General features: G+C 40.0%; 1 protein-coding gene across 1 annotated transcript; it reads right to left on the reverse strand.

Moving 5' to 3' along the window:
• Positions 1-43683: 43683 nt before the first annotated feature.
• Gk (glycerol kinase) lies at positions 43684-119921 on the reverse strand. Its single transcript, XM_032890222.1, has 22 exons — positions 119720-119921; positions 119196-119266; positions 99337-99410; positions 98494-98600; positions 91014-91091; positions 83119-83195; positions 81349-81486; positions 78625-78734; positions 77682-77748; positions 76604-76621; positions 74637-74672; positions 74157-74224; positions 68241-68283; positions 67631-67711; positions 57602-57680; positions 56271-56367; positions 55203-55284; positions 54488-54608; positions 54231-54374; positions 51847-51927; positions 47961-48047; positions 43684-46124 (listed from the first exon to the last, which is right to left on the reverse strand). The coding sequence occupies exons 1-22, from the start codon at positions 119919-119921 to the stop codon at positions 46114-46116; spliced, it is 1872 nt and encodes a 623-aa protein (XP_032746113.1). The 3' UTR covers positions 43684-46113.
• Between the last annotated feature and the right edge of the window lie 19092 nt (positions 119922-139013).

Here is a 139013-nt window from a genome sequence, read left to right on the forward strand (position 1 = left end):
ATAAAAACATACATGGGTTCTCAATCTCTGATTCAGTGCACAAGGTCAAATTCAGAGAATGATCAAATTGATTCATCCCTCAGTAAGGTTCAATGCCACCTGTGAAATAATTTATGTAGGTGGAAACAAGCATGTTAGCACAGGCCCACAATTGGGAGGTAGGGAAGTGAGGATTATGAGATTGGACCTGTGACACACAGTAAGACCTAGTCTCAAAGGAAAAGAGTAAAAGTGAGCGACAACAAAAAGAAAAAATGTAAGTGGAAGAAGGCATGAAGACACATTTTTAGTGCCAGCTACTTAGGAAACTGAGGTCCCAGTATTTGAGTCCAGCCTGTGTAATGTAACAATACACTTCCCCCAAAGAAACAAGATTTGCAAGGTGGTTCCTTTGGGAAAGGTAGTTGCTTTGCAAACATAATAACCTGAGTTCAATTCCGAGAACCCGCATATCTTGGTTAGGGATACTATTGCTGTGATGAAATATCATGGTCAAAAGCAACTTGGGAAGGAAAGGGTTTATTTGGCTTGCACTTCCCCATCATTGTTCATCATTGAAGGAAGTCAGAGCAGGAACCCTAACAGGGTAGGAACCTGGAGGCAGGAGCTGATGTAGAGGTCATAGAGGGGTGCTGCTTATTGGCTTGCTCCTCATGGCTTGCTCAGCGTGCTTTCTTATAGAACGCAGGACCACCAGCCTAGGGGAGGTCTAACCTACAATGGGCTGGGACCTCCCCCATCATTTCTAATTAAGAATGTGCTCCACATGGTTGCCTATAGCCCCATAGTATGAAGCATATGGAAGCATTTTCTTAATTGGGGCTCCTTCCTCTTAGATTACTTTAGCCAGTGTGAAGTTGGCATGAAACTATCCAACACAATTGACCACTTCTCAACTTGACATAGAAGCAAATGACTGTCAAGCAATAATCTTTCCTTTCTTGTTCATGCTGATGATTACATATTAATGTTGACATCACAATATAAAGAATTTATTTTTAGCATTTAATTTTTTAAATTTAAATATACTTTTATCATATTCTTCCCCTTCCTGGAGTCATTCGAGATTCTCTCCTCCCTACTCACCCAACTTTAAGTTCTTTCTCAAAAAATAAAGTCCCAATACAACAACAAAACAAAGAAAACAAAATAAAACATCACCCAGGGGAAAAAAAACCCAAAACACCAAAGTGTAATCAAATAAAAGTGTGAGTAAATACACACAAATAAAATAAACTATGGAGTCCACTCAGGACTCAACTGCTCCTGAACATAAAACCTGCCCCAGGGTGGTTGATATACTCGTGTCAGTTCATTGGAGAAATCTGATTTTTCTCTCCCAGAAGGTATCAGTGAGAATTCAAGTGACAATTCAGTTGTTAACTTTTACCCGAGTGGCTAAGTTTTCTTATATATATCCGGATCAAATCGGTCTGCATGGAGAGGAGTTTGAGCCAGAAAAGCTGAGTTGAATCAGACAGAGCTCAGAAAGAGCTAGAAAGGGTGAGTTTAGTCAGCAGTAAGTCTCGGAGGCTGAAAACATTCTAGGCCTAGATAAGAACGTATGGAGGCTAGAAGAATCCAGGACTAGGCCTAGGCTAGCAGATGGATGCGGTAAGCCTCAAAGGTAACAATTACACCAGGCAAATGGAAGTTGCTTTACTTCCCCAAGAGTGGTATAGCTGGGGCTTCTGATAGATAAATTCCCAATTTTCTGAGGAAATACCATATTGATTTCCACAGTGGCTGTACACGTTTGCACTCCCTCCAGCAATGGAGGAGTGCTCCCGTTGCTCTACTGCCTCGCCAGCATGAGCTGTCACTTGTGGTTCTGATCTTAGCCATTCTGACAGCTGTAAGATGGGAACTCAGAGTGGTTTTGATTTGTATTTCCCTAATGGCTGAGGGTGTTAAAGCCCTTTTTAAATAATTCCTCAGCCATTTGAGATTCCTCTGTTGAGAATTCTGTTTATATCTGTACCACCACCCCCATTTTTAAATGGGATTGTTTTATGATGTCTAATTTCTTGAGTTTCTTATGTATTTTGTAAATTAGACTTCTATCAGATGTTGTGTTGGTAAAAAGTATAGAACTATTTTCCCATTCTGTAGGCTGCCTCTTCATCTGATTGACAGTGTCCTTTGCCTTATAGAAGCTTTTTGGTTTCATGAGGCCCCGTTTGTTAACCGCTGATCTTAGAGCCTAAACTATTTGTGTTCTGTTCAAAAAGTTATTTCTTGTGCCAAAGCATTTAAGGCTGTTTCCCAAATTTCTCTTCTAAGGGGTTTAGTGTGTTTTGTTTTATGTGGCGATGTTTGATTCACTTGGATTTCAGTTTTGAGCAGGGTAATAAATATGGATATATTTGTGTTTTTCTACACGCCAATATTTAGTTGGACTAGCAGCATTTGTTGAAGATGCTTTCTTTTCTTCAGTGTGTATTTCGGGCTTCTTTATCAAAAATCAGATGGCCCTAGGTATGTGAATTTGTGTCTGGGTCTTCAATTGAAGTCCATTGATCAATGTGCCTGTTTTTATGCCAGTATCATGCAGGTTTTTATTATTCTGCCTCTGTAGTACAACCTGAAACCAGGAATGCTGATTTCTTCAGCAGTTCTTTTATTATTCAAGATTGTTTTAGCTATTCTATGCTTTTGTCACATGTAGTTGAGAATTGTCCTTTCCTATTTTTTATGGGATAATTTTATTTACATTTCAAATATTATCCCCTTTCCTGGTTTCCATCCATAAACCCACTATCCCCTTTCCTTCCCCCTTCTTCTATGAGGGTGTTCCCCCACCCGAGAACCCACCCCTTCCTGACTTCTTGCACTGATATTCCTCTACACTGGGGAGTCCAGCCTTGGCAGGACTAATTGCTTACCCTCCCATTGGTTGCCAACAAGGCCATCCTCTGCTCTATAAGCAGCTGGAGCCATGGGTCTGTCCATGTGTAGTCTTTGGATGGTGGTTTAGTCCCTGGGAGCTCTGGTTGGTTGGTATTGCTGTTCTTATGGGGTTGCAAGCCCCATTCAGCTCCTTCAGCCCTTTCTCTAACTCCTCCAATGAGGACCCCATTCTCAGTTCAATGGTTGGCTATGAGCATTCACCTCTATTTCTAAAGCTCTGGCAGAACCTCTCAGGAGACAGCTATATCAGGCTCCTGTCAGCTTACACTTCTTGGCAACAGCAATATTGTCTGGGTTTAGTGGCTGTATCTATATGGGCTGGATCCCCAGGTTGGGCAGGTTCCCTCAGTCTCTACTCCAAATTTTGTCTTAATATCTCTCTCCTCCTATGAATATTTTTGTTCCCCCTTCTAAGAAGGACTGAAGCATCTACATTTTGGTCGTCCTTCTTTTATTGATTGATTGATTGAATGAATGAATGAATACTTTTATTTACATTTCAAATGGTACTCCCTTTCCCAGTTTCCCTTCTATATCCCATCCCCCACCCCTTCTTCTTTGAGGGTATTCCCCCTCCCCAACCACACTCCTTCCCACCTCCCTACCCTGACATTCCCCTACACCGGAAGGTGGGAGGGTCCAGCCTTGGCAGGACCAAGGGCTTCTCTTCAGATTGGTGCCTAACAAGGCCATCCTCTGCTACATATGCAGCTGGAGCCATGGGTCTGTCCATGTGTATTCTTTGGGTAGTGGTTTAATCCCTGGGAGCTTTGATTGGTTGATATTGTTGTTCTTATGGGGTTGCAAGCCCTGTCAGCTCCCTCAGTCCTTTCTGTAACTCCTCCATGGGGACCCAGTTCTCAGTTAAATGGTTTACTGCTAGCACTAGCCTCTATATTTGTCATAATCTGGCTGAGCCTCTCAGGAGAGAGCTATATCAGGCTCCTGTGAGTATGAACTTCTTTGCTTCAGCAATGTTGTCTAGGCTTATTGGCTGTATGTATGTAGGCTGGATCCCCAGGTGGGGCAGGCTCTGAATGGCCATTCCTTCAGTCTCTGCTCCAAACTGTGTCTCCATATCCCCTCCTATAAATAATTTTGTTCTCCCTTTTAAGAAAGACTGAAGCATCCACATTTCTGTCTTCCTTCTTCTTGAGCTTCATGTGGTCTGTGGATTGTACCTTGGGTATTTTGAGCTTTTGGGCTCATATCCACTTATCAGTGAGTGCATACCACGTGTGTTTTTTTGTGATTGGGTTACCTCACTCAGGATGATATTTCCTGGTTTCAGCCATTTGCCTATAAATTTCATAAAGTCATTGTTTTTGATATCACAGTAGTACTTCATTGTGTGGAAGTACCACATTTTCTGTATCCATTCCTCTGTTGAAGGGCATCTGGGTTCTTTCCAGCTTCTGGCTATTATAAATAAGGCTGCGATGAACATAGTGGAGCATGTGTTCTTGTTATATGTTGGAGCATCATTTGAGTATATGCCCAAGAGTGATATAGCTAGGTCCTCAGAAAGTCCAAGGAAACTCCAAACTGATTTCCAGAGTGATTGTTCCAACTTGCAATCCCACCAACAATGGAGGAGTGTTCCTCTTTCTCCACATCCTCACCAGCATTTGCTGTCACCTGAGATTTTGATCTTAGACATTCTGACTGGTATGATGTGGAATATCAGGATTGTTTTGGTATGCATTTCCCTGATGACTAAGGATGGTGAACATTTCTTTAGGTGTTTCTCAGCCATTCAGTGTTCCTCAGCTGAGAATTCTTTATTTATCTCTGTACTCCATTTTTTATTTTTAATTTTTTAAATTTTTATTGGTTATTTTATTTACTTACATTTCTTTTTTTTCATCTTTATTAAATTGGATATTTCTGCTGTCATGGAGTTTTTTTTATCTTAGCCATTCTGACTGGTGTGAGGTGGAATCTCAGGTTGTTTTGATTTGCATTTCCCTTATGACTAAAAGATGTTGAACATTTCTTTAGGTGCTTCTCAGCCATTCGCTTTCCTCAGCTGTGAATTCTTTGTTTAGCTCTGAACCCCATTTTTTAATAGGGTTATTTGTCTCCCTGCAGTCTAACTTCATGAGTTCTTTGTATATTTTGGATGTAAGCCCTCTATCAGTTGTAGGATTGGTAAAGATCTTTTCCCAATCTGTTGGTTGCTGTTTTGTCCTAACAATAGTGTCCTTTGCCTTACAGAAGCTTTGCAGTTTTATGAGATCCCATTTGACGATTCTTGATCTTAGAGCATAAGCCATTAGTGTTTGGTTCAGGAAATTTTCTCCAGTGCCCATGTGTTCGAGATTCTTCCCCATTTTTTCTTCTATTAGTTTGAGTGTATCTGGTTTGATGTGGAGGTCCTTGATCCACTTGGACTTAAGCTTTGTACAGGGTGATAAGCATGAATCGATCTGCATTCTTCTACATGCTGACCTCCAGTTAAACCAGCACCATTTGCTGAAAATGCTATCTTTTTTCCATTGGATGGTTTTGGCTCCTTTGTCAAAAATCAAGTGACCATAAGTGTGTGGGTTCATTTCTGGGTCTTCAATTCTATCCCATTGGTCTATCTACCTGTCTCTGTACCAATATAGTTTTTACCACTATTGCTCTGTAATACTGCTTGAGTTCAGGGATAGTGATTCCCCTGAAGTCCTTTTATTGTTGAGGATAGTTTTAGCTATCCTGGGTTTTTTGTTATTTCAGATGAATTTGCAAGGTGTTCTGTCTAACTCTATGAAGAATTGGATTGGAATTTTGCTGGGGATTGCATTGAATCTGTAGATCACTTTTGGTAAAATGGCCATTTTTACTATATTAATCCTGCCAATCCATGAGCAAGGGAGATCTTTCCATCTTCTGAGATCTTCTGGTCCCATTTGTTGATTCTTGGTCTTAGAGCATAAGCTATTGGTGTTCTGCTCAGAAATTTTCCCCAGTGCCCATGTGTTTGAGGCGCTTCTCCACTTTTTCTTCTATTTGTTTGAGTGTATCTGGTTTTCTGTGGAGGTCCTTGATCCATTTAGACTTGAGCTTTGTACTTTCAAGGTCTCTAAAGAATTGAGTTGGGATTTTGATGGGGTTTGCATTGAATCTGTAGATTGTTTTGGTAAGATGGCCAGTTTTACTATGTTAATACTAAAGATCCATGAGCATGGGGGATCTTTCTGTCTTCTGATACCTTATTCAATGTCTTTCTTCAAAGGCTTGGCATTTTTATCATAGAAGTCTTTCATTTGCCTGATTAGAGTTACCACAAGATATTTTATATTATTTGCAGCTATTTTGAATGGAGTTCTTTCTGAGATTTCCTTTTTAGCCTGTTTGGCATTTGTATAAAAGAGGGCTATTAATTTTTTGAATTAATTTTGTATCAAGTCACTTTGATGAACGTGTTTATCAACTGTAGGTGTTCCCTAGTAGAATTTTTAAGGTCACTTTTGTACACGATCATATCTGCAAAGAAGGATACTTTGACCTCTTTTTTCCTAATTTATATCCCTTTATCTTTATTAATTGTTTTATTCTTCTAGCTAAATCTTCAAGTACTATATCAAATAGATATGGAGAAAGTGGACAACTTTTCTTGCTACTGATTTGATGTTGGCTATAGGCTTGCTGTAAATTGTCTTTTTTGTGTTTAGGTATGTCCCTTGTATCTCTAATATCTCTAGGACTCTTTTCATGAAGGAGTATTGGGTGCTTTCAACACTCTTGTCTTTCAAGTTCCCATAGACTAACTCACAGTGCTTTGAATAGTCAATGAATTCCTAGCCCAAAGTTCCAAAGTTGTTTCACTATCCTCCCCAAAACAACAGGGTTAGGTCTGTCACAGCAGTACACCACTGTCTTGGTACCACTTGTCTTGGTTAGAGTTACTATTAGTGTGATAAAAAAAAAAAACATGACCAAAAGCAACATGAGGAGGCAAGAGTTATTTGGTTTGCATTTCCACATCACTGCTCATCATTAAAGGAAGTCAGGATATGAAAATGAAGGTAGGTGCTGATGCAGGGGTTATGAAGGGTTTCCGCTTACTGGCTTGTTTTCCATGGCTTCCAAACCCAGTTGTTTTAGAACCAAGGACCAACAGCCCAGGTATGGAACCACCCACAATAGTCTGTGCCCTCCCACATTAATCACTAATTAAGAAAATGCCCTTATAGGCTTGCCTATAGCCCCAATTGTATAGAAACATTTTTATACTGGGATTCCTTCTACTCAGAAAACTTTAGCTTGTGTCAAATTGACACAAAACTGTCCAATATCCATGGTGAAAGCAGAAAACATACTTCGAAAATGTGTCCTTTGAGTTCCACATTCACACTGTGGTAATGCACACCCCCCCCACACTCACACATCACACACCCAGAGTAACAAATAAATACATAAGAAAACAAAACTGGAAACCGTGGCAATCTCTTCTAATTCCAATATATAGGGGCTGAGGAATGAGGATGCACACAGTCAAGGCTGAGGCCAACCTGGATTATGGAGCTATATCCTTTCATAAATCCTGCAGGTAGATGATCTGGGTTCTTATAACATTTTTGTATGTGTGCACATTCAAGAGCTAATGAGGTTTTTAAGTATGATTAATAAGAAGGATAAATGGAGATGGGTTAATATATGTTTCTATTTCCATTTCTACTTATATTCAAAAAGTTCACCATGCTATTGCTGCTTAGATACCTGGCTCCTGCACTGGCTGTACATCAATCCCATTCAGGTTGTCACCAGCAAATATCTGAAAGCATATGTTCTTTCAGTTGTGTGGTAGGCTTTATGCTTTACTTTATGTTCCAACATATGATCAAAGTTTTGTCATTCTTCATTGTTGTTCAGCTTATAAAGACATTAATCTAGATATCACTCGGATGTAAGTATATTATAAGAGTTAAGAGACAAATATAGTGAAAGAAAAATGAATAACCTGGACTAGGGACCCAGAAAAGGTTTTCCTGAGCAAATTGGGTAATGAAATCAGAAGTCTGTCTTAGTTTGGTTTTTATTGATATGAACAGACAACATGACCGTGACAATTCTTACAATGAAAAACTTTAATTCAGACTGGTTTACAGTTCAGAGGTTTAGTCTTTTGTTGTAATTGCAGAAAGCATGGGAGTCATTTAGGCGGACATGGTAGTGAAGAGGCAGCTGAGAGGTCTACATCTGGATCGGCAGGCAGCAGGAAGGGACAGTGAGCCACTCCACCCTGGCTTGAGAATTGAGATCCCCAAAGCCCACCCCCCACAGTGACACACTTCTCCAACAAGGCCACACTCTTCCCATTTAGCCAATGGTTCTGCATTCTGAGCACCACTAGCCAGTAGGGAGGATGAGGCATAGGAATTAGTGCCAGAAGCAATAGTATAAAAAAAGCTCCCATGGCAGGTGGGGACAGTACCCCTAAACAGAACATAAGAGAGCTGAAGGCAGGAGTTGAGGTCAGCACATGTAGTGAATGATTGTAGATCATGGTACATGAGTAAGTTTCTATGTTAAGACAAATGAGTAACTGGAAGAATTTAAAGAAGGGTATTGTTCAACTTTAAGTATGATTGCTATAAATTTTATCTGGAAGTATTTGAAAAAGGACTCTGTGAAAGTAGAGAGATAAGGGATTTCTATTTAGTAGTCCAATTATTAGCTGTACAAGTATGGTATTATTGGAAGCTAAAAAAGCAAGTGGTTTTTATATTTATATGAAATAAGTACAACAGAGTTTGGTGGTAGTAATGTGCAGATAAAGAACAATGAAATCTCAATGTTACCTTTATTAAGATTTTTACTACTTCTTAGATGTAGAAACAAGCCACTTTCATATAAGAACTATATCATGATTTGAAGGAAAAGTGTCTTCCATAGGCTCAGATATGTAAACACTTGGACCCAGTTAGTGGTACTATTTAAGGAGGTGGTATAGCCTTTCTAGAGGATGTATGTCACTGACTCTAGACTCTGACATTTCGGACTCCTCACTTCCAGGTCTCACCTGTATCTTATTTGTAGTTAACAATGGAATCTCATGGTTTCTTGTTTCTATTGTTAAACTTGCTGCTTGCCGCCATGCCTTCCTGTACCTTGAAGGACACTTTATCACTTTGAAAATGTAAGCCAAAACAAATTCTTTCTTCACTAAGTTGTTTTTGGTGGCAGTGTTTTTCAAAAGAATAGAACTTAATATAAACTGTACGTGTTCTCGTGTTCTCATGCAGTTCTTCACAGGATGTCCTTCATGTGGCATGTCAACCATTTCTGCGTAATAGACCATGCCCAAAAATAATAGGGTTGAAACAATGTTTTTATTAATTCCAAATCCCTTTCAAATATGGTAATTTTGTTGGTTGCCCTGTAGTCTTCTCAGGATACAAAAGTGAACTAAGACCCCTGCCAAAGTGGCCTACTGACTTTTTGCAGATCGTGTTCTCATTTTCCAGTAGACTTAGCCCACAACTTTCTTTTTTCCAACTTTTTTTTTCTTTTTCTTTTTTTTTTTGTGATTGTGGGATCCCAGGGCCTGGCGCTTGCTAGGCAAGTCAGCTTCACCACTGAGCTAAATTTAACCCCCACCCCTTTTTTAACATTTATTATTTATTTTATGTATGTGAGCATTGTAGTTTGCCTTCACAATTTTAAAGAGGCAACGATCCCCACCAAGATGTTTCAGAGTCACCACAGTTTCAGATTGAACTTAGGACCTGAGAGCCACCGGTTCAAATCAAGGAGCTTGTCTCCTCCGTCCCTAGCCCAACTTTTTACACAGGCGTGACCAGAGATCAAAAAGGAACAATGAGATAAAGTTATTTTAAAGTGTCATTTTCCTTTTCTAAAAAGTATTGACTATTTCCGGTTGAACAAAGAAATGTACATAGCAAATTGGTTGTATAAGAGAACCACTCAAGAGCATGGATATGGGGATCCGTGACTGAATTGGTAATCAATACTGAAATAATTTTCCAAACATAGGTTCTTTTTTGTAGTAACTTTAAAGCTTAAGGATATTGTAATCCTAGTACCTTATTCACATTTGTAGAGCCAATATTTTCAAAATTGCCATTTGGCTCAATGCTCTTGACTTAGTATCTAGCCAGGATGAGGCAATGTATAGCCCTAGTGTTGAAAACCAATGTACAGAATTGAATGATGTTTACTCATCCCATAGCTTTGATGCACTGATTTCTTAGCAAGATCTCCAGCCATAGTGGATTTTGTACATCTAACGAGGAATCTGTGAATTATCTTTCACTCTCTTGACATCTTGTATCTGCTTCAAATTACCTCACAAATCACAATATATTTACTTACTAAGGCTTTCTATTTTTAAAATGTTCATACTAAATTTAAGGTGGATCTAATAATTATATCAGTAATATAATGTTGATATGTGTACAAGTACAATATTTCTGTAGCATAGAGAAATAAACATGAATTGTGCCCATATGTCTGTGGATTAGCTAAAGGTTCTAATGATGAATGCTGATGATTAGCTCCATGTATTTCTCATCGTCCTTGGTCCAGATCATTGGCCAAACAGGTTAGTCTTATAATGATGGCCAAAGTACAAGAAAATATACTTAAAAAGTTTTAACACATAATTATTTCTTTAGTCCTTTGTTTCTGATGTCTATCATAAATTACAGAGAGGTTTGTTGAATATATAGACCTGTTCCTTTATATACTTTATTTATGAAAATTATAGATACATTTCAGTGTACCTGTTCTTTATGTATAAACTGTAAACATTATACTTTTCAACTTCTTTACATTAGTTCTTTGATCATTTATACAATGTGTTTTGATCATATTTAACTCCTTGCCCAATTTCTCCCTTTCCAATCCCACTCGACTTTAGGTTCTCTTTTATTCCACCATATCCAGTTTGCATGCCCATTCCGGATGTGTGACCTTCACACACAGAGTGGCTGATCTGGCCTGCTGACTGTACATTTTAAAGAAAAATTTCCTCCTCTCCCAGCAACTGTCACTGCCAACTTCCTTTTGTTAGGGTTTCATTTCTGTCCATCTTCCCCTCCGGCTCTGGTGTTTGGTCTGTCTTGGGCTTACATGGCACTTATACATGCTGTCAAAGTGACTGTAAATGCATATGTGCACCTGCTTTCCTGTGTTTAGAAGATACTGGGCTGGAGAGATGGCTCAGTGGTTAAGAGCACTGGCTGCTCTTCCAGAGGCCCTGAGTTAAAATCCCAGCAACCACATGGTGGCTCACAACCATCTGTAATGGAATGTGATGCCCTCTTGAGTGTGTCTGAAGACAGTTACAGTGGCCTCACCTACATAAAATAAATAAATAAATCTTAAAAAATACTATTTTAAAAAAAGAAGATACTGTTTCCTTAGAGCCATCCACCACTTCTGTCTGTTACAGTTTTTTGCCCCTCTACTGCAATAATCCCTGAGCTTTGGAGAAGGAGCGTGATACAGATGCCCCATTTATGACTGAGCATTCCAAAGTGTCTTATTTTCTGCACCTTGAGTAATTGTGGGTTTCTGTTGTTAACTGTCCTCTACCGCAAATAGAAGTTTAGAAGCTTCATGAGTGTTGAGAAATGTATTATCTATTGTTATAATGATAACTCATTACAGACCAGTTTAATACCATATCCATTTAGCAAAATAATAGAAATAGGTTCTACCCTAGGGACTATGACCTGTCTAGCCACCATCTCCTAGAGTGGTATTTTAATCAAATTAGAAACTGGTTAATTTCTCTCACAGTGCTTGTGCCACTATTGTACCAGTAATCATGCCTTTCTAGGACAGTCATTTTTTTGTAGCTCACAGTGTCCGCAGCTTAGCATAATTAAAAATTACTACTCTCTGTTGGTAGTGTATGTAGCAATTTCCAGTACCATAAAAGCAATCCAGTAGGGATGAAGTATCCAGGTCAGTGCCAACTTGATAACTCCATGATCTATGGCTCAGATGCGTAAATACTTCAGCAGTAGAGTCTTATCATCAAGTTCTGGCAAGCAAATTCAAAAACAATGGTGGTAACAGCTCGCAATGTTTGGTTTCTATGGGAACTGGCCGGCAACTCTAAAAAAACCCATTCTCTTATCAAGCTATAGCACACAAGTATGTCTCCTTACAATTTTTTTGAAATGTTTGTATTCCTTCCTCTACCTTCCCATCTTCTACACCATTTTAATACTTCCTGTTTCATTATCCCCATTAATACCTTATAGTGTTCATCCTCCCTCAGTCTTCAGTTTTGCCAAGTATCCCAGCTAGCATGGAACTCACTATGTGGCTCAAACTGCCTTCAAAACCTGAACCTCCTCCTACAGTCTATCAAATGCTGGGAAGAAAGGTGTTCACCTCCACACGTGGCTTTTTATAGTATCTCTTCAACATGCCAGTTGCCAAACCAGGTAGATATGAAATGAATTCAATAAACTCTAATACCAAATGTATCGCCCACCATGCACATCAAGACAGTATTTTCTTTTTCGGAGTATATATTTTAATCATTAACAGACAAAGTATCACTTTTGCCTCTTATCTTTAAAAAATTTCAAAGCTTCCAGACATTTGGTTGTCAAACATCCAGCACTTCGCAAAGACCGTTTGTTATTTTAAAGTAGGGTGAGGCAACAGTTGGAAAAGCAGGTATTCGAAATGCCTCTAGAGAATTAGAAAATAAAAAATTGTAGCCATATTTAGAAGGAGTAAATTTTCTGGTTGATAGGATAGAATTTTTTAATTTAAGATTACCTACTTAAGTACAATTATGTAGGCTTCATGGATTAATAATAAATAATAATGACAGAAGTGATTGAAGTAGAAAATAAGAGCTTTGAAATAAATAGAGCTGCAAGTATTCATAATGACCACCTCATTGAATTAAAAAGGTAAATGACCACATTTCTTCAAAGAACATCTGTGAATAACTAGAATGTGGAACCAAACTTGGATCCTCTACAAGTGAGGTAAGCTCTTCTAACTACTCAGCCATCTTGGCAATTCCTGAACATCAGTTTCTAAACCAGTGGGTCAGTACTTTACATTTTAACTTTAGAGAGTTTGCTTTAAAGTAACATGTCTATATCAATTCATTTTTGAATTGATAGGGAATCTATGATGGTTCCCTATCTTGACCATTGTGAACTCCAACAGTGTGTATGGATATTAAACTACCTCTGTGAAATAATGATTAGAGTCCTTTAAATACACACCCTGTGGAATAGAATTGAAAACCCAGAAATGAACCCACACACCTCTGGTCACTTGATCTTTCACAAAGGGGCTAAACCATCCAGTGGAAAAAAGCATTTCTTTTTTTTTTTTTTTTTTTTTTTCTTTTTTTTCGAGCTGGGGACCCTAACCAGGGCCTTGCGCCTAGGCAAGCGCCTACCACTGAGCTAAATCCCCAACCCCTGAAAAAAGCATTTTCAACAAATAGTGCTGGTTCAAGTGGAGTCAGCATCTAGAAGAATGTGAATTGATTCATTCTTATCTCCTTTTACAAAGCTCAAGTCCTGGTGAATCAAGGACCTCTACATAAAACCAGACATACTGGAAAGTGGAGAAGAGCCTCAAACACATGGGCACAGGGGAAATTTTCCTGAACAGAACACCAGTGGTTTACGCTCTAAGATAAACAATAGACAAATGGGACCTCATAAAATTGAAAAGCTTTTGCAAGGCAAAAGACACTGTCAATATAGGACAAAATGGTAACTGCCAGATTGGGAAAAGATCTTTACCAATCCTACATCCAATAGAGGGCTAATATCCAAAATATACGAAGAACTCAAGAAGTTAGACTCCAGAGAATCAAATAACCCTTTTGAATAAATGGGGTACAGAGATAAACAAAGAATTCTCAACTGAGGAATACTGAATGGGTGAGAAGCACCTAAAGAAATGTTCAACATCCTTAGTCATCAGGGAAATGCAAATCAAAACAATCCTGAGATTCCACCTCACACCAGTCAGAATGGCTAAGATCAAAAACTCAGGTGACGGCAGATGCTGGCTAGGATGTGGAGAAAGAGGAACACTTCTCCATTGTTGGTGGGATTGCAAACTGGTACAACCACTCTGGAAATCAGTCCGGAGGTTCCTCAGAAAATTAGACATTTCACTACCTGAGAACCCAGCTATAGCTCTCCTGGGCATAAACCCGAATGATGCTCCAACATATAACAAGGATACATGCTCCACTATGTTCATAGCAGATCTATTTATAATAGCCAGAAGCTGGAAAGAACCCAGATGCCCTTCAACAGAGGAATGAATACAGACTTCATGAAATTCTTAGGCAAATAGATGGAACTAGAAAATATCATCCTGTCTGAGGTAACCCAGCCACAAGAAAAAAAATGCATGGTATGCACTCAATGATAAGTGGATATTAGCACAAAAACTCAGACTACCCAAGATACAATCCACAGACCACATGAAGCTCAAGAAGAAGGAAGACCAAAGCATGAATGCTTCAGTCCTTCTTAGAAGGGGAACAAAATACTTATGGGAGGAAATACAGAGACAAAGTGTGGAGCAAAGAATGAAGAAAAGCCATCCAGAGACTGCCACACTTGGGGATCTATCCCAAATACAGCCACCAAACCCAGGCACTATTGCTGATGTCAAGAAGGGCTTGGCTGACAGAAGCCTGATATGGATGTCCTGGGGAGTTCTCTGCCAGAGCCTGGACAAATACAGATGTGGATGTAGATTCAACCATTGACTGAGCACGGGTCCCCAATGGAGGAGTTGAGAAAGGATTGAAGGAGCTGAAAGGGTCTGCAACCCAGTATCAACAGTATCAACCAGTTAGACCCCAAGAGCTCCCAGGGACTAAACCACCAACCAGAGTACACATGGAGGGACCCATGGGTCAAGCTGCATACATAGCAGAGGATGGACTTGTGGGATGTCAATGGGAGGAGAGGCCCTTGGTTTTCGGAAGGCTCAATGCCTTAGTGTAGGGAAATGCCAGGGCAGGGAGGCAGAAGTGGGTAGGTGGGTGGGGAAGCACCCTCACAGAAGCAGGGGGAGGGAGGTTGAGACCGGGGGTTTCCAGCAGAGAAACCAGGAAAAGGGATAACATTTGAAAATGTAAAATAAAATACCCCAATAAAAAATTAAGTACAATGAAGGAAGTAAAAGGGGTGGGAGGATGGGAAATGAGGAGCAAGAATGGATGACATAGAAACCGATGGTTAGGAGGCAAAGAACTCTGCAGGAAGATTGTTTAGGCGTAGGGAAAGGGCCATAAAGCAGTACAGAAAGGAGTGTTTGGAAGCAAGAGAGCCACAAGGGGAAAGATAGTACAAACAGGGAAAGGGGTTGTGAAAGACTTTTCAGATGAGTTGCAAGGTAAAACAAAATAAAGTCAAAGTATGTATGCATATTTAGGTATGAGATCAGTGGGAATAGTGGGCAAAGAAAACTAGAAAGTGGAATCGGGAAAGAGGTTTGGGCAGTAGGTGTAGGTGTGTGTGTGTGTGTATGTGTGTGTGTGTGTGTGTGTGTGGTGTGTGTGTATGGAATAAACAGAATACATGTGGATATTAAAGGGAAGAGGGATCCTGGAGGAGGTTGGTGGCAGAGATGGTGGTAGAACGGGTAGGAGGTATGTATGGAAGTGAGGTGCGTGTATTCAGGGGAGGAGAATCAAATAAAAACTTGTAAGAAAATGTTGAAAGTTAAAGAAATGTTACAAAAAAAGGTACAGAAAATGTAAAAATAAAAAACAAACAAACAAACAGGAGTGGTATAGCTAAATCATATGATTCAGTTCTTGGGGGAGGAGTGAAGCCGAGGAGTCGCCATTGACATACTGATTTCTACAGTGGCTGCAACAGATTTTACCTTCTCATTAGCAGTGTACAAGGGTTCCTGTCTCCCCACAAGCATTTCTTGCCATTTGTTTTCTTAATAATAGATACTCTCCCTGGGGTTAGAGTCACAAAGGAGTTTTAATTTTCCTGACATCTAAGGATGTTGAACACTTTCTCAAATACTTCTTTAATATTTGTATTTCTCCTTTTGAGAAAAGGTGGTGGAATTTTGATCATCATAAATGAAACAGATCAGACTGAGAAACGAATACATCACATGTTTCTCTATGTCGAAGACCAGTATATCTCTTGTAGAGGGGGCCTACCATTTGAGGGTAAAAATGGGGTGATCACAAGAGAGCATGTGGTAAAATGAAACATGGGAGGAGACTAGAGACAGGAAATAAGAGCATTAGACAATGAGTTTCTATGTATTAAAATTAATAAGAGGAAAATCCATTAGTTTCATTATTGGAATTAACTTTTAATCAAAAATTAAAAGAAATATGTCAGTCATGGTTCATGACTGTAATTCTAGCACTTGACACTTGAAAGACCAGGGAAAGGGATTGATATAAGTTCCATACCAGCTGGAAATACATAGGAAGACCTTGTCTGGAAAACAAGCAAACACAGAAGCAAAAACAAAAATAATTGAACTGGAAATGTGTCTACTAACCATGAAGTCTTGTGTTTAATTCCCAGTACCATATGAAGTTAGCTACAATCCTAGCGCTTAGGATATGGAGGCAGACAAATTAGACATTTAATACCCCACCTGGCTACATAATGAGTTCTAGGCCATCTTGAGATACTGGAGAACCCTGTTTCAAAAATAGAAAGTAATAAAAATAAGCTAGGCTTGGTGGCCTGTATCTGCAATTCCAGCACTGGAAGAGAAAATCTAAGAGGATCAGGAGTTCAAGGTCACCTTTGGCTCCATAGCAAGTTTGAATCCAGCCTGGGAAGCCTGAGGCTGTGTCTCAAACAGAAAAAATGCCCACCAACATCCCCCTGGCACATACCCCACACATATACCCAAGGCCCCTCAACACACATGGTTCAGACAATATTTCAGGGTAAGTGGTAGAAGGAATGTGAGAGCCAGAGACAACAAAGGAATATTGTGAACTGTTGTTAAAAAATGTGTGCTTGCTGTTTGCTAAGAATTAAGGGGCTGGGGTCACAGGATGTTGATTCATAGGATAGTCAACAGGAAACCTGAAATAAATGACTGGATTGATATGTAAAATAAAAGACTGGGCTTATGATCTGCAGGAGATGAACTGTCCAGAATTTTTTTGAATAACAAGAGAGAACTGCTTGGAGAACTATTTTGAGCAGAAAATAGCAAGAGAAACCACAGAGAAAGAAGAGAGCAGAGATCAGAGAGAAAGAAAGCAGAATAGAGAAAGAAGGTTGGAAAGTCTTCTCCAGCAGAATATAGACCACTAGCTTGGACCCATGATTTGACTTTGAGTCATTTTTTCTCAGCTCCCAGACACCCCTTCCTCAGAACCCCTCTCCATGTCAAGGCTGGTCCTTGACATAGTTAGCCTCCTTGGGCTGGAGTTCCTTTTAGTGTCGTCTGTAGGACTGAATTTGTAGATATATAGTTTATATTTAGTATTGTGGTGGAATATCTTATTTTCTCCATCTACAGTGATTGAGAGTTTTGCTAGACATAGTAGTCTGAGCTGGTTTCCTAGAGTCTGCAAGCCATCTGCCCAGGACATTCTGACTTTTAGAGTCTCTGTTGAGAAGTTGGGTGAATTCTTGTAGGTCTGCTTTTTTATGTTACTTGGGCATTATTCCTTGTGGCTTCTAATATTTTCCTGTGTTGTGTACATTTAGTGTTTTGTGTTCTGTAAGCTTCTTGTATTTTATAGGCATGTCTTTCTTTAGGTAGAAGAAATTTCCTTCTACAATTTTGTTGAAAATATTTTCTGAACCTTGTAGCTGGGAATCTTCTTCGATTTCTGTTATTCATTGGGTTGGTCTTTTCATAGCATCACAGATTTCTCTGATATTCTGTATCATGAACATTTTAGATTTAACATTTTCTTTGACCTATGAGCTGATTTCTTTAGTAGTATCTTCTACACCTGAGATTCTCTCTTCCATTTTCTATTGATGATGCTTGCATCTGTTGTTCTTGTTCTCTTTTATAGATTTTCCATCTCTAGGATTCCATCAGTTTGTGTTTTCTTTATTGCTTCCATTTCCACATTCAGGTCTTATACAGTTTTATTCATCTCCTACACTGGTTTAATTGTATTTTCCTGTATTTCCTTCTGGGATTTATTCATTTTCTCTTTAAAGGCCTCTATCATCTTTATAAGATTGGATTTAAGGTCATCTTCTTGGGCTTCAGCTGTGTTAGGCTATCCAGGGCTTGCTGCAGCAGGACAGCTGGGCTCTGGTTTTGTCATATCGCCCTGGCTCTTGTTGATTTTGTTCTTATGCTGTCCTTCTGCCATCTGGCTGTCCTTGGTGTTGGCTGGATGTTTCTGATGCCAGCAGGACTTCTAGGGAGACAGGCAGAACTTGACAATGGATCTCAGGGAACAAGACACTGCTCATCGCTGCTGATTGTGCCCCAGTTGGACCAAGCAGCCAGGGGATTGGTTGGGGAGGAAACTAAGCTGGATGCTCCTTGGACACCCCCCTCCCAGAGGCCTACTCAGGAAAGCAAGATGCTCCTGGAGTCCCACAAAGTTCTTCCGGATGGCAAGCAGAGCAGTGGGTCAGATAATGGAGGTCAAGGGACAGTGCATAGCTCACCTCTGATGGCTGTGTCCCAAATGGACCTGACTCCTAGTAGCACAATATTTTATGAAGCTTGTATAAAAAGTCAAACAGTATGTATATATTCATTAGACATGAAAAGCTTACTTTTTCACAATCCACTAAGAAAGTGTTATGAAATATAATGTGATAAGGGAGTATCTGCCAGGCCTGTGCCAAGGTATGCCCCTGAGTAATTACCCCATGCAACAGATCTGATATAAAGGAGGGTTTTGAGGGGGAAGGGAGATGAATTAGGGCCTGAGAATGGGAAGAGGCAGATGAGTGGACATATAAACAGGCAGTCAGATGGGGTAGAGCCATAAAGGCAGAGAAGGGGGTGAGGAAAGAAAGACAGAAAAGAGGACAGAGGCCAATGAGAACATATGGAAACAGAGAGAGAGTGTGTCGGACCCTACTGGGCCCCAACAGTGTTTGACCCCTGCTGAACCTTGCTGATGCATAGGGAAGCCCTTTGTTCCTAACAAAGCAACAAATGACCTTTTTGTTTGCCCAGAGTGGCATGCCTGGGTGGTACACCTGGGCGATAACACTGTTAAATCGATTCCTGTTTTTTGTTCCTCTTTCTTTGTTCCTGAGGTTGTAAGCCTGTTTTTCTACTGTGCTTCCTGGATTTCTCCACTCAGTGAACTTGGGGTATATATTCAGTGAACCACAGTAAAAGCTTTGGCATTCATGTAACATGAATGACCTGAGTATGTGTATTTTTTCCTTAAACCTTGCAGGCCTATGCCTGGTTCTCGGTACCGTGGTGGCGCAGGTGACAAGAGAGCTGGAGTGGTGGGCAGTTCTTTAATAAGCAGCCCACACCTGAAGCACCTGGCAGTGGAGGCAGGTGATGACATAAGTTTTTGAGAGGTCCCTGGGAGGAGCCTAGTAGAATTGCCTATAAGCTAACAGAAAGTACTATTAATAGTTTAGTATCAGCTTTCATACCAACTTCGTTCTCTACTTACACCACAGTGGCCATATTAGAAGAAAACTAGTACTGTGTAGTTTTTAATAAGATGACCATCACATTCAGGAACTGTGTTCAGAATTGCACTTAGAGTTCGGTCGCTTCCATTAAGGTTTTTCATTTTTCCTCAATTTTTAAGGATAATGGAAAAGCAGAAAAGTGACTCTAGAAGCAACTTCTAAGGGATAAAATGGCTAACCACCTTTCTTTCAAGCCAAAACTCAAGTGATTCAAACATGAGATGGGAAATCATTACATAAGCACTATGACAGCCATCAGTTCCATAAGGAATGGCACCTTATTTTATTTTTAATTTAATTTAATTTTATTATTGCATATATGATGGAGAGCAAATGTACAATGCATACATATGGAGGTCAGAGGACAACTTTTCTGTGTTGGTTCTCTCTTTTCACCTTCATGAGTGTTCCAGGAATTGAACTCAAGTGGTCATTCTCACTGAAGTAGCATTTGAAAAATTTTCTTTCTGGGTACAGTGAACCACATCTGAAATTCCAGCAAACGGGAAGCTGAGGCAAGAAGATTGTTGAGAATTCTAGGGCAGCCTGGTCCACATGGTGAGTTTAAAGCTAGTCTGTGAAAGGAAAATTATATAGATTTAAGGTTTAAAAATATGAAGTTAAAAGAGTAAGTTTCAAAATTCACAACCTCAGAACTAAACACTGAAAAGCAAGTCCAGGCAGCCCCGCCCTGCCGCTAGAACTAACAGACCATAAAAGGAAAGGAATGCAGAACAGACCAGGAGTACCGGATCTGACTCACAGGCCACCTGGCAGGAAGAGATAAGCCCCCAGCCCCCGACATCCAGGACGCCCCAAACCTGCCAATGTGTGTAGATATATTACCTCATCATGTGAAATAGCCAATCATTGTGAACATGTCTATGTGCCTCGTTTGAATCCACCAAGAACTTTAAAAATCTGCTTCTATAGACTTCCCCCAAACCCTATAAAAAGCCCCATGTTGAGCTGCTGGGCGCAAGTCCTCCGAAGAAAGGTACCCTGTGTTTTCAATAAACCCTCTTGCTGATTGCATCCGAGTGGCCTCGGCTCGGTCATTGGGCGCTTGGGTCTCCTCCTGAGGGAAAGGTCCTCTCCGGGGGTCTTTCAGTCTGGGCTACTAAACAAGACTCTATCTGAACAAACTAAACCAAATTAAAAGTAAAAGTAAATCAAATCCCATTTTCAATACACTAGAACAGTCCCTCCTTTTTACAGTTAAAGATATGGTTTGTTTTAATTTTTATTGTTGGAGTTTTTAGATGACTGACCTGAGGTTTGATAATAAAGTCATGGAGACATCTATATAATTTAAGGCTCTTGGCCTTTTCCTGGCTGGGGCAGTCACTCAGTTGGCTTCTAACTGAACTGGACTTCTCTGCCATTGTTTCTTTCCATGGGGATCTATCTCACTGGCTACTTCCCAGCCTGTTCTTGTTCTTCCTTCTGTCTTTCTGCATCTGTCAGTGACTGTCTGCTTGCTCCTTCTGCTGGTTAAATTCCTTCTCCCCCAGCTCCAGCCACCAGCTCTTTATTTAACAAAGGCCACATTTCTTTCTCCCATAAAAAAGCTATTACCGCGATGCTAGGGAAGTTTTAGTGATTCCCAAAATACAGTTAGGACCCGATCTGATGTAATCACAGTAGGGCCTTTTTATTCGAGCTAGCACCACCATACAGGATGGTTTTGGTGGTGGGTAACCCCAAATGTTTATTGGGGCAAGACTTTATAGTAAGTAGCAAGTGGGGGAAGGGGGAGGGAGTGTGAAAGCCCCTAATTGGGAAGTAACTATGGCCTTTTAACATAATTGGCTGATGCTAAGTGTCATATCATAAACTTGATTTCTATTTCCCTCTGCATTGGTGGTCGTTAGGCAGGGGTTGGGCTTATAACCTGGGGGTACAGATCTACTGGTCTTGTTGGGGGTGAGCGTAGAGACTAGAGCTAAATTCAGGTTTTATTGGAGGGTAACTTGGAAAGCAATGCTAGGTACTGGCCTATTAGTTTACCTGAGTTCAAACTTAGGTCAGGTTCTCTAAAATGGAGTATGAATTTTAAAGATTTGACCTCTCATCCCTCCTTTCTCTTGTGACTAGAAGGTCCAATTATGAGATTTTCTGAAGCTTCATGAAAATAGTTAATGGCAGGTCTGTCTTTGTGGTGTCCCTGGGGCATGGGTAGGGGCCCATTAGTGGAAGACAGAGGGATTCTTGAGGCTGAATTCTCCTCTTGCTGGCCAGAGTCTTCTCCAACCATAAATAGATGTGTGGGGGATCCATGCTACAACTCAGTAGAACAGGGACCCTTTCAGTGAGGTGCTAGTGACCCCTGGCAGGGTCTCTTGAATAGGACCCAATCTCTGGGCTAAAGTCGATGGAGATGAACCTGTTCTATGGAAAGCATAAAGTTTAATCCAAACATGTTTGTGGACCCACTGGACACCCTCGATATTGCATAATAACTTCTGTCAGTAGATGAACAAAACGTAACTTCAAAAGGGGTGAATGAGGAGGGGTGTCACCCAGTTACCTCCAGTCTGTAAGGTCAATGTAGTTAAGGTCTTTTTTAGGGTTCTGTTTATCTTGTCTAGCTGACCTGAACTCTGGGGTCTGTAAGCGCAATGAAGTTTCCAATCAATCCCCAGAATATTAGCTAATCCCTAACTTACCTGGAAGACAAATATAAGTCCATTTTCTGACCCTAGGAGCTTAGAAAAGCCATACCTTGAAGAATTTCTTTTAGTGATTTTTTGTTACCATCTGTACAGTCTCATGCTTAGTTGGGAAAGTCTCAGTCCACCCTAAAAAGGTATTTATAAATACCAGCAAATATTTGTACCTGAATTTTCTTGGTTTTACCTCCGTGAAGTCCATTTCCTGATAGACTCCTTCCTTAGTGCTGAGGTATTGAGTACCAGGGTTCTACTCATTGGCAACTTCATTAGTCAATTGACAGATCTTACAGTTTTTAACAATTTCAGCTATTTTCGAATTGGCATCTCTAATTCTGATCTGGAACTGGCAGACTAAGTCCTGCATTTTCCAGGCTCCGATGTCGGAAAAAGAATAGATCTTTTTCAGTACGCTTATACCCATTTTCTCTGGTACAATTAGTTTGTAGTCAGCTGTCCTCCATCATCTCTTATGACACTGAGACATGGCCAGATTTTTGGCCCAGATACTATCTTCTGTCTTGTCAGAGAGTGGGGATCTCCTGGATCTAGGGCAATCAAGGACATGAGGGGCCCAATTTTTAGGGCCACACACTGGACTGTGATGTTGCCCTCTGGGTTGGAGTTTAGTCCTTCCTTCTGCTGTCAGCATTTCCCTCTCCCTCTAAATAGTCGCACACATATGAGCAGTAGCAAAGGCACACAGGCTCTGTGCCTCTTGTCTTTTCTCAGCTCTAACACCTTGGCCAGAGCTGTCAGTTCAGCTTTCTGTGCTGACATTCCTGCCAAGGGTGTCTCTGCTCCTATGAACTTAGTGTTTGAGACCAGCATTGCCCTAGTATACATCTGCCACCCTCAATGAGGCTGTACCATTGGTGAGTCATGTTACCTCTGTATCCATCAAGGGAGCATCCTTAAGATCTGGTCTGATTCCAGGGATGTGGGCCAAAATGTCCAAGCAGTCATATAGAGGCCCATTGATGAAGGTCAGGGTCAGGCAGCAGGGCAGCTGAAAAGTTATCCTGGGGGCATTCAAGAAGAGAGTCTGGTATGAGTCAGTCTGCCATCACCTTTAACCAGAAGGTCACTCCTACACTGATGTGTAAACAGGGGCCAGGGACAGCTTCTGGCAATTGGTGACAGATTGGCCATTCTCTGATGCCAGGGCCCAGACTATAAGTATGCATCCCCAGGTCTAGGGAGATCACCTGTGTTTGAGAGAGTAAGGCTGTCTCAGCAGAGGATTGTAGCATGAAATATAAAAAACGGCAATCCCATGCTACTGTTGCCGACAAGGCACCAGCGGACAGGCCAGCCTGGCCTGTTCTCAGCTAACAGACTTTGACCCCGTGCTCCTGAAAATCTCTCCACCTGGCCTGCTAAGTTCCCTATGTTGGGGGTTGCTTCCACACCAGCCCCACGCCTCCCAAATCCACATGGCTGGCTGGGGTGCACTTCTCGAAAACTCAGGCTTTGCTGCCACACCTTTCTCTCTGGAACCCAGCTGAGCGGTCATGTGAAGGAAAACACCACACAACTTAGTTTAGAATCAACAGGTAACATAATCACTGGTTGTAGCACCTAGCATTCTAATATGTAAGCTATTCTAAGTTATAAACCCTCTGGTAGTGGTTCCCAATGGACCTGTCACTTGAACTGGGGCCCTCCCCATCTACATTTTGTCCCCATCATCTTTCCTATCTTTTAAAAAAAGTCTCTTTGTCCTGCCTCCCCTCTTCCTCACTCCTACCTGGCAGTCATACAGACTCCTCACCCAGTGATTGATCCCCTGAAATCTTTATTCATTAGGGGGAGCTTCTGCCACAGAGGCTTAATAGTCCAAATTCTTCAGGGCCTCCAAGAGGTCCTGGGTCTCTTTTAGACATTTTTGTTTTGTTTCTGTTGCCACCAGGAAGTATTTATACACTGTTGAATGAGTCTTATCTTCAGGTTTCAGCAAGACAGAATGTTGAACTCTATTAATTATCAACAAGGAAGTCAGTAGGTTCTCTTTTACTTTTGGGGTTACCCTGGGCTTGGGGAGGGATCCATACCTCCTTCCCCCCAACCTTTATCTTCTAAGGGAAGGGTTTGGATAGCCTTCTTCCTCTTAGGGCATTTCCTGGCCCAGTGGCCCTCCTTCTTACAATAGGCACATTGATTCTTTTACAAGTGAGGGGTTATTCTTGATCCTCGGGACTTCCCTTATTCCCTTCTTCTGAAGCTATCTGTTTTAGGCATCTCCTACGGTCTTCTGGTATGCTCATGGGTGCCAACAGGATCTTTGCCAGGTCTCCAGTCTGCTGCTTCTGTTCTCTCGTCTGCTTCTCCTCTGCAGGCTCTCTTCCATTAAATACTCTCTCTGCCACTGTCACTAAGTCCATCAGTCTCCTTTCTCCTAACTTCCCAACCCTCTGGAGTTTTCTCTTTAATATCTGGTGAGGTCTGATTAATAAAGCTAGAGTGACTGCTGCCTTTGCCTCTGGTGTTTCAGGGTTCATGGGTGTGTATTGTGGAAATGGAACTCTTTCTACGAAAGCTGTAAGGCTTTCATTTTCTCTCTGCCCAATGTCATGCACTATGGCCACATTTGTGGGCCATCTTGTAGCCGCCTTGAGACCTGCCAGCAGAGCCTGATGGTAGATCAAGAACCTCCTTTTACCTTCGATGGTGTTAAAATCCCAATTTGGGTGAATTAGGGGAAGTAAGCACCAGTAGCTGCATGGTTGCTGATAGGCTCCATTGTGTAGCCAGGAATCAGCTTCATGGTCTCTTTTGTAGTCAAGGGAACCTATAGAATGTGGTACAGGTAGCCTGTCTCCTGTTAATATGTCTGTCAAAGTCACTTCATCAAAGTCACCTCATCAAGTTTACTTCATCAAAGTCATCTCATAAAGAGAAACACAAATACAACACACAAAAACCCACAGATAAAAACCTTCCCTCTCTATTGGACAGAAACAAGAAACAATCAGAAAGTGATACTCATGAAAAGACCTCTCCATGACATCTAAAACACGAGTCCAACCTTACCTCTCATTAGGCAGTAACGAGAAACAACCAGAAAGTGGTGCACACACACACAAGAGAAGAACCAGATTGGTGTGCATCTCTTAGCTCCCCACAAGCCCACACCTGCCCGAGACTCAGGATGTCTCCTGACCCCACTGTGGCCACAGCTCCCAGACACATCTGTCCCTAACTTGGGTACAAATTCAAGTCCTTGTTCCCAGAAAAATGTGGCACCACTCAAAATCTGTGAACAAAGAAAGGCATAAACAGAAACAACATCCAAGAACAGAAAACAATGCAGCCTGCAGGAACAAGAGCCAACCAGAAGGTGGCGCTCACACACAAGACACCCGCAGTACTGCACAGATGTTTATGCAGACCTGGGAGGTTTACCATGATAACACAAACCACTGTTGCACAGACATTCACCTTCACACAAGCTTCTGCCACTCAGACAGATTCAGCACTCACTCTGACAAGAAGCAGGAAGTTTTAAAAAGTGTTACAAACATAACTATATACATATAGATGGACCTAGACTAGTTTTACTGGCATCAAGACCCTCCAAATTGGTAGTCCTGTGTGTCATGGAGAACTTTCTGACCAATGCAACAAAATGTAGTGTCAGGGAGTTTTAGTGATCTCCCCAAAACAGACAGGAGCCTATCTGATGCAATCACAGTAGGGCCGTTTTTATTCAAGCTTGCTCAGGCTCCACCGCGCACCCCAGTGAGTGCGCAAGCGTCTAATTGGAAAGCTACTGTGGCCTTTAACGTAATTGGCTGGTGCTGGGAGTCATAGCATAAGCGTAATTTCTATTTCCCTCTGTATTTGGTGGTCGTTATACTGGGGATGGTTTATAACCTAGGGGTGCAGAGCTATTGGGGTAATAACCTGGAGATGCTCAAACATGTGGCAAACATTTACATATAGAAAGCAGGTAATGGGCCATAGAAATAACCTGCCAAGTATCCACTTGGCTCTGCTAGCTCAGCAATTAACAAGAATACAGGGGCACGCCTACCTAGCCATTTGATACAATATGTGTGAGGGTAGGTCATCTGAATATCTTTTAAACTTAAGTATTGTTCTTTTGCTTCCTTAATTAAATGGAATTATATTATTTCTCTTCTTACCATTTCTTCCACCCCCTCCCCATGTCTCTTCCTCCAATTCCTCCTAATATCCCCTTTACCCCGTCTCACACACATGACCTCTTTCCCCTTGGTTACTATGTGTGTATGTATACTATGTGTGTATGTATACTATGTGTGTATGTATATTATGTGTGTATGTATATTATGTGTGTATGTATATTATGTGTGTATGTATATTATGTGTGTATGTATACTATGTGTGTATGTATACTATGTGTGTATGGGTACAGCCTGCTGAGCTTGTCTAGGGTTGTTTGTTTATGATTTCAGGCCTTCTCCATCAGATTCTCAGTATGAATCCCAAGCTGACCTGGAAGTGATCTTTCTGCATCAACTTTCTTTTTCTGGACTTATTTACTTAATTTTACATATATGGGTGTATTGTCTGCATGCATACGTGCACCATGTACCTGTCTTGGGTCTGAGGTGGTCAGAAGAGGGTGTTGGATCCCTTGGAACTAGAGTGGCAGATGACGATAACTACCATGTGGCTGGGTACAATCATCCCTTCTTGCCATCAAAGTGATCCATGCACCCACCAGTACTCTTAACCCCTGAACCTTCTATTCAACTTCCTGTTGTTTTTCTCCAATAATTTATTTCTTATTCACTTCACATCCCAATCACAGCACCCCCTCCTCTCCTCCCAATCCCACCCTTACAAATCCCTCCCCACATCTCCCCCACTTCTTCTAAGATAAGGAGAAGGCCAACTTGGGTACCACCCCACCCTGGGACATATACTTCCAGCAGGACTAGGCATATCGTCTTCCACTGAGGCCCAATGAGGTAGTCCAGGTAGGGAGAAGGGGATCCAATGGCAGACAACAGAGATGGAGACAGTCCTAGCTGCACTTGTTAGTAGACCCGCATGAAGACTAAGATGCACATTTGCTACAAATGTGTAAAGGGCCTAGGTCCAGCCCCTGCATGCTCTCCAGTTGGTGGGCTAGGTTAGTTGACTCTGTAGATCTTCTAGTCATGTCCTCATGTCCTTGACTCCCCCCGCCCCGCCCCTCATTCTAACCTCCACTCTTTCATAAGACTCTCCAAGCTCTACCTGATGTTTGGCTGTGGGTCTCTGCATCTGCTTCTATTCTCTGGTGGCTGAAGCATCTCTGGGGATAATTATGCTAGGATAGATAATGGTTTAGATACAGAACTCTGATAAAGAACTCTGAACTTACCAAGATAGGGTAGATGATAGAATATTTTAAGTTGCTAAATATAAATAGACATTATGAATGTAACTCCTACCTAGTAATTTTCGTTAGTGTTTCATTTCTGTTCCTATTGAATGTTGTTTAATATTATGAGAGAAAGAGCCTTTCTATTTAGACAACGAAAAGGATAATTGTTTAGGTTTGGTGCGTTGCTATGTATTGGAATGTTACATGCTGTATCTCAAGGTCTAGTTGCCTCCAAACTAGACCTCAAGTGAATTCACCTGTATACTAGCTTTTATTATGAAAAATGTGCGCCTTAATTTAATGCTATTGGTTGAATAAAGATGCCTACAGCCTATTGCTATGCAGAAGAGAGGTAGGCGGGGCTTCAGTTCCCAGGCTTGGAGTTTGAGCCAGAGACCAAGGGGAGAGAGGAGAAAGAAGAAAGAAGTCACCATGAGGTAGGTGCATTATGAACGAATGACCATGAGGGCCAACCTGTTGGAGTAGGAGTAGCCTAGGTACAACATTGGAAGTGGTATCTCGGGGTTATTGACAGGGAAGTAGATAAAATAGCATAGAGAATTGATATTAACCCAGCTCTAATGCTTTATGACTTATTATAAATATAAACATTTTCTGTCTTTTATTTGGGAGTTAAATGATCAAAGGCAGGGTAGAAACCCCTAAATAATATTTACTGCGACATGTTGGTGTCCAAGAGGAATCTCTAATGGGTGAGACACACTTAAAGAAATGTTTGACATCCTTAGTCATTGGGGAAATGCAAATTAAAATGATTGTGAGATTCCCATCTTTCACCCATCAGAATGACTAAGACCAAAAACTCAAGTGACACCACATGCTGGTGAGGGTGTGGAGAAGGAGGAACACTCCTCCGGCTGGTATTTCTTAAGGTTCTTTATCATGATACCAACCTTGTCAACTACTATTACCACTGACTTTTATGTTAGTCACCAAAGGCCTAAGATGAAGAATATCACCATGACTTGATTCAGTCTGCCATCTGGAAGCACTTTCATTGCATATGGCATCAACCAAGTTCAGGTCTTGCTGGGCCTTGAACACTGAGGCTGAGTCTCTGTGACACAATCAGGTGTGTGGCAGCAACTTCTCAGAGATTTGTTTGCTTTTATTTCTCCTATGGCCTTTATCAGAGGCAACCAGCGTACTCTGCAGTTTGCTGAGATCAGGAATAAAGTGGTGCTATATACTGAAGTCTTCTTAGCTCCTTCTGCTAATCTAAAACATGTTTGTGTGTGTGTGTGTGTGTGTGTGTGTGTGTGTGTGTGTGTGTGTGTGTGTGTTTCTGCGTCTGATTTCCAAGTGCATGTTAAGGCCTACTCATTTCAAAGGCCTCTACAAAATCTTATTACAGACTACCAACTGAAATTAAAAATTGTCTGTAGGATGATGTCATTACGCAGCAAGGCGGGTCCAGGATAAGGTGAAGCCTAACATTGGATGAGAAGGAAGGGTAGGTGGGGAAAAAGTCTAGGAAGCAGAGAGGAAGGGAAGTGGGAGAAATCAAGATGGAGATGGCAGAACAGGATGATCCAGATCCAAGTGGACCAGGTCAATTTTATCTTGTCTAGGAGGGCGGTTTCTATCTTTATTCATTGGTAGTGAATTTATTCTGTGGATGTACTGTAGATTGAGAATTTAACATATAAATCTAATTGTTAAACTACAAGTTTCTAGAGCTTTAATTTTACTGGGCTACAGGGGATGTGAGCAAAGTTCTCAGCGGGCAGAGAGACAACCTGTCTTGGTTCTGGAAGCCGTGCTAGGCTGTAGAATGGCTGGGGCTAGTGTGACTTGGTGCCATGATGGAACGGCTCGCAGAACTCGATGTGTGTGTCAGGCGAGGTAACAACCCACCAAGCGGACAGTATGTGAAAGTGGCTGAGAAACAGCCAGAGCACGTGGCTGCACTGATCTGCATATATTCTCCTAGAGATTGAAGGCAGGGCCTTACTTGTGTTACGAAGTACTCTAACAATGAGGTACACCCTTAGGACACTTAGAATTTTTTTTAAAAAATTTTTTTACTGAGAAGTTTGACTGGATAATCTACCTAGTGTAGAAGATTAGCATGGTTACCAACTACTAGGCTGTGTATATCAAAATTTGTCCTATCTGCTTTGACTACACAAAGTCGTAGACATCTTGGTATGGGATGTACCATTCTGAGACTTCAAGAGGTCTTACAGTGTCTACCTTCTTCCCTTGGAACCTAGCCTACCATGAGATATCTGACCTACCGCGCTGGACAGGTGATATGGAAACAATCAGGGTACTCTGGCTCACAGGTCGTTTCCTGCTAAATGTATGTGGGCCACTGTGGTCAATTAGCCTCTAGCCTGCTGGCCATCTGACTACAGGTGCAGGAGTGATTCAAATGTGTCCACCGGAAATGTTTCTATTGCAACCAGACCAGACTGATGATGTACAAATCTGTGATCAATAAAATGGCTGCTGTCTCAAGACACTGAGTTCTTTTGAGGATTTGGTTAGCATATATTATTATTATATTAGTTAATATATAAGTATATATTAATTATATTAATTGTTTGATTATGACATTTCCATAAATGTCCATAATCAAATAATAGTCATCCCATTAGTCTTTCCAACACTCGTAAATCCTCTTCCTTTTTCCAGATACCCCTTTCTACCTCCGCATTGTATGTGTATGTGTGTGTGAGAGAGACAAGTGAGTTGCTTTAAAGTTCTTTGTACCAATATGGGTGGGCTGCACCACTGAAGAAAATCTCCTTCCACTACCAACCATTTAACTGTGCCTAAATCATCAAGGAACAGTGGAACCTCATGAGTCCCCCCTTTTCCACTCCATGACAAGATGTTAGCGGGCCCGATATTGTGCTAATCCTGTACAGGAAATCAGAGCTGATGTGAGTTCAATAGGCATATCATGCTTCTATTCAGCATTCCTCCCTACTCCCGCTCATTCATCCACTGTACAGCATCTTCTAGGTCAAGATAATAGACAACTAATGCATGAAGTTCATTATCAACTCTTCCACTAAGGCGGGCATAGCATTTGCTGTACACCTGTCATCATAGCATTCAAGAAGCTGAAGGAGCAGGAGGATCGTGCATTGGAAACCAGCCTTGGCTTTGGTATTGAGACCCTGTCTCATAAAATAATCCTCAACTGAAATTTAATTATCGATATATATTTTGAGACAGAGTATTACTCTATAGCCTGACCTGGCCTGGAATTCAGTGCTGTGGTAGTGTAAGTGCCTTCAGCCTTCCATGTGCCTGCTGAGCTTACAATGATGAATCATCATGCCCGGTTCTTAGTTGAAAATTTACTACCAAAGCATCACTACCTTATTTTCTTTTCTTCACTATTCTGAAAATATATTTATCTGAAATATGATAATGCTCTAAGAATAGTTTACTATAGTAACAAATTCTTCATTGACAGAATTGATTTTTTTTCCGTTTGATTTCAGGAAAATGTTTGAGCTAATAGGAGTTGAAATGGCCAAATTCATTTGAATACGCCACAGTCAGCTGATTACAACAGCTTGGTAAGAAAAACTGCATCTTCTACTCTCCAACCCTTACCCTTAGGGGCACTAAAATTATCTCTGCTAAAGCAATATTTAGAAATAAGGCTCATTATTCCTTAACCTAGAAACCAGAAAGCAGAAAAAGAAGTAGTATAGTCCTAAGGCCATTCACTTTATTGCAAGCTAATATCTTTATTAATATGGTTTAGATAAAAATTTTTTTGATGACTTTCTACAAGAGAGCTCCCCAAACAGATTGGCATAAAAACAGTGTCTTTGACAACATGGTCATAGTTGAGTATTTTTAGCATCTCTATATACAACAGCATTCTCACTGACTGTACAATGCGCAGAAATGGATCCTTCTCTTAAGCACTAGTGAATTCAGATTATTCCTCAATTACAAAATAGCTTATTGTGTTAAGAATAATATGCTGAAAGCAAAAAAATATTATCACTTCATTTTATTGTTGTTTTTCCTTTTAGATGCTGGGGACGGAACCCAGAGCTGCACAAAGGAGATGCAAGTCTTCCATCACGGAGCTGGTTTCTTATTCCAAGTACAAAGGATTCAATTTAAAATAGTTTATGCTCCCCCAAAGCTAAGGAATTAGGAAGGAAAATTATTGTTTCTATGACTCCCTTATGATTGAAGGAATTTAATTGCAGCTTACTGACCTAGGGTTAGATCTATTGTGAGTTTTTAAAACAGGCACACCTTTTCCCCATATAACTGCATGTATTTTTCCATGCATAATAGTTATAAATTAGATTATTTACTGCTTTCCAAATTCATTTGATTTTAATAATTGGTACTACACTGCTTGGGCTCAAAAGACAGAGTAAAAATGCTCATGGCTTGTGGGAAAATATATTGTTTTGCCTTATAATTTTGTACAAATAAATGAAAGTTACAAACAAAACAATGAAGAATGAAAATGTTTTATTATGTATTGAGGCTCTACTATTGGCCTTGAAATTAATTTGTCTTATATTATCTTGTATTATCCTGAGTGAACCTACTAAGAATGTATTTATTTAAAAAAAGAGTGTATTTATAGTTGCATGAATTTAGGGAAGTATATATTGTATAATTATAAGAGATATTTCAATTGTCCTGTGCTAAATTATAAGGCATGAAAAGAAATATTGAGCTGGAAGTGGTGTTACATGCCACTTGTAATCTCAGCACTTGGAAGTCTGAGGCAGTAAGGTCACAAGTTCAAGGCTGGCCTGCGCTAAGTATTGTGTTCCAGCTCAGTCCTACACAGTAAGACTCTGTCTCAAACAAACAGATGATTAGCAGCAATAACACAAAAGGATAGATAAATTAGATTTTTATAATGGGTTGAAAAGCCCAAGGAAAATTAACGATGCATCGAAGTGTCAGTATGCATAAACTATCACTTAAGCCGTTATTTTTTATGACCCTAGCACGGTACACCCTAGCACGGTAGCAGTCTTTCTGTATCCCAGGGACACTTTCTGACTTTTCTTTAACTGTGATTACTAAAGACAACTTTTTGCCACACAAACCGCTGGCAGTCTACAAAGAAACCTGACCTTGGGTAGCAGTGCCACCTAGTGGCTATATTAGTTTCTCGCAAGAAGCTGGTTTTTCCTAAAAGTAACCAAAGCCATTAAGATTCTATATTAAATGCCCATTAGCCAACTGATAAAATAGCTTGGGTGATAGGTGAGGCAATTGCAAAGGAGCGCAGAATTCTATTGGTGCGTCCTTCAATTAGTTGCAATAGTATGTTTTATATACATAGATAGAAATGGTTCACCATCTGTACATTTTGTGATAATTTAACTTTGACTTTATAACATCTACATTAAAGCTCAGTGTGGGCTGGGCATGTAGCTCCTTTTTTAGCATGCTTGCCTAGGATCAATGCAGCTATGGACTCGAGCCTCAGCACTGCATATGGCAGGCCTGGGACTGGAAGGCAGAAGCATAAGTTAGAAGATGAAGATCACCCTTGGTTACACAGGGAATTCATAGTCAGCCTGGGCTAATTAAACAACTAAAAAAAATCCTCACTGGATGTGCTGTAACCCCAACATTTAAGAGGGTGGGGAAGGGAGATTGCTATGAGTTGAAGGCCACTTTGGACTGTGGAGTAAGAACCTTTCTCAAGAGAAAAAGAAAGAGAAAAAGGAAAAGAAAAAGAAAGAAAAAAAGCCAAATCAAAAGAATCAAAAATCCATTGATTTCAAAGATCTGTCTACTAATGATCTAGTAAAAGAAAAACCAGTTTCACACTTTGCCTTCGCTAGTTCTTTGAGTGAAGGTCATAAATTCTTCACTTAATCTACTCGAGTTCCTCAGCTCAAGCCTAGACTGTGGAGCTGGGTACAGAGGCCTCAGTTTCCCTTAGTTTTGAAGGCAATCAGTTTTGGCAGTCAGGTCCACCTAGCAAGGATTGGGTGCACTTCAACTAGCCAAATATTGTCACTGGTGTTAGCTAGGAAACAGACGCTGGAATCAGCAGGCTCTCGAGCATGCAAAGCTGAAACAGGTATGAGCTTCTGAGAAGGAAGGAAGGAAGCTTCCGTGTCCACTGTAGAGAACCCAGTATGGGAAATTGGATATCTGTCAGAAACTCACTCCTACTGTTTTGTTCTGAAGCAAAATAGCTCAGAGTGTGCTTCTCATTGTGCAGGCTTCATAGAAAACTTTAAGAATCTCCCTTATAGTCGCACAAGCATGCTCAATAAAAATACACACTCCGTGTTGGGGGAGAGTGTCCTTACCAGCTGGACATAAAGTCTTGTATTTAACATATAGCATGAAAGTCGCTATTAGTCAAGCTTGGTGGCACATATGTGTAATCCCAGCAGTTGTGAGCTGAGGGCAGAAGGATTTGGAGTTTGGGTTTCAGGGGGAATCAGAATTATAGCCACTGTGATTATTTTCAACCCTTTCTTTCTTTCTTTTTTTTTTTAAGGATCTACTACCATGGTAATAAATACAGTAATAAACACACGTGATAAACACAGTAAATCATACCCAGCACATGGCCCACATTGTGGCCAAATGTTTGAAGGACTATCTGGATTTTTTTTTGTCCATCTTTATTAAATTGGGTATTTCTTATGTACATTTCAATTGTTATTCCCTTTCGGTTTCCGGACCAACATCCCCTAGCCCCTCCTTCCCCTTCTATATGGGGTGTTCCCCCTCCCATCCTCCCCCCCCATTACCCCCCCCCCCCAACAATCACGTTCACTGGGGTTCAGTCTTAGCAGGACCCAGGGCTTCCCTTCCACTGGTGCTCTTACTAGGATATTCATTGCTACCTATGAGGTCAGAGTCCAGGGTCAGTCCATGTATAGTCTTTAGGTAGTGGCTTAGTCCCTGGAAGCTCTGGTTGCTTGGCATTGTTGTACATATGGGGTCTCGAGCCCCTTCAAGCTCTTCCAGTTCTTTCTCTGATTCCTTCAACGGGGGTCCTATTCTCAGTTCAGTGGTTTGCTGCTGGCATTCGCCTCTGTATTTGCTGTATTCTGGCTGTGTGTCTCAGGAGCGATCTACATCCGGCTCCTGTCGGTCTGCACTTCTTTGCTTCATCCATCTTGTCTAATTGGTTGGCTGTATATATATGGGCCACGTGTGGGGCAGGCTCTGAATGGGTGTTCCTTCTGCCTCTGTTTTAAACTTTGCCTCCCTATTCCCTCCCAAGGGTATTCTTGTTCCTCTTATAAAGAAGGGGTGAAGCATTCTCATTTGGTCATCCTTCTTGAGTTTCATGTGTTCTGTGCATCTAGGGTAATTCAAGCATTTGGGCTAATAGCCACTTATCAATGAGTGCATACCATGTATGTCTTTCTGTGATTGGGTTAGCTCACTCAGGATGATATTTTCCAGTTCCATCCATTTGCCTATGAATTTCATAAAGTCATTGTTTTTGATAGTGGAGTAGTATTCCATTGTGTAGATATACCATATTTTTGAATCCATTCTCTCTTGAAGGGCATCTGGGTTCTTTCCAGCTTCTGGCTATTATAAATAAGGCTCACATGAACATAGTGGAGCACGTGTCTTTTTTATATGTTGGGGCATCTTTTGGGTATATGCCCAAGAGAGGTATAGCTGGGTCCTCAGGTAGTTCAATGTCCAATTTTCTGAGAAACCTCCAGACTGATTTCCAGAATGGTTATACCAGTCTGCAACCCCACCAACAATGGAGGAGTGTTCCTCTTTCTCCACATCCTCTCTTTCTAACCTCTGTGATTGTCCAGATTTTCTAAGAATTACTTTTACTCTCAAGCAAGTAGATTTATACTAAATAAAAACTACACAGAAATATTCATTTTACAAGGAACTCCTCTGGTCAGGTGAGAAACCAGATATATCATGTGAATTGGCAAATAGTCACCACCATTTCTATTAGATTCACTTGCTATTTGTTGATACTTAATCAAAGCAGTAGCTTACAAACAGACACTGTTTTATCCTGGAAAATGTGCATGGGATGATTTGTGGAAAATGAAATGCTGAAAATTTCTATTGAAATTGGGAAAGATAATGAAGAGATGAAATTCTTTAGGAAAATTAAGAAACAGTTAAAAACCTTCCACCTGGGGAAGAGTCGTTAATTATGTTTATAAACCTGCTCTCATTTACCAGGTCGCTCTCATCTGCCCTGTAATATTTGAGTGTGATAAGGGAGAGGGCGTGGGTTGGCTGTGCACTCTCATGTCAGTATACTCAGTGAACAGAGCCTGAGAATGTGAATGGGAAGGCAGAATTCGTTTCATAATATTTTGTGCACTAATATTAGCAACTGAAGTATTTTTTCCTCTATAGCCCAGTCAGATCTTAAATATAAGCTCTTCCTGTGACAGCCTCCTAAATATTTGGGGTAATGGGCATATGCTAAGAGGCCTAGCAAAAACATTTTTATTTTCAATGTCAAACTCTTGAAAGACGTTAGGGAAAGTGGACTAGGCATTCCCACATCATTACGATCTTGTTTAGGTGGCCATATTCTTGAGGTAGCATGGGCATAGCATCCCTTTCATGTCTAGGAGACAATTTCACAACAGATTTCCAAGTCCTCAATCTCTCACAATCTTTCTGTCCCCTCTTCCTAGATGTTCCCCGAGCCTTCAGGTTTAGGGGTTGTGAGGTAGATGTTGTAGAACGACCACTGAGGCTGGTCATTCCACAAACACAAATAACGACAACACCGATAGACAAGCTATCATGAAAAGGGGAAATCTCATGGGTCCCACTCCGAGACAAAGAACTCTAGGCAACTGATAAATGTTCAGAGAGGGGGAATTAGTGTTCCCCAGGGATGAGCCCCTTAATTGCTCAGCCCTCAAATCACATGCATACAAGCAATATCAAATGGACCCAGTAAGTTGTATTTATATATTTATGCACACACACATACACACACACATCTGGGTATTACAGAAATAATTAAAGAAATGAGGCTGTGAATTTGAGAAGGAGTGAAGGAATGAGGGGAACATGGGGGGAGCTTGAGTAGAGAAAGGAGAAGTATATTTTAATTCAAATTATTTGTAGAAAGTCAGTCAGACAGACACACACACACACACACACACACACACACACACACACACACAGAGACAGAGACAAAGACAGAGAGACAGAGCAAGTTAAGCAAGCCATAGGAAGCAAGCCTGTTCCTTCAGGGTTCTTTCCTCAGCTCCAGATGGAATTCCTGCCTTGTCTTCCTTTAGTCATGGACTGTGATCAGGGTATGCAAGTCAAACACCTCTCCTACCCCTGCAAAAAGTTCTTCAATACAGCAAAAAAAAAAAGATCTAACTTTTATTAACATTCATTTTTCAAGGAGTAATAAATTTTATTTCTGGGATCCCAAACTCACAGTCAATTAGAGACCAGGTGTTTATGTTTCTTTTAAGTACATGCATATTTAAAATACTTCTGTTTTAAACAATCCCAGAGGTGAATCTGGATCACTAATTCATGACCTCTGAAGATGTAAATTACATTTAATTAATTTAATTCACAAGCTGTGAAATGCATACTTTAAGTGTGTCACTGAATTTCGGTCTCCTCCTAAAGCAGTGAAACCATTACATCTATTTTCAGAATGCTTTCATCATCTCAGAATAAAACCCTGTACCTCTTAAGCTTCACTTCCTGTCTCCCCTCCTCCACTTCTGGCCATCAATAAAACCACTTTCTATTTCCATCCATTAACCTACAGATTTCATTCTTTCTTTACTGCCAAATAGTATGCCATTCTGTACATATGTCGCATTTCCATTATTCATTCATCAACTGAAGGACACTGAGGTTCTTTCTGCTATTGTAACCAGAGTGCTGAACATGGCCCCCCAGGTATCAGTGGTGCAGGATGTCAAGTCGTTTGGTCATGTGTCAAGAAGTCTTATAGTTGGGTCATATGACAGTTTTATTTTATTATATTTTTTGAGAATGTTCCACACTGACACACTGATTTCCAGAGTGGCTGCACCAGTTTAATTTCATCAACAGTAATGGGGGAGTAATCCCTCCCCCTTCCCCATTTGTTGTCAGTTATTTTTTGATCTTACACATTCTAACTGGCACAAATATTATACATAATGAGGAAACGAGTCCCAGAAAGGCAAACATTACAGGTCCTCTCTTACTGTGGACCTTCACTCTAAACCTTTTTATTTGAGTAAAGAACCCTTAGTCACTGCAGAAGCCTGGAAAGTAGATAAGGACTATTGTGGGGGGAGGGGGAAGGTAAGGGAGGGACGAGCTCTACCTAGAGAAGGGGACAGTAAGAGAGTTGTGCTGTGAAGTGGGAGAAGGGGAAATGGTGGGATGAACTTTACAGACTAAGGAAGTGTAATGCAGAGGGAGAAAGAGAAAAGAGACATAAAACACAGTAACAATGTTTGAGAAAGGTACAGGAAAATATATTATTTATAAGCTTACTTAAAATACATATAATATCTATACTACATAATATATATGCACACACACGTGTATGTGTGTTTTAAATGCAATTATGCCACACAGAGTGACAAATGCTATCCCCAAGAGTCACAGAATATCCAACAACACCCTCAGTGCCAGTCATGGGAAACTTCTCTTCAAACTGTTGGTCAGCAGTTTCCAAGAGACTCCCAAAGTAATATGAGCTATTGTCATCGCCTTTGATGGCCTCCCATTGCCTTATTTGAAAGTAAGATCCATTTGCTGAAGAGTAAACACAAGCTGGGCCCAGGACTCGGGAGACTGGAGTTGCCACTGACCTGAAAACTTTCTTCCTGGGGATTAGTTCCCATGGTACCAAGAAGGTACTATGCAAGCAAGCACCAGCTCTAAAGTCTGTGAACCATAACAGGGATTACCCTGACAAGATGTGGCTAATGGTATAATAGTGGCATTATTGTTTTGGAGGTAACCAATATCTTTCTAATTGAAATTAAGTCCTGCTTTGGAAGGCCAGCCTGCTCCTTTCTGAAGGGAGGTGGAATGGTGTGAGTCAAGGAGAGAGGGAGGTGGCAGGGAGAGACTGGGGAAGGAGGGGGGGGAAACAATCAGAATGGAATATATGGGAGAAAAATTTAAAAAATGGAAAAATTAAGAAAAAGGAATTAAAGCCTGATCAATAGGGAGGAATCCATGCCTGGTTCCATAAAGCTAGGCAGTTGCCCACAGTTGGAAAGGGAACATACCTTAGAAGAAAACTACTACCACCATTTTCCTAAAGCAATTTACTTTCTAACTGCATTCTAAATACATACTCTTTTACCCACAAATAAATGTAGCCCTCATCAAAGGAACTCGATTTAACAGCTGATAGTGACTGTCACAGGCCCCTGCAACTGTTAAAGCAGAATAAGAGTCTCTGCGGTGGCCAGCCCCAGTTGTCACATCTACACTGGAACCAACAGCTCAGGGGACATCTCAGGAGGCAGAAAATCTATGAGACAGAAGACGCGGAAGCCTGCTGCTGGATGGTCTTTTATTTGTGCCAGGGAAGCTACAACCATGCGATCTCAACAACATGGTTGCCTAAATGGCATCTGCATAAAGACAGCACCAATCAACACGGCCATGCGGATGGCGAAAATCTCACACGGCCCTACCTGTAGGTAAAGAACTGTAGGAAAGCAATGCCAGCTAAGACGAGAATCCATTTTGGTAAGTGGTCCAATCCCAAGCTCTCATCCCTAAAAACATACACACATGTAATCAACACTAATCGGCTTTAGTAGGTCATTAATTTGAGGAAGAGTGAAGTTGGGACATATGGGGGAGCTGGAGAGAGAGAGATAGGAATGATATAAATATAGTACTTAAAAATTTAAATAAAAACTACATTCTGTCTCTACACATTTGCCCATTCTGGATCCTTATGAACAGTCATACAACACATGGAGTTTTGTCTGTCTGCTTTTACTTTGCACAGTATTTTAAGACTCAAGATGTTTTAAACATTTTTGATGAATATTCCTTTGTTCATACATACAACTTTTGCTTATTGTCTCATCAATAATTAGATCATTTCTGCTGTTTCCTTTCTAGATATTATGATTAATGTTTCTCTAAAAATTCAGGTTAAGCCTTGAAGTGTCAAATTTTTTAATTTTTTTAATTAGTATATTAGCAAGTATTGACAGTATGCACACTAAGTTTTAAAGTGGCTCGTGTGTGTGTGTGTGTGTGTGTGTGTGTGTGTGTGTGTGTGTGTGTGTGTGTGTGTGTGTGTGCATGTGTGGGTGCTCATGATTTTCAACTTGTTTTTTGGTGCCTTAGAATCATTTTATCCTGTATCCAAAAGGTCGGTACAAATAAGTACTTGTGTTTTGACCTTCGAAGGGAGTTTCAATCTAGAAATTCTCTAGACTAAATTAGCCTATGAAGGTTTGTCTTGTTAATTCATGTAGGAAGACCCAGATTACAGTGGCCATTTCTTAGGCTGCACTGTATGAGTAGAGAAAACGAGCTGGAGCGTCAAGCAAGTGAGAATGCCTTTTATTCTCTTTTTGCTCTTGACAGTGGGTGTGCTGTGGTTAACTGCTTTAGTTCCTGCCTTGACTTCCCTAAAACGATGTAATTAGTAATTACAAACCAAAACCCCAAACAAAACCTTTCCTCCTTTAAATAAGGAATGGGGAATTTGTTTTTTTCTTCAGCAGTTTCAGTTTATTTGTATATTTTTGTGTTGCTTGGTGAACACAGGGCTTCATGTATTCTAGCCAAGTATCCTGTCACTGAGCTACATTTTTATCCTTGTCTGTTTTTAATAGATAGGACACACATGTACCATAAGGTTACTGTGATGATTTGGATGAGAATCACCCCATAGGCTCATATATTTGAATGCTTGTACCCCACTCAGTGGAATTGTTTGGGAAGGATGAGGGTAGTATGTCAATAGAGGTGGACTTTGAGGTTTCAAAAGCCCTTGTTCCCAGTTAGCTTTCTCTCTGCCTCTTGCCGGAGGGATTTTCTGGTCCTAAAAAAGCATCAACCAATCAAAGCTTGTATAAATGTAATCCCAGGAGAGGGACAGGTTCCAGGCCAAGCAAGAAGATGAACTTGTGAGTCAGGGGAATCCCTGAATTGAGGTCCAAGAGTACCATTGTATGAAGCTGTGAAAGTCAAGCCTGGATTGTTTTGGAGACTCTAATATGTTGATGTCTGCTCTTTGGTTTATCTACTGCATAGAGAGTAGAACCAGCCAAAGGAAGGTGGGCTGCAGTCAGCAAAGCTGGAAGAGTAGGGCTAAGCTCTTTGATATCAGACATGGAGCTACAAGATTTGGAGTTTAGTCTTCTGGGTTTCAGTCTCGCTTTTGTTCAGCATTTCCTCACTATGTCCCCTTTCAGCCTTTTTGGAATAGTAATGCATATCCTGTGCCATTATATGTTGGAAGTGTGTAACTTGCTTTTTTTAATTTACAGGGGTTATAATTAAGAGATTGTGTTTAGAAGAGACTTTGAAATTGTATTGAGATTGACATAGACTATGGGGACTTTTGAAGCTAAAGTAACTGTATTGTACATTATATGGCTACAAGTTTATAGGAGCCAAGAAGTGGAATGTGCTGGTTTAAATGAAAATGGTCCAGTAGGCTATGTTTGAATTCTTGGTCTCCAGTGGATGAAACTGGGAAGAATTATGGGGTATAGCTTTATTAAAGATGTGTCACTTGGGGCAGATTTTTGGGGTTTCAAAATGTTCCATTTCAACATCTCTTTCTGCCTTCTTTTACAAAATAAGGATGCAAGCTCGCAGCTACTGTTCCAATGCCATGCTCGCCTGCTACCTGCAATGATGGCCAGGAACTCAACCTCTAAAATTAATTATAAGTCCCAATAAACTAAGATAGTCATGGTACACCAGCTTAAATGAGTTACAGTAGCAGACTGATGGTGATTGTATCGCACTTCTTTAATCATGAAGGAAACAGTATTTTAAAGATCATTCGTTCAAATACAATGACATGTCCTTTTCTTAAACTCCAGACTGTGCTCACCTTGATTTGTGCAGTTGACAACATTTGATTTCTCACTACCAAATGAATGGGCTAAAATAGTTTTCATTTTTGTTACATTTGAATTGATGATTGCATTCTTTTATGTCCTATCAAATGTAAGACATGCATTCATTGGTATTCACATTGTTCTACAAAAGGCTTTTTGTAGTGACTTTTCTTACTTATACCACAAAACTAGACTTACAATGCTGGAGGACTTTAATGCTTTTCTCCTAAAACAGACATTAAACTGTTGTTTTCAGGTATTATTTGTAGCTCTTTAGACTATTAAGAGAACATTTACGAATATACAAAAGATAATGCTGTCAAAGTCACTTTTTTGCCAAATGAGAATGACATTATTTAACTAAGAGAAAATACAATTTTTAAACACATTGTGATTTACTTATTTACTTGGGGGGGTGACAGAGAGAAGACTTTAAAAAGGTGGAACTTGTAACTAGGAGAGGGAGACAAACTATATTTAACACAAAAGCACAAGGGGGCTCGTATTTGGCAGAAGTGACAAAGTAGATGACAAGTGTGACAACTAAACCCTGTTCTTTGTATGTTAACCCAGACAAGCAAAAAAGAAAAATGGGGTAATGGCTTAGTGCCTCAATGAATAGCATTTTCAAACTGGCTTGGTATACTTAATGTGTGGGTTTTGCACCATTTTACACAATATGAGTTTGCAGTAATTGATATGTTCAGGATTTGATGTGCTTTAGTGATTTTTGTGTCTGTGTCTATGCTTTTAGTTTTAATTTTGTGTTTGTGTGTGGATGGTACGTGTGTGTGTGTGTGTGTGTGTGTGTGTGTGTGTGTGTGTGTGTGTGTGTGTGTGCAAATACCTGTGGAGGCAATAGGATTGCATACATGTTCTGGAGCTAGAGTTACAGGCTCCTGTGGGTGGCTCAATGTGGCTGTTGGGAAAGTGAACTTAGGCCCTCGGTCAAACAGTTCATGCTCTTAACCACCGCTACCATCTCCGCAGCTCCCAGTCAACATAATTTTCTAAGACTATACTGAAAATAAAAAAAATTTAGTTATTTGTATTTACTAAAATAAACCTAAAATTAGAGAAATTAGTTTAAAAATAAACATAAACAACCTATGTAGACTAATATATAAAGTGTTTGCAAGTTTAAGTAACACAATGGATATTAAAATAGTCCTTTCAATTAAACCCTTGTTCATAAGTTACATGTTTCATGTTAAAACGCACACTTATCCAGGAATCTGCAACTTGCTTTTCCACACATTCTAAATGCTTCCATTTGTTTCTAGACAGTGTCCTCATTTTCTTGCAAAGCTACACATTTTCTTGTGATTGTATTATAGTTTATTCATCCAATTGCTTTTTTCATGTGTCTTTTGGTGATTTAAATTTTTTACAATAACAAAATTCACTTGTGAATGAATTATGTAACAGTTAAAAACTAATAAGAGTTATCATATTTAATAATGGAGAATAAAGATTGATACAGTGGTGCACTTAGGAGGCTGAAGCAGGAGGATCACTCTGTGTTCACCTGAGTATGGTCTACATTAGAAGACAACACACACACACACAGACACACACAGACACACAGACACACAGACACACACACACAGACACACACACACACACACAGTCACTCACTCAGACACACTGTGGTGGTTTGAATATGCTTGGTTGAAGGAGTGGCCCTATTAGGAGGTGTGGCCTTGTTGGAGTAGATGTGGATTTGTTGGAGGAAGTGTGTCAGTGTGTAGGCAATCCTTAATGTCCTAGGTCAGGTTTCCCCCAGTATAGAAGAGACCCTCCTCCTAGCTGCCTGTGAAACAGTCTCTCCAGGCAGCAGTCAGATCAAGATGTAGAACTCCCAGCTCCTTTTCCAGTACCATGTCTACCTGGACGTTGCCATGCTTCCCAACACGATGATAATGGACTGGATCTCTGAAACTTTAAGCCAGTTCCAATGTAAGTAAATGTTGTCCTTTATAAGAGTTGACTTGGTTAAGGTGTCTCTTCATAGCAATGAAACCCTAAGGAGGCACACAGGGGGTGGGGTGAGGGGTAGAGACAGAAAGACAAAAAGACAGAGAGAAAATGTAAAAGCTACTTAATTTTAATACTCCACAAGAAAATTTTAAAAAGACTTGACGCTCTTGATGTTGGGCATGGTGGCATATGTCTTTAATTCCAGCAGTTGGAAGAAACAGAGGCAGGCAGAACTCTATGAATTCAAGGCCAGCTTGGTATACATAGTGAGTTACAGGACAGGCAGGACTACATAGCAAGACCCTGCCTCAAAAAAACAAGAATACCAGTGAAGAAGCATTAATGCACTATTTGTTTTATGGATCAATTGGAGAACAAAATGTGGAGATGTTGGCATTACCATGAAAGAGCAATAGTGTTAGCAGTCGTGTTCAGACCTCCTTGACTAACTCAGGTAGACAGAGGTGAGGTGTAAGATGAAGCCTACAGATATGTTGGTCTCAGCTAGTAAGACTCTACTGATAATGGCCTTGGGCCTCGAAAATGGATTTTCTGAAAATGTTGAGGTAGAAACTGTTTAGTCTGTTCTATCTGAATGGTTAAAGGTGTTTATCATTCCAGAAACCACTTCTGCTGCTAATTATCTCCTCGGTGCATGTGAACAAGTGTTAAAAGGTGGCTTGTGTCTGCTGAAACATCTCTGTTTACTGAACTTTCATCTGGAAATGAGAAATGCGAATAAGAAATAAGAGGTAAATTTATTTTAAGTAAATTTACCATTAATTGTCAATGGGTACAATTTCCAACATTTATAAATCTTCCATTTTGTAGAAAAGTTAATGTTATTTTAAAATTACTGGAACAGTGATTCACACAATTATTTACAATGAACTCAATCTGCCTTTGTAGAAATATAGCTAAGCTTAAAAGTATCACTGCCATAATAATTTCACAGTACCTTTCTATATTTATGTCACTTAAGTGGCAGCTGTATCAGTAAAAATCCAGCAAATTCAATCATTAGGAGCAGCACAATCAGAACAAGAAATATAATCTACCATTAATTCCAAATAAAACTTTTTCTATTAATATATCAATATTTTCCATTCCAAAAGGACAAAACAAAATAATTAGAAAGCATCATTTTATTTCTTTACTATAAATCACATTTTAAATTGATGTTAGGAAACTAGGTTAGTGAGTTATAACCAATAATTCTAAATATTTGAGAAGTTATTGGTTTCACTGGGAGGCATTTGCAATGATAGCTGGGTTTTTTTTGGCCAGTTATGACATTAAGTAGAGATAATTTTATATCATACCAGAAAATAAGAATATCTTATTAATGGGTAATAACATTTGGGAGATATTATTGGCTTTATTCACACATATTTTTCTACTTAGCTTTTGAATTTGATAATTCCTCAATAGGAGCTCAAATATGGAAAACATAAATTCAAAGAAAAATTTTTATTTGGACTAGAATCATGTTTTGAGAAGAATATTTACTGTTACATGCCACAGTTACTTTTCTTCCAGCTGAGATAATTAAATGGTAGAATATAAGAAATATAGTTGAAATTACAATATAGTACATTTTATTTTATTGATACTGAATACATACTTAAATTTCAAATTCATGATAAGAAAATTTTCTTCTGGTAAATAATATGCATAACCGTTGCCCAAAAATGTGTACAGCTTGCCCTCCTCAAATTTATATACATAGTAGTCCACTTAAGACCAGCCCTCTTATAACTTACTGAATATAATGTGCTCTTAATTTAAAAATGGGCTACCCTCAGCATATAAAATATATAGGTATGTATGTTATACATACAGAGTAAAAATATAGAAAGGAGGAATGAAAAAAAAAGCAGAAAAAGAAAGTATTCTATCTATCCCTGTAAGATCCAGACAGAAAGCCATGAAGCCGTGACAATTAGTGAGACAGTGTAAAACACCTGAAAATTTTCAATTTTGGCAAACACTGTACAGAAAATGTCTAAGCAACAAGAATAGCAAGTTATTATCCAATAATGCTTTAGACGTTTCCATTGAAATATCCAGTGGTGGTGTGGTCTTCTAATATGTAGAAAAGATATCTGAGCTGTTAAAAGCAAACAAGCAGGAATCCACTCATTTTGAAGAGGTGAGTAACAACCCCTTCCTCAGACACGTCTAGGCCAGCAGCATCTGGAATATACTGGATGACACATTTCAATGGACAGGATACAAATTCATCCTAGATCTTAAGGGGAATAGTATAGGGCAGCATGAGAGTGGAGGCAGGGGTCCCTGACCCAATCTTAACTGTCAATATCAAAAAAAAATATTAAATGTTTCTGGAGGATTCTTTCTGCTGCATTTTCTTTGTTTCAAGCCATAGGTCTGCTTGGAGGATCATGCAGCGAGTGCTTTATGGGCAAAAATCAGAGTCTATTAATAGTATCATTAGATTATGAAACAGAATAGTCAGATTTTCATATCACGTTAAAGGGCTTGCATCTTGGGATTCCATGAGGTGGTATTATTTATGGGATACCTAAAAGGGGACAAAAACCATAACAGTCAATAAGGCATATATGCATTTCAGGAGTTAAAACAATAAAGACTATTCAATTATTTTAAGCTACAAATTCTTACTTTCTATGTAACAAATTCTGTTATTTACATATAATGTTTCATAGTTAAGAAGCAACAAATGTAACTGGGCCAACTTCAAAATTAGCAAATATTACTAACTCTTTGCTAAGGCAAAGTGGCTACTACTATTGAATCTCAGCCAATGTCACCAAAAAGAAAGCCTAAAGATGGTGACCGGAAAGAAAATCTATTTGTTTTGCTGTTTAATATATCATTTAACTTAGAGACACACTAGATGTCTCAATTTCTATAGAGTTGGGAACTTTTCATGCTATCATAGTATCAAAGGAGGAACATAAAACAAAATCAATGAAGCTTTTCAGCTATTTTCCCCTTATCTTTTCTAGGTCGTCATATAGCAAAAATACTCAGGATAATAAAGTAATAGAACATTTTCTAAAACAGCAATTATTGGTGTAAAGTTAAAGTTCTCATGGCAAGTTGAGTTTCCGGTTAAACATTTCTCAGGAAGAGAAAGAACAAAAGTCTAATAATTCTGTTATGGTTTTGTAGACATGGCTTTAGCATATTAGCATCAATACCAAAATAAGCTGTTGTTAGTACAGAAGTAGGTGATTAAAAATTTTATTCTGAGTATGCTTAAGAATACAGGAAAAGGTAGGATAGTCTAACTTAAGTGGTTAAGTTTTATCCTGAGTATAATTGAATATGAAGAATACAGGAAAAGGTAATATAATCAAACTTTAAATTCTCATGCAAATAATTCAGTTGTATTACTTAAAATATAATCTCATATTCTGATGATAAAAAATTTGTTTCATATTTACATGACATTAAACTGATGATGCCAATGTAAAGAAATGCTTGTCAACTTTCCATAAGCAGATATTCCTTTACATGATTGAAGTTTAAATTTTCTATCTTAAACCAAGGTCAGACATCATCATGTAAGATACAAGAATAATATCATTCTTTCTCTAAATATAAAGCTTGAAAAATAAAGACATGTTTCACTTTCATGGAAACTATGCAACAAGAAACCAATGCTTTCCACTTAAGGTAAGAATGCGAAGAAAAACTGAAGAATCATCAGAAGTAGCTTCCGAAATGACAATTATGTTTAAATTAGTACTAGTGGTACTATGCATTTCAGAACATGGTAAGTCTTTATTTTCATATATACATTTAATAGAAGCTAAAGCAAAGAATATTTCCATTTTATTTTAACCTGAATTTATTTGATTAATAATTTAAAAGACTTCACAAATATATTCTTTTCACTAAAAGAAAAGTGACTGAGTTTTCGAGTTTTATAGAAACTCAGCTAACAATCACTGTCCAAAACCTCTTTTAAGAATGGATCTAGGAAGACATACTGAGGAAATATTTAGAAGTCTCAAAAAAAATATACACATTTAAAACCAAAATGGTTAATGTCATAATTACACTTTAATGCTCATCAGTCATTCTGAAATTCCTTTCAGTTAAAAATTAGCATTGGTCCTTTTTGGTTTTGGCTATTGCCGCAGCTGGTAGCAGCATGCAGACCTTCAAAGAAATCATCGCCTAAAACTTTTGAAAATACTTAAGCAAAGTCATAGCCCTTAATTCTAACTGTCCCCAAAGATGAACCCATAAAATTAATTGAGCCTTTAACTGATTTTCTGGGTTGTCAAACATAGGAAGAATAATCAATAACACTGTAAGCTTTCTGCAGAGTCACAAACACATTAAAGCTAACTAATGCAAGTTGTCTATTTAAAGAGTAACTAACCTGAGATGTACCTTGCTCCGATTAACATTACCATGCTACTCACTATAAAAAAGCCCAAAGGCAGACTACAGAAGATACTAGGGTCACCTGTGGTCATCCAAGTAGAAGGGAATTCCAGTCAAGCAAACCAAAAGAGAGACACATAATTACAAATATTTATGTTAAGAATCACATGATAGCAAAACAAGTTATAAAAATAGCATATTCATCAAAGCTGGCAAAGAGTTATTACTTCAAATCAAAATTATAATCAATATCAAGGCTTATGAACGTTAATATACAATACAGATAGCATGCCAGAAGTAGCCAAGAACATAAAACACAGAGCCCGGCATCAGTTTTCTACTGGCAAAGCCAAAGAGAGTCTATGAAGAGCTTTTTGGGAGGCTATTGGTTTGGGCTTTCTAGATTCTTCTCCCAGTAATAGTAAATGAGTAATGTAACTCACCCAAGAAAGGTTTTATTAATCTACTTTAGATGAGTTTAAAACTCTGTGTACATATAATTTTTACTAAATGTGTTCTTTGATAAATCCATATATATATACATACATATATATGTATATATGTATATATATATATGAAATACATTTTCAGCACTCTTAACCTTTAATAATCTAAATAATCACTATAGCCTCTCTAAGGCCTAGAAGCACTTCCTTCTCCATATACATCTCTTTCAAACACTCATGTCTTTTTTATTCTAAACACTGATTTGGTCTTATGTGCAAAACAGACTGGTGTAAAATGAAATAAATATGGAAGTACTGCCAAAAGGAAATGGTATAATAAAACTAAATTTTATTGATTACTGGAGAACATGATTGTACCTGTGACTAAGTATATGCATTGCACCTATCCTTCCCTTAAATTTAAAGATTATGTACCCATGGGCTGGCAAAATGGCTCAGCGAGTAGAAGTACTTCCTGTGCAAACCTGGCAACCAGAGTTGGATTCCTAGAACCCTTGTGAAACTGGAAGGAGAAAAATCAACTGCAAAGTTGTCCTCTGACCTATACACATACATGTGCATGCACAGACACACTCCTCTATACAAGGTATATCTAAATTTTTTTGCATGTTTAGGGCTGTTAAAGATTGAGCCTAGAACTTTCTAGCTATTCTTCCATACCCTAGAATATAAGGTAATGCCCAAGTGTTACAAAAATACAACCACTTTACAGGGTATCATTCAAATATGCCACATAAGGATTCTCCTGGTGTATTTTATGCTATGTGGTCTGAAGATAGTCGTTTCTGTTTTATAAAAGGACTTTTTTTTCTCTCACCAGGTATTTCTTTCCCCCTTAGAAACCGGATTTTCAAGAAAGAGTTCAAGAAACCGTTTTCCCTATTCTGTTACTGTTACTTTTTCTTAAGTGAAAGGCAAACATTTTATATCCATATTTGTAGAGATCAACTTTTCCTAGATTTTTAGAATTAAAATGTGTAGTTCTCTTAAAGGAAGCTATTAGTTATAACTTACAATAGCTGATTTTTCTGATGCCCTTACAGTGAGTTCCGGTGCGATTGTGGCTAGGGACGTAGGATGCTTGCCTAGCATGTACAAAGCTCCAAAGTTCAGTTTCTCAAAGCACAAAAACTAGGTGGTGGCGATGGAGGCAGAATTGCGAAGTTCATGGTAATCCTGTACTACATAGTGAATTGGAGCGATCCGAAACTATATGAGACTGAGTTTCAAAAGGAAGAAAAGAAAAAGAGAACAACAAAAAGGGAGATTTGTGGAGCTCCTATAAATTTAGGTGGTAGCCATATAATGAAGCTCTAGCTTTTCTAGTGGGAGGTCACATTTTTATGGTACATAGGTATTCATATATTCATATGTAATGAATTTATATTTTATGCACATTTATTATATAGCTGTGCAATTTATTCAAACCAATTTGAACTACTACAAAGTATTTGGTATGTTGCAAATCCGAAGCCAAGTCATTACAATAGGCTTGCTCTAAAAAACAATCAAACTCCTCCACTGGACAGGGTATAAATGTAAAAATAAAAGCATTATCCAATAATGTCATGTATAATATTGCCTAGAATTCATATTATTAGCTATACAATTAATCATATTTAATATATTTTAAATTTGTTTACAATGCACTCAAATACAAATATAAACCAAATAAGACATTTGCTTCAATACTAACAAACTCCTTTGGAAATTAAGTGATACAATATTTTTTCCATAAGTGAGATTAAACAGAGTGAGTTTCAAGGCAACAATTCCAGTATCTTTTTGCTTTTCTTAGATTAGGGCTCTATCTGTATTGTTACTATCATAGAGCTTACACAGAATGTAAACTGCTATCATATAGTTTATAGTATTTAAAGTAATAGAGCTAGCAAAACCTTAATTACTATTCTGAGTTAATTGTGCAGCTTAGAGATCCCACTAGACACAAAGCATTTCAATGATTTCATATAACTATTAAATGTTTAATAATTGGTATAAGCTCAACAAGAATAAACTTAAGACCTGGATCTGGCAGTGCAGACCTTAATACTGGCTTCTTAGTTGTCTGGATCAGGACAATTAGGAAGTTCAAGGGCTGGCTGGACTACAGACTGAATTTAAGGGCATCCTGAGCAGTTGAATGAAGCCCTACAGTTAACATTCTATCTTTAAGAGCTGGTGAAGAGAAAATGTGTATGTTAAGTGTGGGGGAGGAGGGAAGAAGCCAGGCTGGTTGTTTCATTAACAAAATATCAGCTAGTCCAAGAAATCAGAGACCCAACTTCACATTGCATCGATTTAGGAGAAGCAAAGAAATCAGAGTCCACATGTGTTGTAGCTCACACAAAAACCCAGAGTGTGGTAGGAAAGTAGCACTTATGACCTATAAAAGTAATTGTCAAGCATAACTGCAGTCATAGCAAAAATAAGCTAACCCACCATCTTAGAAAAAGATGCCGAGCCTGGAGTGTGCATGAGACTTAGCAAACAGATATTCAGAAAGGAAAGAAAGGAGAAACAAGAAGCTCTGTCTCAAACCAAAAGCATATTACATTTATGTGGCAGTATAAAAGCCCAATTAGAAACACCCAGGGCTAAAACTCCAGCTCACAGTGAAGGAGAAGCCCCATGTATTAACGGTATAGACTTGGAAGCTGGGTAATACTTCGCTTCTAAACTCTTCCTCAATAAAGTGCTATTCATTCTGCTCCATATCTTGAATTTTGATAAGGACTATAATACCGTGTCATCAAATGCAGCCTACAGCTATTTAAATCTGAATAGTTTACTAAACCTGAATACTTTCCTGCCTGAGTGATGGGGAAGCTAAGATAGTTCTTTATTTCCTGCTCATGGCATTTCTCAATTATAAAGCTTCCAACTTACTATATTTAGTTTACTTCCTCCTGTCTGGTTTCATAGGAATTCATATTGCATCATGGTTTACTCAGCCTGAGTACTTTGTGTAAGAGTCTGGACTCAGACCTGGAAGTTAATATACCTCTCGATTGCTTTTAGTGGTGAAAACAGCCTCCCAAAAAGGTAGACATGATCAAGGAGAGGGAAAATAAAAGAGCCTAGTTGATTTTTTTCATTAACAAAGGAACCAGAAATAATAATTTTACTTTTGGAAAATTCAGGTACTCATTGACATGCCAGGAATAAATCAACAAGGGGTGATATGGTAGGCTGGCGTGGAAGTACACTTACTTAGGAACCTGTAAATTCCACTTCATATTAGAACTCTGAAGTGTTTCCAAAATGTAAGAAACTTTACACATAGCATAATGCTTTTCTTCAGAGCAGCCTGGCTTCGTATAAACAGCCATACACTTGAATAAACTAACACAGTAAGAAAAGGGTCCCTAATAAATAAATCCTGTCAGTAATAGCCAATGAAGAACAATTTACCACTTTCAGGAGATTGAGTTGTAACCCAACCAATGGACTTCATCACAGCTTTCTTCCAGGTGGAGTAACGGATTTCACTTTCTGAAATCAGAATTAGGAGAGACACACGTATGAGATGCAGATAATTGAGGTGCTCCAAGTACAATACTTACGATCAGTTACTCAGCACTCCTAACCAACGCTTACACGCATTAAACCAAAGCGAGGCTGTACTGGAACAAAGACTTGAGAATATGCACCTGGTGGTGACTGGCAGTGAGTGAGTGTATGTGGGGGGGGGGGCAGGGGGTACTGTGAAGCTGGAGGAATGATTTATAATTCAGTGTGAGGCTAGGGGAGATTGGGAGACAGGCTGCCTGCTATGAAAAAATGAACTATTCATAAGAAAGTGATGGTGATTCCAAAGTGAAAATCCTGTTTGATTTGTTTTCTCTTCTTTTCTTGTGGGGGATGGGAGCAGGGCTGACATAGGCAAAGAGATGAATTATAATGTGGAAAAATCAGAATAGAAGGAGTTAGCAATTATAGGTTGTTTGTAAGGTTCAAATCATAACTGCCCCATCACCAACATCTTAAATGGGATTTTTTGAAAGTTTTTTTTATTAGATATAGTTCTTTTTTTTTCTTTTCTTTTATTGGGTATTTTCTCATTTACATTTTAAATGTTATCTCCCCTTTCCCAGTTTCCCCTCTGGAAACCCCTATCCCATTCCCCACTCCTGCTTCTATGAGGGTACTCCCCCACCCACCCACCAACTCCCTCCCCCCCTATTCCCTCCCATCTCCCTGCTCTGGCAATTCCCCTACACCAGGGCATCAAGCCTTCACAGGACCAAGGGCCTCTCCTCCCACTGATGTCAGACAATGCCATTCTCTGCTACATATCCAGGTGGAGCCATGAGTCCCTCCATGTGTACTCTTTGGTTGGTGGTTTAGTCCCTGGGAGCTCTGAGGGGAGGTCTGGTTGGTTGATATTGTTGTTCTTCCTATGAAGTTGCAAAACCCTTAAGCTCTTATATTTTAAATGCTATTCCCTTTCCCGGTTTCCTGTCCATAAGCCCCATCTCCTCCCCCTCCCCCATACGGGTGTTCCCCCCATCCATCCCCCCTACTGCCCCCCTTACGGTCTCTCCCCATTTCCTTGCATTGGGGATCCAACCTTGGTGGGATCAAGGGCTTCTTCCCCTTCCACTGGTGCCCCAAGAAGGCTATTCTCTGCTACATATGCAGTTGGAGCCCTGGGTCAGTCCATGTATAGTCTTTCAGTAGTGGTTTAGTCCCTGGAAGCTCTGGTTTGGTTGGCATTGTTGTTCTTATGGGGTTAAGCTCCTTCAACTCTTTCAAGTCTTCCTCTAATTCCCCCCCAAGGGGTCCTGGTCTCAGTTCAGTGGTTTGCTGCTAACACTGACCTCTGTATTGGACATGCTCTGGATGTGTCTCTCAGGAGAGATCTATATCCAGTCCCTTTCAGCATGCATTTTTTAGCTTCATCAATCTTATCTAGTTTTGATGGCTGTATATATATGGGCCACATGTGGGGCAGGCTCACTGCTCTAAACTTTGCTTCCATATCTCCTCCTATGGATTTTTCTCCCTTCTAAGGAGTGGGAGCATCCGCATTTTGGTCATCCTTCTTCTTGAGCTTCCTGTGGTCTGTGGATTGCATCTTGGGTAATTCGAGCATTTGGGCTAATATCCACTTATCAGTGAGTGCATACCATGTGTGTTCTTTTGTGATTGGGTTACCTCACTTTCTCTAATTCATTCCCTTTGTCTATAGATTTCATGAAGTCATTGTTTTTGATAGCTGAGTAGTATTCCATTGTGTAAATGGGATTTTTAAGGTGAAAATCTATAATGTTAAATGTACACAACAGTGAACAATGATGCTGCCTCATTATAGATGCAGAATCCTGCACAGGACTACTTAAACAAGCATATCTTCCTTATCACTTTATATGTTTTAGAGTTTGTTTTCTTCTGAGACAATGTTTTACTGTGTAGCCTTGGCTGGTCTAGAACTTGGTATATAGACAAGGCTGGCCTGAACTCACAGAGATTTGCCTGTCTCTGCCTCCCAAGTGCTGGAGTTAAAGCTGAGTGCCTCCACACCTGGCTTTCCATTCTCACTTAACACAAACAACAACAAAACCCTAGGCTGACAAGCTGATTGACAAGGCGGGGCTTCATTCTCCTGAATAGTGCAGATGGGACCCATTTCATTCATTTATGCTTGTTCAGCAAAACCCAGTGTGTTTAGCAGCCAAATTTTGATTTTGCTCTATAACTTGTAAATGAATCCAAGGGTAGAAATCCGCCCCCCCTCCCCGACCTGAGGGCCATTTTCATTGTATTCCATTGAAAGTTTTGTTCTTTAATTATACCTTCAGCATTGATCTGAGGTTCGAACCGCTCCATTGTGACAGCTGACAAATCCTCAGGTTCAAGACTCCAGACACCAACCCCCTCTGCAGCCCCAGCTGCCATGGCAGCTCCTAGAGCAGTTGTCTCAGGCATGGAGGGCTTCACTGAGAGGAGAGAGCTATGTCAACAATTGTGTAGTTATATACGCCTGAAGGATCAGTTCTTCCCAGACCAACATTATTACGTCTAGGGTTTAAAGGAGTGAAGGGTTACTAACCTACTGGAATATACAGAATGTCTGCTTGTAGCTGCATAAGAATTTTATTGCTGGTCATTCCTCCATCTACCTGCAAATGGCTGAGTGGGATTCCACAGTCACGGTTCATGGCATCCAAAATCTTAAATAAAGCAAATATAATTAGCATCATGAAACTACTTCACAGTATCATGTCTAAAATGACACATCCTTCATACACAAACCTGGAAGTATTTCTCAAAGCCCAAAGAGTGACCGACATGCACATCTTAATTCTGTTCTTCCAAGCCCTCCTTGATGTAGAAAAAGGTCAACCTTTTCTGGACTCATACTTCTGTATTCATCCTACTATCCAGCTTAGCTAAACAATTCTATCTCACATCTTCATTTCCTGCCTTGATGTCTATGTTTGTGTTCTTTCCTTTGCCTAATACATACTACTACCCAGTCTTCTCTCTTACATAGAATGCCCAGTGGTTGGTGATAAATGTACTTAAACGATAATGATAGTTGGCAGGGGAGAGAGGGCACACTTGTATTTAGAGTAGTGTTTTTGCAGACTACATTTTTTCAATTGTAAACATTTTAGGTACTTGATAAATTTCAGGCGTAATAATAATAAATAAATAATAATACTAAACATTTAATTCAAGAGTGATAAGACAGGATTAGGCACACACACACACACACACACACACACACACACACACACACAAAATAGGTATATGTTCATTACCTCTCGGGTTTGGAAACAAACAGCTTCTAATGCAGCAAAAGATATGACATTTATTGGTGAACTGAGGAGTCCACAGATGATCCTAAAAAAGACACACAAAAATTTTCAGACTAGAATAGTATAAATAGGCCATGGTTTTCTTTTTCTTCCCCAACTTCTGGCTCCTACAATGTTTTTGTCCTCTCTCATGTGACGGTCCCTCGCCCTTTGAGATAGGGAGGTGTAGCTACCCCATTTACAGCAGAGCACTTTACTGACATTTATTTTCTGCACTCTGGCCAATTTGTGAGTCTCTGTACTAACTACCTCTTCTCCGATGAAGACTGAGAGCTAAACCCATCTATGGGTATAGAGACGCCTACCACTCTGCCACATCCCAGCCCTGAGGTTAAGCCATTGAAAGTATGTCCCAAATACATAAAAAGTGAATTCAATAGAGAGAAATGGAGGCAGGAAAGAAGATTGGATATATTCATTGAGTAGTTCAGAATGTCTGTATAGTGTTACTAATTACAGTAGAATGGTGGAAATATCTGTGATCTAAGAGGATACATGATATTAACATGAAATCAAATCACATTCATTTAGATGTTAGTGATTTGATCTACAATGTACAGGTAAAAATAGAAAATGATTACTCAGTTATTAACTAATTTAGTAAATAATCAAGACCCTCCCAAAATATACATACTGTCAATACTATTCCTTTCATTATTGTTCTTAATTTCTATTAGCATTTATTAGTTAAACCTAATGAGATTCATTATAACATTTTATATATTTACATAATGCTTTCGAACATATTCAACTCATTACTGTCTCACTCCTAATAATCCTTTTTCTCTCCCCTTCTAGTTTCATGTCTTTTATCATCATTTACTTTTCAATTAATAAATAGTAGTCATATGTATTACTGTCGTGGTGTGTGATGTTTGGAGAGATGTATATAATGTGATATCTGCCACCCCATGCATTTATCTTATCTTTGTAAAAGGAACATTCAATGTCCTCTTTTTCTGGCTGTTTTAAAATAGATAGTAAATTACTTGTACCAACAGACATACTTACCCTCTTGCACTAGGCTCCCAATAAGGTGCATATAACCCTGAAAATGCTGGAACAAAGTAGCAGCCATAAGAAGTACCTACTTCTTTAGCAAGTTTTTCTAGTATTAGGGAGAAAGAAAAACAAAAACAATATCAAAGCAGTATCTTATTTTGTTAAATAAACATACATACTTTCAAATTTTGATCAGAACTTTTGATTTATAGCTCATTAATATCAAAGTGTTACTAATTACAGTAGAATGCTAAGAACATTTTCCCTACACTGAATGCCTCCCACAAATTGAACTGAGCTCAAGAAACCAAGGACCTGGATTCATTTACCTTTAGCCAATTTAAGTCATTTCCATGTGTATGTGTGTGTTGTGTGTACATGGTGAGGGTGTGCATACATTTAAGGGCAGAAGTTAACCTTGGGGGTTGTTGCTCAGAAGATGTCCATTTTATTCATTAAGACAATGTCTCTCACTGGCCTAGAATATGCCACAAACGCAAGACTAATGCGCTACAACTTTCCAACCTTGGGATTAGAAGTGGAAGCCACCAAGCTTGGTTTTTTTGTTTGTTTGTTTTGTTTTGTATTTTAATGTAGGTTCTGAGGACCCAACTCAGATCCTTGTACTTGCATTTTAAACATTTTACCTATTTAACTATCTCCCAAGCTCTATTTCTGTGATTTTTAAGTTTCTTGACTAGGAGATGAGGTGGCCTCTCCTCTGTGCCTAACCAGAAATTTATTTCTGATGGTCTAACCTTCAGGCAAAGTTAAACAAGTAGATGAAAATGTGAATAGCTGAGGTCAAGCTAATTACCCATAGGCTGAATGTAGCCATATTAACACCTAATTCATAAGTACCAGAGTTCCAATGTTCTTTCTCATCTGATAACACGTAACTACACTGCTTTACAGATTTGGGCACTCTCTGCTGTTCAATTTTATGTATCAGTAATTTTATGCCTGATCTTACCAGTTTATTAATAACTATCACAAATTATGTTCATTGATTGTGTAATAAATCTTCATAAAACAGGCTTTTCTGAACAAATCAAATTTATAAGATGCAGTCACATAATTCATAGATCAAGTCAGTAGTAAAGTTAATATTGACAGATTGTCAGGACAAAATATTCACATTTTTTCATTCTTCTATAGTTTTGTTTTTTTTTTTTTGGAAACTGAATCTCTCTATGTAGCTGTGGTTAGCCTGGAACTTGCTATGTATACTAGGCTGGCTTGGAACTCATATAGATCCTACTTCTGCCTTCTGAGTATTCTGAGTATTGGGATTAAGGGCTTTCTTTAGACAGTTTAACTCTTTACTAAAATACACTCACCAATTTCTTCAGAGGACTTAATAATTCCAAGGTTGTCTCTTAGCCAGCGGATTACAGCACCAGCTATAGCTACAGAACCCTGCAGGGAAAAAGGCATCAAAGATAAAATGTGTGTTGCCACTAGAAAGGGTATTCTCTATGTACGCTACTGCTTTTTTAATTGGATAATTTTTTATTTACATTTCAAATGTTATTCCCTTTCCTTGTTTCCTATCCATAAAACTCCTATCCCATCCCCCCTCTCCCTTCTTGTATGATGATGCTCCCTCTCAACCCTGCTCCCACCTCCCAACTCTGACATTCCCCTACACTGGGGAATCAAGCCTTCATAGCCTTAGCAGGACCAAGGGCTTTTCCTCCCATTGGTGCCCAACAAGGCCATCCTCTGCTACATATGCAGCTGGAGCCATGGGTCTGTCCTTGTGTAGTTTTTGGGTAGTGGTTTAGTCCCTGGTGTATGCTACTTCTAAGTAGAGAACATTCAAGCAATTCAATTTGGGGATCCCTACAAACATGAAAACTATGACTTCTAATACGAACAATTTTTCCTAGACCATGTTATGAATAGGGAAAAGAAGTGAACACTGCAGCATACTCTTGAAAATATCCCAATAGGTGGCCACCCATCTTTTAAGCAGATTGATCTTTGTACAATTTGGTAAGCTACTTAGGCATAGTGTCACCTATTAAAAAATCTTACACCATCCACCAAGCTACTCCAATGAGTCATACTAAAAATTTAAGTATGTTTTATATCTCTAGTAGCACAGAAAAAAAATAAAACAAAAACCAGCAAAGACACAAGTGATTATTCATATGTTATAGGAATAAGGCACGGGGTTAGATCCCTAGTATCCCTTCCACACTCAGCCAATGTTCAAGGGACTGGGAGGGAGAAATAAGCGTGAAAATATATAAACGTAGTCATATTTGCAGCTGGTTTCATTATTTAATTGCTATCTGATCTCAGATAAATTATATAGGCTTTTTGTATATAGTTCCATTTTTAAGCTACAGAGTGACAGTTACTATTACAATACTTATCTAAACAAACTATCATGACTCTTACTATTAAGAATACAAGTCAACGTTCTTACTAAACAAAAACACTAGCTTCACTGATCTTTAATCGTCAGTATCATATACTATGATTACATGTATATAGAATGTCGGCTATCAGTAAATCCATAGGAAAAGGAAGTATACTGATGGCTGCTCAGGTCTGAATGGGTCATGGTAGGATAGTGTGAGGTAGAGATATAGAATGGGGTTTTGCTTTGAGGTTATGAAACATTCTGCAGTTGTTACACTGTTATTTGCAAAAAGGAAATCTCTTGACTACACTAGAAACCATAGACTTGTACTCATGACAAAGACAAATTTGGGGCTAGAGTTGTAGCTTGATGGTAGAGCATTTACCTAGTGCACTCTAGGCCCAAGTTTCCATTCCCAGCATTCCAAAAAAAGGAAAAAATTAAAAAGATGTTTTGGTATACAGACTATAGCTCAATAAAGCAGTTATAAAAATATACTAGACCAGGGGTTTATCTGTGTCAGAGAGCTTGTCTGGCATGTTTAAGTCCTACAAAAACATAGACAAATAAACAGATCCTAAAGGCACACATGTATCAAAAACCAATAATTAAGGATTCTAATTTATTATGCTGAAGTTTCATTCACAAAATTACTTCTATTTAGTCATTCTACACCAAATATCGGATTTTATTAAGTACAGAAACATGTCTCCAGGTTAATTATATGAGATTCAATTTGTCTTACTGGTAATTGTATTGCACATCTATGATTCTAGGTAGGAGATGGGGATAGAAGGATCTGGAGTTCAAGGCCGTTCTGGGCCACTTAGTGAGTTAGAGCTTGAGCTGTATGAGATTCTTCCTTAAATTAAAAAAAAAGAGGAAAGAAAAAACAAAGGCTGGAGAGAGACCTCACAGGTGGGGCACTAGCTGCTGTGCCAGAGAAGCCAGGTTCAGTTCCCAGCATTCAGATGGCCAACCATTGGAACACCACTCCCAGGTGACTCAATGTCCTCTTCTGGGTCCCCTAGGCACTGCAGACATATGGGCAGGCAAAATACCCATAGCTATTAAATAAAAATAAAGGTTAAAAAAGTAAAACAAAACAAATCAACTAGCCAAATTTTCCCTTCTTGAGGTCAGCTGCCAAAATGCAAGTGAATCACAATATACTGATATACTCCAACAGTTTCTATGAAAGATCACTGTACGTCCCCACAAAGAATAACACAGCTTTTCTTTATACTGTAGTCTTATGTTTTATTAATGATAGATCTATTATTCATTAAATGATAGACTTACTAAATGGTACAATAAATAAAAGTAAAGTTAAACAGGTAAAAATTAAAGCACTTAACAATACATTGATCGAATTTTAAATATGTAATCAATATTGTCACTGAGTTTTTTTGTACTGAGTTTAAAAATAATATACATTATTTATCATTATTATTATTATTATTTTGATGTATATGTGTTCATACACCTCTGCTACAGTGTGGGTATGGAGGTCAGAGAACCACTTTCTGGAGTCATGGGATGTCATACATGGTAAGGCGCTTGCCACCAAGCCTGTTAACCAGAGCTCTATTTGTGTTACTCAGCTGGCAGGAGGAGAGAATTGACTCTTTAAAAAAGTTGTCCTCGGGGTTGGGGATTTAGCTCAGTGGTAGGCGGCTTGCCTAGGAAGCGCAAAGGCCCTGGGTTCGGGTCCCCAGCTCGGGGAAGTTGTCCTCTTGCCAGGAGGTGGTGGTGAACACCTTTAATCCCAGCACTCAGGAGACAGAGGCAAGCTGATTTCTGAGTTACAAGCCAGCCTGGTCTACAGAGTGAGTTACAGGACAGACAGAGCTACATAATGAGACTATGTCTCAAAAAATCAAATAGATTTAAAACTCCTCTCTCAGCTACACAGTAAGTTTGAAATTAACTTGGGGTACATGAGATCTTGTTGAAAAGCAAACAAAGACAGTAACAAACAGCAAAAGCAACTAAAGAGGAAAATAAATATAGTTCCAGCAGAAGGTAAAACCAAGGTTTTACCTGATTACAAGGTGACAACTATAGAGAATTACTTCAATGAAAACAAATGCTTTAAAAACTACAAAGCCACAAGGCTAGCACACAGATCAGTAGGTAAAGGCACTGGCTACCAAGTCTGTGCCAACCCACAGAAACCCACAAAGGAGAGACCTGGCTCTCAGAGCTGTCCTCTGACTTCCACACCTGTACTGTGGCATGTGAGCGCAAAGCCATCCGGCAAATAAAGACTTGGGTTTCAGGTGACAAGGAATGCTTTATTCCAACTGAAGGAAGTGAATAAACAACAATAAACAGTAGCTAAAATATGTATCTGAAACAAGAATATACAGACAGATTTGGTATCTGAATGTAATACACAGTGTGCTTTAGACTTAAAAGAATTTAAGAAAGAAGAGATAAACATCTTAATAGAAAAAAGTCATGTATGGGTTGGAGAGATGGTGGAGAGTTAAGAGCATTTGCTGCTCTTGCAGGACCCATGTTCGGTTTCCTGCACTCACATCAGGTGGCTCACAACCACTTTCAACTCCAGCTCCAAGTGGTCTGACAGAGCCCTGTTTTGGTCTCTGTGAGCATCTGCAAACACCCCCAGAGACAAACACACATGGACATAAATAAAAATAAATAAATACAGTGAATGAATAGTTAAAAAGACGTGTAGTGCCCTGAATTCAGAGTCAGAAAACAAAATATAATATAATGTTTTGAAAGTGGACAGGAAAAGAATATAGAAGGAAACTATTCGCCTACTCGTCTGCTTCAGTTTTCAGTGTATCATCTACGAATAAGAATCGGCCCTAGTTCGAAGTCTTAATTTTAAGACTTTGGTAAACTTAAGACATTGGTAATGGTGGACATAAGCATATACGCGTCAACAGTTGCACACCAATAGGAAATGAAAGGATATTTAAAAAATTCAAACGATAACAAGACAAGATGAATGTATTATTTGAAAACTAAACATGTACCCCCTCTGTGTACACACACATACACACACACACACACACACACACACACACACACACACACACACACACACACGTCCTATGTCCTAATAAGAAATACAGGACCTGGAAGTCTCATGACTATATTACAGGCCCCCAAACGGAGGTTGGTTTTATGAAACAATACTTAGAAAAAAGAAGCGGAAGAAGGAAAAGGAAAGCATGGCTTCAGGACGACAGTGTCCTACGGACAGACGACAGAGGGAAGACAGATCTGATAACTGTCTTCCTTCGTTCTATTTTCTTCCACCACGAAGAAACGCTTTCCAGCCAGAAATGGCAGAACAAAGCAAACCAGCTTGACGTGAGATTACAGTTTCAGAATAACATAAAGATCACGTGCCCTGATTCCTGTCCCCATAAGATGAAGTGAGAACTCAGGGAGATTTAAACAGGGTAGGCCTACAGTCACCTGAAAGAAAAAGAAGAAAAATCCTCCTGGCAGTGAAGATGAAGATGCTAACATAAACACAGCCAGTGTGTCCTTTTAAAACGCCGTTTTGTTTTAAACACAGGCGAAAAGAAGGAAGAAATATAAAGTAGCAAAACTGACTCCATTCATGTGGACAAGCCTGGAAGTGGGCAGTATAGTCAGAATGCAGCTGCAAGAACACTAGCTTCTGACTTATTTCTCTGTGTGTGACAAGAAGTAGGCGTGCTAGCCAGAAACCACTTCCTCAAGAGGAAACAAGTCCAAGACGCTTTGTGCAACACAGGGAGTACAGTCAGGCACAATGCTTGAAGCCAGAGGCTTAAGAAGAGCTCTGTTTGTGTAGGGGTATGGAAAAATAAACACTTGTCAATACACAATAGAAGGGGAAGCTGGTAATCAAAAATTCTTAAATTCATGAAGAAGTCCATAATAAGACTTCAGCCACCATATTTACCGTCTGCAATAGAATTAATTTCAGACTGACAAAGACCTGAAAATAAGTGCCAAGAATAGCTGAAGAGACAAAATGGAGCATGGCTTCCATGAGAAACAACAAACGCAACAAATGCAGACATGGGGCACAGACTTCTAATCCAAGGATTAGGGAGGCTTAAGTAGGAAGCTGGCAAGTTTTGAGTCCTGCTGGAACTACAATGTGAGGCCCTCTCTCAAAACAAACAGGAAATTGTGTCTCAAGGGAAAAAGGCATCAAAATCATCTAGATGTGAAAAACAAACAAAAGTCCTATAGCTGCAAATATTAAACGAAAGGAAAGGGGGCCGCTCTAAGGCACACATACATGAGGACATTAGTGATCCTCTATGTTGGTGTGGGGTACAGCTCCCTAAGCTACTGTGACAAAGTGGTGGCAAGATACACTCAAAGACACAATACACACAATCTGCGACCTAGAGAATCTACTTTTATAAAAACTGTGAGCATATATGTAGGCTTATGAATGTGCATGCGTGCATGTGTGTGTGTGTGTGTGTATCAGAAGACATATATAAAAATGTTACTACTTCATTTTTTATAATAGGCAGACACCAAAGCCAATTTATATACAACCAAAACTTACATTCTAAACTGCAGCAATGAGAAGTAAAGAGTCAGCTATCTCTAAAGATAAAGGTAAATGTCACAAGGATAATGCTGAGAGAAAGAAGCCAGACCGAAGGATGCAGGACTGAGACTCACAAGCACATGGTCATGCTGTTGTATCTCTCCCCACCTATCACCATCATGTACAGTGTTTAAGGTTACAGATTTGAGCCTTAGAACTATAAATAAACATAGGAAATGATTATGCTAAAACCTAGGACACTTTCTCTTGGGGGACACAGAGGCCACTGTGACTATGGGTGGCATAAAGGGGTGCCTGAAAGTTGGAGGTGTTCTGCGACCTGACCTGAGCCGAGATTACATATTCTTTATGTAATTATTTGATAAGGTGTACAGTAGTTTAATTTATATTTTTGTTATATACTTTATTATTCAAAGCAAATTTTAAAGTTAAATATATTTTATTATATTCTCCGACACTCCATATCCATATTCTTTTTGAGACCTATTTTTATTTTATGTGTATGAGTATTTGGCCTGCATGCAGTACCCATGGAGGCCACAAGAGGGCGTCGGATTACATGGGTCTGGAGTTGTAGAAGGTGTGAGCCACTATGCGGGTGCTAGGAATAGAAAGTGGGTCATCTAAACTGCTAATCCATCTCTCCAGCCATAATTCATATTTCTTCAGGTGTCTTAACATTTTACAATGCAAAACAAATGGATCTTATGCATTTGGGTTTCTTTTCAAGAAATAATTTGGAAAAGGAAGGTAGATACTGAGTAACTCACCAGGGATGCAGCACAGAGAAACAAAGAGATTAATATATGTATTATACATTAATATATATATATATATATATATATATATATATATTTAAGAGACATGGAGCTATGGTTCCAATAGTCATCCAATAGCAAGTCCAGAAGATGGAAGTAATGGTAGAGGAAGAGTGATATTTGAAGAGATAAGTGCTGAGAACTTTCCAGATCTGATGAAAGCCTGGGATCTAAGTACCTGACAGGACAAATAAAAATAAATCCAAACCCGGGTACATCGAAATTCTAGAGCAGCAATGATAAAGAGACAATGTTAAAAGCTCTCAGGCAAGAGAGAAACAATCTGCAACGGAAAGGAACTACATTTAAAAATGACAGCAGGGGTCTCATTAGTACCAAAGGCCTGCTGTGCTAGTTGCGATGCTCAGGAGGCAGCAGGAAAGAGATTTCTGTGGCCACTCAGGGTTATACAGCAAGACTATGTCTCAAACAAGTAAATGCACCGTAAGGGATATGGGAAAAATAATTGCTAATCTAGAAATGTATACTTTCCCCAAATGAGGAAAAATAAGTAAAAGCCTCAAAGCAAATGGGCTTACTAGCCTACATTCTTACAAAAGGATAACAAAAGGATGACCCTTAGCAAGAACAACACACAGACACACAGACACACACACACACACACACACACACACACACACACACACACACACACAATGGGGACATAAAAGGCATGCGAGCAAAGAAATGCTCCTGGAATGGGGTGTGCCTCATGCCAGCATTTGGCAGGCTGGGACAAGTACACTAGAGGCCAGCTTGTGCTACACAGCAAGAGTAAGCCTCCAAACAATGACACCAGATACCAGCATGTCTATAATGAGTCAATCGATATTAGTTACTCTCAAGTGCAAAGAAGACCACCAATCATTACACACTGAAGGAAAAAGAGGAAATAAAACCTCTCAACAACAGACTTCAACACTGCTGGCAGAGTTTCTAGGAATAAAGTATTTGAGGTCCTCATCATGGTTGGGAGATTAAAACTATGAAATATTCATATACACTTTTAGAAAACTATTTAGTTGAATGATCTTTTTAAAGTGTAAAAGAAAAAAAATCAATAAGCTGGAAAGTATCTAATCCATACTACTCTAAACTCAGCAGGAGAATGAAGAAACTCACACACTATGGAGGTTCTCATCTACAAGCCCTTCACTTGGCAGGCAGAGACAGGGGGCCTCTCTAGGCTATACGGGGGCATCATAGCTCAAGAATCAAAAACAAAAGGGAGCGGGGTACTAGAAGGGCAGAAAGTAAAGCTGTAATAGTTTGGATTCCTAAGCCCACCAACAATTTATCAACTTAAAAGCATTAAGATTGTATGAGTTGGAAACTGACAAAAAGAATTAGTACTAATTCACCAAGTTTTATCAATCTAGCATCATTCCATCATTCTTTTTTTAAGTTTGTTTTGATTTCTTAAAATGTGTGTTAACTGTCAAAAAAAGTTCAGTAAAAATAGAAAGAGGGAAACCTAGATACTTGTATATGCATATTATGGCAAATGAAAGTACTTTTGGATGAGAGAGAGGGAGAGAGAGAGAGAGAGAGAGAGAGAGAGAGAGAATCCCTAGATTCGAAGAACTGAATAGTTTTGTACAAGTACACTATTGAGAAAGAATATTTTAGCATATGCTCTAAGGACCAGCAACATAAAGAAGTTATTAAACTAAATTAATTACATTTTCAGGCCAGAATAGCAGAAGAATGTTTATGGTAAGGGAAGCCCAAATCACACTGTTAAGTATACAGAGAATATCCTTTATCTCTCTAGAAAGATGGGTGATTTGGAGTGGAAGATACCATGTCATCTAGGCAGTTTAAACCGGATGAGGAAGACTCAGAGAAACTGAAAGCTGCCTCTTAGCCTTTGGAGATATGACAGATGACCTAGGACCATTTCTGAGGATGGAATAAGAAAGAGTTTATAACCAAGTGTGGTGATGATGCCTCTAAATGCATCCCACCATTCAAAAGGGAGAGTCAGAAGGAAGAGAAGGTATATAGCACATTTTAGGCCTGCGCGAGATACACAAGACCCTGTCTCAGTTTTTAAAAAATGCTCAGAATTTCTATCTTGAAACAGAAGTTTGGAGGGAGGCTATTATTGAAAAGGAGACAAGAGAAAGACTTCATACTGTGTGACAATGAAAATAAGGTTGTGTCACCCCTGCCTTAGAGGCCCTTTTCCCCAGATCTAAAATACCTAAAATTCTGTTTCTCATGCAAGGTCAAACAAAGCATATGAATAGTACTACGGATGCTGCTACAATTACTGGCACTTCCCTCTCCCCAAAAAAAAGAACCTTCCAATATTTTCATATGAGCAATGCTGTCCTGAGTGTCCAAATTGGGGACTAAAGGAGAAAAGCAGTTCACGGGCTTTCAAATTCTGAGAAGCGTTGATAACTTTAGTATACAGAGGCCTTTGTGTAAAGAAAAGGGCTTGAGATTGTTGTGGATGTAATTTAGTCATAGGACACTTGCCTAGCAGGTTCAAGACCCTGGGCTCAACCATCAGAGTTATGAAGAAGGGGGCAGGGGCACAGTTTGGGAAGAGATTGCAGTGTTTATGGGAAGGGTGAAAATGTTCATCGTGCTTGCAACCCTAACAAAGGGAAAATGTTTTAATTATGACTAGCAGTCAAAGCCCTTAACTGAATTATCATCAGGCATCCTAAGAAATGAGTCCCGATAAGTTACCAGGTAGTCCATGCAATATTAGGACACAGGGTTAGGGAACGTAGCTCAGTGATGGACACCTCCCAGAGGCCATGGATCCAATCTCAGTCTATTTTAAAAGATCCAGAATTGACTGTACAGACATGATTCCAAGACATGTGTCTGTTTTCACAAGAAATATTGCTTTTGTGACTCTTAACCAACGTTTTGATCTGTTTCTTTTTGTGATGCTAGAGCCTTGAGGATGTTCCACAAAGTACTCATGACTGAGCTCTATACCAACTCCGTCAATGGCTCTGTACAAACCTATCATGTCCTACAGCTTTGGGTTGATAAGGTCCTATTACAATTTGTAAATGTATCTGAAACAGATGAGACACAGTGGAGACAGTTGCTCTGCCTTTCTGTGCCCAGGGATCTGCTATCAAACACTAGGGCATTTTAGTCACTAACAGAAAATTTAAAGTTAAAAGAAGAGCTAGAGTCTGCCAATCTCATCATTAAACATTAAGGATAGAAAAATTTAGGTTGTAAGGCAGGTAAATAATATTCCCAAGGTGACGACACCAATTGGTACTAACAATGGAGGAAATTACCATCTTGTCTCATAGGAGCCAGGATCCCTAGTTTAATCCAAGGTTCTTTGTACCCAATCAAAGTCCAAAAATCTGGAATTTTTTGACTCCTATATATTAAATTGTGTGAGAAACCATGTTAGAAAACACAATTTTTCCAGGTGTGCTTGCTCATGTAATTGTAGAGGGAGAAGAATTGTCATAAGTTGAAGGCCAATTTGAAAGACAATACAGAGATTTTGACTTACCAGGGATGTATGACAAGATTCTGTCTCAAATAGTAACTCTCCCTCAAGAATGCATGGTCATTTTCATGAACTTTGGATATATGTTCATCTAGACAGAAAAGAACTTACTTCTAATGCATAATACACAGGTTTGTCTCTGCCAAGTTTATAAGCCACGGTTGTCAAAAGGCCATGTTCAGAAAATACACACTGTAGGAAAGAAAAAGAAAGATTTTAGTGTGGAAAAAAATTGAAAGGATAGTATAAAGACATTTTGGTTTTGACACAAAGTTTTACTGTGTTAAACTGGTTAGCCTAGAACTCACTAGACTGGGCTGGCCTTGAACTCACAGAGATCTGCCCATCTCTGCCTTCCAAATGCTGGAATTAAAGATGTGTGCCACCACCACGTCCAGTTAAAATTGATTGTTTATTCATAAGAATTCTATCAATAAAACAGTAATGATTAAAAGTAAGTCATTGGTAATAAGAATACACTCAGACTGCTAAAACATCCTTCATTGTTTTGAACTGGATCTTTCACTAAGAATCTGACATAGTACTATGTCAATAGTTTCCATTAACGCAATCAAAAGAACACATATGAAATTTAAGAAAGCATACAAGAGAAAGATTAAGTAAAAGATGAAAGTCCCAAAGCACATAACTAATTAGAGTCAAGTATTATATATAAGAAGATAAAGAACTTTCATTAATCTGAATTATAAAGAAAACCAACCTTATGGCCCGTGTTACACAGTAAGAAGCACCCTGTTCCATACCTATAGGTGGAGGCAGAATGAACATCTTGACAATTTTATCAAAAGCAAATTGTACTACAAATGATTAAAACTGATATTTTTACTTAGTACAACTAAAGTCCTTTTACAAAAATTACAGAAAACTAACAAACATTACACACTAAATCCTTATTTAAAATGTAAGTCTAGAGGGAAATATTGAGAACAATTAATGGGGGCAATGCAGGTATAGAATTTAGCACTTAGTCATTTGCCAAGGGTTGTGTTTGTAAAATTTGACTGGATAACAACAAATTATACATCCAGTTGCAGTTAAGTTACTACCAGTGTACACAGGGTGACGCATCATGACTAATAGCCGTTCACCAACAGCATTGACCAGTTTAGCTCTATCCCTAATAATCACTATAGACTGAGAAACACCACTAGGCTCTGGCAGGGTGAAAGGAGGAGCCTGGAATAGCACAAAGGGTAGCTCAAAAGCTAGGAAAAAAGGTGACATACAAGAGCAAGCTATTTAAGGCCTATTGATCTCATTCTCTCTGCAGGGTCATGTATTCCCCCAGTGGCGGGATGATCAAAATCATAACTCAGCATGGTTGATATGAAAGAACTGAACTTCATGGCGATCTTATCAATATAAGCTTTGGACTCAGCCACAAGCTTAGCACTTGAACATAATGGATAGTTTTGACTTGTGTATGTTAGATCAGTTAATAAACCCAACTGATACTAGAAAGGGTCACAGAAGCTGCTACTGCCATAGTTGACTCTGCCTGCGGTAGTTTTAATAGGATTGCCTCCCTCCCCCAGATGTTTGAATGCTTGGTCATAGGGAGTGGCACTATTGGGTGTGGCTTTATTAAAGGAAATGTATCACTGGGGGTGGGCATTGGTTTCAGAAGCTCAAATCAGACCCAGAGGCTCATTCTCTCTTCCTGTTGCCTATAGAACCAGATATAGAATTCTCAGCTTTTCTTCAGCACCATCTCTACCTGTGTGCCCCCATACTTCCCACCATGACAATAACGGTCTAAACCTCTGAAACCATAAACCAGCCTCAATTAAATGTTTTTCTTACCAAGAGTTGCTACGGTCTTGGTGTCTCTCCACAGCAATAGAAACGCTAACTAAGACAATGCCTGTGCTTGGAATTCCTGCCCCTCAAGTCTTGTTCCTATGCTATGTGCAACCATGGTTTGAAACTCTGTAGGTTTTAATCGTGTCTAATCTCCATGCTGGCAGAAAGATGATGGAAAAACTATTGCTATTATCCTGCTGGTTTCATTGTTTTTGGGCAACAAACATAAGCCAAATGCATTTTTCCTGATAAATATTTCCTTCATGCAACACTGTTATGAGTAGGGCTTATCTTAAAAAAATTCCATTTCTTTCTAAGTGGGTTTTTGGCTTGCTAAATGAACAAGTGACACACCAAGAGGTATGGGACTACTGAATACTTAAGTTTGTAAAAACACTTGTCAAATACACTAGGCATAGGCAATGCATTTACAAATTGAAGCACATGAGTTACAGTACTGTTTTTACTGCCCCATCACTAAAATGGAAGCTTATTATTTCTCCAAGCTTTTTTGTGAAGGTGAGTTGGGATTTTATTAAAAGTACTAAGAAAAGCACTCGAGAAAAAAAAATAAAACCATATGCAAGAATATGGGCTTTTCAAAGAAGAGTTGCAGTTTATTGAAATACATTTTAAATGCAGATTTCATGCTTTTTAAAATTAGATTGTATTGGCTTGGCTGACCTGGGACTTGTTATGTTGACAAGGCTGGCCTTGGAACTCTGAAACTGTAAACCTGCCCCAATAAAATGTTATCTTTTCATAAGATTTGTCCTGGTCACAGTGTCTCTCTTCACAGCAACAAAAACCTAAGACATTGCCTAAGCTTGCATTTCCTACCCGACAAGTCTTGCTCCTCTCATAGATCTTCCTGCCTCTGCCTCTAAAATGCTAGGACTAAAACGGTGTGACAACACACCTGACAACAGGGGCTGGAGAAGTGGCCCAGCAGTTAAGAGTGCTTGATGCTCTTTCTTGGAGGATTGGGTTTCTATTCCCAGCACATACACCATCTACAACTCCAGTTCCAGCTTATTGGATGTTCTCCTTTGACTTCCATATGTTCTAAGCACACGTTGCACAAACATACACGTGGGCAAAACACATAAAACCACTTATACTTAACTCACATCGCATTTCCTTGTGTGTATAATACATGACTTAGCAGCACCACAAACAGGGTCCAAACACAAATTGCTTTACTGGACCTTTCCCTTACACTGAGTAATCCTAACCCTCTCTCTGCTGCTCGGTCTAGACCTCACAGCTAATTCTTCTCCCTTGGCTCTCTGCAGTAACCTATGTATCCCTGTAGTCTCCCTTTCTCTCTCCATCCTCTGAGTGTGTAGTATAGTACAATGGCTTATATGACGGGTTCCTGCCCTCTAGCTTTTCCTTGCATTGACCCAAGACTGTCATCATATTAACTGACAACTCCAGTAACACCTAAGCACCAGGCTCATAAATGTCCAGAAGTTATCCATTACCTATCAAGTAGAAAAAAAGCAAACGAAACAAAACAAACAAAAATCTTGGCCTGCAGTTTACAGATTTACAGAACGTTTTATATGGTGTCAATAAAATATCCCTTATTGACTCATGATCCAAACATTTGGTCCCCAGCTATTGTGGCTATGTTGGGAGGTTGTGGCTGCTTTGGGAGATGAGCCTAGCTGGAGGACATATGTCACTGGATGTATGCCTTTGAGGGTTATACTAAGTTCTCAATTTACTGTCCTGTTTCTTCCTCCTGTTTGCCAGGATGGGAATTTCTTCAAGGCATGTTCCTGCCCCTACATTGTTCTTCTAAGTACCACCTACTCCCACAGCTCAGATTTATTTTAATGCTGCGTATCTCAGGCTGATGTGGAACTCACCACTTAGCACAGACTGTCTCCTAAGAGCCTGGAATACAAGCCAGAAACAGTGGGATCATGTCTTATTTTCGACCATTTTCCTACCCTAATGTTCACTTCATTCTCTAACTAAATCTTCCTATTTGTATCCTTGTTAAGTGTCTGCTGCACGCTCCAGCACTGTTCATTCTTGAAAACATCTCACTACTAGCATCATGGTTTTTATACTGCTGGAATCAAGTCCAGGGTGATCACCTGTGATTTTTCTGGCCTCACTTCGAAAGCCCAAGACATTAATGCAATGTTTCTTATGTCACAGGTACTCATAATTATTACCTAACTTCAATTAATAACTTATGCACTTGGTAGACAATGGTAAAGCGAGAAAGGAATAGAAGAGAGGGACATGAAAGCTATTTTACTGGGTTCCTATTATATACTGTATACTGTGCTAGGTAATAGAGATAACATCTAATTTACTAGCATTAGTGTTCCTGGCAGAGGAGGAAAGGGAAAAAACCAGACTGCTTTTCTGTGATTCCTGATGCGGTTGCTGGAACCCTGATTCGAAGAAAGTGTTTCCACACTTAGGTTGACTCAAGTGCTCCTTCATAACCTGAGGTCAGCATAGCCTACAAATAATTCTCATATTCTCTTCCAAACTTTCATTTGAATAAGGTCACCCTTTCACAGGAGGATGGTTAGTTCTGTTGAATTACAATAGCATTTATTTTAGGGCTGCTAGATCTTTCATTATTTGTAGAAAAAGAACTTAATCATCTAAGTAAAAATAATAAAGTCATCGTAGTAGTATGTGCCTGCAGCCCTATCATTGTTTTTCCAGAACTAGGGAGATGAGGGCAGGAGCACCATGGCAGATCTAAGGACAGACTGAGCTACATGAGACCGTGCCTGAAAGGGTGTGCTGATACATGCCTATAATCTTAGCACTGAGGCAGAAGGGTGCTGAGTCTCACAGCAGGCTGAGATGTAAGCAAGCTCCAGGCAAAGGGTCTACACAGCAAGACCCCTATCTCTAAACAACAACAACAACAACAATAAAACAACAAACTTTCAAAATCAAAACAACAAACCTAAACCAACTAACAAAAATCCTTGAGGACAGAATTAGGAAATCCTCATAAAAAAAAAATCATTAAGGTTTATAATCTTCTGGCCCATACAGAATCAGCTGACCAGAGCTCATGGGGGCTGCAGAGATCAAGCTTGTAGGGATCTGACCTGGGTCCCTTTCTATACATGTTATGGCTGTGTAGTGGTGTTCTTGTGGGAATACTAACATGGCGGGGAGACAGAGACACTGTCCCTGACTCTTTTGTTTACTTGTGGGACCCATTTCCTCCTACTGAGGTGCCTTGTCCCGCCTCGATATGATGGCATGTGTCTGGTCTTATTGTAGCTTGTTGTGCCATGTTTGGTTGATGTCCCTGGGAGATCTGCTCTTTTCTGAGGGGAGGTGGAGCAGGATGAGGGTGTGTGGGAGGGGGTGGTGGTAGCGGAAGATTAGGAGAGAGGAAAGGTGGAAGAGGAAGAGACTAGGAAGAGGAAACCATAAGCAAAATATAAGAGAAAAGTAAAACAAAAAAGCTGGGCTAGAGAGATGGCTCAGTGGTTAAGAGTTCTGACTGCTCTTCTAGAGGTTAATTACTTGTAGCAACCACGTGGTGGCTTACAACCATCTGTAATGGGACTTGATGCCTTCTTCGGTATGTCTGAAGACAGCTACAGTGTGCTCACATACATAAAAAGAAATAAATCTTTTTAAGAAGCTATGAATATATTAAAAAGCTTTAAAAAGCAAACAAATATTTAAAAAATATAAAACAAGGATAGGGGAAGTTATAGTCTTATTGTAAGTTTATGGAAATATTTTATGTTTATGGCAGACAGTAAGTCACAACTAAGGAACACAATGAATTAATGGACAAATATTATGTTTCTGGCTTACTAGCTTCATGGCATTATATGAATTAATTATTCTATCTAAGTCCTAGCTACCTGATTTATAGGAATAATAGGATTCACAAATACTAGGATTAATGTGGACTGAGTGATATCTCAAGTATGTGGACCATTACATATATACAATAGCCAGTTTCTGAGCATGTATTTTAATTGTCACTATATTTCAGCTCTTGGAATATATTGTCACTCAACATATGGCACTTTTTTAATAAAAACTAATTAAGAGAAAAGAATAGGAGAAAAACATTATCAAGTTTTCTTTTCTTTCATTCTTGCTGCTCCTAATCAGTGAATGGCATTAAATATCCCAACAAAAATAGACTTTTGAGAACCTAGCAGGATAATACACTGAAAATTACATTTTATTATGACAGTTCCTTATTTTGTCACAACCTCCACCCATCAATCCCATCAATATACTTTTTATTAAAAAAAAATAAAAAAGAATATGGCTCTAGGGTAAACAAAAAAACAAACTCCTGAAACTTGGGATGCTGAGACAGGAGAATTTCCCAGGAAATTTGTGGCCAGTCTTTAGCTACCTAGTTTGAATTTCTGTAGTTTAGAGTCAGGCCCTATCTCAAAAACACCAAAACCAAATTAAAAATAAAAGACAAAAATCAGACACAAGCATGTGCTTGATTTGACAGAATGCTAGGTAAATGTGCATGAGGTCCTGGGTGCAAGCCCAGTGTGGCATAAAACCAGGTGTCCGGTATCCTGGCATATGACTGTAAGTCTGGCATTTGTGTCAGGAAGATCAAGAATTTCAGGCCAGCCTGGGCTATATAAGATGGAAGGCAGAGAGAAAATGGGTGAAAGGGGAAGAAAGGTGGAAACAAATTGTAAACACAATGTGGATCTCCATCCTGAAGTGACTGTAGTGTTGCCTTTTGGCTGAGCTTTTAAAGCGCCAAGGAGAAAAGTAAACAAAACAACCCTGTTTCTTAAGTCAGGTCTCTTAAACTCACGTGTTTTTGGCCTGTCCATCCTGGAAGCACATTTGTCCCACCAAAGCAGCAGACTGGTCCCCCAAACACTAAAATTATAAATGACAATAAAAAACAAAAAATACTTAAACATGACTAATTTCCTTTTCTGAAGAGCCATAGGTTTATTTTTGTGTCTTTTAATTTATCAAGGAGTGAACTATCTATGCCTTACATTTCCCCCCATTAGGATTTCACCCATTTATTTATCAAGATACCCAGTGTTGGGCTTGTACTGCACCACCATGCCAGGCCTAGAATTTCCTCAAAATGTTTTCACTGACCCATCCTATGCCACAGAAAAACAAGAAGTGGCCAGTATTGTTACTCTTATTCGTCTCCATCCCCTACCCCCTTCCGAAAAGGCAGAAGGATTAAAATGGAGGAGGTTAAGCCACAACCATTTAGGACAGGGGTGGGAGGGTGGGTGGTGACAGGAAGATATTTAGTGCTGATACTTACCCCAGATATTGGCACACCTTCCAAGGCCCCAGCTTTCTGATAAAATGTTTTAAAAAGGAATTAGGAGTAGTCACAAAAACGTGGCTCTAGTAACGTAACTGCAATCGTAATGAGCAAGAGCAACATGCCAAAGGAAGTGAGCAGACAAGAAGCTAGTGTTTCAGCTACATAAGCAGGACAGAGACGGAGACTAGAAGGATTCAGAGCAACACGAAGAGATAGGGCATTGGAAAAGGAACATAAAACACTAGACTGGCAGTCAGTCAGGAGACACAGGCTCTTCTCCTGGTTAGGCAGTGTTAGGCCGTAAGCAGGCTGCTGAAACATGCTCCACAATTTATTTATTTACAAAATGACAAGTGGGCTACATGATCTCAGATCAAAATTAGTGCTTTGATGTGGTTGCTGGTATTATGGAACAGCCAACATGTTTTTAAATAACTATCAAACTGCTGTGGAATATAGTTTCCGGAAGGCTGTATTTTATCGACTAACTCTTCTTTCTTTTTTTTTTTTTTTTTCGGAGCTGGGGACCCGAACCTCAGGGCCTTATGCTTCCCTAGGTAGCGCTCTACCACTGAGCTAAATCCCCAGCCCCCTAACTCTTCTTTCTACTCAAACTGCTTTTAAGAAACAAGAGTGCCTGGATTTTAGATGTTTGCCCAAAGAAAGTTAAATTTAGACAAATAGCAATTAATTTATGAATACTACTTGTTTATTTTAATTTCAACCGGTATGGCCAACAAGAAGCAAACTTAAGTTGTTGGTTGCCAAAAGTTTATAAAACAGTTTTTGAAAAAAAAAACATATTACAAGGCTGAGGATCTATCTCAGTGCTAGAGCTATTGCCTACTGGTCCCTGGGTCTAGTTCCCAGAGGCCACAGTAGGGAAAACATTACCACAGCACAACTTGTGCTGACATTAAGGGATTAGAGGCATTAAGGAATGTGATCCCTAAAGTAAGGATGATGTATCAGAAAGAACCCTAAGTGAAAAACTTCACATTGACTCCTTTGCCTACCATTTGTTAGCAAATGGCCCTGGGACCTCTAGTGCCCTAGCCATTAACATGAAGACAGTGACAATCTTATCCTCCTCATGAATTTTTGATAGTATGAAACACCATATATATGAAAGCCAATAGCAAAGTAGAAAACGCCCTTGTTTTCTTTCATGCTTTGTGGTTAAAGATCGGCTATTTTTCAAGGCTGGATTTTAGTGCTAGAGATCAAATCTGGAGCCTACAAAAAAGTAAGGAAGTCATTTACTACTGAGCTACTCCCTGCCTAAGACCTGAAATTTTTATTTATTGTATATATTCTTTGTAATTGAGCCTGGATACTAATAAAAGCTAGACTAGATAAAAGGCTTAACTCTGAATCATTATGAAACCCAGAGGCCTCCTGTTTTGATATATTTATTATAAAAAGTTTATACTTCCAAAATTATCAAACTTTTAACACAATCTAAGGAAATGTTCAGGCATATAAAGCGCTCTGTTTTCTTTACTGGGACAGGCTTCTAGAGGATTCCAGGAGGGTCCTCTGAGGAAGCATGCAGAAAAAGTGACAGTGCATTTCCAACTAACTGGTCTGAAATACCGGGTAAGATATTATATAAGACAGATACACAGAATAGTCAAAAAAATTTCTAATGTCCCTTCTTTGTAAAGGCCAAAGTACATCAGAACTGTACTTTGCAAAGGATAGCATGCAAATCTCTGGATCCCCCAGAATTTTAGAAACATTGATTTTAATCTTATGGAAAAAATAAATGAACAAACAAGATTCTACTTCCTGTAAAAAAAATCTAAAATATGACTACAACTTATAATATTTTAGAAGGTCATGGAATTTCTAAATTCATTTGTTTAGAGAATGGACTGAGGCTTGTCTGAAAAGAAATGGAAATGCACTGTATCTTTTCGAAATGAATGAGTAGCATAATCAGTGGGTAGCCTACTCACCAGGCTATGAGAGATTTTCTATAGTCAGCAAGGGGGAGAGAGGGGGACACAAGCATAATATTTAAATGCAAGAGAAAAGTAGGCCAATTTAATGTTTTTTTTTTCATCGTTCTCTGAAGCGATTTCAAAAATAGCTGCTTTTGTTCTGACCCAAGTGAGTTTGTGATCACCCGGAACTTATGAAAGCATTGTAGATAAGCAGCGACTACGCCTGCCCTAAGCAATTGTGCATTGCCTGAAAAAGGCTTATTCCATATGGAGCACCTAAAAAGTCCTGCTCAGCCATTAACTCAAACATTTGCCACTCATTTCATTTTTATTAACTCTACGAATGGAGCTCCTAATATTTGTCATGAAATGGCTATTTTGAGGTTTCCTTAAACTTATTTTTAAGTTTCATCATGCATTTCAAATTCGTGTGTTCAAATACTAGTTCATACCCTCCTAAAGGTTTCTACTTCTGATACGTGACTACACAGTTTCAAAGATGGTAAGCACACTTACTTTTCTCCCTCTGGGTTTAAGTAAAGTGCCCATTAAGGAAATCGCCTTAATTAGCAACTTAATTTAGAAACTGATTCTTTGCTTTCCGTTCCTTTGTTAAATTGTTCCAAACTGACAAAGAGGGAAACATATAACAATGGTTTAGCCATTAAAAGGGATTAACTAGGAAAAAGAACACTATTAAGATGGGACTAGTACCTGCTAAATTAAAAGCAGACATCACAGCTATTACAGTGATATGGAAGGATAAACTATCCCAAACATTCCTATAGTACTGTTGTTAGGTTATCTATAGTATCTTAAAATATTAATATTCAAATGACAAAAACACTATTATTAAAAGGAAAGCCAATTAAAGTTTATAAATAAAACATCCATTGGTAGTAAGGACTCTAAAGTTTTTTGGTTATAAAGCCATTTAAAAACATTAAATTCTTATTTTATATACTACCAACATTCAGAGACAAAGTCCCAAATCCCAAGCCATAAAACATAATAAAGTTAATTGCTGAATTCTAAATGTCAAAGGTCTTTCTTTTTTAATGAAATCCCTTCCTCCTACTATTTACTTTACCATTAGGCCATAGATCTCAGAAGAACTCCGAACATTGGGAAGAATTTCCATTGGAATTCCAAAAAATCTGAAAAAGAATAGCTTGGGGTATAAAACACTGTTTTGAATAAACATGTAGAAACAGTTTAAATATACGTTAATTATAAACTAGGTGCATCTGATCACAGAATTCAATAGTGACACACACATGAGTCTAGAGAACATAGCTGTGTGCTTGGGTATTTAACAGTCCAAGCTTACAGTAGATTATCAGTTTAAATTTTAAAGCACACCCAGGAAGCAAAGAACTGTTCTAAAAGAGGCTGACCTATAAAGAATAATTAATATGACCTATTTATTCTATGTGTAGTATTCATGGTTGCTGAGATGGCTCAACAGGTATGGTTAACTTACCATGGAACTGCCTAGGGTTTGATACATGGAAGCCAAAGGGCAGAAAGAAACTGACTTGTACAGGTGCCCTTTGGCATACATACACAAACCTTAGCCCTTGTGCCCTGGAATGTGAGTGTGTACGCCCACACATAATATATAATGTTAAAACACACATGTATAATAAAATCTGGGTGTGGTAGTTCATGCCTATCATCCCAGACCTCAGGAAGCTGAGCCAGGGGAATCACCATAAATTCAAGAGTAGCCTAGGGGGCTGGAGAGATGGCTCAGTGGTTAAGAGCACTGACTGCTCTTCCTGAGGTCCTGAGTTCAAATCCCACCAAGCACATGGCGGCTCACAACCATCTATAAAGATTAGCCTGGACTACAGTGAGATATTCTGCCACACCGCAACAGTGCCCCCTAAACAACAAAACAAAAGCCTTCATACAAATACAGACTTGCTGCAATATCAACAATAAATGTTAGTATACAATGACCATTTGCAAACAGTACAATTCAGGTTCTAAATGCGCATTAGAATATATAGGGAAGACGTATAACTCACTCGCAGAGCTCTTTATCCCATTCCAAAGAATGAATGTTAAAAAGCATCGTCCTGCTTGCATTTGTTACATCTGTACAGTGAACACCGCCATTGATTCCCCCTGTTAAACTCTAGATGGAGGGAAAGGAACAGATTAAGTCTGAACTAATCTGCAGTTTTATTTATATGTTGTCAAAAGCAATTGTCAGCAGCAGGGTACATACGACAAGCAGAAGAACCAAACATTTCCATAATTGATGTCTCAGCAGTACTCAAAAACATAATGTGACCTACATATGTAATTTTAAAGTGTCCAGTAGCTGTGCCTGCAAGATGGCTCAAGTAAAGAAAGGCACTTGCTGCTAAGCTTGATGGACCTGAGTTAATTCCTGGAACCTACATAGTAGAAAAAGCAAGTTGGCTCCCACAAGCTGTCCCTCTGACTTCCACACAAGTGTTATGACAGCCATTCACCCTCACACACCACAAATGTAATAAAAATGTAGCTATGTTAAAAATAAAGAAGTAGAACTATAAAATATAACTGCATTTCCTATAGTTCATCTTATTTTATTTAGCTACTATGTCATATCTAAAATAACATATGAACATATAATCAATAAAAATATTATTACCACACTTTACTTTCTTGAGTCTCAAATCTGAAATCTAGTATGCCTTTTATATTTGTAATATATCACAGTTAAGATTGACGGCACTCAAATATTCCCAGCCTCACCCATGTGGCTATTGTAGTCATGCAATTCTAGTGAATTCCTGGTTAAGCAAAAGTCAGTTTTCTTGTGTAATCTTCTATCTTTGGAAAATACAGAGCTTTACAAAATTTGATTAGGTGGAATTTACCTCTTCAAAAGTTTATAGACAACCTGTCTATTCATGTTTTCTTTTGTAATAACCCCTCTTTTTGCATATATCTTGACAGCAGAATTTTAAGCTCTCTATAACCCCGTGGAAAGCAACAGTGCCTTCCTTCGAGTGGAAGAAGAAGGAGGCAAGAAAAAAACAAAAGAGAGAAATAGCATTTCATGGGTTGAGCCCCAAAATCTTCCCTCCTGTCTGCTGCAGCTCATGCTTCCCGTTTCCTATATCAGTCAGCTTCAAGGCCATTGCTAGAGCTGAGAGTCATTCAACGGTGAGTGACATATGAGGAAACAGTCGGCTTCTACAGAGCATGAAGTATATTTTTCCTGGCCAACTCCAGAAGAGTGTAATAGGTAACTAACTCTTCTAGGACATGTTCTAAAGACCTGCTGTATGGATTCCATAATGAGAATAAGGACAAGACTAGTTTGAAGTTCCCGCAGAGGTTGAAACAGTTCCTCTCATAGTTACTGAAGTATTCACAAATGGAATTACATGAGTATAGTTGAAGCAAGCTTGGCACAAAGGTTTATGATCTTACGTATTGCCTATGTTGCCTACGGTATTGCCTATTTAGGGCACATTAACAAAAAATTCCCATAATAAAGGTAATAGGGATCAAAAGGGAAAGAGACCACGAACCACAAGAGGACATACACTATAAAGATGCATATTGTGGAGCTGGAGCGATAGCTCGGCAATTAAGGGCATTAATCCAGGTTCAATCACCAGTACCCACATCAGCTCACAGCTATATCACGTCTAGTCCCAAGGAATAGGACTCTCTCTTCTGAACTCAGAGGACACTGCATGCACATGGTACACATACATGCAGGCGAAATACCCATTCACACAAATAATAAAATAATTTGAAAAAATTTCAAAAATCTCCATTGCAAGTCAGGTGTGGTGGCATACATATATAATCCCAGAATTTGGGAAGCAGAGGTAGGTGGATAGCTACAGTCTTCATAGCAAGTTCCAGGTCACCCAGGGCTACATAGTGAAATCCTGTCAGAGAAGTGGGGTGGGGGGCGCAGACACAGATTGGAAATGGCTAGATGTTGTGACCCTTTTGTGCATCTCGAGACTCAGGAGACAGAAGCCGGAGAATTGGCAGAAGTTTAAGTCCCACAGGGTCTACAAAGTGAAGTGCAGACCAGTTTGGTCTATATACTGACACTGTATCTCAAAAAGCCAAAACCAGAAAAACGATGGATCATAAAAAGATCTAAAATGTTAACTATTTCTAACCTGTGTTCAGATCTAGACAAAATATTTTAATATAAACTTCTTCTATGGTTTAGTTTTGTACCCTGGCAGGATTTCACAAGAGAAAGTTCTCAACTGCTGACAGTGAAGGAGAAAAGGAATGTTGGTTTTTTACTGTGTAAAATAGTTATTTCTTCTTAGAAATGGCTAGTGGGCTAGAAGAAAACAATAGGCATGAGAGAAAAGCGACCTAGATTACTTGCCTAAAGGATAAGAGTCATCAAATATGGTTTTGGTAGTTATCTTCCACTGTCACTCAAATCAAACAAGAAAAATAAAAAGAGAAATAGAAAAAAATATGTCTCAAATAGAGGCTGGGCTATTCTGCTGTCATTTGCGTAGTTTTTCCCAATAATGATGCCGAATAAAAGTCCAAAATGGGGCTGAGGGATGTCTTAGTGGTTAAGAGTACTGACCGATCTTCCAGAGATCCTGAGTTCAAATCCTAGAAACCATATGTTGGCTCACAACCATCTGTAATGGGATTTGAGGCCCTCTCCTACATAAAAAGTCCAAAATGTTGGTAGAAAAAAGGACAGTTAAAAAAATCCCCCCAAATATTTTCTATTCATACATCACATTTAAACATACCCAAATAAGCCATGAATCAATGGTCCCAAAAAGAGCTCTATTTTCTTCGACAGCCTCTTGGACCTTTTTCACATTGTCGAGGAGCCAACGAAGTTTCACTGCACTGAAGTAAGTGCTAAGTGGAAGGCCTGTCTTGGACTAAAACAGTTAGGAAGTTCAGTCAGTAAATTATACTTAGCACAGTTGAAAACAAGACTTCTAAACAAAAGAACTCAACAAAAACATAAAGTGGTTAGGAGTTTTAAATAGAACCTTTTTTGAAGGACTTTGAAATTAAAGTACTTTTTCTAGCCAACGGTCCATGAAAGCATGTTCACGGACAAAGATCAGAGTGATTATGTTGGCAGTTCAAAGAGCAGCCACGTAGGCAAGATAAAGAGAAAGCTAAACAATACACCCACCACCTTCTAACTAGAGAGTGACAATATAATGCTATTGTACAATATATTGCTCATCTGTAGATCCTAAACCAAAATTCTGCACTCAAGTTTTCTTTTTTAGTAGATTATGATATTTAATAGCCATAAATCAATAGCAAGAAAATTATTCTCATACACATAGTTTAATAACATACTATATTCTGTATATATACATACATACTCAAATAACAGAGTAATACAAACTTAATGGAAAGTAAATATGCCAGAGCTCAATGACATGCCCGATCAAAGCAATATGGAATCTCCATACATTAGAAAGCAGCTGGCGAAAGTCAGCAAATACAATGAATGGGTAAAGATGAAACTCATGTATGCCTATTGATCTTTCCTGAGAATTTGCATTTGGGGCCAATGCTCAGAAATAATGGAAGAAAAGAACATATCACAATTATGTTAACATATGGACATACTCTTAGACTTGACACAAAGGGACATGCTGAAGGATGTCCTCAAGAAGATCTTGCAAAGCTAACAGACATCGAGTGTTAAAATGCAGGTAGGAAATGTAATAGTTGCCTATAGTGGTGATGCAGAGAAAACTATGCAACCCTTGAAGCAGAGTACAGATGGAGGACTGGAGGGGTTTGCAGGGTGACAAACAGTCAAGAATAGGTGTTAAATGGGTGGGACAAGACAGAGACTACTTAGGCAGGGAAGGGTGCAGATATGGGACTGTTTGCTAGTCTGCAATAATTAATGGTGTTTGAACATTATTTTCAGATCTAAGAACCAATGTGTCCCATTGGCAAATAAAGGGACACACCTCACAGAAATAAACACAAAGCACCCAAAAGAAAAATCAACTTCTTTGAGTTCTAGAATAACTTGTACTTGCTAAGAAATTAATTTAATTTACCTAAAGCAAAAGAATCTATATGAGAATCTAAAGTCAGACATATTTTATTATTCTTCTTTGCGTGAAGAAAGTCATTTTTTTCAAGGTCTTTAGTGAAGGTCTAGAAGACTGCCTAATTTTCTCTGAATTCCTAAAAACCTAAAATCACCCAGAACTTTCAATAAGAAGCTATGCTGATGGATCCTTAACCTATGAGAAAATTAAAGAAAGACCCTTGGGGAATATGATTTAAGCTACTAAGATAAATACAATCTCTACCATTCTGTCCTCTTGGGGTATTATTATTCCAGTTATCTCACAGAACAAGACAGAAAGGTTAAGAACCAAATTGTCCCCAGATATCTGAAGGAAATATTGTATAAGTTGTATAAAATAACCACATTGCCATAGACCAAGATAGTCTGTCTCATGAAATCTGTGACCTTTTTTTTTAAAGGAACATTCTTACAGTGTACTTCTGAAAAGATTTCTTACCTTGACAAAGTTATTATTTCCCGGAATTCTTTTACTAAGTTTCTCAACAGTAGACTGGGTTCTTAGGTCAAGCCACACTATAGATCAAAACAGAGTAATATAAATGAAGAACTTCATAAAAATAAGAACCTATGAATCTGTGAAACCACTGTCACAGATAGGAGACTGATTAGTTTCCATAAGCAATTAAAATTTTAAGGACAGAAATTAGAAGATTAGAAATGAATGGACATACTGTTAGAAGAAAATATATTTACAAAGGATAATTGAAAGCTTTTATGCAAAATTACAGATCGAAAGTATAAGAACAATACAAACCTTAGGGCTTTTATTTTGATAGAAAAAATTAAAAGTTATGAATGAGCATTTGGAGTAGGGATTTTCTAAACACACATGAATGGGCATAAGACTTGAAACCCGGGCAGGCTAGTTGGCAGTGCAAGACACTCAGCTCAGGATAAAACGTGTATCTTAGAAACCTTGGGAGAAGACTGTGACAAAAACTAAGGAGAGAACCTGATCCTATTACTGAAGAATTCAGTCTCACATATTGGATGCTTATTTACATTAAAATCTTTCAAAGGATGTAAGATATGAAATCATTAATAGATTTTCTTTAATAACAATCCATTTCTTTGTTGGATTATATGGGGGAAACTCTGAGGAGTCATTTTTTTTTTACTAAATTTCTCTTACCTGCTTTCTGATCCCCAAGGAGAAAATATCTCACTTTTATTCGTAGCAGAAGCTTGGGAAACAGAAAGCACTAAAAACTATATGATAGATTGCATAAGTAAAAACCAGAATCAGATTTGCTATTTTTTTTAAAGATAGGATCTATTTTTTTACAGCTTTTAATCTTGTAGTGGTAATCTAGTATTTTTAAATACTAACTATGCTCAGATGCCTCCTGAAGAAAATCAAGGCCCATAGTCTATTTAAAGGATTCTGGGGGAAGTAATGCAAGCTTGCACACTACATTTTTTAAATGTTGACAGATACCTAGTTTGACTCATTTAACTGTGCTATGATGTTCTCTATGTTTAAAATCAATTCTTTCCTGTAGTAAATTTCAGCAAATTCTTTCTAATTATTTAAACAGCTGTGTGCTTTATTTTGATAGGACTAATTCCCATGAGATTTTAACTGGAGACTTCCAGATACAATACTGACTTTCACATACAACAGAAAAACTGGCAAGCAAATGACCCACATGACAACCAAGGAAATAGGGTAGTAAACCCCACAAAAACAGATTGGCCTATTGGTAAGATCTGCATATGGTACCCAGCACCTACTCCTCTTTACACAAGAAGCATCATCTCAAATTCTCTTTGGAGATTTAGATTTCCATAATCCTCAGCCGTGTGGTTTATCTGGGAATTTACCCTACTCTACGTTCTAGGGTTGGGTACGAACCCTAAATTTTTCCACAAGGGATCCTTGGCTAAATCACTCAACTGAGATCTATGTTCAGTCTGCAATTGCCATTTCTCTCAACTGCATTTGGCACTGTGTCATTTGAGCTTGCTGTTCTCATGAGGGAAGGTCTGTCAGTCTGTCATGTCAGGAGCCATCTCATCTGTATTCAGAATGAATCAAAACCTAAACTGAGCTACCAGTGGGTGACTAGATCCATTAGTAAAATAAATTGCTTTTTCCCCCATTTGACTTAGTTGGCATTTTCTATCACAATGTCAGGACATAAAGCATTAGCAAAATCAGAGGTGGCAACATCTCCCACAGCAAAGGAACAAGCGTCAGCTACTTTTTACAAGGAACAGCATTATGTGGTGGTGGCAAAAATAGACTTTCCTCCCAGACAAGCAACCTTAGCAGATGTTGTTGGATTAACAGGAATAATTGGGGAAAATGGAAGGATTCAAAGAGAGGCTTTAAATCTGGGATATGATGAATGAGCACATCTTAATTTTCAGTGCTTTGAACTAAAATGAGCTATGAGTTTAAGTCTTAATGTAGTGAGTTTTGATTACAACTTCAAAAAATCAAACAGGATAGACTAGGAGTTCATAGTACTTGGTAGGATAAAGGTAGATTTGGGAAACATTTGTTTTAGTTATATGGGTTTGTTGAATTATCAAATAAAATACATTTTGTAAAAAGAGGTCAAAACAAATCGATTGGAGATACATTGACTTGGCTCTCTAGCCTCTTTTTTTGATCATGTAAGCCTCCTATACCTAGTGTTCTCCTTCTTTCTCTCTTGTCCCTTCCTCCCTCCAGTCCGATGCAACACTTATCACAGAGCTGAAAGCTGGGCACTATACTCCACAATTCTGGACAGGAGATCCGTGAAGAGGACTCACAAACTTGTCTTCCTTTCCAGAAACCACTACTAGAATTCCACAGCAGTGGTTCGTTCTTAGGAAGCATAAAGAAACCACTTAGAAAACTTTGAATTTTTCTAACCATAACCTACCTTGCAGGATTCAGGTTCAAGTCTAGGCCAGGGTTGAGCCTATGTACTTTCCTGTGAGTATTCCAAGTTATCCAGCACAATACTAATATGTGAGTACATCTTTTACAGTGCATGTTATTTTGAGCAGTAACATGCTCCAATTACTTAATTCAAAACCAAACCAAATACTGTCAGTAGGGTAGCACTAGGAGTCTCAGTGGTCCTATGACTTCATTGCCCTTCAACAAAGACAAGTTAAGCAGACTTGTAGTTATACAGGACTATGATGGTATCCATCCACAGAACTAAATCACATCCTCTCCCCAAAGAATCAAAACACCGAATGTAAAATCATGAACCCAAAGTTCTAAGTTTGGCTTTGCTACAATCAAGCTTGGTGATTTAGGCATTGTTTAATCCGTTTTGACCTGGATTCCCTAAATATAAAATAAGGGTGCTATAGTGGATGGCATGTAAAGTCCTTTCCTTCACCGGTTCCAGGACTTGAGGAGGCTGCCATGTTTGCTTTGTGCTGTCAATGAGTTCGTGGTAATTAGAGCACACAGGATGAATTAGTACAAATTGCAAAGGAAGAGATGTCAGTGTCAAGTTGATACACTACCAAAACAATTCGCAAATGTTCAAAATTAATTCAATTAAGAAGAAAACAATTAGCAAACTCATTGCAGGAGCTAAGATGGCAGAATTAGCTTTGCAGAATAAGAGACCGAAAGCCAAAGAGAAGATCCCCAAGCTGGAGGACTGAGCCCCTCGTGTAGGTAAATTTCTGAGATGGAAAGAAGTGAAAGATCCAGATCTGTCGGCAGCAGTCAATTTCCCCAACATGTCTGAGCTGGAAGGCCGGAGAGGGAGCAGTAGCCAGAGCACCAATACCTGACGAAGCACCAGCAGCTGGAACTGGAGAGCCAGAGGGGACAACGGCAACTGGAACTGAAGAGCCAGGAGAAACTGGAGCAGCTGGAGCATTAGGAGAAATAATGGCAATTCATGCTAGAGATAGCCAGGTTCAAGGTCGATGGACGCTGGTTTTGAGGTGGCAGATACTTGGGCGAGTTCATTAGAATGAATGGTTTTCTACACATGAATGTAGAAAAAGAAATGGAAGAGACATAGAGTAGAAGGGGAACAAAGAAAGGCCAGTCCGAGTGTCTCGTTCACTAGTACTTCCATTTGGTAGTACCATGTAAGTATGTGTTTCTCGTTCAGAAAGGTTCTTCCCTACTTGGCAACATGTATGCATCATAATTCAAGAAACCACTGAACTGAAATCATGCATTATATATTACACGAGCACATCTTCAGGGAATGTTAAAGAGGAATGCTACCAAAGAACATGCCATAGAAGTTCCTGCCATGGTCATATGCCGCAGGATATGAAAGAGTTATTTTGGGAAATCACAATCCCAGGAAAGTACTTTCCTCATTGGGTAGCTAGCAGTAAAATCATTTCCACAGACAGGAACAGCACTGTCTAAGGACATAGCTAACTGCTAGCCTCCAAGGTTATAAAGTAAATACATAGCAGGGAAATAAATTCTAGGGAATGTAAAATACTATATACACCCCTTCTAGAAGGATTAATGACATTTCTTTAGACTAAGAACATTGGAATTTCAATGGTCCAGATGATCCAATGAATAGTTTATGAAAATAACTTGGATGGTATGAATGCACATCTAATGTATGTGCAGTACATTTAGTTTGTCCAGATAAAAGTTTTACAAATGAAGAGAAATTTAGTTACCTCAATCTTCGTCGATCATAAAGTTAAGTGATATACAGTGCAGAAGAAATCATCATCTTTAGAGGATTATTGAGTAATAAATCACACAAGTCCATACAATTGTGTCTAATCATCACAACAGGAAGCAAACACATATAAGAAACAAAATGGAAAAAAATCCCTAGGGACCGTCTACATCTGGTTGGCTAAGCACAAAGTATATAGTCAATCTCCTCAGAGACAATTTGTCCTGGGCGCTTTATAATGTAGTAAGATGAAGAGAATGTTCCATGTTATCCAACACCATAAACAAAGACCAGAGTTTTACAAAATGCTGACTTCTTTCCCTTCAATAAGAATTGTAAATGCCAATAGTTAGGCTCTTAATGAGAAGAAAGGCAGGAAAATTAAAACCTATCTCTCCTGAGCTGTGTGTGTGTGTGTGTGTGTGTGTGTGTGTGTGTGTGTGTGTGTGTGTGTGTGTATGTGTACAAGTGCATATATATGTAGGATCTGAAAGCAACTTTAGCTGTTAGTACATAAAAGCCACAATGCCAGTGACAGACTTAAGTGTTTAGGAAGCAGTAAAGCAAATTGAGGCATCTCCTTAGATATTAGATATTACATTAGATTTTATATTAATCTCAGAATTAACATACTCAATGTTACATCTACAAGTGGGCCATATGTAGCTATAGGACCCACTGAGTTTTCACATCTGTTTACAAGTGGAAAAGAAAAGATACCAGTAAGCACACAGCCTTATTGCAAGTAAGCATAGCCTTTGTCAGTATTCAATTTGTTCAATTAACCTATGCCGTGGCCACCATTGAATCCTAAGACCCTTGTATCTTAGGTGATCGGGGAGCCATCTCAGGGAATTTTAAAGCAGACAAATACAAATAGTTCTCATTTTCCTGTTCACAATAAATATTGCCCATCACTTGTTATATAATTCAGTTAAGTAAAAACAGGAAAAAGACAAGACTAGGCTAGAAGGACAGAGCTTTACAAGGGGAAGAGGAAAAGGAAGGAGTACTCTGAACTGATCCCTTTGCTTTATCTCCTGAATCCCCGGTTACTCTCAGAGTCACTGTAGTTGAGGGTGAACTTGAACTCCTGATCTCCCTTGTGCTTGGATCAAACAGACTCATCATGACTGTTTAGATTGAATATGTCATAGAAAAAATTCATGGTGAATTCCTAACCTCAAATTTGAAAGAATCAGGATGAGAAACCTTTGGGAAATGATTCTCTCAATACCACCGAGTCTTCAAAATGGGATCTGTACACTTATAAAAACCCTGGAAAGCCTTTGCTTCCTCAAATGTCGTCTCTGCCATATGGAAACACAAGGCCAGCGGTGGCCCCTCACCAGACCGAATCAACTGGCACCTTGATCTCAGTCTTAAACTTTGAGCCTCTACAACTATCATAAGCACATATTGGCTGAATATGCTACCAACTCTGTGGTGCTCTGGCTCTAGCCGTCTGAACTAAGATAGAGAAAACAAAAATGTCAAACATCACACTATGATACAAATAAGCCACAGAAACCTGACCACAAATCCATGGGGCAATCTAATTCTGTTTCCACTAATTCTGTCTGATCTTCCTTTTGAATAAAGCTGCCAAATATTTAATACCATGATGGAACCCTCAACTGAAACCCACAAGTATGGATGATAGTTCCATGTTTTTCTAGATGAAGTTAGAAGAGTCTATCCTTGCAATGGTTAAGCAGGTTCTTTGTCCAATTATCTTCCCTTTAGTTCTCTTCCCATTTCTTCTTCTAGCTCTCAACATCCTACTCTTAACTTCTAGAACAGAATGGTAAGTGATAGGTCTCCTTGGTTTGTATATATAGGTTACCAGGGAACATGAAACACACAAAGGCATCTACCCAAGGTTTTCGATTTAATTGTACACTCATTTCTATAGTGAGATCATCTACAGTAGTATGAGATGATCAGATCTGTGTTAGAAACTTTCAAATCTGCATTTAAAGCAATCGAAAGGTAAGTGTGGTGGTGTATAGCAGTAATCCAAGCCCTTGGGACACAGGGAGGTAGAGCAGGAGTTCAAAGTTATCCTTTGCTACACAGTGGGTTCAAGGCTGGCTTGGTGCACATAAAACACTGGCTCAAAATCAAACACACAATAAGACAGTTCAGCGGACGAAGATGCTTGGTGCCAGGCCTGACAACTTGTCTCTGACCCTTGAGATCTACAAGGTAAAAGCAGAAATCTGACTCTACTTGATTAGCTTCTTTCTTATACATGCATGCCATAAAATGCATCCCTACTTTCTCCTGAAATTAACTAATTAAAAAGCCTCCAAAAAATCCAATTTCTAATTGCCTAGAAAATAGTTTCAATCAAAAGTTTTATATTTCATATAAAGCAAAAGGTTACTTTCCTCCCTTAACATTACTTTAATTCTTACAAACTTGCTTAATTTTTCCTTCATCTTTTAATGAAACAACGATGGTGTTTGCTTAAAGATGGTGTGATACAGACCTGAAGCACCGTGCTAAGAGGAAAAGAGGCACTCAGAACAAATCACACAATCTCAAGCATGGGCGTGGGCTTCTCAAGGAATGATCACCTTCCTGCCCATGAGTCCCTCCGTGTACAGACACAGAGTTGGCGCTGTCCTCTGAGATGTCTGGGCAACTCTCTCAGTAAGTCACTAGCAGTTTCAATTCAAAGCTTCACTGTCCAGTAACATCCTGTCATGTATACATATACCTATTAGATTTACAAGCTTTTTATTTGCTTCCTCTTCCTGCTTCATATTCCTTTCCTTCCTTGTGAAATTCACTGTTTGTAACTTGTTATGATTATGATAATCATATATTATCTTTTGTTTCTTTTTTTCTTTTGGAAACAGAGTTTTGCTTTACAGCCTTAGGTGACCTAGAACATGCAATGGAAGCCAGGTTGGCTCCTACCTTGATGCAATCTTCCTGCCTCGGCACTGGAACTACAGGTCCGTGCTAGCATAGCTAGCAGGATTAGCCATTTGTTACAGACATCTTTTAAGGATTATGGATGTAGAACACAGTTTTCCTTTTGGGAAGCAGCATTATCATGTAGTACTCTGCAACTGCCATGCACTAAGGATGATGCTAGTATGTACCCAGGGACATTCACACCTAAGACCTGATACCTAAAGGTAAGACGTGAGATTTTTCACGGTTTATGTGCCCGATGGAACAGTTAAATCTGTAATAGAAGCTGCTAAAAGGGGGTTGGGGATTAGCTCAGTGGTAGAGAGCTTGCCTAGCAAGCGCAAGGCCCTGGGTTCGGTCCCCAGCTCCGGGGGAAAAAAAAAAAAGAAGCTGCTAAAAACTCTTGATAATTTATCTTTAAGAAGTTCAAATGTTTTAGATAAAAAGTAGATATACAAATAGTTTACAGATAATTTTGTGCACTTGCAATTTTTATTTCGCATGGTAGGAGGGAGAAAGATCTCTTTTCGATGTGGAGGGAGGATCAACAAAATCATCCCGACAATATCCACCTATTTATATTAATATGAAGAATCAGCAGAAAGAGCAAGCAAGAATGAGAGGAAATTCAATATATGAATAAATATGACAAGTCTACTGGCCATCTCATCAGATTTCTGGGAAACATGAACATATGGCTTTTCAGTTAGATTATCTTAGTGTTACTACCTTTGCAGATGAAACAAGGCCATGGGACCTCTCTGCATGAATGACTTACCCACAGCATTGTAGAGCGGCTCTCCAGTTAGCTTGTCCCAGACTACTGTGGTTTCCCTCTGGTTGCTGACACCAATAGCTTTAACAAGAGAGCAAAACAGAAAGAAGGAAAAAGTTAAACATGTAGACTATTACTCCAGAATAAAAAGAACATATAAACAATTTTTTTTAAACTTGCAGTTTTCTGAGATAGGCCCTCACTATATGTAGCCTAGAATTCCCTATGAGGTACAGACTGGCCTTAAATTAACCGAAACCCCCACAACCCCACCACCTCTGCCTCCAGCATGCTATGAGTAAAAGGCACATGCTCCCACACCCAGCCTTCCGTTTGGAATATTTTTTGGTGATATCTGGTTTATTTTCCTCAATCGCCCCTGGACAAAGTTAACATGCAATGTAAAGTTTTTAATTGTACAGAATCTTTCTATGTCACTACAAGCACACAATGACGATCCACATCATTGAGGAAAGGACCGCCCGATTGTCTTAAGGAATGCAAGGACTAAGAACTTTACAAGCTTACAATGAGCATTTGGTTACTCTGTGCTGAGCAGCAATAAACTCATTAATTTGTATAATTCTTATTATGTGAAATTCCCCTTCGAGAGTGTGTGTGTGTGTATGTGTGTGTGTGTGTGTGTGTGTGTGTGTGTGTGCGCGCGCGTGCATATCTGCATTTTTAGAAAATAACCACAGCCAGGCATGATAGTAAGAATGCATGCCTGTAATTACAATATTTGGGAGCTGAGTGAGAAAGGAAACCAGGAGTCAAGGTGTGTTGGGGCCTCAGAGAGAGTTCAAGCAGTTTCTCTAAAAACAAAACAAAAAGAAGAGGCTAGTAAGATTATGACTCAGCAGGTGAAGGTGCTTGCCACATAAGGCTGATGACGTGAGTTTGATCCTTGGAATCCACTCAGATGAAAAGAGAACTACAAAGACTCCACAAAGCTGTCCTCTGACCTGCACACAGATGCCATGACATATACAAAATGCCACCGCAAGACACACAACATATAGTCAGACCATGTCTTAAAAAAGAAAGGAAGGAAGGAAAAGAAGGAAGGAAGGAAGGAAGGAAGGAAGGAAGGAAGGAAGGAAGGGAAGGGAGGAGAGAGGAGAGAGGGAGGGGGGAGGGGAGAGGAGAGAGAGAGAGAGAGAGAGAGAGAGAGAGAGAGAGAGAGGGAGAGGGAGAGGGAGAGGGAGAGGGAGAGAGAGAGAGAGAGAGAGAGAGAGAGAGAGGGAGAGAGAGAGAGAGGCACACATGAGAGCCGAAGAGCAAAAGAAAGAGAGAGAGAGAGAGAGAGAGAGAGAGAGAGAGAGAGAGAGAGAGAGAGAAAGAAAGAGAGAGAGAGAGAGAGAGAGGGAGAGGGAGGGAGAGGAAGGAAGGAAGGAAGGAAGGAAGAGAGAGAGAGAGAGAGAGAGAAAGAAAGAGAGAAAGAGAGAAAGAAAGAAAGAAAGAAAGAAAGAGAGAGAGAAAGAAAGAAAGAAATCTTAAGGAGATATTCAGAAGCACTTAGGCTCACCAAAGCCAAATAGCTGATGTTTAAATCCAATCTTGAGAGCCCTTGTTTTGTCTTCTTAGAATTTTATTTCGTCTAAAGTGAGGAGACTAAGGTCCCCCCTAACAATAAGTCACTATACATTAAAGCAGATTTGTGGGAGAAATAAGTATGGGGTAAACATCCCTCAGGCTGTTCCCACCGTCACCATTGAGTTCTGAACAGAGTGACAGTTGCAGACAATGAGGCTGAACTGAGAAGGATAAGGGAATTCCCTGGAATCTCAGAGGGTACAACAGCAGGAACCTAGCAAGGGTGTCAACAGTGGAATATTATGAAAGTGATTCTTGTCTCAAAATGGAAACTTCACAATGTGGAACCACAGTGAATTCACAGCTAAATGTCCATTTCCTTCCTGTTCATTTCCCTGTAAGTCAGCTGGCTGCCCTTTTTAGTCACAATCCAAGTCACATTTCTGTCATCCTGCTGTTTTTATTGGGCCCTCTGACTCATTGAGAATCTAATCTAGACTGATTTCCATCTGATTCTTGATCTAAGATTCCTCCCTGACCACTCCCTCTTTCTCCTGTTATCTTAAATCTATTTCTTCATGCCAAGTGAAACTAAACTGCCTTCCTTGCAGACAATCAAAGTCCAGAAAATTGCTTTTCAGAATTCTTTTTAGCCACAGAAATTTTTATTACTGCACACAGGACGCATACAATGCCACTGAGATTTCACAGTGTTCCGACCTCTTGTTTTACCCTAAAGTCCTATTTTTTATTACTTTTATTTACATACATTTGGGGGGGGATGCTTGTATGTGAAAGTTAAAGAACAACTTGCAGAAATCAGGTCTCACCTCCTACCATGTAGGGCCTGGGGGTTGAACTCAAGTTGTAAGAGTAAACAGCAGGCACCTTTACCCACTGAGCCATCTTACCTGTCCAAATCATTAATTGCTACTGCTTTTTATTCTTTCTTTTACAGAAACCCACATTCAGGTTTATTCTCCGCCATAGTTCACTTGCACCATTCAGATGCATATGGATGTCACATGCACGAGATACAAATTTCTTGCCCTCATGGGAATATATTTAGGGATATAATCATTCCTATAAATAAAACCCAATGTGTTGGTCTTATATTGATTGGGTTCAGATTTTACCTAATATTTTTAGGGACTCTTTTTTCTTCACTGACTATTCATTAACAAAATTAAACTATTTAAAATCTAATAACCAAAGCCTAGCATGGTGGGTCATGAGTATAGTCCCAGCATATTTTAGAGGCTAGATAGGAGGTTGGTCATGGGTTTGAGGTTAATCTCAGTACATAGAAAGTTCCAGAGCAGTCTGGACTATACAGCCAGATCTTACCTCCTATCTCAAAGACAAACAAACACACCAAGAAATTCATATTCATAAGTGAACAAAAATCCATAGCAATTAAGAAAATACACTTAGAAAAAGATTTTGCAAATATTTAAAGTCTCAGGAATGCTTACTAGGTCATATTGTGGATGATGTGAATCCTTTCTAAATAAATGGCTGAGAATATGGCTCGGTGCTTATGTGTGGGCCTGTTTAGAATCCCCAGCACTGAAGTAAGTAAATAATGCTCTCTTTGTATCATCACAACACATTTTGGAATAAAAACTGTAAATACACAGAGAAAAATAATAAAGATAGCCTTTACAAAGAAAGCCTTCGTGCTACTAGAAGCACTATGGGAAGATGTATTAAGCCCTTTCACACTGAACATGGCGATATCCCTATAATGCCAGCAGTTACTGAGGCAGGGGGACTCATAGAGACTGACCCACCAACCACAGAGCATGTAGGAACTTGACCCTAGGCCCCTACACATGTGAAACAGAGGTGTAACTTTGTCTTCATGTGGGTTCCCCAACAATTGGAGGGGTGGCCTTCTCTGAGAAAAAGGGAAAGGGTTAATGGTGGGGGCAGACTGGGAGGAGAGGAGGGAGGGGGCTGTGATTGGAATGTAAAGTGAATAAATAATTATTAGAAAAAGAAGCTGAGGCAGAAGAATGGAGTTTGTAAGTTCAAAGACAGCTGGTCATTGTCAAAAAACAAAAAAACAGAAAACAATTTTCAGCCTTTAGTTTTTTACGGTGAGGTTTCTGAATAAGGGTCTCGATTCAGTAGACTACTCTGAACTTGAACTTAGCAGCAATCCTCTTGCCTAAGTCTCCCAAGTGCTGAGAACATAAACATACGTGCCCACACCCAACTTTGAAGTGAATACTTTTTGACAGATGAAGACAACTAGAAGGAATCAGTAATTTGTGAAAGGTATAACTAGATATGACGAATGCTTAATGATCACCAAGTGAACAACAACATGGTCTTACTCTCGGCTGACAGTGTTGATTTGCTTGTTGGATAGGAACTAGAAAGTCCATGTTTTGTGAGATTATTATCAGTGTGGCCTAGGGAATAACAGTTCAAGAGTTGAGTGGTATTTAATGCCCTCCACTAATCAACAGCCACATATCCAAAGTCCTTTACCAGCTAAAGGAAGTTGGTGTAGGTGACTGTTGATCCTTTACAGCTTTTACAGTTTTGTTACCTAGAATTCTACGTAGGAAAGCAAAAGCTTGTCCCATTCTGATGCCAATTCAGTAAATTATCAGGGGAAAGCAATAGTATGACTGGCCTGGTATGGCAGATATTATGAAATGTGTTCATCCTTGGCTACAGGCTGTTGCTTGCAGAAGGAATCATATATGTTGGAATGACTTTATATTGGACAAATGGGTGTATCGAAAAAGATAGTTGATAGAATCTCAGCTCTTGGGAGGAAGAGGAAGGTGAGTCTCTTTGTGCCCAAGGCTAGTCTGGTCTACACAGAGAGATCCAAGACGGCATGTGGGTAAGGAGGAAGAGGAGAAGAAAAAGAGAGATACATGTTTAAGTCTTACAGGTCAATTACTGGAAGGGCAAGACAAATCCCTTGGTGAAAAACTGTATCATCTTCACACACAACACACAACCCAGAAAGACTGGCATACCAAAGGTTCAAAGGGCCGTCATATTGTGTCCTTAACTTATCTGTCAGGATGGTAGAACAATGTCAATGCCAAGACCAGTTACTCTGGACTCTACATTAAACATCTGAGCTGCTGGTTTTATGCATCTGAGGCAATGACTCTTGACAACCGAGCACTACTGAGTATGTGTTAATTGTTTATACTGTTTCAGACTTCCAGAATATCCCCAAGAAAGGAGAGCAACCATTTTGATGTACAGCTCACATAAATTTTGTGATTGCACTTCTAATTAGATGTAAGAATAGCCAGGTGTTGTGGTGCATACCTTTAATCCCAGCAGAGACAGGCAGAAACAGAACTATCCTCAAGCACCATGTCTGTCTCTGTGTGCCATGCTTCCTGCTATGATGATAATGGACTGAAACTCTGAACCTATAAAGCCAGCCCAAATTAAATGTTTTCCTTATAGGAGTTGCTGTGGTCGTGGTGTCTCTTCACACCATAGAAACCCTATCTAAACCAGACCTTGTCTAAAAACTAAAACTAACATAAAAATCAATAGTAACAACAAAACAATCAAATAAAAAAGTCAATTAGGAAAAAGTCTTCGGAGTATGGTAAGTCTTAGACCCAACATGATATCAATCAAAATAATCAAAACATGTGTGTGCACACGCGCACACACACATACACACACACACACACACACAGACACACACTCACACAAACACAGACACAGACACACACACACACAGACACACACACACACACACACACACACACACACACACACGGATGGTGGTACCTGCTATGGATAGTTAAATTACCTAAGCATATAAGTAAATAAATAATTTAAATCTTTTTTAAAAAGTGGGAAAAGTGGTACATGCCTGTAATCCCAGTTCTTAGGAAACAGGGCCAGGAGAATCACAGCAAATTTCAAGCCAGAAAGATCTATTTAGTGACTCCTTGTTTAAAAAGAAATCTCAAACACACAAAACACAACAACATAATATAAGCTATAAGAGACAGGGACAGCAATGATCACACGGAGTTTGCACACTAGACAATGTTCTAGCAGCCTTGGATAGCTAAGTAACTTTGTCTCCTATATAAGTAATAAAAACCAGACAGAGGTATTCTGCCAAAAACTCATAATTCATAGGGAGATTTGCAACAAACTCATACTTTCAGGAAATGACTTCATAGAAATTCTATATGTAAAGTATTTGGAATTCATATACTATCCCTCCAAACTATTCCTCCCTCTAGTGCTTCTCCTCTAAATAAAAGCTGTCTGCCCATTCTGTCTGCTCAGTAGCAACACACATCCAGACACAACAAAAGAAAACAGAAACTACAAGAAGCTGAAGCATCACCTTTGACCCAGTTCTTTGACTTGTCCTCCTCACTACTCACTACTTTCTCTATCCTTATAGCCAACCAATCAACAAGTATTGGTCTGTTCTCCTTGCTTCCATGTCACCACTTGTCAGTCAAGACACCATACCCTCTCAACAGTGTGACCGAAGTCTTTACACTGGTCTCCCTGTGTCTAATGTTAGGCCAGCAGAATCTGCTTTCTACACACCAGGTACGGAGCTGTCTCTAAACTGTGACTTATATTGTCCCTTCTGATACTAAAACTAACACTCAAACTCCTAAATATGGCTGACAAGTCTCCCCTGATTTCTCCAATCTCGGTGCTATGAAACTCCTAACCTATCCACTCTGTCCACTCAACTTTTTTTACTGTTCATAAAACCTTGTGGTCTTCTTCGTGACCCTAGACTGTGTCAGTTTATATTCCCACCTTGGGATCTTTGCATGGGATGTTTACTTTATGTTGTCAGAGAATAAATTTAATTAGTTATAAGATTAAAATTCAATAATTAAGAAGACAAAGTCAAATGCCACTAAATATTATAAAAATAAATAGGGAAAGAGTACATGAAGCCAAATAAAGAAAAGTAAAATAAAGTAGGAACGGAAACAATTATCCAACAATGGCAAAAGACATATGCAAAATTAGAGAAATGTAAGAAAGAACATAAAAAAATAACAAGGTAAGTTAAGACAGCAGGGAAGTGAAATTCCATCAGAAATTGTAAGCATAAAAAGGAGAACCAAAAATCTCTTCAATTGTGATGTTTCAATGTCGCTCAAATGCCATCTGAGCTCTAGTAGCTCCTTCCCAGGCAACACATTTGAATGCATTATCTATTCTACTGAACTGGAACATTCTATGGCATTACTATAAAGAAATTCAAGGGAAACGTAAACAAAGAGTGGCTAAAACCCAATTTAAATTTCTAATATATAAAAAGGATATCCACTGACTAAGTTTTATTTTTTTAATATTTTAAAATTTACATTTTTATCTTATTACTTTCTTAAATTGATTTTTCTCTTACATATGAGTGAAGTTTCCCTGCTCTACTCTCCTTCCAGTCTCTCCCCCACATTTTCCCCCTGGATCCACTCTTCCTCCTTTCCCTTCAGAAAGGGCAGGACTCCCGGGGATATCAACCAAACATGGCAGCATGGCTGTTTATTTGTTCTTCAAATATTTTTCTCCAAACAGTCACATGACTGACCCCGAAAGTCTGTTGAAGTCTCAGAAAAAAAAAATCACCTCCTCAGAGAAGAAAACCCTCTTATGGCCACCTACTGTGTCTAAGCCATGTAGGCACACCCCATCATGCCCCTCATTTTTTTATTTCCAATATGGCATTTGTTAGTATGTAAGTATGTATAGCCTTCTTTTATTGTTCCCCATATTTATCAGAATAAAAGTGTTGGGGTGAACAGGGACTGAATCTTGTTTATTGTTTTGCCCACATAGTCTCACCAAAAAATAAATAAATAAATAAATAAATAAGGACTCAATTATAAGCTGAAAGAATAAATTTATGAGTGGGATTGGCAGAGCTGGTCTATATCAAGAAAATACTCGATGAAAATACCTTTGATGTTGGAAATATCAATATTGAGCTGTCCAAGTTTCTCACATGTTTTCTCTATACATTCATAAACAGACTGCAGGATTTCCTTCGGGTCTTGTTCTACCCATCTTTGAAACAAAAGGATAAATGTGTTAGTTTCCAAGAATTAAATACAAACCTAACATGTTTCCATACATATATTAACTTACTAGGTGTGCCTACAACATAAGTAAGAAAATTAGGACAATCAAAGCATATCTGTATTCTACATTCTATAGGAATGAAAAAATCGATTTCCCATACATTTTTCTTATTCTTCAGTTACAATAATCCATCCTTCTAAGGATGGTCATTAACCAGGCATGGTGGCTCACACTACAAATCCCTGCACTTGAGAGGTTAAGGCAGGATGACTGCCTTAGGCTGCTCTGTAGATTGACACTATCTTGGTTCTGAATGCCAAGAGTAAAACAGAACAAACTCCTAAAAAGTAATCATTTTAGCACTGCTAGTAACAAGGACACAGAAAGAAATCACTTCAGACTTAATGCAGAGTTTCTGATAGTTAATATTTCTTTGTTGTATTAGTTATATGTGTGTATATGTGTGTGTTTGTGTGTTTGTGTGTGTGTGTTACATTACTTATACTTTGCTTTCTGTCAATGAATCCCTAAGCTACCCATTGTTCAGCTATTTCTGCTGAATTACTTACTACATGACAACTTCATTTCTTGACCAATCACATTCTCTCAGGTTTTCTCTAGAAGGTGACTAGTTAAATTTACTATACCAATCCACATCATACATGGCATGAAATAACCAATAAATGTGATATATATTTACATATTAAATTAAGAAACATACCCTTCTCTTGGGAATTCCTGTTTTATTTCTACTTGATGATGACTAAGAAGTTCAGCTGTTTTTGAATTGAAAACCTGAAAAACACATCAGTATAAAATTGCAAGTTGATATCAAATCTGTTTGAAGTTCCTGAGTAAATAAGATTCTTATTAATATATAGAAAAGATTGAACCAGATGGAATGATGACCAATGGTGTTTGGCTTATTCTTCAGACAGAATCACAAAATATTACAATGTGGGTGGCTGTAGATATGATTCAGTGGTTAAGAGCACTTGCTATTCTCCCAAAGGACCGAAGTTTAATTTCCAGCAGCCACCAGCAGCCACTTCAGTTGACTTACAACCTCCAAACATATGCAGACACACAGAGGGGATGGGAGGGAGGGAGGGAGCGAGAGAGAGCATACATACATACAAAAAATGTATTTAAAAATTGCAATATTACACCAGAAATAACTTCTCATAACCAGGATTGGTGGTGACTCACATCTGAGGGTGTAGTGCTCAGGAGGCTTGGGCAGAAGAATCCAGACTTTGAGGCTAACCTGAGTGACATCCTGTTCATAAAACTTGTAGACAATTTCTCAACAAAAGTAATAAAAATGGGAGATGGCTCTGCTGATTAGAGCACTGGCTGTTCTTCCAGAGGATCCTGCGTTCCATTTGCAGCACCTACAACCCTGTGTTATTCCAGTTCCAGATTGGACACCTCTAGCCTCCATGGATGGCATGCATGTGCTGCACAGATATACATATGGGCAAAACATCCACACACATAAAATAAAAATAGATCTTTTTTAAACAATATAAATGAAAGGATTTCTCATAGATGGAAACCTGGTCAGGGACCTATGGCTGGGAACCCTTATAGTCTCAGAAGGCAACCAACTACTACTGTTTTTGCTAAATGGACATGTTATTAAACTGCCTTCTAAATATCCTTCCAAGACTCAGGAAACATCAAAGAAGAGAGGATGAAGACGATACAAGGGCTGGAGGATGATTACCTATGGCACAAAATGTCTTCTGGACATGACATGGTTGTCCTCATAAACTCACTGCAGCTGTGCTTCCCTGTATAGAACCTACACAAGATTCGGTCTGTCAGCATTTCATCATAGATAGAGAGGTTCATGGGGCATCACCCTCCCTGACTCACTTTTGGCAGTGCCACTCTAATTAAAGTCAGTAGGTTACAGATACAATAAAAGGCAAAGTACAAGGAGGTCTTCTTGGGTAGAAGAGAGAAGGCAATGGGGTAAAGACAACTAAATACACTGTCCTGACGATTGACTGTGTTAAAGACTAAATGAGAACGCATATTTAAGAGAATTTCTCCTGAGAAAAAGAGATTTAAGAAAGCATTGTTTAAAATGAGGAGATTCCTGACAGGAGTGGTGGTATACACTTGTAACTTCAGCATTCTGGAGACTGAAGCACCATTCTGGAGACTGAAGATGATCTGAAACCAGCCTGAGCTACATAGCAAGGCTAAGAAAAAAAAAGCTCTTTACCTCTAAAGAAACCAAAATTGTTCATTACAAAATGGAAATTAATACAAACAATAGCATGGACTTCCTTGAGAATAGAAAACCAATAATAAGAAAATTGATATATCTTCATTCATCTTGGATGAGAAGAAAGGAAGGTGCTCATGCAAGATGCTTTGCAGGGAGATGCAATGACACCTCTATTGAGCTCTTAGAAAAGGAAAATAGAGCTCTATGAGCAGGGAGAAAACTAACTGGAGGCCCCACACCTAGGCACTCTCTCAGGTGTCTGCATCATAAACTGCAGACCCTTGATAAAAACCATCAAAGTTATATATAATCCACACAATTTCAATGAAATAAAGCAACACATTTTTAAAAATTTAGCAACACTCTTTGTTAGACCTCGTTTTTATCAGTTTATCAATTTTTTATGGTTTCAGAAGAATGCATAACTTAACTAAAATTTACTCTCCAATTCACTGTGATTACAGCATAAAAGTCACTTCTAATCAGTTCCTAAAGTAGTGCTATGCCTCAGATTCCTGTGGGAGAAAATATACCTGCTCAGTGCAGACTGAAAAAAGCCAACAGTAAAATGAGAACACTCACTGACCCGTTGTCATAACGTCACCCATTTTTCTGGAGAAGTGATAAACATAAAGCAAGAAGGCAAATTCTAAAGTTCTTTGAGGAGATAAAATAACTTATAAATCAAAGGTTAACTCAACACCATAAAAAAACCTGACAGAACTCAATGACATATCGTATGATTTACAACTCAGTACTAAAGATATGTGCCTAGGATGTAGGTTCAGATAGCAGCAATTTATTGACACATCCCCAGGACACAGAATGCAACCTTGCACCTTTGTTGAAGATCTGAAAAATCATATGTTCTATTACAAGTACTTGCTTGAAGACAAATTATCAGATAAGAAAAATAGCCAAGGTAGGTATGATTGGCTTACATATTTAATCTAATAAACTGGGAGGCAGACGCAGGAGACTTGCTTGATTTTAGCTATCTACATATTGAGTTACAGTCAGCCACGGGAACATGGTAAATAAACAAACATGCCAAACAGACAAAAAAGAAGGAAGAGATGGATAGCATGTGATGGTAGAGTGCTAGCGAGGTATAGTCCTAGAGGAAGAATACTTACCAAGCATATGCTACAAGCCTTGGGTTTGAAACCCAGAACTTCATAAAATTAAGTGTAGGGATATATATCTATAAAGCTACAATTCCAGCACTTAGGAGTTATTGGCAAGAAGATCAAGATTTTAAGGCTAAGCTGGGCTACTTGAGACCCTGTCTGAATAAATAGTCAAGCATAATGACACGTTCTTCTCATTCCAGCACTTGGGAGGCAGAAGCAGGCAAACCTCTTTTGGAATCAACCTGGTCTACATAGCAAATACCAAACATAGCAAGGGATAGCTAGTGAGATGTTGTTTCAAAGTAAATAACAAACAAACAAACAAACAGACAAACAGAAAGTGCAGGAGCTAGTTATGGGGACTCATACCTGTAATTCCAGAACTGGGGAGGTATATACAGGACTCCTCCCAAAATTGAAGCTACCCTCAGTTGTATGTTAGGTTCCAGGCCAGTCTAGGCTACAGTGTGGGAATCTTTCTAGAGGTTAGAGGAAACTGGAATGATAGCTCATCTTTCTAAAAAAAAAATAGTAGGGAGAATGGCTGGAGAGATGAGAAGGTGTGTGTTTGATGTGCAAATATGAGAACCTCAGTTAGACTCACCAGCACTCACATTCAAAACGAAGCTTGAGTTTATGTGCCTGTAACCCCAGCATTGGGTAATGAAGACAAGGCTGTCCCCTTGAAGCTCACTTGACAGTCAGCCAAGACCAAATGGCAAGCTATCAGGGACTTTATCTTAAAGGAATAAGCTAGAAATCAACAGGGCAAAATACATATTTTATGTACATGTGCATACATGGACATATACACCATACACTCACATGTGTCCAATGTAGCCACCATATACATTCAAAAAGAAATGAAGATACCCCTTTCAAAGCCCAGCATGGTTATATTGGTTGTTATGGTTAATTTTTTCCAAGTTGACTTCGGAAGACTTTTTACCAAGTCTGCCTCCAGTAATACCATCACTTGAAAGGATGAGCAAGATTGTGAGTCTGAGGTCAACCTAGGCTCCAGGAGACCCTGTCTCAGAAGAACAACCAAAACCAAAGCACAACAAGGTTGCAGGAATAAGAAGACGTGCTAGAGAACCCATGGCCCAGCATTTTCAAACAGTGCTTATTGCTTCTCTAGGACTTTTCAGGAGCTGGGAAGGAGAGACAAAAACCTCCAGATGGTCCTGTGGACTAAGTTTACATTCTGACTTCAGCTTCAAGCTTCAAGTTCTTTTAAAAATAAGGTTAACAATATAGTTTTAAGAACTAGAACCCATGGCTCTAATATAGTATACTTATATGTACCAGGTGAGAGCCAGGAGATTAGACAGTACTGACAAATGGCACAATGCCAATTCAGTGTGTGCTGTTCGTTTTCTGTCAACATGACACAAGCTAGAGTCATCAGGGTGGACGGAGCCTCAGTTGAGAAACTGCCTCCATAAGATCAGGCTGTAGGTGAAAAGCCTGCAGGGTATGTTCTTACAGAGAAGTCCCAGTCCACTGTAGAGGGCATTCCCCTGTGCTGGTGGTCCCAGGTTCCATACGAAAGTAGGCTAAGCAAGCCAAGATGAGCAAGACAGTAAGCAGTATCACTCCATGGCCTATGTATCAGTCCCTGCCTCCAGCTTCCTGCCCTGCTTGAGTTCCTGTTCTGACTTCGTCCAACAGCAATATGGAAGTGTAAGCTGAACAAAATCTTCCCTCCCCAAGTTGCTTTGGTCAGTTGTTTAATCACAGCAAACACAGTGCTTTCCTACTTTAACATCATACTACCAAAATTATTACTTTAATTACCTATTCCATAGTACTGATGCAGAGAAATCTTTCCACAATACAACTGCTAGGGATAGGAAGAGCAAAAGACACATTGTATGCAGACATGTGGGAGTCAGATAAGGGCTCCCGGAAGAGGTAAGTTCTAAACTGGTTGAACAGAAATGGATAATGTGAAAGCAGGAAGTACATGTGTGCAGGGTGTATAGGTGGGCGAGAGTACACAATGAACTCTACTGCTATGATGGCTGCAGAACGTGACAAGGCTGGGCCAGGAAAGCCACAGTACTGTACCTATCTTAATAAGTCTGACATGGAGTTCCATCGAGAGAGCAGCAATAGTTGAGACTGAGACTAGTAAGAAGGAAAGAGGAAGCATTCAGCGAGCACATGACATGTGGCAGGTTAGCATGTGGAGACAGTGTTACAAGACAAAGAAGAGGGCAGGCAGAGCACAGGAAAAATGCAGATATGGAGGATCATATCTGTAATCCTAGCACTTGGGAGCCTAGAGCACGATTCTTGCAAATTTGAGTTCAGCCTGAGTTACATACTGAGTTCCAGACGGCCTGAAACCACAAGTCTCTGTCTCAATAAATGAATAAATTGCAAGTTTCAGTGTAGACAACGTTCCTTTGAGGTGCTGCTCTGTCTCAGAGTAAAGATGCTCACAGGCAGTTATTTCTATTTCCGCCATCTAAAGAAATATCTATTCTCAGAAGTTCACACGGGCCAGAGAAACGGACAAGAGCTTCATGTTGGGCATAATTCAGAGGCAAACCCCCCCCCCAAAAAAAACAAACAAACAATAAAAAAACAGGGCCTGGAGGCACACAACACTTGGGGAGGTTATAACATAATAGTAAAACATTTGCTTGGGTCCAGATTTAGATTCTCAGTATCAAAATAATAACGGATGAGGCTACAGAGATGGCTTAATGGTTAAGAACACTGCTGCTCTTCCAGAGGACCCAAGTTTTGTGTCCAACACTCATCTGGTAGCTCACAAGCCCAACTCCAGTTCTAGAAGATCTGATGTGCTCCTCCAGTCCCCTTGGACACCACATACATGCAGGCCATATACCCATACAAAAAATTAAAGTAAAAGAGAGCAAGAAAAAGGTTAATATACAGGTTAATATATGGGCTGGAGATACAGTATTGGTGATAGAATGTTTGCTAAGCATGCACAAAGCCCTGAGATTGATGCTCCACACAATAAACCAGGAAAGACAGTACATACCTATAAACTCTGCGTGCAGGCAATAAAGTCAGGAGAATCAGAACTCATGGTTATCATCAACTCATGGTTAGCCTGAACTACGAGTTCTCATGTACATAAAAATAAAAATTAAAGTAGGAGGGACTTCAGCATGTTGTAGATATAGTATATATCCAGTTGCTGTTTCCAGTACTAGAATTATTCCTCTCTCCTCCTTCTACCTTTTTACTCTGATTACTGCATTACCCAGAAAGGATAGGAGCAGAATTAGATGTCACAAGATCTGAGCGGGGCATTGTGGAATCCTAACACTTAGGAGGTAAGAGGCAGGAAGATCTGGAGTTCAAAGCCAGCCTTGGCTATGTAGCAAATTCAAAGGTTTGGGCTAAGTGAAATTCTGCCTCAAAATAGACAAACACATAAATCAAAAAGAAAAAAGTTAAAATGTCACCAGATCTCTATTTCACCTCTACAACTAAATTACTATTCAATTTCAGAGATAGTATGGACTGCAGAATCAGTTATTTAAATTTTAAATTTACATATTTTAAAAATGTTACTTTAAAAGTTTTACAATAATATGCTGAAACATTATGATGTATACATTCCCTAACTTGTGAAAGTGTCGTAGAAAGAGGACATGCTCACTTTCCTGAGTGTCCTGTAGGGTTTGCCTCTGTCATCCTGTTACAAATTTAGTCACACCATAAACATGCATATTCCTTTTCCTACCCACACAAACCTTCCAACAGCCTACTCTTTTATGGTACACTAAAATTTACTATGTGATAAGACATTATTCAGGAACGTAGGCTGGGTATGGTGGCACATGACTATAATCCCACTATTTGGGTTTAGAGGCAGGAACATAGCAGCTCAAGGTCATCCTCAGCTACATGGCCAGTTTAAGGCCAGCCTGTACCACATTAGATCCTATGTCAAAGATCAAAAACAAAATTGGAGAAAGAAAATCATTTTACACAAACTTGGATGTCCAAAAATAAAAATACTAGCCACAAATGCGTTACATTGCAAAACTGACCTGAAAAGGGTTAATGGTCTAATGCTACAGAAGATAGCATGGAAATTATATTGTTTCTTTTTTAAAAGATTAATTTATTCATTTTATGTACTTAAGTTTTAAGTACATTTTAAGTACACTGTGGCTAGCTGTCTTCAGACACCCCAGAAGAGATTTACATTACATTACAATCATCACAGATGGTTGTGAGCCACCACGTAGTTGCTGGGAATTGAACTCTGGAACTCTGGAAGAGCAGTCAGTGCTCTTAACAGCTGAGCCATCTCTCAATGCATCATTTTTAAAAATGATCTATTTATTTTATGTACATGAGTACTGTCACTGCCTTCAGACACACCAGAAGAGGGCATCAGATCCTATTACAGATGGTTGTGAGCCACCGTGTGGTTGCTGGGAAATGAACTCAGGAAGTCTGTAAGAACAGTTAATGCTCTTAACCGCTGAGATATCTCTCCAGCCTCCCCCCCCCCCTTTTTTTTTACTTAAACAAGATCTTGCTGCATAGCCCAAGCTTGGCTCCAATTTGCAATCCTTTTGCCTTGTGTAATGGCTATTCCTGGTTGTCAAGTTAACTATATCTGGAATGAATTACAATCCAGAATTGGAAGGTTCACCTGTGAGTTGGATCTTGAGGCACAGTGGTTATGAACCACCAGAGACTAAGGCAAGGTGATCTCGGAGTTCAAGGTCATCTGGGACAAAGCAGGTCCCAGATCCAGCATGTTTGTTCACATGTTAATCTGGGCCACACCTTCTGCTGGAGACCTGCATATGGACATTGGAAGAAAGAAGTTCTCTTCTTTGCCTGCTTACCTTGTGGGATTGAGCAACTGCTACATCCTTGGACTTCTATTCACAGCTGCTTCTGACCATTGTTGGAGAGTTGGATTACAGACTAAGTCATCAACAAATTCCCTTACTATATATAGAGACTACCCATAAGTTCTTTGACTCTAGAGAACCCTGACTAATGCACAAGTTGGCACCAGGAGTGGTTCTAGAGGAGCAGAAGTATAAGGATGAATCTTTTAAGAATCTGGAATTGGTTTAATAATTCATCAGCACCTTCAACTACTGAAACCTCTCCAGATACTCTCTCTCCTGGGAGTTTGGAGAATATTGAAGGCCATTGGTGGTAACTATATTTCAAACTTAAAGAAGCTAATGCCTTGGATTATCTCAATCCATCAATTGTAACTGATGAAGAATCAGGTGACCCAGTGTACAATACTTTCTATAAGTTGGGAGAAAATTCGGAAAATGACTTTGCTGGCTTGTTGTTCTTAATATCTCTGGAAAAATGGATGAGGTAAAAGAATGAGCTATATGATAAAATTGAACAGCTCCAGATGAAAATAATCAATCTAAAGGTTTCTAAATGTGCCCTTAAAGAAAATCTTCTCTCCAGCAGCCAGAGCTTGAGTTGCAGAAAAATCAAACTGAAGCCCTCATTATAAGGTTGGCTGAGTTACAGTGAAAATTCAAGTCTCAGCCTCAGAGAGTGTCACTGTTAAAGGGCATTAATTGACAAAGAATGGGATCCTATAACTTGGGATGGGGATGTATATATAGGAGGACCCTGTTGAAGCTGAGAATTTTGAATGTTCAGATTCTCAAGGGTTTATTTACCCCACTTGAGGAAGTTGTACCCTCAGTCCCACCCCTTGAAATAATGCCTTTTTCACATGAGGAAATTAATCCCTCAGAGTCTGATGAACCAGCAGTGACTTTCCCTGAAGAAAATGCTGGATAATACTAATGTTCCTCAAGGCCCACCAATAGTTTCTTCTAGACCTATAACTAGACTCAAGGCAAAGCAGGCCCCTAGAGTGGACATAGAAAATGTAGTCCATGAGGAAATGTGCTACACTAAGGAGCTTAATGAGTTTGCTCATTCAAGCAGAAGTCTGGGGAATGTGTGTGGGAATGGATTTTAAGGATGTGGGATAACGGGGGAAGGAACATGAAACTAGATCAGGCTTAATTTATTGACATGGGCACTCTAGGTGGAGAGTCTAGGTTCAATATGGAAGCTCGCACAGTTAAGATCAAAAAGGTGTCAGAGGTTTGTTTGCATGGTTGGCGGAACCATTTATCAAATGATGGCCTACTGTGAGGGAGTCGGAGATGCCTGATATCCCTTGGCTTAGTGTTGACGAAGGGATTTTAAGGCTCAGGGAAATTGCAGTACTAGAGTGGATAACCTACTATTGTGTGGATAACCTATTGTGTAAAACCTACTCCTCCACAATGGGAAGGCCCAGAAGATATGCCCTTCACAGATCCTATAAGATATAAACTGGTAAGATGGGCAGCAGTACATTTGAAGAGTTTTGTTCTTGCCCTTTTACTTGTACTAGACCTTAGGGTTAGAGATGCTGTTGTTCTTAATTAGATGAATTAGATGCAACGGGTTTAATTGGGCCCCAAGGTAACAAGGGCAAAGTGGCAGCATTGAATAGCCAGAGACAAAGTGACCGTAGTTATTATAATGAGCAGCGTAGACAAAATGCTTATAATGACATAGCCCAAATAGCAGCACAGGAGAGGTGAAATTTATGATGGTATGACTAGTTCAGACCTTTGGAACTGGCTAATCAGTCATGGTGCTTCCAGGTATGAAATAGATAGGCAGTCTACTGCATATCTGTTTGATCTCTATAAGCAAAAATTCTCAAACAAATGAAAGAAATGCTACATTGGATGATGGCAAAAGACAATCTCGGTCAGTGAATCAGTTTCCAGACTTGAGCCAGTTTGCAGACCCAAACCCCTTGAATGAAGGGATGGCCAGGTTTCCCTGAGGAAGGATCTTGATAAGACACCTAAAAGTTTTGCTGTTAGCCTTTCTTCAGTTCTTCCCCAGAGGGCCCTATAGCAGTAACTGTATACTGGGGGAAAGAAAATAATCAGACTTTCTGGGGTTTGGATACTGGTTCTGAATGACACTGATCCCAGGAGATCCCAAGAAACATTGTGGCCCTCCTGTTAAAGTAGGGGCTTATGAAGGACAGGTGATTAATGGAGCTTTAACTGGTGTCTGACTCACACAGTAGGTTCCTGAACACATCCTGTGATCATTTCCCCAGTTACAGAATGTATAATTGGGGTAGATATACTTAGAAATTGACAGAATTCTCTCACATTGGTTCCCTGACCTGTAGAGTAAAGGCTACTATTATGGTTGGAAAGGCTAAATGGAAGCCTTTAGAATTGCCTCTGCCAAAGAAAATAGTGAATCAAAAACAGTATTGTATTCGTGAAGGAATTGCAGAAACTACTGCCATCGTCAAGGACTTGAAGGATGCAGGGGTGGTGGTTTCCACCACATCTCCCTTTAACTCTCCTATTGGGCCAGTGCAGAAAACAGATGGATCATGGAGAATGACAGTTGAATATCGAAAACTAAATCAGGTAGTAACTCCAATTGCAGCTGCTGTACCAGATGTAGTTTCATTACTTGAGCAAATTAACACACCTCCGGGTACCTGGTAGGCAGCTCTTGCCTTCTTCTTGGTACCTGTCCATAAGGACCACCAGAAGCAATTTGCTTTCAGTTGGCAAGGCCAGCAGTATACTTTATAGTTTTGCCTCAAGGATATATTAACTCTCCTGCCCTGTGTCATAACTTAGTAAAAGGGATCTTGATCATCTGTCTCTTCCACAAAATATCACATTGGTGCACAATATTGATGACATTGTGCTGATTGGACCAACTGAGCAGGAAGTAGCAACTATTTCAGACTCATTGGTAACACATATGTGTATCAGAGGATGGGGAAACAAATGCAAATTCTTAGAAGTCCAGTGGTGTGGGGCATGCGGAGACATTCCTTCTAAGGTGAAAGATATGTTATTGTACCTGGCCCCTCCCACCACCAAGAAAGAAGCACAACCTTTAGTGGGTCTATTTGGATTCTGAAGACAGTGCATTCCTCACCTGAGTGTGTTACTCAGGCCCATTTACCAAATGACTTGGAAAGCTGCTAGCTTTGTGTGGGGTCTGGAACAGAAGGCCCTACAACAGGTCCAGGCAGCTGTGCAGGCTGCTCTACCACTTGGACCTTGTGATCCAGCCGACGCAATGGTACTTGAGGTGTCGGTGGCAGAGAGAGATGCTGTTTGGAGCCTCTGGCAGACCCCTGTAGGTGAATCACAGAAGAGTCCTTTGGGATTTGGGGGCAAAGCTCTCCCATCATCTGCAGACAACTATTCTCCCTTTGAAAGACAGCTCTTGGCCTGCTGTTGGGCCTTAGTAGAAACTAAACATTTGACAATTGTACATCAAATTACTATGCACTTTGAGCTGTCCATCATGAGCTGGGTGTTATTGAACCCACCGAGTTATAAAGCAAAACATGCATAGAAGCAATTCATTATGAAAAAGAAGTAACATATACATGACCATGTTGAAGAGGTCCTGAGGGCACAAGCAAGTTACATGAAGAAGTTGCTCAAATGCCTATGATTTCTGCTCCTGTTACAATACCATTTGCTGCAAAGCATGTACCTATAGTCTCATAGGGTGTACCCTAAGATTGGCTGACTAAAGAAGAGAAGGCTAGGACCTGGTTTACTGACGACTCTGCACATTATTCAGGCACCACCCAGGAGTGGACAGCTGCAGATTACAACCTCTTTCTGGGACAACCCTGAAAGATACAGGTGGAGGAAACTTTTCCCAGTGGTCAGAACATCGGGCAGTACACATGGTTCTACAGTTTGTTTGGAAGAAGAAATAGCCAAAAGTACGATTATTCACTGACTCATGGGCTGTAGCCAATGGATTGGCTGGATGGTCAGGGACTTGGAAAGATCATGATTGGAAAACTGGTGAGAAAGACATCTGGGTAAGAAGTACGTGGACAGATCTCTCTAAATGGACAAAGGATGTAAAAATACTTGTGACCCATGTAAATGCTCACCAAAAAGTGACTTTAGCTGAGGAGGAATTCAATAATCAAGTGGATAAGATGACCCATTCTATAGACAGTCACCCTCTTTCCCCAGCCATCCCTGTCATTGCTCAATGGGCACATGAACAAGTAGCCATGGTGGCCAAGATGGAGGTTATACTTGGGTTCAACATCATGAGCTTCCACTCACCAAGGCTGACCTGGCTACAGCTGCTGCTGCTGAATGCCAGATCTGCCAACAGCAGAGCCCCCAGATATGGCACCATTCCTTTGGGTGACCAGTCAGCAACCTAGTGGCAGGTTGACTACATTTACCACTTCCTCTGTGGAAAGGACAATGTTTTGTTCTTACTGGAGTAGATCCTTATTCTGGTTCTGGATCTGCCTTTCCTGCACGTAATGCTTCTGCCAAAACCACCATTCGTGAACTTACAGAATGCCTTATCCATCATCATGGTATTCCACATAGCATCATTTCTGACCAAGGAACTTATCTCATAGCCAGAGAAGTGAGATGTGGGCCCATGATTATGGAATCCACTGGTCTTACCGTGTTCCCCATCATCCTGAAGCATCTGGTCTGATAGAAAGTTGGAATAGCCTTTTGAAGATTCAGTTACAGTGCCAATTAGGTGGTATCAGCATGGAGGGCTGGGGCAAAGTTCTTCAGAAGGCAGTATATGCTTTGAATCAGCATCTGATATATGGATCCCCCATAGCCAGGATCCATGGGCCCAGGAATCAAGGGGTGGAAAAGAGAATAGTTCCACTCACTATCACTCCTAGTGACCTTCTAGGAAAATTTCTGCTTCCTGTCCCCACAACTCTAAGTACTGCTGGCCTAGAAGTTTTGGTTCCAGACCTGAGCCACTGCTAGATCCTTGGACTTCCATTAACAGCTGCTTGTGACTATTGTTGGGGAGTTGGACTACAGACTGTAAGTCATCAGCAAATTCCCTTACTATATAGAGACTACCCATAAGTTCTGTGACTCTAGAGAACCCTGACTAATATATACCTTGGTATCATAAGATTACAGACATGCATTATCACAACATTTCCTAACAATGAAATTACAGGGACCAGTGAGAAGTGTCATTAGGTAGAGGCATTTGCTACCAAGCCAGAGGATCTGAGTTCAATTCCTGACATGTACATGATTGAAGAGTCAACTCTGGCAAATTGTCCTCTGACCTTCACACAACACACATATGCATACACAGAGATACAGCTTTACCAAGTAAAATGTAATTTTAAAACATTTTGAATTTTTGAATGAAATCAGGGCCTAGAGAAATGCCTCAATAGCTAAGAGCACTTGGTGACAAATCATGAGAACCAGAGTTGGAATCCTAGTATTCACATGGGATAACTTCAGTTCCAAGTGATCTGACACCCTCTTCTGGCCTCTATAGGACTCACACAGACACATATATACAGATACAAACATACAAAAGTAAATAAAAATCTTAAAAAAAAAAAAAAAACAGGGACTGGATAAATGGCCCCACTTGTTCTTCTAGAGGAACCAGATTCAAGTCCCAGTAACCACAGGAGATCTGATGCCCTCTTCTGGCCTCTGACTTCATCAGGTATCCATGTAGCACACAAACACAATGCAGGCAAAACATCCATACGTGTAAAATAAAATAATATTTTTAAAGGCAAAAGTTTTCTGGTATGATGGTTCAAGGGCAAAGGTGCTTGCTGCCAAGCCTGACAACCTGAGTTCAATTTTCAAGACCTACATGGTTAAATGACAGAATGAGCTCCAAGAAGTACAGGTTTTTTTTCAAGTACACACATAGAGACACACACAGTATATTTAATAAAATTTTTAATGAAATTGTAGGCTAGGTGTGGTGGTACACATCTGCAAGCCCAGCATGTTGGACGTGGAGACAGGTGGATCAGGAGTCATCCATGGCTATATACTGAATTTACTGAGTTTAAGGCTAGCCTTGCATAAGTTCATATGAAACAAGTTCGTAAAGGAAGGCATGTAGTTATATAGCTCCTATCTTGCATTACAAGGCCTGTGCTTAGTCCCTAGTACCACAAAATATTTTATTTCAAGACATGCTAACATCTAATAGCTACTGGCCAAATTTTACATTTCCCAAGTTTTTCATTCAGTCGACATATCTCAGCCCCACAATGTTCATGTTGACTCATGAACTTGCTCATATATAGTAAGTAACTATTGCATGCCTTTAGGGAAGATCAAAATTGAAAGCTCCTAAAAGCTGGGCATGGTGGTTCATTCCTGTAACCTCAGCACTTAAAAAGGTGAGGCAGGAAGATAAGTCATGTGCTTGAGGCTAGCCTAGATTACATTGTGAGTTCCAGGCAAGCCTGGGTTCCAATGGTAAGACTGTCTCAAAACAAACAACCCCCCCAAAAAAAAACCCAACCCATATGTGTTGAATAAGAAAGGGGAAAGAAAAGAGGAAGGAAGGAAGGAAGGAAAAGGGAAGAAAGAAAGAAAAGAAAAAAAGAAAGAAAGAAAGAAACAAAGAAAGAAAGAGAGAAAGAAAGAAAGGAAGGAAGGAAGGAAGGAAGGAAGGAAGGAAGGAAGGAAGAAAGAAAGAAAGAAAGAAAGAAAGAAAGGAAGAAAGAAAGGAAGAAAGAAAGAAAGAAAGAAAGATAGAGGGAAACCTGCCTATAAGCCTTTTGAGATCTCTAAGTATAATGAGACAACTGGGGCCAAGGCACTGTTTCTTGCCAAAGTAAGCATGGAACTACAATTCTTGTCATTCTTCATAAACACTGGCAGTTGGAACAAACGGATTACACAACCATTATCCACAATGACACACCTGAGCCCTACCCAGGACCCACTGAACCTGAGTCACAAAATGATCATAACCTGTAGGACTTACTCAAAGCAGTATTTATTCATATCTTGTGAAACCAATTAGTAAGAATATTTTTCTTGGTGGACAGTCATTCATGTATGGCTCTAATCCTATAATCAAAGGTGACACGTGACTTGTTGGGTCCTCCCTCAATTTCTCCTGTCTTCATCATTCTCCAAGCAGTAGTATAATCTGCCTCAGAGTATAAAAGACTTGGACTTGAATTCTTGTTCCACCAGTTATTAGGTGGCATGTGACCTTGGGCCCAATGCTCAAATCCTCAGTCACAATCTCATCACCCAGGTAAAGGCATGTCCCTGAACACTACACCCCATCAAATGACAGTAGAGTATATCCTTGACATATTGCAAGTCACAACATTCTCCAAAACTTTTTGTAAACATTTGACTTAATGGGAAAAAATTAAGTTACCGAAGTAAAGAAGGAAGTTGCTTTAGCTGAAACTTCTTTCTCGTAGAGGAATTGCCCCTCCTTAAAACCTGTTACACTAATTCTCTTTCCAAGAAGTCCCTACGCTGCAACCTGTGTAGCCATGTGCCAACACAGGTCCACTTTCCTATCAGACAAGTTGGGGATTTTCCTCTAGTACAAAACAGTTGCACCGGATCCCAAAACTTAGTTCTGAGACAAGTTGAGAAATAAACATGGGGGTGGAGGAAATGGCTCAGTGGGGAAATGTGTGTTCCACCAAACCGGATGATCTGAGTTCAATCAACCAGACCTATCAGGTGGAAAGAAAGAAGCAACTCTCAAGCCAGGTGGTGGTGGTTCACACCTTCAGTCCCAGCATTAGGAAGCAGAGAAGGTGGTGTGGTTTAGACAGAGTTCCGGGTCAGGGCTATAACTTTGTCTCGGAAAAAAAAAATTAACTAAAACGACAAAAGTGGCTCTCACAAGTTGTCCTCTGACTTCCACACAAGTGCCATAATGAGTGTGTGTGTGTGCACGCACACATATTAACATACAGTAAATAACTAGATAAAATGTAAGAAATAAATTTGAAAGAAAGAAACGTGATCAAAAGGAAAGGACTAGGGAGGTGTTTCAGTGGTTCGGAACACTTGTTCTTCTAGGGGGACCCATGTTCAAGTCCTAGTACCCATATGGTGGGTTACAACCATCTGTAACTCAGGTTCCCGGAGATCAGACAGACCCTTCTGGCTTCCTTGGGCATTGCATACATGTGGTACACATATAAGAATGCAAGCAAAATGCCCATACATGTAATGAAAACAGGGAATAAATTAGAGGGTCTACTACTAAAATCAAAGAGCACTTACTTAAGTATGTGTGAAGCTCACATTTGATCTTCAGCACCACAAAAAATAAAAATAAGTTCTACAGGAAGAGGAAAAGCTCTGAGTAAAGGGAAAACTAAGGAGAGCAGTTAAACTATTATTTATAGGTAGAATAAAATCATAAAAAACAGATAGGCAACATAGAGTAAGAGAAAGGAGTCACCTTAGATGAAAGAACAGAAATATTTTTTACTACTAATAGATTTTTTTACTAATAGAAAAGAGAAGAAAGCTTAATGAGGTCATTGGCCTCCAATAATTCAAATATGCAAATTAAAGGAAGACCAATTAGATTGTGTAAATATCTTTACCTTTGTGAGCTTCCTTCCTATAACAGTTCCTACACACTGCACCCTTTCCTGAGAAGGTAAGCAATGAATTTTGAGTCATCATTACAACGTGGAACAGTAACACAGGAACAACTCCTGGGAATCACCTTGTGATCGAAACACTTATTCAGCAAATCCACTATCTCTACTCCCCAGGGAGTGGTTTACAACCAAAGGAAACGCTACCTTGCTAAACCATTCCCAAGTTTTCCCACTTACCCACTTGGCCTTTGAATTAGGAGTTCTTAGTTGTTTCTTAAGGAATGCACAATGTTATCCGTCAACATTTATTTTCAATTATTTGGCATTTAGTTTTCTTTTCTAAGACATGGCCCCATTGTGTAGCTCAAGTAGGCTTACAACAGAATAGCCCAGGGAACCCTCAGCAATCTTCCTACCTTAGGTTTCTAAGCACTGAGATTACAAATGTGTACCACCAAGACTGGAGAGATAGTTTAGGGGTTCTTCCAGAAGACCCAACTTCAGTTCTGCCCTCCTGCATCATGCAGCTACAGTGATTCCTTGTCCCCCAAAGGGACCCACATACATGTGAAATGCACACACACACACACACACACACACACACACACACACACACACACACACATCTAAAGCAAAACAAAATAAAGAGGATAAGCCACCACATCAGACTTCTAATTTTTATACATCTTTTTCCAAGCAGAGAGGAATCTTCTGAAATTGAACATATGTTTTTAGTATGAAGTATCTACCTAGGGCCTTACATATCCTAGGTAGTGCTCTACAAGTGACCAAACATTCCCAGTTTGACACATAATTTTTGTTTGTTTGGGTTTTTCTCTTTGTAGCTCTGGCTGTCCTGAAATCACTCCATAGACCAGGCTGGCCTTTGACTCAGAGATCTGCCTGCTTCTGCTTCAGGGATTAAAAGTATGTGACACCACCGCCAGGCAGTGTTGTTCTACATCAGTTTCACATAGCCCAGGCTGACCTAGTGGATATCAACTTCTCATCCTTCTGCCTATCTACCATGTATGGGGATTCAGACATATACACCATCCATACCAGCTTTGAAACTTAATATTGTTCAGGTTACAAACTAAAAACCCCATATAGTATTATGAACTTGATAAATTGTTTTCCCTATCAATATAAAAAACATGCCTTTAGGTAACAAAACATGAAGGACCAGAAACCTGAGTAGGTAAAAAAGACTGCTTGGACTACAAAGGTAGCACTCTGAAAAACCCAAATGAAGGCAAGCTCATAAACCTGGCCAAGAAGGAAACCTTTAAAGTTATAAACTATTTTACTCACGTTCATATAGGGCAAGGCTATACATACTTGGAAACGATTGTCAAACTTTACTTGGCTTTCCACAATGCTTTGAGTTAATAGTTGTTAAACACATATGAATTGGAGACAAAAAAAGCAGGGAAGTTTTGCCAGGGACTCTAAAGCACCATCTTTTATTGGAGTAAATGGAAGATCTGGCCTGATACACTAATGCCAATGTGCTTGTCCCCTTCAACCTGTCTGGCCCCTACAGCCATTAGCATGAGAATTTTTATAATTATTTGCATTAAATTTATTTCTTTTTGAGGTGTGTGTGTGCATACCATAGCACACATGTGAAGGTTAGAGGAAAGTTTGTGAGAGTTGTCTCTCTCATTCCACCATGTAGGTCCCCAGGGGCGAAGATCAGATCATTAAGAATTGGGAACAAGCTTCCTTTATCCTCCACTGGTCATCTCTCCCACATGGTGTGAGAATTCTCCAAATATGGCTTCAACATTCAAAAATGGCTGATTGTGCTTATGCTCATAATTTGTAGTACTTATGGGATGAGCAAAATTGCCTACAAGTTTCAGACGCTCTCTGCTAAGAGTGAGTCACTAACAACCTGAGCTATATAGCAAGATCCTGTCTTAAATAATCAGCTTGTGGAGAGATGGCTTAGCAGCTGAAAGCACTGGGTACTCTTCCAAAAGACCTTCATATGATTGCCAGTATTCGCAGGGTAGTTCACAATTGTCTATAATTCAAATTCCAGGAGATCTGACACCCTCTTCTGGCCTCCTCGGGCAGTAGGCACACATGACTTACAAATAAACGTGTAGACAAAATAGCCGCTCATATAAAATAAATACATTAAAATAACCCCAGTTATACAGTCCACGTCTAAATAAGCTCAGAAAAAGATAATGACTTTGTAGCTATATTATTGTTGCAGCTTATATTAATCAAATCCAGCCAAGCAGACTTATTTAGGATTCAGGATTACTTTATAAACATTTATATGAAGGTAAGACAAAGTGAACCCTACCTTTTGCTATCAAAAAAGTTTAAAATGCAGATGTGAAACAATGATTAGGAAACTCAAACCAGGGTTGTCCTTAAGGCATATTTAAATTGAAAGTGGACTGAAAGTTTCCCAATTACAAAAAAAAAATGACTTCTCATGATCACAGTATCATGCAGTTTTTAGCCAAGTGCGAGTGGAAGAAAACACACACAGGTGCTGCTCATACACACAGGTATATGGGCTCACACTCACCATATAACACAGAAGAGTTGGGGATGTAGCTTAGTGACAGACTGCCTGCCTGCCTACCATGCTACAGGCAAGGGCATCAACCCCTAAGGGTATAAAGTAAATAAGGAATTGAAGAAAAGTTGTGTTTGATAAAGAAATAAAAGAGGTAATTTAATCACTAAATATTTACATCAACTCCAGGTTCGTCAAATGTCCACTGAAGCATGGGCTTTTAGCAGCTCTCTATTCACATAAATTACTTTGAAATTATCTCACTGAACTGAATGCTAGATCACTTCAAGAGCAAGTTTCCTAGCTGTGAGCAAGCAGTGGCTCATGCCTGTTATTCCAGCATTTGCCTGGCTGAGGCAGGAGGATCACGAGTTCCAGGCTTCTCTGGTGTGAACAGGCAGAGCCCCTATCTCAAAAGAAAAACAAAAAAAGGAAAGAAAAGAAGTGCTAAACTTCTTCACTGCAAAACAGACAACAAAGAGATATTTAAATAGCACCTCTTTCTGGTAATTCTCGTCATGCATACTAAGTAGACTGGCCCTGTCACATTAAACAGTCGAACAGAGTGGACAATATCTGATGAGAATGGTCAAAGTATCAGAATTGAAATTATTAAGCTCTTGAAATGAAATAAAGATAACAGAACATTGTAATGTGTCTGTTTCCCAATATGTTCCTCCACCCCCTCAGTAGCCTATCCTCTGCAATTTCTGTGGTAGAGGATGACAATGCATCAGCATGCTATACTTTATTCGTTCTACCGCTTGAAAGGTCGCTATGTTGGGTTACCACAGCCGTGACACAGCTTTCCCTCCATCCAAGGACGTCCTGTGCCTAGCAGGCCAAACGCTCCTAGGGAGGACCACAGCGGTGTCAATGTGACCACCTGTCCCCTACTGCACCGGGGTTGCCCTGTGTGGATGCTCCAAGAGTAAAGAATCTCCCTATTGATATATGACCTGGCTCCACCACCAAGGCTGAGACTGCTCAACTCTACTGCGGGGGTGTGGGGGTCCTAGGAGGCTAAGATCTTCCCAGGCCAGGACAGAGCAATCCCAGAATGGTAGGTCCCCTCTTTGGCCTCCCTTACTTGCCCCAGCAGCTAGGGCCCAGGAGAACAAGAGGCGCGGACTGAGGACGCAACACCCCGCCTTTCCGTCCTCCAGTTAGTGTCCCAGTTCAGGGGGCTGAGAAGATGTCACCCCGGACTCACCAAAAAACGTGTCGAGCTGGTACCCTGGTCCACTGCTCCAACCAATGGCCCCAGAACTGCTTTCTTCGCGCCTTGGCAAATCAGTCAGCTTCAGAGCGAGGCTTAACAGGCTGGTCTCCGGGGTGACTGTGGAGGGCTGCGGAGGGCGGAGCAGGGAGAGCGGAGGGCAAGCACCGCGCTTCTGCTGAAGGCTCACTGGGCTCTTAGGCAGCCCCTTTACCCGCGCCGGGCCGCGTCGCCCCGCCCCTCCGACTCAGGCCCCGCCCCTCCCTACATTCCCGGAGGCCTCAGGAGGCGTGGCAAGGGGGGGCGCTGTCTTCAGGCCGGCCAATGAGCGACTACAGAAAGGGAGGCCCAGCAGCAGGCCAATCTGAGGGTTGTGAGACGTCACGGGGGCGGGGTCAGCGCCCGGCGGGGGCGGTGGTCCGAGCGGTGGGTCACGTGGTTGGCGACGGGAGGAGCATCTGCCTTTAGCCAAGCTAAGGCTTAACGGAGGGCGGGGCCACACAGAACACTCCCCGCACCCGGCCCTGAGGCTTGAACAGAACCCTGAGACTTAAGCCCGCAGGAGCAACCTGAAGTGCAGAGCGGCCTCTTCCCTCTCTGGTAGGCTGTACAGAGCGCGATCTGAGTCGCCATTGGACAACACGGTTCTTTCGTCCCCGCGCTTCCCAATTTCCCCCGTGCTGAGCCCCTGCTAGTAACAATAAGCTCTTTTACCGGCATCATATCAGGGCGCGACCAGCTGCAGGAGCCAAGCGAACCCCTCACTTTTGTAGACCTGGGAAAAGGAATGCGGAAGTTATTTGGGCTTATAACCTAAGAAAAACGTATCAAACCATTATCTCCAGTATCTCAAGTTTGACCAACCATGAAGGAAACACTCAGCACCTCCCAGTCCTGAAGTGCTCTGGCCTTTTTTGCTTGGCTTCACTGAGTATACCTCCCCTATGCACCATTTCCGCTCTCTTTCTTAAGCACTGTGAACTAGGTTGGGAGCAAATTGGGAATCTCACTTGACCTTGAATTTACCTTACCTAGATCCTTTGGAGGCATGTGTTCTAAAGGCTTTCAAACTTTGGACTGGACCTGGAGTGAGAAATAGTTTGCAAAACAATGTGGAGCTGGAGTTTGTGGGCTGCTCGTTGCACTTGCACTTTTTGTGTATAATTAATATGCTGTATACTCGTGTATATTTTAAAATATTTTCTAAAAGCACTTTTATCTATGCTATGCGTTCTATGTATTTCATTGTATGGCATATCAGTTTTTAATATCTTGATTGGAAAAAATCACTAAATTGAGCTAGGTGATTTAGTGCAAGTCTATAACCCACTATGGAAGAGGATCAGAAAGATGTTCAAGGCCATCCTTGGCTACCTTACAACCAAAAAAAGGAGAGGTGAGGAGGGAAGGAAGGAAACAAGCAAATATTGATTTTGTAAGCTACCATGCTGCCTGTCATCTTCAGACTTGATACTATTCCCAATGTCTCTCCATCCATTTCCCAAACCTCACACTATTTTGAGCACCTTACAATTTTTATTAGTTTACTCTATACCACCTCATTCATGCATATTTGTTTATATGTTTATATAGTTTTGCCTCACTTTCTCTTAAAGCACAATTTCCTGTCCTGGTGTTCCAGATGGGGACTGCTTATAGAGATGCTACACTTGCTGAGAACTGATAGCTTTCAGATAAGTCAGTACTTTTTGATTTCCTGGAATAAAATAAGAAGCAGACAGGCAGAATAGACAAATATTAAGACACCAGGCTAACTTCTCCATCAAATTTTTGATAGGCATTAATTGAATACATTATATGGGTAAGGATTCTCTTAGTTCTAGAAGTCAGTAAGAACAAAACCTTACTATGTTGAACCATTAAAAGAAAATCCTGACCACATCTGAACTTTAGCATAGTTGTGGCTCAGATTCCAACAGGACAGCAAATTATTTGTTTAGCAGCACAGTAGGGATCAGAATTCAGTCACTTCAGATGAAATGAAAGTACAACCGCACGAAAGAACCTTAATTTAGGTGGTTCTTAGAATAATGTATATCTCACAACTTTACTGCTGTCACCAAAACAAATGTGAAAAGTCACAATACTATTTTAATGTAATGTTCCCAAACCACTCAAATGTCCTCTTAAAAAAACAAAACAAAAAACAACAACAACAAAAGTTTCCTAAATGGAAAAGTCTAGCTCACCCTATCTTAATTCCATACCCTAAATATTTACTCTAAACTTTCACGGATTTGTCTCCCTTTCATCTGGTCAGACAGATATGCCTGAGATTCCAGCACATGGGTAAGTAGAGACAGAATGATCAGGAATTCAAGGTAATCCTCAGCTCCATAGGGAAGTGATACCAGAATGGGCTACATAAGACCTTGTCTTAAAAGGAAGGCAAAAAAATGGATTATTCTGCTTTTCTTCCCCCTTTCTCATCCCTTCAAGCCACAGCTTGGGTCCAAAAATTCTGTATAAATGTAAAGCTGAATTCTGGGCACTGTGACTGTTTTGATATTGTCAAATGAGACAGTGTTAAAATGTTGGAAGTAACACTAGGACAGCTGAGTTCCAGCTGAGTTCTATACATTTGAGATCAGTCTAGCCTTCAGTGTCACCTTCCAGACTAGAATTTCATTTTGACATGAAATCCTAGTGTCCTTCATAACAACAAAAAAGAATGAAGCTGAAAGAATTAGAAAGAGAATGGATAAGAAAAAAGGTAAATTAGGAAAAGCTGCCCTATTATCATCCTTGGATAATCCCTGACCACTAGCCATATATATGTAAAGGCTTCAACAGAAGAAATCCTAGTGTCTTGCTCTGCCATCCACCTTAATCTTCATGACCTCAAATGCCCCATGGCTTAGCCCTTTCGTTTCACTTGAAATGGGGGAAAATGTCACTTATCATGACGTGAATGAGTTACCGGGACTTAACTGATGTAATGTCTCTGGAAGCACGGTTTGAGCAGTACAGCTAGGCAGGAAAGGCAAAATCCATGCCCTTTCATTATCGAGTCATCTTATACCAAGGAAGTCCAGGTGTGAAGGCTAGGAGGGAAACGCTTCATGCAAATAGTTTAAGGAGTCTGAGTCATCTGAAGGATAGTACACTGGCATTATTTTCCTTCCCTTCCTCCCTCTCCCCCTTCATTTTCTCTTTCACCTGGTCTGAGGTAACCCAGCCCAGCCCCTCCATCTCTATTTTGCCAAAGGGATATAAGTAGCTCTTCTACCTCCACTTCCTAGTGTTGGGGTTTCAGGTGTATGCCACCACCTCCAGCCCTTTCTGTCATGTTTTCTGACTGGTAGAGCAGGAAGTCAGTGTTAACCCCTGCTAGAGAATCTTCAGTTGGTTCAGTTATTTCTTCTCTGTTTTATTCCTGCCGTTAATTTATTTATACAGACTTTGCATAAACAGAAAACACATTTTTCCCTACAGAATATTCTGGTAACACTCCTTGATCTCCTTATGTTTGTCTACTAACAATTAATTTTTAGTTGGGTGTAGTGGCTTACACCTATACGCCCAGCTACAAGGAGACTGAGACAGGAAGATTGCCAAGAGTTTGAGGCCAGCCTGGCTACAGCAGGAGACCCTGTCCTTTTAAAAATGCCGTCCTTGATTTTCAATCTATTTGGAAAGCTAACGTTTTCTTAATGCCTCCTGTGTTTTACTAATGTATATAGGTTGATATGAATAATAAAAACATAAGATGGAAAGTCAGTATTAGAAATGTTTATTTTCAAAAAGCACAGGCAAATGTCACTTTATGGACTTTGGGTGAATTGAGCAGATCAGTCAAGGGTTTGTGTAAAGTGGCACCAGATGGAGAAACAGATAAGGAATTTAAACATATTCGATTTGTAGCCTCTTTACAATTTAGAGAATCTATTCTTATGCATGTTAGTAATCTAAATGTGAGTTTAGCCATATGTTGTAGTCTTATCATTCCAACTATTTGGAAGACTAAAGGAAGAACAGTCATAAGATTAATACCTGTCTAGGCTAAAGAGTGAGTTCAAGGGCAGCCTGAGTAGTTCAATGAAACCTTGTTTCAAAATAAAATGTAAAAAAGAGTGGTGGGAATATGTTACAGGATATTTGAACCTGTTTCTAATTAAGGTGTGGCTCAGGCCTTAGAACATACCTTTAATCCCTCTGGCTAGACTACAGACACACCCTTAGCATTCACCTTTAATCCCAAACAATGACGGTAAGGTTAGTAGTTAGTTTGTATAAGGAAGCACCTAAGCTTGAAAGTGATGTCTACTTGAGTGGCAGAAAAAGTGACAAATTAGAGAAAGGTTTGACAGAACAGGATATACCCAACTCTCAAGAGAAGAGAGAGTAAAGGGAAGCTACTTAAGGGAGAGACAGAGTACAGGAAGAGAGTGCAGTACAGGAGGAATACAGCAGAGTTCGTGGAGTACAGTAGAGTTGAGATGGAGAGTAGAGCATCCCAGAGAGGTAGGAGGCAGTTTGAACTGGGAGAGTTATAGAGAGGCAGACTGCAGAGAGAGAACAAACTAGATACAGGTGAAGACAGACCAAGCCAGAGAGTGAGAAAGAGCCAAAGGGTCAGAACAGGTTGCTAGAGTTAGTTGGGGGCCAAGGGGAGCAATTCAGGAGAGGCTGAGAGAAGCCAGTTTGAATCAGCTTGGAGAGGAGTTTAAACCAAACAGCTGAGTTGAACCAGCCAACCAGAGCTCAGAACAAGGAAGGGATAAGCTTAGACAGCAACAAATCTCAGAGACAGAAAACATTCTAGGTCTAGATTAGATTGTATGGAAGCTAGAAGCATCCAGAACTTGGCCTAGGTTAGCAGATAGGAGCAATAAACCTCCTAGATGATAATTACATCAGGTGAAAAACAGTTACTTCTACAGGAATCTAACTCAGTAGTAAAGCACTTCCCTACCATGTGAGGTGGGGAAAGTTGGTTTAGTATCCAGGACGAAAGAACCTGACTACTCATTGTGCATTACTTTACAGTGTTGTAATTATAACATAGTGAGACTATAACAGTGCCCTAGTAGCATTCTTGTGAACTTGACACACACCTCAACATATCTGGGAAGAGGGAATTGTGTTTAAGAGAATGTCTCCATGAGATTGGTCTGAGGGGCATTTTCTTAATGTGAAAGGGTTCAATTCACCGTGTTCCTGGGCTGATGTTCCTCATGCTATAAGAAAGTATACTGAACAAGCCATGAAGACTAAGTCAGTTAGTAACACTAGTCCATGGCCTCTACATAAGCTTCTGCCTCCAGGTTTCAGCACTGACTCCCTTTGATGATAGAATGTGATATGGAAGTGTAAGTCATGTACACCCTTTCTTCCCACAAGTTGCTTTTGGATCATGGTGTTTAATCACCACCACAGAAAGTCTAACTTGTGATAGAATTAATAATTCCTGCACATTTAGAGAGTAATAAAGGAAAAGGCTTGTTAATAGTAGTGTGTAACTAGTTTTGGCTAATGTACAAAAGGGACCCAGCCCAAAACAAAATTTTACCAGCTCATATGGGCCTTAAGCTAATACATTCCACATATGCTGTCATCCCAAAATCTTCAGGTTCTAAGCCCAGGTTGTTAAATTTTGAACAAATTATACAAAAATAGGAGACCACAAGTCTGACCACTTGTGTAGATGGGAGAATTACACAGCACAAATATTGCGTCAATTATTTTTAAGTGCACTAGTTCTTTTCAAATACTTGAACTGCCCCTTAGAGGCATGGTCTTTGATATGAGAGTGGGCCTAATGGCCAATTTGTATTGGACCCTGCTAAATAAGGTCACAGTCTCCCATTGTCCGGATGGCTCTCTGAACTCACCGCAAAATGGGGACTCCCTTTAACAGCAGGATTTCCCCTTTCTGACCTTGTCTGGGGAGCCTGAACCCCTCTGCTCACTACCTGAGGAAGGTTGGCAAACCAAATGTTCAACTTCCTCTTTTCCCCTCCCTCCCATAAGAACCTGCCTATCAGGTACTTGGGATACCTCTCGTGCAAAGGAAGCATTCATAGGACTTTAAACTCTAGCCATTGATTTTCATTTACTCTGAGAACTCCTTCCCACTCTCCAAAGTCCATACTTGCTCTTGCTTCACCCTGGAATAGAGTGTATGCATACTAGCCCACCCCAATAAAGGTATATGCGCAAGCTCACATTGTCTCAGAGAGTTGTTTCATTAAAGAGCCTTTCCCTAAAAGAGCTGTAACACTAAGAACCTAAGAGAAAACCTTTCCCCCTACCCTCCCAACCCCAGCACGGACTCTCAGCCAAAGCAGAATCCTGTGATTACCCCACCTGTTCTGAACTCTGCATCATCCTTCCAGCTCAGTGTGCAGCAGCTTCTGGACACCTTGAGAGGGAGGAAGCAGAGGATGTGGGAACCACAGCTGGCAAGCCCAAATCAGAACCACGAATTTGTGTATCAGACTTGTCTCCATTTGCTGTGGGAATAGAACCTAATCAGAGGTTAATCTTTGTGAAGAGTCTACACACTTTCTCAGCAACCTTAAACATCAATTTTGGTACAAAATTGTCTTTCCTACAATTTCGAACAGTCCTGGTTAGTATACTACCTGTCTCCCAGTCATATTGGGGTCAGCTCTCCTTTATCTAAATTCTACTTTGTGTAACTTAACATTTCCTAAGCAAGTTTCTTAGTAAATCCTGTATAGCATCAGTTTTATTGCTTTAAGTTTATCCTGACCCAAACTAAGATAAGCAGTGATTGTCAAACTTTACTTATAACAGAACAGCCTAGAGGATTTATTATAAATTCAGATGGCTGCCAAGCAGTGGTGGCACATGCCTTTAAATTCTCAGCTGGCAGACACAGACAGATCTCAAGGCCAGGTAGAGCTCAAGGTCAGTCTGGTTTACAGAAAGAGTTCCAGATCAGCAAGGCTACACAGAGAAACCCTGTCTCAAAAAAAAAAAAAAATCAGGTTGCTTTAACTGGGAATGTGTTTCAATGGTGCTAAGCTCTTCCTTAGCATACTTAAAATCCAGGGTTCTATTACCAGCTTCTCAGTTCAACTTCAGAAGTCCCTGTAGACTATCACAGTCTAAATGCTGTGTAAAATCCAAAGGTCAAAATCTCTTCGAGACTCATGGCTGTATCTTGTCTGTAGACCCCTGTAAAATAAAAAATAAAAAAGCAGATCACATATTTGCAACATACAATGACACAAATTATGCATTGCCATTCCAAAAGAGAGGAAATGGAGCATAGTGAAGAAATACTGCACTAAATTTGGCAAGCATAAAAGCCAGCTGCGCAAACTCCAAATTCTATATATCCATGTCTTATGTCAAGTCACCCCTCAGCTCTCCAACTCCTTTAAGCCTTGTTGACTAGAACATATCTCTCTCTTGAACTAAATCCACACCCAGTCTTCAACTGTGCTTGGCAGGTATCACACATCCCTGGCGTCTCCAACATCTTACCATCTCCAACCCAATCCAGGTTTCACCTTCACAACTTCCCATAATGGTCTCTCTGGGCCTCCATGCAAGAACACCTCTGACATATGCCTGGCCTCAATAGCTTTCCTTAGCTGTGGAGGAAGACTCCACAACATCTTTCTTGTATTATTGACTCTAAAGCCAGAATCATGTGGTTGAAGCCACTACGTTCTGCTTTCTGGGGCTGGAATTTGGCCCCCATTCAAATACATTTATATCAGCCACCTGTTGTTGATGGTTTCCTTCAATGTTAAAGCTTTCCTTTAATTCTTTTTCATAAGGTAGAAGCTTAGCTGGGTAGAGTGTTACCCTAAAGTCCCCAATCCCTTCATTCTATTTAGCATCAGGCTTTTTTTGAAACTTTTTATCTATTTGACAACTGGCCTTGGTTCCATTACATTTCTTAGTGCTCCTTTTCTTCTCCAACTGTCCATTTGTGTTTCTATGTGCCCCATGTGCTCCTTTTCACTGTAGATTTTCATAAGAGTTACTCTAACTACGGACACAGTCAATACTAGGTTGTTTTCAAATCTTCTCTGCCAAAATCATTTGGCAAGTTTTTAGGACAAGGGAAGTAAACGACTACATTCTTTGCCAAAATATCACAAGAACACTCTAGTCCCCAAGCCACTTTCTTTTGTGTGTGTGTGTGTGTGTGTGTGTGTGTGTGTGTTCCACTCCCATCCCCTCCCATTACCGCCTCCTCCCCCAACAATCACATTCACTGGGGTTCAGTCTTAGCAGGACCCAGGGCTTCCCCCTTCCACTGGTGCCCTTACTAGGCTATTCATTGCTACCTATGCAGTTGGAGGCCAGGGTCAGTCCATGTATAGTCTTTGGGTAGTGCCCAAAGCCACTTTTTTTTTTTTTTTTTTTTTTTTTTTTTTTATCTCAAAATCTTTTTTTTTTTTTTTTTTTATTATTAACTTGAGTATTTTTATATACATTTGAATGTTATTCCTTTCCGGTTTCCGGGCAACATCCCCTCCCCCTCCCCTTCCTTATGGGTGTTCCTCCAACCTCCCCCCCATTTGCTGCCCTCCCCAACAGTCTAGTTCACTAGGGGTTCAGTCTTAGCAGGACCCAGGGCTTCCCCCTTCCACTGGGTGCTTTACTAGGATATTCATTTGCAACCTACGAGGTCAGAGTCCAGGGTCAGTCCATGTATAGTCTTTGGGTAGTGGCTTAGTCCCTGGAAGCTCTGGTTGGTTGGCATTGCTGTACATATGGGGTCTCGTGCTCCTTCAAGCTCTTCCAGTTCTTTCTCTGATTCCTTCAACTGGGGTCCCGTTCTCAGTTCAGTGGTTTCCTGCTGGCATACGCCTCTGTATTTGCTGTATTCTGGCTGTGTCTCTCATGAGCGATCTGCACTCACATTTTGATCATCCGTCTTGAGTTTCATTTGTTCTAGGCATCTAGGGTAACTCAAGCATTTGGGCTAATAGCCACTTATCAATGAGTACATACCATGTATGTCTTTCTGTGATTGGGTTAGCTCACCAGGATGATATTTTCCAGTTCCAACCATTTGCCTACTTAATTTCATAAAAGTCATTGTTTTTGATAGCTGAGTAATATTCCATTGTGTAGATGTACCACATTTTCTGTATCCATTCCTCTGTTGAAGGGCATCTGGGTTCTTTCCAGCTTCTGGCTATTATAAATAAGGCTGCGATGAACATAGTGGAGCACGTGTCTTTTTTATATGTTGGGGCATCTTTTGGGTATATGCCCAGGAGAGGTATAGCTGGATCCTCAGGCAGTTCAATGTCCAATTTTCTGAGGAACCTCCAGACTGATTTCCAGAATGGTTGTAGCAGTCTGCAACCCCACCAACAATGGAGGAGTGTTCCCTTTCTCCACATCCTCGCCAGCATTTGCTGTCACCTGAGTTTTGATTAGCCATTCTCACTGGTGTGAGGTGAAATCTCAGGGTTGTTTTGATTTGCATTTTTTGACTAACGATGTTGAACATTTTTTAGGTGTTTCTCAGCCATTCGGCATTCCTCAGCTGTGAATTCTCTGTTTAGCTCTGAACCCCATTTTTTAATAGGGTTATTTGTCTCCTTGCTGTCTAACTTCTTGAGTTCTTTTTGTATATTTTGGATATAAGCCCTCTATCTGTTGTAGGATTGGTAAAGATCTTTTCCCCCAATCTGTTGGTTGCCGTTTGTCCTAATCCACAGTGTCCTTTGCCTTACAGAAGCTTTGCAGTTTTATGAGATCCCATTTGTCGATTCTTGATCTTAGAGCATAAGCCATTGGTGTTTTGTTCAGGAAATTTTTTCCAGTGCCCATGTGTTCCAGAGATGCTTCCCTAGTTTTTCTTCTATTAGTTTGAGTGTGTCTGGTTTGATGTGGAGGTCCTTGATCCACTTGGACTTAAGCTTTGTACAGGGTGATAAGCATGGATCGATCTGCATTCTTCTACATGTTGACCTCCAGTTGAACCAGCACCATTTGCTGAAAATGCTATCTTTTTCCATTGGATGGATTTGGCTCCTTTGTCAAAATCAAGTGACCATAGGTAGGTGTGGATTCATTTCTGGGTCTTCAATTCTGTTCCATTGGTCTATCTGTCTGTCTCTGTACCAATACCATGCAGTTTTATCACTATTGCTCTGTAATACTGCTTGAGTTCAGGGATAGTGATTCCCCTGAAGTCCTTTTTTTATTGTTGAGGATAGTTTTAGCTATCCTGGGTTTTTGTTATTCCAGATGAATTTGCAAATTGTTCTGTCTAACTCTTTGAAGAATTGATTGGTATTTTGATGGGGGATTGCATTGAATCTGTAGATCGCTTTTGGTAAAATGGCCATTTTTACTATATTAATCCTGCCAATCCATGAGCATGGGGAGATCTTTCCACCTTCTGAGGTCTTCTTCAATTTCTTTCTTCAGTGTCTTGATGTTCTTATTGTACAGATCTTTTACTTGCTTAGTTAAAGTCACACCGAGGTATTTTATATTATTTGGGTCTATTATGAAGGGTGTCGTTTCCCTAATTTCTTTCTCGGCTTGTTTCTCTTTTGTGTAGAGGAAGGCTACTGATTTATTTGAGTTAATTTTATACCCAGCCACTTTGCTGAAGTTGTTTATCAGCTTTAGTAGTTCTCTGGTTGAACTTTTGGGATCACTTAAATATACTATCATATCATCTGCAAATAGTGATATTTTGACTTCTTCTTTTCCGATCTGTATCCCTTGATCTCCTTTTTGTTGTCTGATTGCTCTGGCTAGAACTTCAAGAACTATATTGAATAAGTAGGAGAGAGTGGGCAGCCTTGTCTAGTCCCTGATTTTAGTGGGATTGCTTCAAGTTTCTTCCATTTAGTTTAATGTTAGCAACTGGTTTGCTGTATATGGCTTTTATTATGTTTAGGTATGGGCCTTGTATTCCTATTCTTCCAGGACTTTTTATCATGAAGGGTGTTGAATTTTGTCAAATGCTTTTCAGCATCTAATGAAATGATCATGTGGTTTTGTTCTTTCAGTTTGTTTATATAATGGATCACGTTGATGGTTTTCCGTATATTAAACCATCCCTGCATGCCTGGGATGAAGCCTACTTGATCATGGTGGATGATTGTTTTGATGTGCTCTTGATTCGGTTTTGCCAGAATTTTGTTGAGTATTTTTAAGGTCAATGTTCATAAGGGAAATTGGTCTGAAGTTCTCTTTCTTTGTTGGGTCTTTGTGTGGTTTAGGTATAAGAGTAATTGTGGCTTCATAGAAGGAATTCGGTAGTGCTCCATCTGTTTCAATTTTGTGGAATAGTTTGGATAATATTGGTATGAGGTCTCCTATGAAGGTCTGATAGAATTCTGCACTAAACCCATCTGGACCTGGGCTCTGTTTGGTTGGGAGACCTTTAATGACTTCTTCTATTTCCTTAGGAGTTATGGGGTTGTTTAACTGGTTTATCTGTTCCTGATTTAACTTCGGTACCTGGTATCTGTCTAGGAAATTGTCCATTTCCTGCAGATTTTCAAGTTTTGTTGAATATAGGCTTTTATAGTAAGATCTGATGATTTTTTGAATTTCCTCTGAATCTGTAGTTATGTCTCCCTTTTCATTTCTGTTTTTGTTAATTTGGACACACTCTGTGTCCTCTCGTTAGTCTGGCTAGGGTTTATCTATCTTGTTGATTTTCTCAAAGAACCAACTTTTGGTTCTGTTGATTCTTTCTATGGTCCTTTTTTGTTTCTACTTGGTTGATTTCAGCTCTGAGTTTGATTATTTCCTGCCTTCTACTCCTCCTGGGTGTATTTGCTTCTTTTTGTTCTAGAGCTTTTAGGTGTGCTGTCAAGCTGCTGACATATGCTCTTTCCTGTTTTTCTGCAGGCACTCAGAGCTATGAGTTTTCCTCTTAGCACAGCTTTCATTGTGTCCCATAAGTTTGGGTATGTTGTACCTTCATTTTCATTAAATTCTAAAAAGTTTTTAATTTCTTTCTTTATTTCTTCCTTGACCAGGTTATCATTGAGTAGAGCATTGTTCAGTTTCCACGTATATGTGGGCATTCTTCCTTTATTGTTATTGAAGACCAGCTTTAGGCCGTGGTGGTCCGATAGCACGCATGGGATTATTTCTATCTTTCTGTATCTGTTGAGGCCTGTTTTTTGACCAATTATATGGTCAATTTTGGAGAAAGTACCATGAGGAGCTGAGAAGAAGGTATATCCTTTTTTTTTAGGGTAGAACGTTCTATAAATATCCGTTAAGTCCATTTGGCTCATGACTTCTCTTAGTCTGTCTACGCCTCTGTTTAATTTCTGTTTCCAATGATCTGTCCATTGATGAGAGGGTGTTGAAATCTCCACTATTATTGTGTGAGGTGCAAGGTGTGTTTTGAGCTTTAGTAAGGTTTCTTTTACGTATGTAGGTGCCCTTGTATTTGGGGCATAGATATTTAGGATTGAGAGTTCATCTTGGTGGATTTTTCCTTTGATGAATATAAAGTGTCCTTCCTTATCTTTTTTGATGACTTTTAGTTGGAAATTGATTTTATTTGATATTAGAATGGCTACTCCAGCTTGCTTCTTCTGACCATTTGCTTGGAAAGTTGTTTCCCAGCCTTTCACTCTGAGGTAGTGTCTGTCTTTGTCTCTGAGGTGTGTTTCCTGTAGGCAGCAGAATGCAGGGTCCTCGCTATGCATCCAGTTTGTTAATCTATGTCTTTTTATTGGGGAGTTGAGGCCATTGATGTTGAGAGATATTAAGGAATAGTGATTATTGCTTCCTGTTATATTCATATTTGGATGAGGTTGTGTTTGTGTGCTTTTCTTCTCTTTGTTTTGTTGCCAAGACGATTAGTTTTTGCCTCTTCTTGGGTATAGCTTGCCTCCTTATGTTGGGCTTTACCATTTATTATCCTTTGTAGTGCTGGATTTGTAGAAAGATATTGTGTAAATTTGGTTTTGTCATGGAATATCTTGGTTTCTCCATCTATGTTAATTGAGAGTTTTGCAGGATACAGTAGCCTGGGCTGGCATTTGTGTTCTCTTAGGGTCTGTATGACATCAGTCCAGGATCTTCTGGCCTTCATAGTTTCTGGTAGAAGTCTGGTGTGATTCTGATAGGTCTGCCTTTATATGTTACTTGACCTTTTTCCCTTACTGCTTTTTAATATTCTTTTTCTTTATTTTGAGCGTTTAGTGTTTTGACTATTATGTGATGGGAGGTGTTTCTTTTCTGGTCCAATCTATTTGGAGTTCTGTAGGCTTCTTGTATGGTTATAGGTATCCCTTTCTTTAGGTTAGGGAAGTTTTCTTCTATGATTTTGTTGTAGACATTTACTGGTCCTTTGAACTGGGAGTCCTCACTCTCTTCTATACCTATTATCCTTAGGTTTGATCTTCTCATTGAGTCCTGGATTTCCTGTATGTTTTGGACCAGTAGCTTTTTCCGCTTTACATTATCTTTGACAGTTGAGTCAATGATTTCTATGGAATCTTCTGCTCCTGAGATTCTCTCTTCCATCTCTTGTATTCTGTTGGTGAAGCTTGTATCTACAGCTCCTTGTCTCTTCTTTTGGTTTTCTATATCCAGGGTTATTTCCATGTGTTCTTTCTTGATTGCTTCTATTTCCATTTTTAATTCCTTCAACTGTTTGATTGTGTTTTCCTGGAATTCTTTCAGGGATTTTTTCGATTCCTCTCTGTAGGCTTCTACTTGTTTATTAATGTTTTCCTGTGTTTCTCAAGGGAGTTCTTCACGCCTTTTCTTGAAGTCCTCCAGCATCATGATCAAATATGATTTTGAAACTAGATCTTGCTTTTTCTGGTGTGTTTGGATATTCCATGTTTGTTTTGGTGGGAGAATTGGGTCTCGATGATGTCATGTAGTCTTGGTTTCTGTTGCTTGGTTCCTGCGCTTGCTTCTCGCCATCAGATTATCTCTAGTGTTACTTTGTTCTGCTATTTTGACAGTGGCTAGACTGTCCTATAAGCCTGTGTGTCAGGAGTGCTGTAGACCTGTTTTACTGTTTTCTTTCTGCCAGTATTGGGGACAGAGTGTTCTGCTTTCGTATGCAGTAGTTTTTCCTCTACAGGTCTTCAGCTGTTCCTGTGGGCCTGTGTCTTGAGTTCACCAGGCAGGTCACTTGCAGCAGAAAAGTTGGTCTTACCTGTGGTCCCGAGGCTCAAGTTCGCTCGGGAGGGGTGCTGCCCACGGGCTCTCCGGGAGAGGTGGCAGCAACCGGGAAGATCTGCGCCTGCCTCTTCCGGGAGCCTCCAGGCACCAGGGTTCCAGATGGCCTCCGTGTTTTCCTCTGAATCAGCAATGTGTGTAGAGAGCAGTCTCTTCTGGTTTCGCAGGCGTGTCTGCCTCTCTGAAGGTTTAGCTCTCCCTCCCACGGGATTTGGGTGCAGAGAACTGTTTATCCGGTCTGTTTCCTTCAGGTTCCGGCGGTGTCTCAGGCAGGGCTCCTGCCTCACCTGGGCCCTCTCCCACGGGATCCCAGAGGCCTTATACAGTTTCCTCTTGGGCCAGGGATGTGGGCAGGGGTGGGCAGTGTTGGTGGTCTCTTCTGCTCTGCAGCCTCAGGAGTGCCCACCTGACCAGGCGGTAAGGTATCTCTCCCACAGGTTCTGGGAGCAGAGAGCTGCTGCGGGCCGGGATCTGCGGGTGTGGGACTTCCGGTAAACACAGGACGTGCCTGGTCCTAGAGGGATTCTGCCTCTGTTGTCCCGATTCCACCCGGCAAGTCACTTGCAGCAGATAAGTTAGTCTTACCTTTGGTCCCGAGGCTCAAGTTCGCTCGCGGGGTTCTGCCCCCGGGCTCTCCGCGGTGGCAGCGACCAGGAAGATCTGCGCCGCCTCTTCCGGGAGCCTCCGTGCACCAGGGTTCCAGATGGCCTCCGGTGTTTTCCTCTTTGGTCCCGAGGCTCGAGTTCGCTCGCGGGGTTCTGCCCACGGGCTCTCCGCGGTGGCAGCGACCAGGAAGATCTGCGCCGCCTCTTCCGGGAGCCTCCGTGCACCAGGGTTCCAGATGGCCTCCGGTGTTTTCCTCTGGAATCAGCAATGTGTGTAGAGAGCAGTCTCTTCTGGTTTCGCAGGCGTGTCTGCCTCTCTGAAGGTTTAGCTCTCCTTCCCACGGGATTTGGGTTCAGAGAACTGTTTATCCGGTCTGTTTCCTTCAGGTTCCGGCGGTGTGTCAGGCAGGGCTCCTGCCTCACCTGGGCCCCCTCTCCCACGGGAGCCCAGAGGCCTTATACAGTTTCCTCTTGGGCCAGGGATGTGGGGCAGGGGTGGGCAGTGTTGGTGGTCTCTTCTGCTCAGCAGCCCTCAGGAGTGCCCACCTGACCAGGCGGTAAGGTATCTCTCCCACAGGTTCTGGGAGCAGAGAGCTGCTGCGGGCCGGGATCCGCCCCAAGCCACTTTCTAATACTATTCTTTCCTTCTGAAATTTCTTGAGCTGTCCCTACACACACACACACACACACACACACACACACACACACACACACACACAGTACAAATCACCCTCACCACTCTCTTGCATGTTCTTGCTATGGTGGCCCACTAACCTCCCACTTAAAGCATAAAACCCTTTTCTAGTCCAAAGTCTCCCATATTCTACCCCAAATCAGCATGGTCAGGCATGCCACAGCAATGTCCTACTCCCAGTACCAACTTCTACCTTAATCAGTGTTTTATTCCTGTGAAGAAACACTAAAACGAAGGCAACTCTTATCAAAGAAAGAATTTAAATGGGGGCTTGCCTATACTTTTAGAGGTTTAGTCCATTATCATCATAGTGAGAAATATCATGGCAGGCAGAAAGACATGGTCATGCTGGGAAGTAGCTGAGAACTTTATAACCTGATCCACAGACTGAAAGAAACAGAGAGAGAGAGAGAGAGAGAGAGAGAGGAGACAGACAGACAGACAGACAGACAGACAGACAGACAGACAGACAGACAGACTGAGCCTAGCATGGGCTTTTTGAAACCTTAAAACCAACCCCACAGTGAAACACTTGGTACCAGGGATTTTGCCCTAAACAATATATTATATACCTTGGCCTGAAGTTTCTATCACTGATGAATGAATGGATGTAGTCTTTCTCTGGTACACACACACACACACACAACTCAGAGTAGGCTACTAGATAGGTGGCTCCTAATGACTCATGTGTACTAGCAATCATGTACTATGCTGATCCTCCCATACTGAACTTGTACTTGGACAATATGACTTATACAAGTGATGGAATATTAGCAAACAATACATGCAGAAAAGCTCTTCTGTAGAAGTCAGCGCTTCTCTGTAGGAACTCATGTACTATATTGTGAGAAAGATAATCTATGCTGCCAGCAAATGAGAGACCCAAGGCAGCCCAAGTTACCAATCACAATGTTTAGATATGTGGGTGCTAGGATCTAAATCCAGTCCTCATGACAGTGCATTAATTGGTCTGAAATGCTGAGCTATTTAAGCAATACACTCCATGTAGTTTTCGAGTCACTTTTATGCAATAAATAGCCCATAAAGTATGTTTTAGAGTCATCTCTATGCAATTTCATACTTAATATTTTATAACTAAGTCAGAGATCATCTAAAAAAATACTAATGTGAGCATACAAAATTTCCCCCTTTTCTAGTCTGGCATAGTGTCACACAGCTTAATCCTAGCACTGAAAAGGAATTGTATCCCTGTGAGTTCTAGACAAGCTAGATTAGTCTGTATAGTGAGGCCCAGGCCTGCCAATACAATATAATGAGGCCCTGTTAGAGAGAGAGAGAGAGAGAGAGAGAGAGAGAGAGAGAGAGAGAGAGAGAGAGAGAAGAGAGAGAGAGAGGGAGGGGGGGGGGGAGGGGAGGGGGGGGAGGAAGAAGAGGGGGAGGGGAGAGGAGAGGAGAGGAGAGGAGAGGAGAGGGAGAGGGGATAGTAGAGGGAATATTTCTCATCTTCCAAACATGTTTGAAATATTAGTAACTGGTACTTATTGAGGTATTTTTAGTTTGGAAACTTGTTTTGACAGGAGGGATTCATGTGGTTGATGAGGGTTGAAAAGACATTATCTTCAGTGGTTTACTCACTAGTAAGAAACATATGCTCCACTAAACTCCTCCCTATGCTCCTGTAAACAACCCTAATGAAGTTCATTGGGACACACACACACACACACACACACACACACACACACACACACACACAAATACATGGAAGTGTGTGTGTGCGTGTGTGTGAAGTACGTAATTGGGAAAAGGAAGGGGTCAATAGTAATGAAAAGGAGACAAGAAAGGGTAATAGGAGTTAAATATCAACAAAATACATTTTGTTCATATATGAAAATGTCATGGTAAAACCTATTATTATTGTTCAGGACTATCCTCCTGGCCAAAACAGCCACCATCTTCATTTCATTTGTACATGCTTGCAAGAGTCTATCGGGAGCAGGCCTGCAAAATGTTGATATTCTCCTATAGAAGGAGGGGATGGTGGTGGATCACTGGAACTTCATTTGATATTCCTGCTACTTCTCCCTTTTGGATGCAATTTTGTCGTAGTTGCACATGGCCTCAGGGTCTAGGGGAAGTACTAGAGTATATTGGCTGGAGAAGGGCTAACCACAGGAAAACCATTGTTCATGCTGAGTGATGACCTTTCACTGAGCTACTTTAGGTTCACCTAAGTTCCTGCCTATAACTCCTCACCCATACTCTGGAAGTAGGGCTAATAACTCAGTGGTGAAAGTGAGTGGACTTTGTGGAATAATACTTTGATAGCTGTCTTAGAGTTTTCATTGCTGTGAAAAGACACCATGGCCATGACAGTTCTTACAAAGGAAACCATTTGAATGATGCTGGCTTAGAGTTATCAGTCCATTTTCATCATGGTGAAAAGCATGGCAGCATATAGGCCAACATGGTGCTAGAGATGGGGCTGAGAGTTCTAGATCTAGATCTGAAGACAGCAGAATAAGACTGTTTTTCACACTGAGAGTAGCTTGAGCATATATGACTTCATAGCCTACTTCCACAGTGACACACTTCCTCCAACAAATATATACCTACTCTCACAAGGCTGCACTTCCCAATAGTGCCACTTCCTATGTCCAAGCATTCAAAAACATTAGTTTATGGGAGCTAGTCCTATCAAAGCACCACAGTAGCCATTTAAGTCTCCATGGAGAAAAAATTCTCAAAGCACTTGGCATAGTCTGCTGGATATGACAAAACCAGAGATCTGAGTTTTCAAGAACAATGACATTGCTTCTGTTATGGATAATGAGACAGACAGTTGCAACTAAAGGTGAAGCATACCCAGGGGGAAATTTGACATGGATGACCATCCCCCATATGGCATGTAATGGTTCGCTTTTTTGTGGGTAGCAGCAATGGCGTGGTCAGTCTAGAGAGAGAACAGTGACATACATAACTAAGGCATACATAACTAAGGCAGTGACATACTGAAGATGGAGTATCTATGGTAGCAATCTCAGGGCGATAGCTTCTTCTAAGAGGTATGGAGTAGCATACTTGTTTAATAGGTAGAGTATGCCATGTATATCTGAAAATTATTTGAGAACTATTCAATGTTTTCAGCAGCTATTACAGTCTTTGAAAGTAGCACTCCAGGAACAAGAGTATTGATAAGAGGCTGCAGAAGTTGGCTGGCCATACTGTGGGTAAAACTATTTCCAAGGCAGAGAAGGTTGCTCAGAAGTAGCCTGTGGATGAAAGGGAGGAAAGGCAATAAGAAAGTCATTCATCTGGCATTTTATGTTTGACTTCCATCATAGTAGGTGAATTGTACAAAGGAGATATGGAGTTGGAGGTATTGGGTTGCTATCTCTCATGGCTGGAAAGGTAGCAGGATCACCAGTCTGATCGATGGTAAAGAACCTTTCTGGGGCCTCCAAAGACTGGAACCCAGGGAAGGCCCTTAGGAGGAAAAATGGAAGAGAGCAAAGTAGAAGTAACACAAGACACCACTCAGATCTTTAACACAGAGAAAATAGTTCATAATCCAGCATGCCAACAGAGATATTTTTATTGTGTATCTTATTTACATTACAAATGTCATGTCCTTTCCTGGTTTCCCCTGCGAGAACCCCCTATTCCATCCTCTGTCCCCATGCTTCTATGAGGATGCTCCCCCACCAACCCATCAACTCCCGCCTCCCTGCCCTGGCATTTCTCTACACTGCAACATTGAGACTTCCCAAGACCAACGGCCTCTCCTACCATTGATGTCTCACAAGGACATCCTCTACTACATATGAAGCTGGAGCCATGGGTCCCTCCATGTGTACTCTTTGGTTAGTGGTTTAGTCCCTGGGATATCTATGGGGGATGCTGGAGTCTGGTTGGTTAGTATTGTTATTATTACTATGGGTGGCAACCCCCTTCAGTTCCTTCAATCCTTTCTCTAATTCCTCCACTGAGGACCCCATTCTCAGTTCAATGGTTGACTGTATTAGTCAGACTCTGGCAGAGCCTCTCAGGAGACAGCTATAACAGGCTCCTGTCAGTAAGCACTTATTGGCATCTGCAATAGTGTCTGGATTTGGCATGTGTAAATGGGATGGATCCCAGGTAGACTCTGGATGGCCTTTCCTTCAGTCTCTGCCCCATAATTCCTCTCTTGAGTATTTCGCTCCTACTTTTTTTCCTTTTTTTTTTATTATTAACTTGAGTATTTCTATATACATTTCTAAATGTTATTCCTTCCCTGCTCTCCGGCATCCCCCTCCCTCCCTTTCCTCTCTTTATGGTGTTCTCTCCACCCTCCCCATTAAGGCTGCCCCCTCTCCCCAACAGTCTAGTTCACTAAGGTTCAGTCTTAGCAGCAACCATATCTAG

Source organism: Rattus rattus, chromosome X, assembly GCF_011064425.1.
Source record: "Rattus rattus isolate New Zealand chromosome X, Rrattus_CSIRO_v1, whole genome shotgun sequence".
In the NCBI taxonomy this organism is placed as follows: Eukaryota; Metazoa; Chordata; class Mammalia; order Rodentia; family Muridae; genus Rattus; species Rattus rattus.

Excerpts from the sequence above, each read along its gene's own strand:
- Gk (XM_032890222.1), bottom strand. The coding sequence starts at position 119,921 with ATGCCGGTAAAAGAGCTTATTGTTACTAGCAGGGGCTCAGCACGGGGG. Across the intron at positions 119,267-119,719 it reads TGTTCAAGCCTCAGGGCCGG|GCGCGAAGAAAGCAGTTCTG; the intron begins GTGCGGGGAGTG and ends TGATTTGCCAAG. Across the intron at positions 51,928-54,230 it reads ACCTCAGATCAATGCTGAAG|AAAGTGAAATCCGTTACTCC; the intron begins GTATAATTAAAG and ends TTCTGATTTCAG.